General features: G+C 55.6%; 2 protein-coding genes across 2 annotated transcripts; both read left to right on the plus strand.

The window, feature by feature from the left end:
• The first annotated feature begins 70,926 nt into the window (after positions 1-70,926).
• Positions 70,927-107,801, plus strand: FAM20C (FAM20C golgi associated secretory pathway kinase). The gene is made up of 10 exons (XM_059154600.1): positions 70,927-71,534; positions 73,347-73,525; positions 81,630-81,708; positions 93,330-93,422; positions 94,129-94,244; positions 100,407-100,587; positions 101,396-101,505; positions 101,654-101,735; positions 106,164-106,223; positions 106,815-107,801. The coding sequence occupies exons 1-10, from the start codon at positions 70,927-70,929 to the stop codon at positions 107,062-107,064; spliced, it is 1,758 nt and encodes a 585-aa protein (XP_059010583.1). The 3' UTR covers positions 107,065-107,801.
• Positions 107,802-116,593: 8,792 nt separating this feature from the next.
• Positions 116,594-118,656, plus strand: FOXL3 (forkhead box L3). The gene is made up of 3 exons (XM_059155014.1): positions 116,594-116,918; positions 117,296-117,464; positions 117,739-118,656. The coding sequence occupies exons 1-3, from the start codon at positions 116,812-116,814 to the stop codon at positions 118,129-118,131; spliced, it is 669 nt and encodes a 222-aa protein (XP_059010997.1). The 5' UTR covers positions 116,594-116,811; the 3' UTR covers positions 118,132-118,656.
• Positions 118,657-141,360: the final 22,704 nt, after the last annotated feature.

The following is a 141,360-nucleotide window of genomic DNA, read 5'->3' on the forward strand; positions in this document are numbered from 1 at the left end:
GACTGATGTCTCCCCAGACGGACACACGCCACAGCTGCACATCTACTGCTCCTGGTGTGAGTGTCTCATCTCCAATTTCCCCTGCACTTTCATTACGGGGATTTTTCATTGACAGGCTTTTAACGTATTCGGAAGTATTAGCTTCTTCTTTTATGGTTAGAGCTCTTCATAGTATATTTAAGGAATGCCTGCTCCAAGGTCCCAAATAATTCACAGACCTTGCAGGCAAAGTTTTGAAGAACACCCTAAATTTAAGTCCTGGGTCCATGTGGAGCTGACTCGGCCTATGTCGGGAAGTACAGGACCTATTGCTTTTCTCACACCTAGAGATTCTTGTCTTTCTCCAGGAAGGAAAACCCCAGCAGAGAACAGGGCAGTCAGATCCAAAATCATCCCTGGAGAAGGACAGAAGGGGTCCCGGCCCAGCATCCACCTGGGGCAGGGCCTAATGTCTTGGGGGATGTGAAATTCCCCAGAATGAATCCAGAGTAGGATTAGATCGATTCTAACCCACTGTAATCAAAAGACTAACATGAGAAGCCCTTTTCTCCGGGGGCAAATATGCATTTTTCACAATCAGCTCCATGCCATGCTCCGGACTTTGGTGGTTTGTCTTTTTCCTTCCACTGACAAGGTCAGGGTAGGAGGCTGTGGACTCCAAGCTGAACAGAGGTGTGTTTCTGTAAATGTGTGCCTATGTGTCTGTGTGCCTAACATGTGTGCATGTGTACATCTGTATGTCTCTGTGTGTGTCCATGTGTGTGCATGTCTCTGTGTGTGCCTGTGTGCATCTGTGTATTTCTCTGTGTGTGTATGTGTGCATATCTGTGTCTCTGTATGTGTGTGTGTGGCATGTGTGCATCTGCATGTCTCTGTGTGTGTGTCTGTGTATTCATGTCTCTGTCCTGTGTGTGCCTCTGTGTGTCCCCTCCAGGACGGCATCACAGCCCAGTCCGGCCACTCAGGGCCTCCTCCTCCACTGTCGCTCCAGCAGGAAGGTCCAGAGCCCTATCGCTTTTTTCCTTCCTCCCCTGGGGCCCGCCTTCTATGGCTCAGAAGAGGCTGACGTCTAGCTCTGACATTTCCAGCCACTCATCCTCCTCTCTCAGGGGGACACACAGCACCTGCTACCCAGGGCAGCGTAGGGAGCAGGTCCCAGGGAGAGGGTGTCCAGGCATGCATCCTCGGGCCCTGGAAGAGACCCCAAAGTAGAGGAGGAGGGCAGAAGAGGCGCCTGAGCTAACCGTGGGCCCCCAGCAGCATCCTGGTCCCTCGTTCTGCTGAAACCCCCTCCCCCAGAAAGCCTTTCTCCAAACACATGGACTGTTTACTGCAAACAGCTTTCGCTGTCAGCCTTAGCCCTGGAATTCAACCTGCCCTCTGAAGCAACCACACACAGAGGGTAGCTCTGTTAGCCAGCAGGACACTAAAAAGGCATATTAAGTCATGCGTTTCAGCTCACTTGCCTGCCGGGGCTTGTGGCTGGAGGAAAGGAGCGAGAACATGCAGCTTTCTGTGGTCTGTCTGCATACCCCAGAGTCCCACTGATGAAACTCTGCAGAACTGTGACCATGAAGGGCACCCTGAGCAAGTCATTACAGGTAAAGCTCCTGAATGCCCAGCTTTGGCCAATATGGACAGAAGGTACTAGGCTGGAGGGGTTCGTCTGTACAAAAGGGGAATTAATGTCATTTAGGGGGTTCTCACTGATAGACCCCAGGGCAGGGGATGCCTCTGGCCACCCAGTAGGACCATCCCACACGTGGCCTCAAAAGAATGTGCTCAATGCCCCAAAACTGTTCACTTTAAAAGGGCTAAGAGAAAATTTTGTTATATGGGTTTTTTTTTTTTAAGATTTTATCTGACAGATAGAGAGATCACAAGTAGGCAGAGAGGCAGACAGAGAGAGAGGGGGAAGCAGGCCCTCCACTCAGCAGAAAGCCTGATGCAGGGCTCGATCCCAGGACCCTGGGATCCTGACCTGAGCTGAAGGCAGAAACTTTAACCCACTTAGCCACCCAGGCACTCCTGTTACCTGGTTTTTTTAACCATAATTTTTTTTTAAGTGTAATTAGTAAAAAATAATAAATAAATAAAGGCTGCTGCTGAAGGACAAGTTTTGGAAATCAATCTTCATACTATGTAACTCTTTTAATAGCATCAAATAGGCTTCCTCTTTAAAGACACCACATCTAGGATGCTGGTCGCCAGTGGGGAGGAGTGGAGGTGAAGGGGAGGTCAGTGGGGAAGACTCCAGGGGCAGACGCATGTCAGCTGTACCTGCAGGGACCAGAACCTACAGCCAGCCCCAGCTCCCCATCCTGTCCTGGGGTGCACCCCTCAGGCCAGTGGTGTGCAGCATGCCTAGGAGAGAGGGCAGGACCCTACCCATGTTCCTCTGCTAGCCTGAGCTGGAGACCCCACAAGGGATGTGGGCACAGACAGCTTGTCTCCTTAACGCTCTACCCCTCGATTTCCCCACAGCGCTCTAGAGGCCATTTTCAAGTGAACCTGGAAAGTGTGGGCAGCACACACAGGAGGGGAGGCTTGGATACATTCTGAGATAAGATCAGGAAAAAATCCCCTTGCATGGAGCTCCAGCTTGATCCCAGACTGGATGGACAGGCTCACTGTCAGGGTCTCCCATCCCTTCTCCTCAGATTGGGGAGCTCAGCCCAGTTTCCCCTCTGGCTTCCCATTCACGGGGCAGGAAGCCCCAGTGGGGAAGGTACAATGAAATGAACAAGGGCTGCTGAAGTCGCCCTGGTCAACATGACTCACAGAGCTCCTGTGGTCACAGGCCCAGGCTGCTGCTTCCCAGGCTCCCAGAGGACCCAGCTGGCAGGAGAGCCTCAAGGGCACAGACACTGCTGGGGGGCCATGCCCTTCCTGAGTCTCCAAGAGGGGATGTGGCCTCCGCTGGTGAGGCTGGGCAGGCCACGTGCCACTTGTCCCCATGGGCTGCAGACACTTGCCCTGGGTACCCCTCACAGGCGATCAGTAACTGCACCAGGACCCTTTCCAGTGAAAGAGGGTGCCCTACCGTTCAGCAGCCCTTGGGCTCTTCTATGGAGGTCCTGGAAAGGCGGGTCTAAGGGAGCCACTGTGCCAGGCTCAGCAAACGGGCAGACCCAGACATGTGTGGGACCAGAGCCTGCCTGGTGTACCCACCATCCTCTGCCTCTGGGGAAGCTGGTCCCCACCGCGGACACAGAAAAACAGAGTCAGGAGGCTCAGACAGTACACCTTCATCGGCTCCAGGGGCTCCTGCTTCTGTTCATCAGGCCAAACAGCCCCAGATGATGCTGTCATCCCTCCTCTTCCCCAGACCCAAAAAAGCTGATGGGCTACCTTCCCAGCCCTGTCCTCTGGGACCTGGGTGCGGGCCACCTCGGCTTGAGGCTGCTGCCTGCTGTCCTGACTCATTGGTTCTCCAAGCCCCGCACCGTGGAGGGGACCACAGGGGTGCCAGACCCTGGTACCCATCCCAGGGTGGGTAGGCGCGGCAATCAGCAATGGCTCAAGGCTGCTCAGAAAGAGAACTAGGTTCCGGGGTGCCAGGAGAAGAGATGGAGGTCAGGGGGCACCCAGAGGTCTGGGTGGAGCGAGAGGCTTGGGCAGGGTCCGGTACAGTGGGAGGGAGGATAGGGCTGCTCCCAGGTGGAGAGGACCAGTGACACATGCAATCGTGACCTTAGCCCAGTGATGCGAGCTCAGCTGAGCCTTGGTTGTTCTGTCTGTGAAACAGGCAGCGATCTCGGCCTCAAGATGAGGGCCAGGTGACCCTCGGCACACACTCGGAGCTATTAACGCATCGTGGGCTCCAGCCTCCCGGGCAGTAGAATGGACGGGTCATGATGGGCCTCCTTTCTTATTAGGGTTCCAAAACTCTCCAAGTAATAGATGGCTCATCAGCCCCATATGTCTACGTACTAAGTTATCCCCGAACTCGAGAGGAATGCATCTGGGTCCACTCAGGCTGTGGGAGGAGAACATCATAGCCTGGGGGGTTTACAAACAACAGACACTTACTTACCATAGCCTGGAGGCTGAATATCCAAGGTCAAGGAGCTGGCAGGCTTGGCTCTGCTGAGGTTCGTGGACCGTGGCTCCTCGTGTGTCCCAGGGTGCTGGGAGGAGTGTGGGTGCTTTCTGGGGCCTCATTTAAATATATGTATATTTTTAAATTTATTTTTATTTATTTGACAGACAGAGATCACAAGTAGGCAGAGAGAGAGGAGGGGAAGCAGGCTCCCTGAGGAGCAGAGTGCCTGATGCGGGGCTCGATCCCAGGACTCTGGGATCATGACCCGAGCTGAAGGCAGAGGCTTTAACCCACTGAGCCACCTAGGCGCCCCTGGGGCCTCGTTTATACAAGTGCCAATCACCCCATGACCTAATCACCCCAGGGCTCGCCTCCTAACTGCAACTCACTAAGGATTGAGTCTAAAGATTTGAATGCAGGGAGGCACAAACACTGGGTCTGTGGCAGACCTCTTTTCACTCATCAATCCACTAGCTGAGCCGTCTGTTTACTAAGTGGGCTACCGTGGGCCAGGCCAGGCTCAGTAAGCGCCCCCTGCCTTCTCTCCTGGTCCTGACACGAAGCCAGGATAAACGTTGTGTCTGAGGCTCCAGCGTGGGGACACTCTGCACGTTGGTCGCCTCCCTTTCTAGGAAGACTGTTTCTCACAGGGGCATGGGGCTTAGGGACCCCTGCCTGCCTGGCCCCTTACTGCTCCCTGAAGCTGAGTCAACATGCCAACTGACTGCCGTCTTCTCCTAGTGCAGGGATGTCCACGATACCATCTAGGCACCCCCCAGAGTACGTCTAGAAATGTGGGGCTGAGCACTGGTTCTAGACTCGGCTGCCTTAGAATCTAGCTCTGAACCATCCAGGTGTCTTGGAGCAGTTTTCCCAGGTCCTCCGTAGGTCTGTTTCCTCAGGTATAGAGTGCAAACACTAGAGGCAGATCATTCTAAGATTCCCATCAGGGGATGTCTGGCATCAGATGGGGGAAGGAAGGCAATTAGCTTGAGAACCAATTCAGCATTTTTCCATTAAGGAGCTCAGACACAGATGCTAAGTCTGATGAAAAGGGCACAATAACTGTGGACTTCAATGCCACACTTCCAATGAAGGACAGAGCAACAAGGCTGAGCATCAACAAGGAAATGCAGGATTTGAACAACACCGTAAGCCACCTTGACCTGTGTGCCTCTGCAGAGCCCCTGGCCAATGGCAGAACACATAGTCTCTACGGGCACCCAGAACATTCTGTAAGACTGTACGTTGGGCAGCAAAACAAGTCTCTTTACATTTATTCTTTTTTAAGATTTTATTTATTTATTTGAGAGAGAGAATGTGTGGGAGGGCAGAGGTAGAAGCAGACTCCCCGCGGAGCAGGGAGCCCGATACAGGGCTCAAGCCCAGAACTTCAGGATCATGACTTGAGCCGAAGGCAGTCGCTCAGTCAACTGAGCCACCCCAGTGCCCCAGGTCTCTGCACATTTAAAGGGGTAGCAATCATACAAAGTCGATTGGACACCCACGAGAGAATTCAATTAGACATCAATAACTGAAGAAAATGTTTTGGAACACTGAAAAAAGTAAAATTAAATAAAAAAATCTAAACATGTAGAGATCTAACAACATATTCCTATTTAACCAAATGGATCAAAGAATAAATCTTGAAGGAAATTAGACAATACTTTGAGGTGATGGACTTTACAAGAAAACAGCTAACCAAGTCCCCTGAGCACATGGATGCAAAAACCCAACACACAAGAGTAGCAGACCAGATCTGGCAACAGACAAGAAGAGTTGTGTACAAGAACCCAGCAAGATTCATCCTAGAGAGGCACCTGGGTGGCTCAGTGGGTTAAAGCCTCTGCCTTCAGCTCAGGTCGCGATTCCAGGGTCCTGGGATCAAGCCCCACATCAGGCTCTCGGCTCAGCAGGGAGCCTGCTTCCTCCTCCCTCTCTGCCTGCCTCTCTGCCTACTTGTGATTTCCGTCTATCAAATAAATAAATAAAATCTTAAAAAAAAAAAAAGATTTATCCTAGAAACGCATGGTTGACCTTACGTCCAAAATTCAGTCAATGCAGCACACCATCTTGGTAGACAAGGACAGAAACACCCAGAGAAGAAAATGTAGAGGAAATCCTCACAGTCTTGAGTTAGGCAATTAGGTTTTTTTTTTTTTATAAGGCAATGAGTTCTTAGATATGACACCAAAAGCACAAGGATCAAAGGAAGAAGAGAAAAATCACACTGTATCAGACTGCAACCAGGACCACCAATAAAGCAAAAAGACAACCCACAGAAAGGGAGAAAATATTAGCAAATCAAATACCTGGCAGGGGACTTGTATCCAGAATGAATAAGACTTGATAGCAAAAAGCAAATAACCCAATTTAAAATAGGAAAAAGGTTTTGAATCAGCATTTCTTAAAAGAAGATGTACACACGGGCACTAAGCAGGTCATGCTGAACCCTGTTAGTTACTGGGGAAAGACAAATCAGCACCAGGCTGAGCCCTGAAGTGAGACGGCTGCTCTCAGAACAGGACACGGGTGACGTCGGCGAGGATGGACGTGACGGAGCCCTCCCGGTGGCTGGAGCCATGGGGGCCTCGAGCAGCTGCTGTGGACCACAGCTGGCTGGCCCCCCAAAGCTACCAGGGAGCCAGCACACAACGCTGCTCTCCCATTCTTCGGCGGGTGCCCAAGACCAGTTAGAGCACATGTTGTTACTGGAACAGACATTACAGACACACAGACATTCCCAGTGTGGGTGCTCTCCATGAAGCTGAGAAATAAAAGCGACTCTGTGACTTGGGGGACGGATGAGCAAACTGTGGTGTGGCCACAGAAGGAATATCAAAAGGAACTAAGGACTTTAAGAAAGAAAGAAGGAAAGGAAAGAGGCGTGAAGTGCTGGCATCTTCACTACAGGGACAGACCTTCTAACACTAGGCTCAGAGGAAGAGGCCAGTCCCATAGACATGTGTTCCATGTCTGCATTCAAACGAAATACCTAGAACAGACAGATCTATGGCTGGCGGTTGCTTAGGGTTTGGGGATGAGCTTATAGGGGGCAAGGAGTAGCTAAAAGGTTTTGAGTCTCCTTTCAAGGTGAATAAAATGTTCTAAAAATGTGTGTGGTGATTGTCACTCATTATCTGTGAGTGCACTAAAAACCACTGAATTGTGCACTTTAAATGGGAAGTGGATGAATTGTCTGGGATGTGAATTATATCCCAAAAAGCCGTTTTAAAAAATAAGGGTGTTGCATAATGACTGCCTTCCGAAGAGTACAGTAGAAAAGGGGGGAATGAATAACTTTACAGAAGAGAAGTCAGAGAGACACAACCTCAGTCAAGTGGCCAAGTTCACATCCAGAATGATGAGTCTTGTTGCTAGTATGGACCCCTACAGGGCGCAGTGAGAATGCTGCTTCTCCTCTGTGGTCTGCCTCCCCAAAACCCACCCCCATCATAATCCTAATAAATTCTGACCGCGGTACAATCAGAATGCCTGACCATCCTCTTTAAAACCGGGAGGATCGGGCGCCTGGGTGGCTCAGTGGGTTAAGCCGCTGCCTTTGGCTCAGGTCATGATCTCAGGATCCTGGGATCGAGTCGCGCATCGGGCTCTCTGCTCAGCAGGGAGCCTGCTTCCCTCTATCTCTCTCTCTCTGCCTGCCTCTCCGTCTACTTGTGATCTCTCTCTGTCAAATTTAAAAAAAACAACAACAAAGAAAAACCGGGAGGATCACCAGAAAGTGGTTAGAGTCTGAGAATCTGTGATAGCCAAGAGACCACTAAGGAGATGTGATGACTAACTGGAAGGTAGTATTTTTTGAGTGAGATCCTAGGACGGAAAAAGGACATTAAGGCAAAAGAAAAAAATCTGAATAAAGCATGGACTTTAATAATAATGCATCAATATTGGGTAATTAATTGTGACCAATGGGCCACAGGAAAGGAAGATATTAATAGTAGAGGAGCTCAGATGTGAAGTACATGGAAATTATTGTCACCATTTCCTCTAAATCTAAAAATATTCAAAATTTAAAATTTTCTTTAAAAAATTTTTTAAATAAAGGCAGGCCTTCCTGATATCAATAAGCACCATGAAATGCATTCATTAACAATCAGGAAAAAGCACCCTCAATGCACCTGCACACATGTACATGCACGTGCACGCACGCGCGCGCACGCACACACACACACACACACACACACACACACATACTTAACACCAGCACAGGGAAAGAGCCCAGAAGCTGATTCTGGAATCACAACGAACAGGATCCAAAAAGCAATTACACCACCAAGTGTTATGCTAATACAATTACTGGAATTGCCAGTCAAAAGCGGTTAATGTAATAATTAAGATAGATTGACCTGAAGGTTGATTTAAAATTAACCTGACACGTGCATACTCTCTCCTATGATCTAGCTTCTCATTAACTTCAAATTTCTTTGGGAGAAATTATACATTTTGCACCGTGACTGGGTAGAACAAGCCTCACTCACTCTCCCACTGATGAACGTGGTGTGGCTGAAGGAAAGTGATGCCCCCCACCTTCCCTGGTGTGGGACTGTTGTCTGCCAAGGTCACCAACTACCCTCCCTCCCATATGCCCTCAGCAAACGCTGGCAGCCCATTAAAATTGTACCGGTGAAGGACCCAAGCCTCTGGCTGTGTCTCAGAGGCTCTTTCTAAAGGGACGTTGGGCAGGGGGTGACCTGAGGCACTGGGGTCTTGCCGGTGCACTGCGGGCAGGGAAGGAAAACACACACCTGCCCTACATAGGCGTCTCTCACGTGGCATGGACCATCTGGCTTGTGTCACTACAGGTGAGGAAACCCAGCCACGTAGAAAGGAGCTTGTTGGAAGCTGGTCCCTGAGCCTATGGCCGGGGCAGGAGCAGAAGCTCCAAAAGCCCTGCTTTCCCCAGCTCAGCACCTTCCCTTTCTCTCACGATTTCCTACCGGAATTCGTGGGGAGGTGTGTTGGTCTACGCAGTAATGCTGGAGTCCTCCCAGCTCCTGAGGCCTCGCCCAGGGTTGGGCCCCGTGTAAGCGAGCAGCTTTCCTGTGTCCCTGCCTCCCCAGGGCCTCTGCCTGCCGCTGGCGGAGCTCAGAGTCCCTACAGAGGCTGCTACCCCTCCCTCCAAGGGTCATGTCTTGGCAGGAAAACCTCAGCCAGGGTCTGGACACAGGCACTGTGTCCTCCTTCAAGATAAGCCCTGGAATTACCCTTGACAACGTCTTTTAAAATGGGTCCCCCACTTGGCATTTCTATGAAACAAAGAATTTTCCCCCTTAAAATTATTCAGATTTAGTAATAGCATTAGGAGAGTGGGAAAACATAGGATGCTAGAAAATGGTCTATTACTGAGATGATTTTAATATTCAAATGAGGAAAACCACTCGCTGTCATGTTTTCATCCTAGGCCTTGGTTTTGTATCCATCCTGACAATTTCTGCCTTTTCACTGAAAACCCTGGGGATTGGTGAAGTGTCTGCCTTCAACTCAGATCATGACCTTGGGGTCCTGCGACAGAGACCTACATCGGGCTCCCTGATGAACGGGCAGTCTGCTTCTCCCTTTCCTTCTGCCTCTGCCTCTCCCCTGCCCCAGCTTGTGCTCTCTCTCACTCACTCACTCTCTCAAATAAATAAATTAAATCTTCTAAAAAAAGAAAGAAAAGAAAACCTTTGTCCATAAAAATAAGTATTAATCAGGATGTCAGGAGAGGAGTCACCAGCACAAATTGTTTAGCAATTTTTTTAAAAGACTTTTATTTATTTGTTTGACAGACAGATTTCACAAGTAGGCAGAGAGGCAGGCAGAGAGAGAGAGGAAGGGAAGCAGGCTCCCCACTGTGGAGAGAGCCCAGTGTGGGGCTTGATCCCAGGACCCAGTGTGGGGCTCGATCCCCGGGATCATGACCTGAGCTGAAGGCAGAGGCTTTAACCCACTGAGCCACCCAGATGCCCCTGTTTAGCAACTTTGAACAAAAATAATAAAATTGGAGGCTTCACACTACCTGATTTAAAATGTACTACAAAGCTATAGTAATCAGACAATCATATTAAAAAATGGGCGGAAGATATGAACAGACACTTCTCCAATCAAGACATACAAATGGCTATCCGGCACATGAAGAAATGTTCATCATCACTAGCCATCAGGGAGATTCAAATTAAAACCACTAATTTAGACCATTAAATTTAAAACCATTAATTTAGAATGGCCAAAATTAGCAAGACAGGAAACAACATGTGTTGGAGGAGATGTGGAGAAAGGGGAACCCTCTTACACTGTTGGTGGGAATGCACATTGGTGCAGCCTCTTGGGAGAACAGTGTGGAGATTCCTCAAGAAATTAAAAATAGAACTTCCCCATGACCCTGCAATTGCACTACGGGGTATTTACCCCAAAGATACAGATGTAGTGAAAAGAAGGGCCATCTTATAGCAGCAATGGCCACGGTCGCCAAACTGTGAAAAGAAGCAAGATGCCCTTCAACGGGCGAATGGATAAGGAAGATGTGGTCCATATACACTATGGAGTATTATGCCTCCATCAGAAAGGACGAATACCCAACTTTTGTAGCAACATGGATGGGACTGGAAGAGATTATGCTGAGTGAAATAAATCAAGCAGAGAGAGTCAATTATCATATGGTTTCACTTATTTGTGGAGCTTAAGAAATAACACAGAGGACATGGGGAGTTAGAGAGGAGAAGGGAGTTGGGGGAAATTGGAAAGGGAGGTGAACCATGAAGAGACTATGGACTCTGAAAAACAATCTGAGGGGTTTGAAGGGGCGGGGCGTGGGAGGTTGGGGGAACCAGGTGGTGGGTATTAGAGAGGGCATGGATTGCATGGAGCACTGGTGTGGTGCAAAAACAATGAATACTGTTATGCTGAAAATAAATATTTTTTAAAAAAAGTATCATTTAAAATAGCAACAAAAAACGAGACAGAGCTAACAAAATATATGCAAAATAGGTATACTTAAAAAAATACAAAACTTTAAAGAGATAAATAAAAAATGGCACTATATAACAACAAAAAAAAAAGCTATAGTAATCAAAACAGCATGGCACAGGCATAAGAACAGACACACAGACCAATGGAGGAGAGGAGACAGGGCAGAACTAACTCCGTGCATAGGGTAAACTGAAGTTTGATAAAGACGCAAGAACACACAATGGGGAAAGAACAGTGTCTTCAACAGAAAGTGCTGGGAAGACTGGTTTTCCACACGCAAAAGAATGAAACTGGACCCTTAACTCACTCCCCATGTAAAAACCAACTCAGAATGGATTACAAACTTTAAGACCTGAAGCCATAAAATTATTAGAAGACAATAGAGAGGAAAAGCTCCTTGAGATTGGTCTGTATAACACTTCTTTTAGATAGGACTCCAAAAGCACAGGCAACAAAAGCAAAATAGACAAAGGGAACTCATTCAAAGTAAAAGCCTTTTGGGTCGCTTGGGTGGTTGTGGGTTAAGCCTCTGCCTTCGGGTCAGGTCATGAGCCTGGGGTCCTGGGATCAAGTCCCCACATCGGGCTCTCTGCTCAGCGGGGAGCCTGCTTCCCTTCCCCCTCTCTGCCTACTTCTCTGCCTACTTGTGATCTCTGTCAAATAAATAAATAAATCTTAAAAAAAAACTGAAAGTCTTTTGCACAACACAGGAAAACATCAAGGGCAGAGACAGCTGAGAGTCTGGGAGAAAATATTTACAAACTGTATAACTGATAAGAAGTTAATATTGAAAATATAAGGAATTTGCACAACACCGTAGCAAAAAAACAACTCAATTAAAAATAAGCAAAGGATTCAAATAGACATTTCTCAGAAGACATACAAATGGTCAACAGACTAGGACACCTGGGTGGCTCAGTGGATTAAGGCCTCTGCCTTCGGCTCCAGTCATGATCCCAGGGTCCTGGGATCGAGCCCTGTGTCGGGCTCTCTGCTCAGCAGGGAGCCTGCTTCCTCCTCTCTCTGCCTGCCTCTCCGCCTACTTGTGATCTCTGTCAAATAAATAAAATCTTAAAAAAAAAAAAAAGGTCAACAGACACATGAAAAGATGCTTGATATCACTGATAATCAGCGAAATGCAAAACAAAACCACAATAATACATCATCTCCTATACGTTAGATGGTTCTTATCAAAACAACTAAAGCCTGCATGTGTTGGTGAGGATGTGGAGAAAGGGGAACCCTCGTGCTCTGCTGGTGGGAATGCAAATTGAGGCAGCCACTGGGGAAAGGCCACTGAATATTGGGTTCCTCAAGAAATTGACAAAAGAACGAACGAAGCACCTCTCAGAGGTGATCAGGTCATGCGGATGCCATCCTCATGAATGGTATCCGTGTCTTTATAGGAGAGGCTCCTGAGAGAGCCCTGGTCCCCTCTGCCATGGGATGATGCGGAGAAGGTCTTGGCCATGAACCAGGAAGGGGCCTCCACCAGAATATGACCATGCTGGCGCCTTGACCTTGGACGTCCAGCCTCCAGAATGTGGGAAATAAATTTCTGCTCTTTATAAGCCACCCAGTCCTGTTGTTAAACCAGCCCAAATTTCTTCCAGTTTTTGAGTTTTCAGCAGACAGATCCTGTATATGTAAGATCTTTTCCAAAGTATGTTGATTTTTGCTACTCTTCTGTGGCAGTTTTGAAGTTTCCATTTCCAATCATTTATTGTTAGTGTATAGAAATACAAATGATTTCTGTATGTTGGCTTTATATCCTATGACAATGTAATACTCATTTATGAATTCTACTGGCCTTCTGGGTTTTATTTTTTCAATATTTTCTATCTAGACATCATGTCATCTATGAAAAAGGATAGTTTTATTTCTTGCTTTCCAATCTGTATGACTTTTCTTGCTGTTTCACACTAGCTGAGAATTTCAGCATGATGTTGAACAAGAAACACGAGAAAGGACATCTTTGTCTTGGTCCTGATTTATAAAGGAAGCATTCGGCCTTTCACTATTGATGTTAACTGTGTTTTTTTGGTAGATGCCTATATCATTTTAAAGAAGTTCTACTTTGCTGGGCTTTTTTAAAAAATTGTGAGTGGCTATAGAATTTCTTCAGATGTGTTTTCTGCTTGTCATACCATTTTCTTATCCATCTTGAACTTCTCCCATCCCACTTAAAACGAACATCTTACTACTTCAAGTACAGTGTGGAAATACTGCAGCCATCCTGGGCCACCCCTCTCACCCTTCGTGCTGCCGTCAGCGTTATGCATGTCCTACATCCACACACCTTAGAAAGTTCAGGAAAAAATACTACAGTTTTATTTAAAGACTTCTTTTTTTTTTTTTTTTTTTGGAGCAGTTTTGGGTTCACAGCAAATTCCAGAATGAGGTACTGTGGTTTCTCACATGCCCCCTGCCCTCCGACGTGGTCAGCCTCCTCCCTGATCAGCACCCCTGGCATGGAGGGACACTTGTTATCACTGAGGAAGCTCCGCTGTCACATCACCAAGCGAAGCCCATAGTTCGCATTACTGTGCGTTCTGTGGATTTGGACACATGGACGACACGTGTCGTGACTGCAGAGCCACACAGTAAGGTTTCGGTGACCTAGACATCCTCCACTGCACCTGTTCATCCCTCCACCGCCCCAGTGATACTACAGTTTTGACTTTAAGTTGTGTGTACTGCACAAAAGTCAGGGGGGGCAGGAACACTAACACAAGGAGCCTTTTACATTGACCTGTTTACCGTTCTGAGGCTACTTACTCCATTCTGAGGATCTAGGTCTCCTTGCTCTGCTGTAATGTCCTCCATCCCAAAGAGCTTCCTTTAGCATCTTTGATGGTAGAGTTTTTTGGAGATAATTTCTCTAAGCTTTCTAAAATCCAGAAAATCTATATTTCAGCAGTCACTCTTATAGGATATGTTTGCTGCATATAGGGAGATATACAGAAATATAAGGGATGCAGAGAAACATAGGGGCCCTACGGGATATGGGTGTCATGGAGGACAGAAGGGGACATGGGGGAAGTAGGGGATAGAGGGGAAGTAGGAGGACATAGGGGACCTAAGAGATAAAAGAGATATAGGGGGACACAGGGAATATAAAGGGACACAGAGAGATATAGGGTTCTGTAATGAAAGACCTTTTTGTTTGTTTTCTACACTTTAACTCTGGTTGTCTCATTCTCTTCCAATCCCCACAGAGTCTGATAAGAAGTTGGCTGTTGATCAAACCATTACTCCCGCTGTGTACAGAGTCACCTTTCCTCTAGTTGCTTTTGAGATTTGCTTTTTGGCATTGGCAACCATCTGTCTGATTCTGATGCATCTATATAGGGTTGTCTTTTTTCTGCTTGGTACTAGTTATCTTTTACTGGCAAATGCCTGCCTTCCATCATCTGGAAAACTACTCATTCATGATTCTATGACCAGGAACAAATGGTGCAAAGAAGGTGACACATCAACTTTCTCAGACCTACAGACGCTACAGTAATTCATCAAGTCCAGCACAGCAGCATCAAGGGACGCTGAGGAAGTCCTTCAGGCAGAAAGAAGATGACACCACAGGGGGACCTGGTATGAAGACGAGTGTGGACAGGGCAACACCACCAGGAACCCTGGCCGGGGGATGGGGCCACTGCTGTGAGGCCACTGAACTGGCATGAAGGACTGTGACGTTATGTGAAGATGGACGAGGTCAAAACCATGCACTACAAACCCCAAAGCATGTGAGCACGCATACGTACACACACACGTGCACACAGATGTGCACATATGCACACATACACATAGTTATACGGAAAGAGCAAAAATGTGATTCAATGGGATCATAAATACTCAAATTCTCCAAAAGAAGGCAGATTAAGAGGAAAAGGGAAACAGAAATAAAATAGTAAAAAAAAAACCACAAATAGTAAGGTCGCAGATTTTAAGACTGACTCTTACCAACAGCAGCATCAGATGAGAACGCTCTGCGAACACCAATCCGGAGACCTAAGTTGTCAGGTGGGGTAAGACAGCAGGACTCAACCCTGTGCTGCCTGCCCCACACCCACGTGAGATATAAAAACACAAACAAAAGCAAAAATATTGAAAAAAATCTCGCTCACGCAAGCCAGAAGAGTTGGAGTCACTGTACCGTTAGAGGACAAAGGGGACTGCAGAGAACGAGCCCAGCCAGGGATGAAGGGGGTCCCTGCACAGCCCCCAACGGGCCAGGGATGCAGAGGGCAGAATACTGAACATCTCCGCACCAAGTCACCAAGCTTCACACAGGGTGCAAGCCCCATTTGGGGTCTCGACGCCTGGGGCCTCCCGGGTTCTCTCCCCACTCACGTTCCTCTCTTCGAGGAGTGCGTCCCATGGATTCATTCTTCTGCGTGTTGGATAGTGATTCTGAGTTATGTCCACATTATGAATGTGGTCTGGAGAAGATTCTAATTCTGGGTTTGTTTTTTTTTTTTTAATTTAAAGTCAATTAATTAGCATATAACGTATTACTGGTTTTAGGATTCTGGTGTTTTTTGCCAGTGGTGGGTCTCATTGGGTTCAGCTGGTGGTGATGTCAGCTGAGCTAACTCGACTCCCCAGGGCTGCAGCTCTAGCCTTGGCTCGGTTCTCATCCTTGGCCGGTTGCTTCTGGAATGCTCTGCGCAGGTGGCCCAGTCAGTCAGAAAGCTGGGCAGGCAGGCATGCCAGCCCCATTCCCTTTCTGGAATCCCCAAACTCCCCCAGTCGTATGTCCTCGTTCTCCAGGAGGTGAGGCCCCGTTTGCCCCGCACGGCTCAGCTCGAGGCCACTCAGAGAGTTCTCACACTAGTCCCCCGATCTGCTGCAGCAGCTCATCACGCCCCAGGGCCATTGGAAGGCTCCTGTTTGCACTCCGTGCAGATCTCCTGGTCGTCCTCTGTGAAGAACAGACTCTGGCGTGACCTTACAGAATCACTGCAGGAAGCAGAAGCAGCAATTAGCTATCCTCCTTCAGACCCCCTCCGGCAGGAACCTTGCATCTGGTGAGTCACACTTGGGGAAACTGTACATGTCATTGGTTTCAAAGGTCACAACGGGCTCACTGCCTGGGTGAGACACGGAGACCCTGCAGCCCCATGAAGGGCAGAGATTGCTGGACACGGTCACTGGACGAGGGGCAGGCACCACAGAGAGATGACAGGGCAGAGAGACAACGGGGCAGAGAGCCCCCGGCAGGCCCCTTCTGTTTCAAAGTCTGGGTCTCGACTCAACAGCCAACTCTGGCAAAGGGCACGTGCCTCCCACATCCACCTCAAGAGTCTCCTCCGGGAAACCCCTGATGTCCTCCCCGCTCCAGCTCCCGCCACTCCCCAACCTGGCCCCCTGCTCAGCTCCCTGAGGCCTCGATTCCCCTCCACACCCACCCCACAATCAGTGCCCCTCACAGGGCCCTCCCTGCTCCCTCTAGCCCCCATCCTGCCTCATCCCTCGACTCCCCAAAGAAGCCTGTCCTGATCCCCCCGCTTGAGTGAGGGGCCCTCTGCTCTCCTTATACGGCTCTTATCTTCATCAGCAATGGAAGTTACAGACCAAGGTGGGCGCTAGTGAGGCAGGCTTCCGGGTTCCAGCCAGCACCTTGACAGGCAAGGCCACAGAGAGGCTCCAGGGCTCTGGAATGAGAGAGATCCCCTGGCTCTGCTCTCCTGACATGGTGCTACATCAATCCTTGCTGAGCCTGGGGCACCCAGGGTCTGCCCATGTGCCCAGGCACCAAGTGCAGATTGGGGTTAATGAGCTGGAGGCTCGGGGTCCCCTGGGGCCTCCCAGCCTTGCAGAGGTGAAAGCAGGAGTGGCCCCTTGGAGCCTTTCCCAGCCTTGCCTTGAGGAGGGCCCAGTGCCTGGGGCAGGGAACCTCCAGGGGGACGATGGCCTGAGCTCTGGGTGCTCTTGGCCATCAGGATTCACCCTGAAATTAATAGAACAGGGTCACTGGGAGGCTTGGGTGCAGGGCCTGCTCTGTCCTCCCTGACTTCAGAAGTCAGCTTCCCTGTCCCTAGTGGAGGCTCAGTACTGGGCCTCACAGACCCCACTGGGTTGCCCAGGGGTCTCCCTGCCCAGCCTGGGTGACAGAGCGGGAAGAGGTAGGCCCTGGGCTGGGAGCCAAGTGCCCCAGGCTCTGCTGGCCCTGCCACAGCCCTGGGACATCAGGGCCTTGGGACATGAGCTTCGTGGGAGTGCTTGCCACCCCAGGGCAGATGGGACCCTCAGGCTGAGGCGGCTCGACACCCTGGCCAGCTGGCCACATGGCTCGAGTGAGGAGCAGCCAGACTGGGGGGACACAGACGCTGCTGGGATGCTGTAAGCTGAGCCTCAGCTCCCAGCACTACACCCCTGTCCTCTCAGGAGCAGCCACAGGGCCAAGAGCCCTTTCTCATTCCTGATCCTTGACTTTGCACTTGTTCAAAGCTGAGGGCCCACGGTTCACAGCCATGGGAAACACTGGGCTGTGTGAGGCCCAGTGGGTCCACCCGCCTTCCTGAATGGATGTGGCATGTACATGTGCACAAGGCAGCTTTGTTTCACCAGCCCACACCCACTGGTGTGAGTCTCAGAGACCAAGCAGCACCCGGGCACTGTCCCCACCCTACTCCCCAGCTCCCCATGTCCCCTGCCCTCCTCCTTCCCCCAGCCCTCCCCCTCCTCCTGCCCTCAGTATCCCCCTCTTCCTGCACCCCAGCCCCCTACCCCCTGCTCCTCTAAAGCCGGGGTCACCAGAGCAGCTCATGTGTCACCACAGTTTCTGGGCTGTGGTCTTGACTCATCCTATCTCTGCTTCTTGACTCATTGCCCCATGACGGGCTGGAAAAACAACAGTTTCAGCCCTGGATTAGCCCCTGGTCCCTGGGCTTCTTCCTGATGCCATCTCCAGGCATCTAAACAGCCGAGTCTCTGTGCACCATCTTTTCTTTAAACATTTTTTGAGCAGAGCTGATTTTAAAAACAAAGTCATGCCTATTTTGGCCAAATGCAGTAACCTCTCCCAGATTAAGAATTAAATCCGTTTGGGACGCCTGGGTGGCTCAGTTGGTTGAGCAGCTGCCTTCGGCTCGGGTCATGATCCCAGGGTCCTGGGATCGAGTCCCGCATCGGGCTCCTTGCTCGGCGGGGAGCCTGCTTCTCCCTCTGCCTCTGCCTGCCTCTCTATCTGCTTGTGCTCGCTCGCTCGCTCTCCCTCTGTCTCTGGCAAATAAATAAATAAAATCTTAAAAAAAAAAAAAAGAATTAAATCCATTTATTAAAAATAATTCTGTTGTGGGATTCCTGGGTGGCTCAGTCGGCAAAGCGTCTCCCTGTGGCTAAGGTCATGATCCCAAGGTCCCGGGATTGAATTCTGCATCAGGCTCCCTGCTCAGTGGGGACCCTGCTTCTCCCTCTCCCTCTGCCTGCCGCTCCCCCTGCTTGTACACTCTCCCTCTCTCTCTGACAAATAAACAAACAAATAAGATAATAATTCTGTTGCAATGAGAGCAGGGCTGAAGCTGATAGGAGCCGTAGTTAGTGTGAGCCCCCCAGGGCCGCGGAGCTACAGAGAGCAGCTGCTGCCCCTCTATGCCAGGCCTGGATTGTGGGAAGAGAAAAAAAAGGACAAAAATTGACAAGGAGAATGGGTTGGCCAAGGAGGTCCACATAGTTGGCCGTGGGGCAGAGGGTGGAGGAGGAGAGACAAAGGCCTCGGTGTGGGGACCTTGAGGAGTGACGGGCAACAGATCCCCGTGGAGACTGGCCTGTGCCGGGGCTGTGCTCGATACGGGGCACCAGCAGCGGCCTGTCCCGCCGTGACGCAACTGGCAGGAAAATGGAGTGGGAAACGCCCCTCAGCTGGTGTGGTCCAGAGACCCCTACTGAAGGCTGGACCTGCAGGCTGTGCCCACGCCACCCTCTCAGGTGCCCATGGCCACAGGGCATCACCACAGCCCTATCGCCGTAAGCGGTACAGCAGAGGTGTGATAAAAGCCATCTGTCATTCATAAAAGGCGACGTCACCTGTTTGCAAAGCCATAAGCCATCCTGGGGCTCAGCCAAGAAATGGCCTATAAAATCCTGAGTAATGACCTCAAAGCATACTTTCCAATATAAAGAATATTCCAGGCAGCTGTTTCTAGGATTTATCTGTGGGCAGTAATTTTATTCCCAGAACGATTACCGGGCAGTGTCTAATGCCCCTCTTCGACGGCACACCCCCTCCTCCCTCCATTAGCAGCAGGAAAAGCATCTAGAACATGTTCCACAGCCCTGGGAGCACAGGACCCTGTCCCCTGGGGGACAAGTGGCCATGCATGCCCACGAGCCGTGCCCTCTGCTGTCGGATGCATTGGCACACGGGGGCCTGGGGGAATGCCAGCTGGCTTCAGGGTCTCCTAGTCACCAGGGGGAGGAGCTCAGCCTGGTCCTGAATCTGTTTCTACAGTAACACAAGAACAGCCGGTTCTGTCTGGGCTGGAGAAGGGCAGGCATCCTCCCCGGCAAGGAGCTCTCTGACCACATGGCCCTGGGAAGAGCCTGAGGTGTGCGGACAGGGAGCCTTGGGAGAACGGGCCTGAGGGAATCTGCTCAAGCCTCCCTGGGTCTTACACCTGAAGGTCAAGGGATGCCAAAGGCCACAAGGCTGGTGACAGATCTTGAACTCCAGCCCAGAAGGACTCCTTCCTGAAGCAGCTGAATTCCCAGAGAAGCCGAGGCTTGCCTGAGTACCCTGGAGAACCAGGGAGAGTGGGACCATGTCTGCCTTGGGCACCGCTTTGTAGCCTGAAGGTGCCTCGGAGGGACCCAGAAATAGCTTTCTCTGCCTTACATGAGGGTCCCTTCTGTTTGAGGGGGCGGATCTGCTGCCGGGCCAGCAGAAGTCTCTGTGTGCCTCCCTGTCCTGAGCCATAGCTAGCTCAGGGATGAAGGGCAAGGACTGCTCTGAGCCACTGCGTCCTGCATGCCCAGACCCCACCGTCTGCTCAGGGCATGTCCCTGGGAAGGAGAGAGCAGTGGTGTCTGTGTGGGCGGGGAGCCCTGCAGTCTCATCCCCAAGGACAGAGAAGCTGCCAGCAGTCAGCAGAGGCCAAGACAGCTGCCAGGGTGAGGGCACACACACGGTGGCCAAAATGGGGGCCCCACACAGAACCAGTCAGCCAGATCTGTAACAGCAAAATCCATGCGGGCTCCTGTCAGCCAGCATCAGTGGATTTACTACTACTGGGAGCTGAGCTTTACCGTGGGCCCAGCTGAGGAACGCCCACAGCGGCTGTCCAGTGGAGTAACTGCCTTCACTTGCCTGAAGTCTCAGTCCTCGAGGGCCTCTTTGATTCACACTGGCCCATATTAACTATTTTAATGGGGGCCAGATCCTTGGGGCCCCATGCTAGGTCAAGTGCCTGCACCCACCTTAGGAGGGTTCAAGGCCACATGCACCATGACCTTGGGAACTCTGGTCAGATAACACTCCAGTGGTTACAATGAGGGCTGCTGGATGTGTACTTACATCCACGTGGCCCCAGTCCCACGCTGCTGCCTGCGAGCAGCCATTCTGCACCAGGAGCTGGACAAGGAGAACCCCACCGCTAAGCCAGGGCTCCAGCAAGGGCGGGTGGGGGCGTGTGGCACCAGGAACCACGCTGGAGGTGGCTCCCACTGGACCCAGCCAGCTGCACCGTGATTGTCATTATGGGGCGAGCAAAGGTGTACAGGTGTCTCTCTGGGCTGAAATGGCCCATAATGAAGTGTGGTGATGCTTGCGTGTGTGTATGAGCGCAGGAAAACCAAAGCAGCGACTTGTGTGCTACATGAACTACACCTCAATAACACCGTTAGAGGGGCGCCTGGGTGGCTCAGTGGGTTAAGCCTCTTCCTTCAGCTCAGGTCATGATCCCAGGGTCCTGGGATTGAGCCCTGCATCGGGCTCTCTGCTCCGCAGGGAGCCTGCTTTCCCCTCTCTCTCTGCCTGCCTCTCTGCCTACTTGTGATCTGTCAAATAAATAAATAAAATCTTTAAAAAACAAACAAACAAATAAACAAAACGCCATTAGAATGAAGGACGAGCCGGGAAAGGGAATGAACCCATGATGGCATTGGTGTGGGATGCCGGGGACTGCGGCTGGCTCCAGGGCCACCTCTGTGAGGCTGAGCAGCTTACCTCCTCACCCTGGAAGAGCAGGCTGTCCTTACCCACAGGCCCTGGGTCTGCCTGGCACGGGGATGTCTGCAAGGTGAGTGAGAGGACAGAATTTGAGTCTGTAAAGCCCAGCCAGACACAGGTTGTCTGAATGCTTCTCTAATATTAAGAAATTTTCTGCACCAGAGGTCAGCGGCTCCTTCTCAGCTACAAGGAAGGGCCCGACTGGAAACGGGAACCAGAGGCACCAGATGCCCCTGGTGCTCCTGGGTGAGGGTTATGGCTTCACCCCAGAGTGGCCATCCCACGCCACCCCACCCCATGCCCAGCAGTGGAGGGCTCACTTGGAGGCCCTCTGCCCTACTCCCTCCAAGTGGAAAATGAGATCAATCTGACAGATGGGCTGACTCTAGACAAGCCAAAGGAAGTGGGAGTCTGTGTGCTCCATGAGTCATGGGGACTAATACAGGCTGCTGAGGGCCACGGGGCCCTGAGGTCAAGGTCATGGTGAAGATGCCTGTGGACAGGGATCTTGCTGGCCAGATGCAAATGGACACAGGGTAGAAATGCTACTGTGTCCATGCACGTGAGCCTGAGATGGTCCCAGCCATCTGAGGGAGCCCTGGCAAGAGCTCTGGTTCTGAGACACCCTCTTGTCATGCACAAAATGAGGAAAACCAAAGGAGTGGCTAATAATGCAGGGAAGAGACTTCTGCAGGGCCAGCGGTGGAGGGAACATTCCTGTGTAATCAGGCTGCAGGGGAATCCGATCCTCTCTGTTGTCCAGGCTTGATGCTTGGCATTTGTGCAGAGCTGCCCTTGGATTAACACCTGCAGGCCAGAGCCCAGAGGCTCCTTATACCTGCCAAACCACCTCACCGCACAGGGCAGCCCTCTACCCAGGTGGGGTGCAGTTTAGGGTGGCCCTGCTCTCCCTAGTTTCCTGGAACGGTATTCACTGGTAGCTCCGATGTCAGAGGTACTGGGGTAAATAGGGTGTCCTCACTGTGTCAGAATCACAGCAGAATCTATGTGGCCTTCTACACTTGGCAGTTGTGAAAACGGAACCCCAGAGCAAGAAAGGGGCTGTCACACAGGCCTCACACCAGCAGGGACTTAAGCTCCCTCAGTGTATTTTCATTTTTTTCCTCTAAATACACATTTTTATCAAAGTGTCGCTCACACAGATAAAAGCTTCATAACTAAAAACACTTGTGTACTTCACACTCAGATAAAGAAATAAAAAGATCCCACAAACTTACAAGCTGAGGCACGGACGAGGGAGTGCTGGGTTCTGAACTCCTGCAGCCTGACCCCAGGCCCGTGGGTGCTGCGCTGCTGTAGCCCTGACCCTTGAGGCTGTGGTAGCCCAGGCACCCATGGGGCTGCTTCTCTGGCACCTGAAGCCTCCCTCCAGTCCCCACACACACTGAACCGAGACCCCCGCACCACGATGGCCAGAGAATGGGGCCGATATCCTTGCAAACCAGGTCTCCATTACAATCCTTGTCAGGAGATCCGGCCGTTGGGGTGTAAGGGAGCCTGACAACTACCTTCCCGTTATAGAATCTTCATGTCTCCAATGCCCGGCGAATGATAGGCTGGTGCAGACAGGGCCCAAAACATGCTGGGCTGGTGACACAGACGCTAATCAGGGTGGACACACCTGTCCACAGCAGGGACCTGTCCGAGGCACCTGTCAACGTGGCCCTGTGTGGGCTGCTGGCTGAGCCTAATGCTAAAGGTGGGCAGCTGCGCCTGGAACTCCCCCTACCCCGCCCCCAGAGCCTGGGCCTGCACTGAGGCTGCTCCCTTCCACAGAGGGAGTCAGGGGAGGAGGGCCATCCTTCCAGAGCGTGGCTACACAAGGAAGGAGCAGCGTGGAGGTTAGGGAGCCCGTGGTCCAACCTGGGGAACCCTCCGAGTGCCTCAGCTGCCGCCCAAAGGCCACAGGGTGACCCTAGAGCTATGCCGTTGGAAGGCTCCCTGCCCTTCATGCTGGGCCCTCAGAGTCTGCCCAGCGCAGGCTGGCTTATGAAGGTCCAAAAGTCACAAGGCTCTGCATTTGAGCTGATTCTGGGGCTGGGCTCCCAAGGGAAGGCCCAGCCATAAGGCAGAAAGTTCTGTTTCCTAAATGAGCCATAAGCCCCCTCCCCCTTCTCCGTCCCCCTCCTTTTGTGTGCCTGATGTCATCCAAAGTCTGCCTGCTTTCTTGAACCTCCCAGGTTTTTCTGCACATCTGTCTGAACTGGAATATTCTCCTATACCCTTCTACAAACTTGTAGATGCATCACATCATGGACACATTCCACTGTCATCAGATGTCCTTCACAGACGTGTGTCTTGATGACAAGGTGCAGCTCCTTGCTGGCAGGCCCTCACCGGGTCTCCAGTGTTTCACTCTAATGAGTTAAATCTCGCTGCCCACTGCTCGGGCAGGGACTCTAGTTACCATCCTAGGACAGCCTCTGGAAGTAGAGCGGCCAGGCCAAAGAGCATGTGTGTGCATGTGTGCATGTGCACACACGTGTGTGCCTATGTGTGTGACAAAGCTCGAACCTAAGCAGAAGCTCAAGCGCAGTGCAAGGATTTTTTCTGACTGCTCTAAAAATAAATTGCTGACTGGGAGGCTCCATCACTCCCAAGTTTCCCACAAGCCAGGGCACTGTGCTGCGTCAGGATGGCCCAGCCATCCACATCAAACCACATCAAAGCCGGGTGCACTGCATTAACCTACCTCTCAGCTCCTCCCAGGTCTTGCCGCTGGCCCAATGTCACTGTTAGAGCAGAAGGGTCCAGTCTGGACCGCATTGCAGCATCTTCACCCCTTCCCCTGAGTCAGGAGGAGCGCTCAGTCCCATCTTGACTCTCGTGATCTCGGTGCGCTGCTCCGTGCAGCGTCTGTCCATCTGGGTCTGTCTGAGGTCTCCTCGGGGTTAGATGCATCTCAGACAGGAAGGCTATGCAAGGGACTGTCCACACACACACATCAGGTGGCCATCTGTCCCTTTGCCGACAATGTTCCTTTTCATCACTTGATTACACCGGTGTGCACCAGGCTTCTGCACTGATTTTCTACTGAAATCTTCCATTTCTCATGGAACTCTGAACTTATTTGTGGATTTCTTTACAACAGTTTGATGTGTGGCTTTTATTACATTCAACCTGTCCCATATTTTACTTGTTCTGACGCTGCACTTGTCCTGCAACTGGCAGATGGGACCCTTGCACAGGCTTCTTTGGTATCTGGGATGTTCTCATCACTCTGAGAGCAATTTCTCACTGACTCGCACAGTCTGAGAGTCCCTGCTCATCTTTCTCAGGTCCAGCACCAAAAGGAGCTGTCAGACCAAAAAGTCCTTGTTTCTTTCGGTAAAGATGGTATTCAAGCCAGTCCCTCGAGGTGCCCCCACACTGCCTCGATCACAGCAGCTGTGAGCGATCACCCACCATGCTGGCCACACTCCCACTGGATGCCCCTCGCCCTGCCCTGGCCCCTGAGCTCAGCCCCCAGAGACAGTGGCCTTGAATCCTTTAGGAAGGGACTGAACGAGAAAGGGAAGCAGAATAAGAGGGGTCAACTCAACATATTTCCTTAACTAAGGATGAAGAAAATTTTTATCTTTCCACACCACCATCACCAGAAGAACTTGGAAATGCCTCCTTTACCAACACTGCCTATAATCCTCTTAAAATCAATAACAATTTCTGATCTAAACCTGCTTTATCAATTTGATCAATAATGATGCATTTTTCCATGTTTACTATTATTGTTTGCCTTACATCTTTTGTCCATTTCTCATTTGATATGATAATCATTTTTTAGAAATTCTTATATATGATGGGAGTAGGTCTAAAAATTTTTATAACTACCCTCCTGTTTTTCATCTTTGTTGTCTTAAATTATAATTTCAATGCCGATTCCACTTTTTGTGTGCTTTCTTACCTATTTTTCTGAAGAATGTAATTTTTACCTTAGAGGTGATAAACATTCTTCTGTTTAGTCTTCTTTTGTGGCTTTATTTGGAAATCAAATCTGTCTAGAATTGATTATATTCTAAGGGGATATAAGAACATCTAATTTTAATGTATGTAGCTTATTTCTTGGCCTCATATCACTGACTGAATAACCCTTCATTGACTACTGATAATATCATAAGCATTTAGTAGATTACACGAATTCGGATTCTTCTCAGACTGATCTGTGCTTTTCCAGTGACACAGACCATGCCTCTTGCACCCATTCTGAGTGATCGTCACTTTATACTCTGTTTTAAGACCTGATAAATAATCTCTGTCCTAGCTGTTCTTCCCTTGGGACACTTGTGGTTCTGTTTTCTCTTATTCCTCCACATAAGTTCTGAGTCACATTAGCAGGTTTAGAAAATTTAGGTATCATTTTGTTTTGACTTATATGGAATCTTTGAAACCCAGAATGAATCCACCTGCTAGTCTGTCTCTGCCTTCAGGAGATGGTGTTTCTCCTTCACTCAGAATGTTTTAGTAACCTCAGTGAGACTGTGAGCATTTTCCACATTATGCCTCTGCCTTTCCAAATAATTCCTAAGTTGTTATTACTGGGATCCGGTCTCAGTTTGGCCCTACCACATTTTCCAAATTACTACGGACTTTCTATAGGACACGTGTTCATTTGACACATTTTGTTGCCACCGTTCTCACCTACATAGTTCCCCCTTACTTCCTGCCTCTGCCCACCTCTGGCTCTACGCCCCAGACACTTCTGCTCAGGTCTGCTGGTGCCAGCCACGTGGCAGGAGAGGTCCTGATGGGAAGGGCCCCCCCCCCATGGTGGCCACAGAGGAGAGCTCCCTGGAAGACATCCAGGCAACCCTGTCCTCTGCAGTCCCTGGAATGGGCAGGGATCCTCTTCCGCCACCCACACACCCACACCCACCCACAGTCCTACTGTTCTTTGCTCACTAGAAATACCCTGTGGTCTATGACTCTCAGCCATGTGCCAGCTTCCTGTACTACGGGCAATTTGTGTCTCTTTTTACTTCATTTGTTTTTTTTTTTTTTTTTAAGGAATCTCCTTTTTTAAGATTTTATTTATTTACTTGTCAGAGACAGAGAGATCACAAATAGGCAGAGAAGCAGACAGACAGAGAGACAGAGGGAGAAGCAGGCTCCCTGATGAGCAGAGAGCCCAATGCGGGGTTCGATCCCAGGACCCTGAGATCATGACCTGAGCCAAAGGCAGAGCCTTAGCCCACTGAGCCACCCAGGCACCCCACTTCATTTGTTCTTTATATATTTCTGAACCTTCCAGTGTCTCAGTGAGAAGGAAAGGCAGGGAACAGCACCGAGCACCACCAGCCGCCCATGACCATCCTAGCTTGCTGTCTCTGGGGGAGCCCTAGAAACAACTGAGTTCCCCACCACACTCCCTACAGGAGCAAAGAAGCATAAACAAAGGCCTAGCAAAATGCCTCCCCCTGTTCCACGAAGATCATGCCTGGCAGCAGCCAGAGTGATGCTGAACAACTACCATCTCTCACTCACCCCTCAGCACCACCGAGGCCTGGGCTCCCACAGTCAACCTCTAGCCATGGGATTATGCGCCCCTTCTTACACAGGGACAGCCCATGCTCCTTCAGGAGCTGTTCTTCCTCTGATCTGCAACTGGGAGGCTTCCTGAAAATCTGTCTCTTGGTCAAGAGATCTGGTCTCCAGCAATTGTTCCCTGGAACTCTGGATTAGAGAGTGGAGGAACCCCTGCGAAACCTGCATTGTGTCTTTCTCCAAGGACACCTCCAAAGACATTTTAAAAATACATGTAGAAAAAATTCAGGCTTTCAGAAATAGTAAACATTACAAAATAAACTGCATATTTTTTTTCTGTATAAAACAGAAAACATGTGGTTATTTTTAGGTCCTGGAGCTCCACTGGGAGTGAGGAGCCAGTGCCTAAACAGAGAGATCCTTTTTTTATCAGCTGCTCCAGCCCTGCAAAGAGGAGAGCCTTTGGAAAGGACGCACGTGAGCAAGGCATCATCCTCACTGACCCCACTTCCGGTCGGAGCGAGACCGCACAGCAACAATGAATGGACACGTGGTCCAGGAAACCCTCTCCTTCAGCCGGATGAACCCAGCCAAGGTCTTATAGCTCCTAGACTCGGTTTCCTCATGTATAAAATGAGGATAGTGAAACTAAAACCTTAGGTTTATAATGAGGGTTTAATAAGAAAATGTACCCAAACTGTCTGACACACTCAATAAATGGTCATTTTTACTGTGATTGTTACCATCAGTGTTTATCTGTGGATTCTGGTGTCTATGCGAGAAATCAATTCTGCAGGGATCAGAAGTCTGGAAACTCACTCTCCCCTGGGGGAACTGTCCCCACACCTCCTTCCTCTTGCCCACAGGAGGTCTGAGAAGTCTGGCTTTGAGAATTTCACCAAGTAAGTATCAAGGAGTTTGAAATAGCTCCAAATGACCAAAGCTGGAATGATCTGAGGAAAAACGAATGGTTTTGCATTTGTTCTGAATTAATTAATAAGGACAGTGTTAGATAATCACCTATAGACCAAAAAACATCTAGGAGTCCATGCTGATATAAATACCCAAACAGATACATAAATGTGAAAGAAGGAACAGTGTTTTCCTACAGAAAAGCTCTCATTAGTAAACGTAGATGGGACGAAGGAAGTAAAATGTCACCACTAGACAAACACCACCATAATAACTGTTTCTGGCTACAAGGCAAAAATCTGAGGAGAAATGGGGCATTGGCACAGCCTGGCAGCATCTCCCCCAAGATATGGACCAACACCCTGTGCCGGGGCTGCTAAGAAGCCATTGCTCTACTCATGTTTATAGATCAGAACTTCTCAAAAGCACTCTCCCTGTAGCCTGGGAGAGTGGTTGTTTCTTCACCTGGTTTTTCCTTTGTAAGAGTCTGGCTTTCTGCTAACTTCGGGATGGTTCTGATGTACAACACACCAAATCCTTGAAACAAAGGATTTCAAGAACTGAAGCCCTGCAGTGAGGCTGAACAGAAACACATAAAGGGCAGTGCTGGCAAGCACAGATTTCAGCACCTTCCCCACCACTGACCCCAGGCCCCAGGAAGGGCTTAGGGCGACGGCCCCTTTCTCATGACGAGTGAGGTCGTGATGGGCTGGGGAACAGACAGGCTAAGTCCGCACAGTAAAGACTGAGCCCAGTGCCCACATCCACCCAGCTTCCCCAGAGGTGCAGGGAGAAGAGGGACACAAGAGACTACCTCCACGGGATCCACTCATGCAGAGAGGGGGACAAAAGAGAGAAGCAACTGAAGCAATTCCCTGAATATAAACCCCTACGGTATTTTCTGGAAAGGCCATAACAAGAATTAGAGATGCTTTTCTCTTGTTTTTGGACAAGGGTTGATGTTTCTCTGCAAGACAATCCACACAGCTGAGCACCTTCTGAGGCCAATGGTGCAGATAGGATTCACATCTGCATCCCTCAGTCTCCCCTGTCAACAGGGGATATTATGATGTTTTAATCTCTGCCCCTCTGATAAGAGAAAAAGCAATCTTGTTTCAATTTGCATTTATTTGATGGCTTGTGCAGGGGAACCTTCTCTCAGGCTAAGTGGTCATTTACGTTCCCTCATGTGTGAGGCACTGTCCACGTCTTTCTATGTCACTGTCTGTCGGAATTTTCTCTCTCAAAGCTCTTTACTCATTAAGGGTCCTAATTTTTTTTTTTTAAAGATTTTACTTATTTGAGAGAGAGCAAGAGAGAGAGAGAGAGAGCACGAGTCGGGGAGGAGCAGGCTCCCCACTGAGCAGGAAGCCCAATGTCGAGCTCGACCTTAAGATGCTGAGATCATGACCTGAGCCAAAGGCAGATGCTTAAAGGACTAAGCCACCCAGGTGCCCTGAGGGTCCTAAATTTTTTATGTAGTTATTGAATATATGGTCTCATCACATTGCTGCTCTGTTCTTTGCCTATTGCTTGTGCAGCATTTTAACTGGGTATATGAATCCTTCCTGTTTTCTCCTTGGGGTCCTATTTGGAGGTAGAAGGCCACATTCAGGGACAAATAAACACAGGTGTTCTGAGAACTCGGCCTATGGACTAAAGAACACAGTGAGCAAAAGCACACATGCCAGAAGGGAAGATTCACAGGCTCCCTGGGGCAGGGCTGTGGGAGAAATGAGAATGCTGTAGTCACTGATCACTCACAGTCTTCTAGTTCCCATTTTCTGCTGAAGCTGTTCTGGGACTGAGGACGTAGGGAGGAAAAGCACTCAGCCCTCTTGAAGTCTCCAGCCTGGCCTGAGAATTAGCAGGGAGCAGGACGGAGGGGAGGGGCCTGCACTAGTTTACTTAGTATAAGTTTTCCATAACGTGGGAGCCCTCATAAGAATGAAGACCCAGAGAAATGGCAAAACCATGTTTCTTTTTTTTTTTTTTAAGATTTTATTTATTTATCAGAGAGAGAGAGGGAGAGAGAGCGAGCACAGGCAGACAGAATGGCAGGCAGAGGCAGAGGGAGAAGCAGGCTCCCTGCTGAGCAAGGAGCCCGATGTGGGACTCGATCCCAGGACGCTGGGATCATGACCTGAGCCGAAGGCAGCTGCTTAACCAACTGAGCCACCCAGGCGTCCCCAAAACCATGTTTCATGTCAGTGTGCACAAAGAGGAAACTGTGGGAAAGTATCCAAAACACCTGAATGGGAGTTACTGTAAGGTTTCAGAACTCTCTTAGCCTGGACTCCCATCCCCAAGGGGATGCTAAGGCAAGGCAAGGCCACTGCTTTTCTCCTGGGGCAGGGGTGGTACCCTTCCCCAGGACTGTCTCTTGCTCTCAGAAAGGAAAGAGAGGGAAGACTGTTCTTCTTGTGCCTGCTGTTTTCCAAGTGTCTTTCACTCAAATAACCTTATGCCAAATTGGACAGGAGGGGCAAATAGGGTGAACGGAGAAGATGGGGTGGGTAGGACAGGAAAGATGGGATGGGTGGGGCGCGTGGGGAGGACAGAGAATCCATCCGATGGGTGGAGGGGTATTCCTGCAGCAGCAGTCACTTCATCTTTGCCACCATGTTCTACTTGTCTATTAACAGTCCCTGGGGGAAAATCTGAGCTTGTGTGGGATCTAACAGAGTAAAGACACTTCCCCAGCATCTCTGCCCAGGGAACCAGAGGCCAACACCAAAGCAAACCTGGCCCAGGGCTCAGGGGTGATGGCAGGTGGTCCCTGAGCTTCTGCTTCTGGTTTAGGTGCTCACCCCACTAGGACCTGAGGTTAGGGGATTCCACCGAGAGTTTCCACTTACTCCAGGAGGTAAGTATTGTGGCCCTCTGAATGTCATGTTCTCTTTGGATCTAATTACAGTAGATGCCATCCATGTTCTTCCTGCATTTCCAGCTGTCCGTCTACCGTTTTTACATACCTAAGCTCCAGGTCTTTCACTCCCAACATCCAGCTTCTAAATATTTAATAGAGGGCTGCCCTATGGTCACAAGAACCCCCTTCCCCTGAGCTCCTGGAGGGATGGAACTGTCTGGGAATTACAACCCTTAACTGGCCATTGACAGGAAGGTTATGAACCTGAACACCCTTGCCACTAGATAGGGACACCTGTGAGCTGTGACCTGCAGTCACCAGAGTTCCTTCATGAGATGGAGCCCAAGTCACTCCCTGCTCCTCAATACCATGTCTCCCAGGGAACATGCCCTTTACATCCCTTTCAAAAATTCCTCATATCAGGGTCTGCTCCTGAACCCGACTGACACCCATCCACATTCACTTGCCAGTATACAAATTCTCTTCCTAAAAAGCTGCCAGAGTGAGCAGATAGTGATGGAAAATTCGAGAAAGCCTAGGTGAACAAAGCTGTCATGCCATGAATCTATAAGATGATGATGCCCAAAAATTTCTCTGGACCAAGGAAAGGGATCCATGTAGAAAACAGGAAAAGGAGATTGCAAAATAAAATGTATGGTGTGATTCCATTTTCCAAGGGAAGAAAGAATTTGTATAGGACTGTATGGTAAAGAACTTAACCTTGTCCAAAGACAGGCTTGGCCTTGCCCTCAGATCCTGAGGGGGGATGGCTAAGCCCCACAATGCCTTTGTTTGCCTGTGGCCCCTGGGCCCCACAAGGAAGTCTGTGACTTAGGATGGGGGTTTTGAGGCACCCTCCAGAGGGGCTGGAGACAGGTCAGGCACAAGAGCAGGAGATGACGGAGACCCAGGAAAGACTATGGAAGGCAGGAGGGAGCGCTGCCCACAGACGGCTGGGAGCTCCGAGTCTGGACTCTGGGTCTTCTCGTTGGGTTATTTTAACCTGTATCCTTCTGCTGTAATGAACCACAGCCAGGAGTATGTGAGCTCTCAGTGAGCTCTGAGTAGCCTGCTGGGGGCCCCCACCTGCAGTTGTACACACAGGCTGTTCCCTCCAACCAGGCAATAATGTCAACTCCACGTCCATGACTGCATTCGTGAGACTGGAAAACTATCTGGAAACATGCTGACAACAGACACTGTGGGGAGCAGCACCACGTCCATGTCTGTTCTCGTCCATCTGCATGTGTTTGTATGTAAGCACCTGCAACAGTCCCACCTCTGCTCTACCACCCACGGGGTTACGGGCTCAGCGAAAAGCAGCAGACCACTTTCCACTGTGACCTCGGCTAGCACACCTCAGTTTGCTCCTAAACCTGTTTATGCCACCTGTTCACATTCTCCCTATCGCATAGCTTGTTTGATTATATAAACCAACTACCTGTTAATGTAAAATGAAAGAAAACTGTTTCTATGATGATTAAGATAAATGATTTAGAGAATCAAGATATAGGTGAGTTGAAGTTGTTTTATTTTTTTTTTTAAAGATTTTATTTGTTTGACAGAGATCACAAGTAGGCAAAGAGGCAGGCAGAGAGAGAGGGGGGGGGGAAGCAGGCTCCCCACTGAGTAAAGAGCCCAATGCGGGGCTCAATCCCAGGACCCTGGGATCATCACCCGAGCCTAAGGCAGAGGCTTTAACCCACTGAGCCACCAAGTACCTATGAAGTTGTTTTAAAAATTGATTTTGAATTAGGTATAGGCAAGACAACTCTTAAACAGAAAATAATTTTTGAATATTTGGAAGAATTCTGGTCTTCAATTTCTTTACAAATGCACTCGGTTTCTCAGTCCACTTGAGGAAAAATACTGAAACTGTACATCTTAGGAAGACAAATTAAGAATGTGGTTTATACTAAAACCGGAGACTAAAAACCCAGTCCTGAGACCGGTACTTACTCAAAGCCCTCAACCCTGTACAGAAACATCCAGAGTGGCAACTGGAGCTAGAACTGGCCACCTGGGGATGGCGGCCAGTGGTGCCGTGGCCTCTGGGCAGGGTACTGACCAGCAAGGCAAGAGGGGACTTTCTGGAGCAATGGAACTGTTACGTACCTTTACCGACGTTCTACATTTGTCAAAACTTACCAACATGAGGTGTCAAAACCTGAAGGTTTCACTGTGTGAAAAGTGTATCTCAATAAACTTAGTTAAAAATTAATGCACAGTTACAGATTTTAAGTAAAAAATATATGTAAAGTATGTTTGCTCCTTATTTATTACCTATTTTCACCAGCTTTTAAAATTAACTGTCAGATCCTTCTAGTTTTGGAAAAATATTCCTTCTGTTACTGTCACAATGAAAAAATAAATGCATTTCCAAGATTTATTTATTTTAGAAACACTGAGAGAGAGAGAGAGAGAGAGAAATGGCGCATGCACAAGCACGGGGGAAAAGGCAGAGGGAGAGAATCTCAAGCCGACTTCATGCTGAGCATGAAGCCCACCAGACCCCACGACCCTGAGATCGTGACCTGAACCAAAATCAAGAGTTGGACACTGAACCAACTCTTCCAGGTGTACCAGGAATAAATGTATTTTAAATAAAATAAAATTTAATAATTTTCATCAGTATCAGGGATTGGGAGCAGGATCCTACATGAAAGGAAAATACCAGCCACCTTAGAGTAAGAACTTTTCCAATTAGAAAGTTGACTAAAGTTGAGGGCACACAAAGGTCCTGGAGAGCTGCCTAAATACAGAAAAGGTCCCATCTTTTAGAATTCTAACATGGTAGGGGCGCCTGTGTGACTCAGCCAGTGACACATCTGCCTTTGGCTTGGGCCATGATGTCAAGGTCCTGAGATCAAGGCCCGCTTCAGGCTCCCTGCTCGGCGGGAAGCCTGCTTCTCCCTCTGCCCCTCCCCCTGCTTGTGTTCCCTCTCACTGTCTTTGTCAAATAAATAAATAATTTTTTTTTAAGAAATTTGAATCCTAACAAGGTAGAGAAAGACAGCAGAAGCCCACACTCACCTTCCTTTCATGATGGGTGACCAGTGCCCAGGACCCAGAGGGGAAGCCTGCCTGCTGTCTCCAGCTTTCTCTCAGGACACCCAGGGCCATGATGTGACTCCTGGAAGGCCACCCAGGTGGGCCTCCTTGCTGGGCAGGGGGTCACCTCTGTTAGCAGTGGTGGTGATGTGAATACAAATGTGAAGATGTTATTAAATGTTGTTAATCTGAAGAGACATTTTCACCCTTACATCTGCTCCAATCAGACATGTGGCCTCTGACTGTGGATGATCTGCAGTGATGATCACAGAAGGAAATGGGGGCTGTGAGGCCCCCTCTCTCCCCTCTGCATCTGCCTCAAACTTCCCTTCTCATCCTTCCCTCAGAACCAAGCCCCCAGGCCCTGGGTGGGGTGGGGGCAGTGCTGCAGAAACCCAAGTACCAGGCTGACGAGGACTGCAGCTTTCTCTTAGTGAGTACTGCAGGGAAGGACCCAGGGCAGGCTTACTGTGGCCAGAGGCACTGCTTTGCTTTCACGGGGTTTCCTTGGGACATGTTCAAGTTCTCATGCACGGTGTTGACTTCTGGAGGGAGTCCCGCATACATAAGACAGTCAGTGCCTTCTCTGAAAGCCCAGGCACGACACAGAGGGTGAAGCCCACTTGCAAGTGAGAGTATGAGGCCAGGGGCAGATGGTTGCAGCCCTGGAGACCGGGGTGGCCCTCCTGGGTCTGGGATCCTGGCACATCTCTGGCAGGGACACTGTACTGCCCTTGGGCCCCTCAGAGGCCCAGACTGACCCACACTTACAGGGAGCAGAGGATGGAACCCAGGCTAGTGTTCTGGGCAGCTGAAAGCAATGCTCTCCCAGGGGTCACTTCCCATCCTTCATCTCCCAAGAGAGGAGTTTTCTAGCCACTGTGAGACTCTGCCCACCCTGAAGTTTAGACTCTACTGGGGACTCTGAGATCTGATGGCACAGATTCACTCTTTTCAGGAATGGAGACAAGAAGACCCCTCAAGTAGGCTCCCCAGGGAAGAGAGACTGAGTTCCAGGCCTTGGCTTGAGAGCCCAGCCCCGCATGAAGGGCTGATTCTGGCCTCACCCCAGGACCCAGAAGGTGCCTGAAAGGAATGCAGTGAAGCTTTCACCACATCCCAGTGAAGACAGACACTTCATTGATTGATGGGATAAAGGAACAAATTGTGAAGACGTGCTGGGTGCAGGTCCATTTCTTTTGGGGTGGGGGGTCACCTGTGCTAGTGTAACCCTCCCAACAATGTTAGGGCTCAGCATACACTCCACATAGAACCAGCATAGTTGGGCCTTCTCTTGGCCATCTGCTGATACCAGGTTTGGCTCTGTGGCCTGCAGTCCTCTCCCTCTGCAGCTGCTCTGCGTTAATCCATGCACTTCCAGGATCCCAGGGTCAGGGACCAGGGAAAGCAAGGAGGTCAATGTGTTGAGATTTCCGGAAACAGCAAGGCCAGGGGAGCCACAAGAGGAACCCCCTTTGGAGATTCTGGTCAAGAGGGCACCAGCAAGTTCCCAGAGCTGCTTGTGCAGGTGAGGTGGGATGAAACATAGGTGCCCAGACTACCTACTGATCATTTTTTCAAGATAACCCTTATGGGAGGTGACTGAGCACAAACCCCCACATACCACCATATAGGGACCCCGTGCCCATGGGCCATCCTGGGAGAGCAGCTACAGGGTGCTCTCCCCCTCCCTCCCAAGCAGCTGGAGCCTCTGGTCAACAGAGACCACTCTGACTCATTAGAGCATGTGCAGGAATGCTGTCCTTCAAAGGGAGCAGGTCACACACAGTGGAGACAGAGCAACGATAGCTACTTTACCTGACCAGGTCCCTTTTTAGTGTTGGCATCGCCAGGATTACAGCCTTTCCAGAGGGGCCTCTGTCTAGTTTTCAAATTGCTGGTCATCATTTCGTATTAAAGCTAATCTTCCAGGGCGCCTGGGTGGCTCAGTGGATTAAGCCTCTACCTTCGGCTCAGGTCATGATCTCAGGGTCCTGGGATGCAGCCTTGCATCGGGCTCTCTGCTCGGTGGGGAGCCTGCTTCCCCTCTATCTCTCTGCCTGCTTGTGATCTCTGCCTTAAAAAAAAAAAAAAAAAAAAGTTAAACTTTTGACGATTTGGAGAGAAGACTTGGAATACGTATGCAAGATTTAGACAGGACTTTGGGTGTGTGCCCTGTGAGTCTGCAAGGCTGAGGTGCAGGGACTTGTGGCCTGACTCTGACCACGTCCAGACAAGCCTGACTGCTGTGGCCAGCACTCTGCTTGGTATCGAAGAAGTCAGCCCCTCCAGAGGGAGGAGGAACGTGTATAGGGCTGTGGTTTCATCTTAGCATTCCTGAGTCTAGACATGGGATAAGACCTTGGGATGATTCTCAGGGTGTGGAAAGAAAGCCGAGGGCATGCAATATGAGCACAGCCTGTCCAAGAATGTGGGCGGCAGGGACTGGGAATGTCTGTGCAACAACGCACCTGTGCCTCTGTGGACCCCCTCAGCCATCATCACATCACCCCTGAGGAGGCCAGGTGGCCACATCCGTGCACATTTCTGAATCCTCACTTAGTGGAGGCCTTTTAGACTAAAAGAAATGGCAGAGACTCTTTTTCAGCTTGGTTGCCTCGTGTCACTGAAGGCAACCCTGTGTGCAGGGGAGCATCTCCACTACGCAGGACCACTGGCCAACATCCTATGCATGGTCCAGTTTATTTTCTCAGACACTGCAGGGTCCCCATCCTCTGCAAAAGAAACTCCCAAATCAGAGAGCAGGAAGACAGAAGGGAAAGGAGTTTTGTGATCTACCTACAGAGGTAGGCAGATGGCTAGAACAGAGAATGGCAAGCACCAACGTGCAGTGTTACATGATTTACACAACCCTGAGTGTCAAAAGGCTCCATGGTGATTCTTTCTTCACCAAGATGCCCTGACCTACGCTACAAGAGATCACCTGATTTCTTTCCAAAATATCCTAAGTGAACACTAGAGCATTCCTCCACATATTTTAATGTCAAAGCATCCCCACCACACTCCATTTCTGTTGATTTGTAGTGAGCTCTGCTGAGAAAATGTTCTCCCTGGGGTGCCTGAGTGGCTCATTTGGTCAAGCATTTGACCCCTGATTTCGGCTCAGGATTATGAGATAGAGCACCACTTTGGGCTCTGTACTGGGCATGAAGCCTGCTTAAGATTCTCCCCTCCCCGCCCTTCCTTCCCCCACCTCCATCTCTAAAAGAAAAAACGAAGAAAGAAAATTCTCCTTAAGCTCATAGAAGGACCTGGGGCTCCCTGGGACACTGTACTTGCACCTGTAGCCACCTCTCTACTGCCCAAGCAAACCTGCAGGTTCGGGGCAATGAGTGAAGCTGGTATTTCCCTTTATCAAGAATGCAGGGCTGAGAGAGCCTGGGGCACTCAGCTGCTTAAGCGTCTGCCTTTGGCTAAGATCATGATCCCAGGGTCCGAGTCCCAGTTCAGGCTCCTTGTCAAGGGGGAGTCTGCTTCTCCCTCTCCCTCTCCTTCTGCCTGTGCCCCTCCTCCTGCTTATGCTTGTTCTCTCTTGCATGTGCATCCAAAAAGAAATAAAATCTTTAAAAAATAATTAAAAAGTGGGGCGCCTGGGTGGCTCAGTGGGTTAAAGCCTCTGCCTTCGGCTCAGGTCATGATCCTGGGATCAAGCCCTGCATTGGGCTCACAGCTCAGCAGGAAGCCTGCTTCCCTTCCTCTCTCTGCCTACTTGTGATCTCTGTCTGTCAAATAAATAAAATCTAAAAAAGAACATAGAAAGCTTTAAAAAAATAAAAAATAAAAAGCAATTAAAAAGTGGTAATAAGGGCGCCTGGGTGGCTCAGTGGGTTAAGCCTCTGCCTTCAGCTCAGGTCATGATCTCAGGGTCCTGGGATCGAGTCCCGCATCGGGCTCTCTGCTCAGCAGGGAGCCTGCTTCCTCCTCTCTCTCTCTCTGCCTGCCTCTCTGCCTGCTTGTGATCTCTCTGTCAAATAAATAAATAAAATCTTTAAAAAAAAAAAAAAAAAAAAAAAAAAAGTGGTAATAAATATAATCTAAGAAAAAAAAAAACCCACCAGGGCTGTGAGTGGGGTCAAAGGGAGACTGGCACCTCCCTCGGCGGCAGAAGAGCAGACTCCTGTGCTCTTACACCCTACCCAACCAACAAGCATCACTTGGGTAGGACTAGTCCCTGGCCAGCCTGATCTAGTTCAAAATGATCCCATCAAACAACCACAAAAAAGGAAAAAGAGACCCAGGATGAACTAAAGCAAAAATGGGAAAAACTGAAGTCATTAACAACTATCCACTACACCAAACTGGTTTGCACCTTTTAAGCTTCCCGTTCACAGCCATCATGCCACACCAGCCATTTGTCACAAGCTCCATTCCTCAGGTCTCTCTCTGTGCTAACTGAAACCACTCCCAGCCTTTGTGTACCCATTTATTGGTCTGCCTCCACCCCTAAGGACTAACCCTGTCTTGCCCAGCGGGGCACACCTGCCTGGAATGAACACGCATTTTCTGGCCATCTCCTCGGTGGAGGCATTCTTCCATCTGCAAAAAGGGTCTGTAGGAGCTGGAGGTGGTCCTGTGGTCTCCCCAGCCCCAGGCACCACTCCCAGCATGAGTAAACCCCCCCATCACTGTCACGCTGGGGTGAGGTCACTTCTGGGAGTTGCCCCTCATCTGCTCCCCAAGACCAGTGCCCCTTCCTCATTTCTCACCCATGAATGAACCTCACACACATGTTAAGATGTGGAGTCCACCAAATATCTCCTAAGAGGTAATGACTCTCTGCAATTCTCATTATCAAGTAACCAGTCCACACAGTCTGAGCACGCTTGGTGCACAAGATCATCAGGGTGACTCCAACAAGCTGAAATAAAGTCAAAACACAGTGGACACACTAGCAAGTGTGGCTAACTATAGGTATGTGCTAGGATTTCCAAAGCCTTTTAGAATTTCTAGAACAAATACTTGAAATATCCTATTGTCAACCTGTTCAGTTTTCCTGAATCTTCCTCACCAGAGTTCTCTGGTCAGATTTATGTAACTGGTATCATATGTGATGTCCTCCTTTAAGACTGCATTCTGCAGGGGCGCCTGGGTGGCTCAGTGGGTTGAAGCTTCTGCCTTTGGCTCGGGTCATGATCCGGGGGTCCTGGGATCGAGCCCCGAGTTCGGCTCTCTGCTCAGTGGTGAGCCTGCTTCCCCCACTCTCTCTCTGCCTACTTGTGATCTCTGTCAAATAAATAAAATCTATTTAAAAAAAAAAAAAAGATTGCATTCTGCATATCATAGCTCTTTTCCTTCTACTGCTGAATAACCACCTGCTATATGGATAGAACACAATTCAGCCATTCTCTACATGGGCACAAGGGCTGTTTCCAAGTTTGGTTATTATAAACAAAGTTTTGTGGTTTTTTTAAGATTTTATTTATTCATTTGACAGAGATCACAAGTAGGCAGAGGGGGGGGGGGAAGCAGACTCCCCACCCAGCAGAGAGCCTGATGCGGGGCTTGATTCCAGGACCCTGAGATCATGACCTGAGGCAAAGGCAGAGGCTTAACCCACTGAGCCACCCAGGCATCCCATGAACAAAGTTGTTGTAAACATTTTTGTACAAGTCCTTTTCAGACATGGCTAAATACCTAAGAGTAGAATTACCGACTCACAAGGTAGATCGGTACTTAGTTCTGTAAGAAATTGCCAGAACTTTTCCCAGAGTGCCTCTACCATTTTACACTCCACATCCCTATCTGTGCTGCATGGTCTAGTGGCATCTTATTATAGTGAGCCCCTTTACACTGTAGTGAAGTCCAATTTATCAATAACAGAAACAGGTTGGAAGCTTAAGATACTACACAAAAGGGGCGCCTGGGTGGCTCAGTGGGTTAAAGTCTCTGCTTTCAGTTCAGGTCATGATCCCAGGGTCCTGGGATCGAGCCCCATATCGGGCTCTCTGCTCAGCAGGGAGCCTGCTTCCCCCTCTCTCTCTGCCTGCCTCTCTGCCTACTTGTGATCTCTGTCTGTCAAATAAATAAATAAAATCTTTTTAAAAAAAGATACTACACAAAGACTCGCCATATGACACAGTGGCTTCCCCTGCAAATAATTTACCCGAGAGAAAAGAACACATACATCCAAACAAAGGCCTGAACGGAAGTGTCCACAGCCCAAATGTGAAACACCCATATGCTCATCAGCAGGAAGGCTACAACACTTGCCTGACAGCACTTAGCAATATAATGGGACCAGTTAATAGCAGAGACGTGCTGAGCGAATAAACCAAAAACCAGTACCTGCTGTAGGATTCCATGTATTTGAAATTACAGTAAGTGAGGCCAAACACTTGGTCCTGGGACCTGTTCTGCAATCGTAAGTTGTACTATAGTTGTCTTATTAACCTAGCCCCATGTTCTGTTGTTTTGTGTTTCCTTAAGCCCTGTGCATGACTTATCATTATCTTTGTCCCTGTCACTCTAACCCTTGTTTGCAACTGATTATACAAATCTGATAAAAAAAAAAACAGATGAGGGGCGCCTGGGTGGCTCAGTGGATTAAGCCGCTGCCTTCGGCTCAGGTCATGATCTCAGTGTCCTGGGATCGAGCCCCGCATCGGGCCCTCTGCTCAGCAGGGAGCCTGCTTCCCCCTCTGTCTCTGCCTGCCTCTCTGCCTACTTGTGATCTCTCTCTCTGTCAAATAAAATAAATAAAATCTTAAAAAAAAAAAAAAAAAAAAAAACAGATGATAACATTTTTCTTAAAACTATCTGATGTATACCAGTCCTAGATGGTGCCTCACTGTCTGAAAGAATGTTTACCATCAGTGGTTTCAAAACTGCCCCCTCAGGGTGCCTGGAGGGCTCAGTTAGTTAAGCGTCTGCCTTGGGCTCAGGTCATGATCCCAGGATACTGGGATCGAGTCCCACGTCAGGTTCCCTGCTCAGCAGGGAGTCTGCTTCTCCCTCTCACTGTGCCTGCTGCTCTGCCTGCTTGTACTCTCTCACTCTGTCAAATAAATAAATAAAATCTTAAAAAAAAAAAAAAAGACTGTCCCCTCAAATTTCAAGAAACCCATAAAATTCCCTTCACATACTCACATTCCTAACCAGTCATATGTAAACTACCCCTAGATTCAACAAGGCAAAGCAGATTTGGGAATGACCCCTTCCCTTATGATAATAAAGCTTGTTGTGCTTCAAAGCCAGAGTTTCAGTCATTGGCTCCCTGTGCAGCAGGTGCATGAACCACAGGACAACTCTCCACAGGGAGAACAAGAGAATCGGAGGCACCTGGGACTGAGGCAGGAGGGACTGGTTGGGAAGGAGCTCATGGGAACATCTCTGGTGAGGGAGAAGTTCCAGATCTCAACTGTAGTCGTGGTTCCATGGGTGCTCCCATGTGCCGGAGTTTGTCAAAATGTACATGTAAAGTGGCTGCGTAAGTTATACCCCAACAGAGCTGATCTTAAAAAAGACGTAAATACCGTTTCTTTGTCAAGTAACTCCCCTCCTCTGCAGCAGCACCACCAACCGAGTCACACCTTTGCCGTGTGTGCTATGGTCTTGGAGGCTGTCTGGACCACACGAACAGCTGCTTCCCTCTCTGCAGTTGCCTGCTTTGCTGCTATGTCCTGTACTGAGCAGAACAAAAACTCAGAAAACTACACTTGTTCCCTCATCCACTCAGCTCGTCAGGCAACAAGTGTTTACTGTGTCTGTGAGCTCCGGGCATTGGGTGAACAGAGGCTGGAGTATAGATGAGACACAGCGTACGTGTACACACACACACACACACACACACACACACACACAGTGGCCTCAGTAACTGAGGCACAGTGTGCCCACAGAGGAGAGATCCATGCCCTCTCCAGGACCAGGAAAGGGTACAGAAAGATGCCATATGAAGTGCAGCTCCCAGTGCCGAGGGAGAACCGAGAGACCACAAAAGGTCACCAGGGAGATGGGAGCCGGGCAATGGGGGGGGAGCAATGCAATGAGGGGAGAGCAAAGCAATGATGGGGGAGCCCGGTGATGGCGGCGGGGGTGGGGGTTGCGATGTGGGGGAGCCGGGTGATGAGGGAGAGCATGGTGATGGGGGGAGCACGACAAGGAGGGAGAGCACAGCAACAGGGTGAAGCCAGGAGATGAGGGGGAGCAAAGCGATGGGGGGGAGCCCAGCAATGAGGGAGAGCACAGTGATAGGGAGGAGCAAGTCGATGGTGGGGGAGCGTGCCCCGCAATGAAGGAGAGCACTGCCATAGGCGGGAGCACGGCGATGAGAGGGCACACGGCAATGGGGGGACGAACGGCCATGGGGGGAGCACAGCGATAGGGGGAGCACGGCCATAGGGGGGAGCAAGGCGATGGGGGCGCGCACGGCGATGCGGGAGAGCCAGGCGACAGGGGACAGCACGGCCATGGGGGAGAGCACGGCGATGGCAAAAGTGAGGAGCCCAGCAGACCTGGGCAGACCTGCATCACTGGGACACCCGTCCCTGCAGGCGAGCTGGGGCTGGAGGTCCTGGCCCGGGCAGCACACGGCCCTCGTTCACGGGTGCACGGACTCTGTCGGAAGCTGTGGCCTCTGACACCTCGCCCCTCTTACAGGGGATACAAAAGAACAGTGTCGTTACTTTGACACCCGTCATATACTGAGCATGACCGTCTGCCGCGACCCGCCAACTCCAATTAACCCTTCGGAGGCGGTAATGGAGACGAAAAGGTAACAAACCCCGCACTCACCTGCGACCTCGACCCCGGGCTCACCGGTGACAACAGCTCCCTGGGGGAGGCGGTGAGCAGCAGGCCGAGGGCCGCATGCGGGTTGCACAGGCCCAACGTTCAGAAGGCAAAGGGTGAAGAAAGGATCCTTTAGAATGCTCGTCTACACTCGCGACTAGAAACCACCACAAAACAGACTGAGGACATACTTCTCTCAACCAAGCGGCTGGTAAGAACTGGTCATAAAATCGAATTCCAAGACCCCCACATGGGACAGGCCCCCAGAGGACCGTGGTGAGGGGGTGTGAGGGGAACGTGACAGGAACGTGATGGCGACATGAGGGGAACATGGGGGCAACGTGATGAGGAACATGATGGTGATGAGGGAGCAGGAGGCTGGCTGAGGACAAAGCAAAAGCTGGCGCCTTGCACCCCCTCTTCACCCTTTCCCCTCCATAGGTGTAGCATCCCTCAGGCAGCCCTGACTGCCATGAACAATAAGCAAATAGTTAACTTGCAGAGCTCACAATCCTGCTAGACAGGAGTCTCCCTTGGCTTACAAATGTTCTAAATCTCACTAACAAAGACGATTGATAGCAGGATTGTGACACCCCACCAAAAAGTCTCCCAAAGATCTTAATGTTAATGGCTGGTCTAAAGACAACATTGATCCAGCAGCAAGGGCAAGGCCTCCAGCAGGCCTGGAACATCCTGGCACCTTGTAGGCCCTCTTTAGCATATGAAAACTCCACTGAACCTCCCTTCCCCTCACCTTCCCCCAACAGCAGGGCATATAACATGCCGACCCTCAAAACCCAGGGCAGCCGCATCTCCGCCTGCCCACGGGCCCTGTCCCCGTGCTCTAATAAATCACCTTTTGCACCAACCACGTCTTAAGAATTCTTTCTTTAGTTGTCAGCTCCGAACCTCCTCACCCCACCGAACCCGACTTAGGTTCTGGGACTTCATCAATGGGAATATGAGAAGGACATGATGGCCACATGAGGGGAACATGGGGGAACATGAAGGCCACCTGAGGGGGATGTGAGGGGGAGATAATGGCGACCTGAAGGGAACATGAGGAGGAACGTGAGGGGAACATGAGGAGGAAGGTGAGGGGAACGTGAGGGGGAGGTGATGGCGACGTGAGGGGAACGTGAGAGGGGAACGTAGGGGGAACGTGAGGGGGACGTGGAGGATACGAGAGAGGAACGTGAGGACAATATGAGCTGAACGTGAGGAGAATGTGAGGGGAATGCGGAAAAGAATCTGAGGGGAACGTAAGCAGAATGAGGGGAACGCGGGGGAGAACCTGAGGGGGGAAGGCCGCCCACCCCATTTCTGAACACGCAGACGGCCGCCTCCACCGCGGCCCCCGCCCGTTCCCCGCGCCCGGGGAAAGCTGAGGCCGCTCTCGGGCGGGGACAGCAGGGGAGGGGAAAGCGCCGGTGGCCACCGCCCGACAGCCAGACGCGCGCCACGTTCGCGGGAAGCGGGAGTCTCCTTCTCGCGAGGTGACAGGGCACGGACGCGTGGGTTTCCCGTCGCCTCCCGATGGCGTCATAGGCCTACGCGGACCCTGAGGCTCAAAGGCGGGGCTGGTCCTGGACGCAGGCTCCTGGCTGGGGCAGCCTCGCTGCACGCACCAATAAATACCTGCGGAAGCGGAACGGGCGGCGGAGACTGGCAATGCACGCCAGGGGACCGAGGGCCGGCCTCGGTGGCTGGTCCACAGTCCGCGCATGCGCCGGGCCTGCCGCCACACTGCGCCTGCGCAGCGCCGTCCTCCTCGCCTCTCTCCACTGGCACGCTGAGTCGCTCGCGGAGCCCCCGCGTGCACCGGGCAACTCAAGTGGAGGGCTCTTGGCCCGCCCAGTTAGGAGGCACACGCTGTACCTGGGTTTCCGCCTACAAAGGGCCCACCCCTCAGCCTTCCCGACCACCATCTTGTTCCGCTGCCGCCGGTGTCTCCGTGCTGGCGCGCGGGCGCGCAGGCTTCGCTCTCCGCCCCCTAACGTCTCTGAGTAGCCCGGCTGTGCGGCTTCGCGGGTGCGCCGGCCTCCCCCCACCCTACGACAGCCGCGGGTGCTGTGCGGCTCCGGCACCACACTCTGCCCTTGCCCACAGCTTCTCCGTCCCAGCCGTCTGTCCGTCCGCCTGCCTTAGGCTCTGCGCATGCACGGACCCGCACCTGAGCGGGGCCATTTCTGCGGCAGCGTGTTGGGTCGCGGCAGCACTGCGCTCCGCTCTGCGGGTGCGCGGCACGTCCAGGTCTGGTGTTTGGGTTTGTGCATCTAAGTGAGGCCGCCACGCGCACGGTGCTTGCAGTTCTGTATTTTTAGCGTAAGGCTTCTCCAACAAGGACGTCACAAGAACTGTGTTTTCCTAAATAAACACACGATTTAAAAAAAAAAAAAAAGATTTATTTATTGGAGAGACAGAGAGCATGATGGGGGGGGGGGGGGAAGCAGAGGGAGAGTCCTCAAGCAAACTCTCCGCTGAGCGCGGAGCCCAATTTGATTTTACAATCCCTGAGACCATGATCTGAGCTGAAACTTAAGTCAGATGCCTGACTGCACCACCCAGGTGCCCACGCCTAATGCTCTTTTGAACTTGCTTAGGACGGGGCACTCTTTAATGTCCTCGGTACCACTGATCAATCATTTTTAGCTCATTTGGGTTCTAAACACCCGAGGCCGAGGAAGGTCCTTGCTGCCTTTTGGGGTCTTGGTATTGTTTGATGGGAAGGTCGTTTATCTGAGGGGGTCTCTCTCGCCAAGAGCTCCTCTTGAACTTTGTGTGGGTATGGGGTCAGGAGGAGTGGGCGGAGACCCATGGGGGCCAGTTCACTGACAGACTCCGCACCAGAAAGGACTGTGGGAAAGTTTCACTTTTATATGGGGCAACTGGCCCTGGGATGTGACTTGGGGTGTCCCAGGCAAGGGGTGCCTGCTTGGCTTCACCACCTTTGCTCCAGCCCCAGCTCTGAGACCTTGCCCTCCAAAGGACAGCCTTTCTCTGATGGCCCTCCTGGGTGCATGGTGATTCACAGTCCAGGAAGTGGGTGGTAGAGGTGTGGTGAGAAATGCCAGAACTAACTGCCCAGTGTGCCATACAGAAGGGCCAGTGTCAGGGGGGCGAAGGGAAGATTGCCATGTTAACCTGGACAATAATGGGGAGAGGAGGTGCCGGCCATGGTCAAACAGACTCTGTACAGTCCAGGGTGAGCAGTCAGAGTGATGCCTCCTTTTCCCTCTGTGTGGGAGATAGGCGGGATGGGGCTGCAGGGACCGTCCTGTTCAGAGTTTGCCCACCTTGAGGGTGTCCCAGAGCTACCTCACACCCCACGCCTCCTGAGGTGCCCGCCCACCTCACCGCTAGTGTTTCTTGAGATTTAGGGGCTGTGACTATGGGATGCTTGGGTATTGGAATGGGGGGTGCGGGTGGGAGGTATGTCTTATCCTAATCACTATATATGGCAGGAGTGGTGTACTTGTACAAGACAATGAAAACAAAGATCAGAGAATCACGGCCAGGCCTGCAACCCAGTGTTTGGAATGAGAACAAGCAGTTTAGACCCAGGCTTAAATGTAGGCTGGGAGGGAGGACCTCCATGAGGAAGGCAGGAAACCTGCCACCTCCAGGATGGGGAGGGGTGAGGACAAGTTGGACCTGGCAGATGAAGGGGGCCAGGCAGCCAAAGCCAAGTCCGCACAGGCAGATTTGAGTGTGTCCTGCATTACAGATGAGAGTAGTATTAGACTAACATAGATATATATCAGTCCCAGAACGTCGCCTGGAATTTCTGTTATAATTTGGTTTTAGATTACATTCTTGCTTGCTCTGTCTCTTTCTCTGAAGAGTGCAATACAACATGGCAATTCTGGCTATCTCAGTTCTGGTTCATCAAGATTTTAGTGCACTGAGATTTTATTGGCTAATTAGAATTAATTGTAATTCTGGGATACTTAATAATGCCGTTATGCAATTCTCACTGCTGCCCATGGAGAATGAGATCAAGCACATGTGGGGCAGACAGGATCTGTTCCTCATTGGCCATTCTAATGGGGTCACATGTAGCCCTGGGCAGGAAGCCCCAGTCACTGAACTGCCACCACAGCCCTTCCAGAAGCCCCATACTCCATTCTGGGGAGTTGAAAGCACTTCAGAGATCAAGGGAATAATGACACAGTTGAGACAGCTCACAGAATCTTCTAGCACAATCTTTTTAAGATCCATCAGCAACAATACCCAGCCCAGAGAGCTTTGTCCTGAGTTCCCTCATCATCGATATACCTTTTATCCTGGCTTACCTGAATGATTTGTGCAGAAAATGGTTTTGCCTAGCTGGGAAGACCTACCTATATGCACATTTCTTTTTAAGACCCACCTCTCTATTGTCACAGATTTTCTTTTTCTACCTATTTTTGAATAATTCCAGGGAATAACACAGAAGAGGGATTGGAAATAACAGTCACCTGGATGTAGGTCCCAGTTTGTCCTCCAGTACACCCTCCTACAATGAGGGGAGAGCGGAAATTGCTATATTTTTAGATGAGATTTCTTTGGGAACTAGTTTCTATTTTATCAGGAATCCTCTGGCTATTTGGTTTTTGCTTTGTTTTGTTTTTGGTTGGCAGGGGTGGGGGTGACTCCAGGTAATTTTTTAAGCCGATATCCATAACACTGCCTAAGAGTTTGGGGATAATGGGTTGTAATGGAGAAAAGCTGTTCTCCAGTGAACATTAGAAGCAGGTCTTGGCAAATAAAGGCACAGAGAAGATGCCAACAAACAAGAGGGGTGGCCCCCATGTCCGAGAGAGAACATCTGAAAACAAGACAAGAGTAAACCCATATCTGCAGCAGGACAGCGCAGGTGCCTCCCAGGAGGAGAACTGCGCTGTGCTCACTGATCCCCACACATCTAGGAGCAGTCAGTCTGTCCTGTCCGTCGCTGACAATGTGAAGAGCTTGGCACCCTGCCAGGCCCTCTGCCTCTCCAGCTCCTCCCAGATGGCTGTTTTCATACTACAAAGCTGATAAGGTGTCTCTTTGGTTCCATAACCATAATTAAGTCTCTCTTGGTCTCTGGTGTCTGTGTGGGAGTGTGTTTTGGGGTCAGAAGAGTGGTCCCGCCACCCTTCTGCAGGCCCAGAAGCACGACCCTGAGCCAGTGGGAGGAAACAAAGCCAGCACTAGGGCCAAATACTTCTTTCCATGTGAGCCATTTTTTTTCTTTAAAATCATGCCACATTTAAAACTCTTTACACTAATAACTTTCTCTCTCAAAATTAAAACTGCTGTTCTTTTTGGTACAAGAGGTGAAATCAGGTCGACATATCATAGTCTCCTTCTCAGCAGTCTCTAGGAGGCTAGTGCTTTCCAGTGACCCCCATCCCTTCCCTCATCATCCAGAATTCCCAGGACCCTGGCCTGTGGCTGCCATCCCTGAGCTGTCCCTTCCCTCCCACAGCCCCGCTGTCCTGGTCTGGGACCTGCTCTGCCCCACACCTGCATCCACAAGGGAGCTGAGAGGTGCCAACCAGGCTTACCGCTTGAACCTCAGCGGTCTGGTCTTTCTGGAGACATCTGGGGAAATATGGGTTCGTGGGCACTGTGTAGGGGGCAGAAGGCCAGTCCTGGGGACACGCCACCAGTCCCTGCCCAGAACACAGTGTGGGTGGCGAGCGTTACTCCTGTAAATACTAAGACCAGGCTGGGCTATTCCCACCCCCAGAGTAGACACAGAGGACTTTGAGGGTTTCATGGGGGTAGGAGCATTTGCCCAGACTGCTTCTGAATGGAGCTTCCCCCTTCCCCCAGAATACACAGCAATTGTGCTAGTGACTTGGGTGCAACTCACAATGCCCAGGGTAATCCCAAAGATGTAAACGGAGGTTGGTCAGGGGAAGCCTGTGCAGCTGGTGACAGCCCCCACAGGCCACTGGCCACAGCCGGCCTCCTCTTGGGACCAGCACCGGAGACCGCACAGCCGTGCACAGTGGGCCCTCCTGATCACTGGTGGCTTTTACTTGGAGGAAGAAGGCAGCCTATATGGCCCCCGTTCAAGTCCTATCATCAGCTACAGAAACTTTCCCCACCCACCCTCCACCATCCACATGGGCAGCCTTGCTTTCAGGCTGTAATTAAGGAAAAAATAAACATTACTGGAGACATTACAGGATGTGACACTTCCTGCTCTGTTTCTGAAGCTATAAACGTGATGGATGACCCATCGTGAGATTATTATGAAAGATGAACCCGCTTATGAATTTCAACAGAACCTAAAATATCATCAATGAGCACAGTCGGTTTAATGGTTCATAAACCAGCTGCTTAATTGTTGTGACACAGAAGGTCGAGAAAGATTGCCTGGCATTTTTCCAAAAGATGTTAGCCAAGAACATGGATTTCCTCAGTAGCCTTCCGGTTCGTTTTCCTTCGTGTCCTGCGGCCGGTGCTCTGGAGAGTTCCGGGCCTGCTTTCTATGCTAGAAATGTTTTTCTTGGGCAGCAGCATGGCTGTGCCCAAGATGTTAAACTATAGGGGAGACAGCTCTGTAATGATCGCGGATTTGTTATTCCCTATGATTTGGTTCAGCTGTGTAAATAGAAAGCCAAAACAACACTGGCTAAAATAAGCCCAAAATGCATTCTCTTTCCGGGGAAGGAAGCATGGCCATTGGCATTCCCCGCTGGCATGGAATTTGCAGTGGGGCTTCTAGCAAGCAGGAATCCCTCCATCCTGCTGTGTGCGCCTTCCGTTCTCCCTCCAAAAGTGGCTGCCGCAGCTCCAGCCTTCACATCTGGTCAGGTAGCCTCTCGGGCGGCAGCCGTTCACTGCAGAGGAGAACCGTGGCAGGCCAGGCTGGGGGAGCATATGGGAGCAGCCCATGGGCATAATGATAACCCACAGCACGCGTGGCACAGGCCAGGAGTATGTGGCTGTGAGCGCGGTGAGGGGCATGTGAGTGCAGCCGTGGGGAGCTAGGGCCTGGGGAAGGGAAGCAGCAAGGCCACGCTGGAGCCAACCGCACCAGGCACGTGGGGAAGCGGGGAGCTGGTGAGGGGTGTTTCAGGGAATAATGGGACCCATGGCAGTGAGTGCTGCTGGTCAAACAAAACCAGAGGGCGGCAGAGAGGGGCCTCATGACCTGGAGGCCACGTTTGTGGACAGAGTGCATCACGGCCACGAGGAAGGTGTGGTACTGGGCAAACCTGATGTGGTCTGTGGGAGGCATCGTGGTTGACCTGAGGAGGCTTTTACCCCTTCTGAGCCCAGCCACAGGCCTTCCTGGGGCTCGGGGGTCTGAGTGGGAGGTGCTGGAGCAAAGACACTCACCCTCTCTTTTTACTGTGTCCTGTTAGTCACCATGCAAAAATCATTAGTGTTTGGTGTGGTGTTCCATGAATCATTGTTTGCATGTAACACCCAGTGCTCCATGCAATCCGTGCCCTCCTTAAAACCCACCACCGGGCTAACCCATGCCCCCACCCCCTTCCTCTCTAAAAACCCTCAGTTTGATTCCCAGAGTCCGTGGTCTCTCATGGTTCCTCTCCCCTTTTGATCCCCCTGCTTCATTTTTCCTTCCTTCTAATGTTCTCCATGCTATTTCTTATGTTCCACAAATAAGTAAAACCCTATGATAATTGACTTTCTCTACTTGACTTATTTCCCTCAGCATAGTTTCCTCCAGTCCCATCCATGTCGATGCAAATGATGGATATTCATCCTTTCTGATGGCTGAGGAATATTCCATTGTGTATATGGATCACATCTTCCTTATCCATGGGTCTGTGGAAGGACATCTCTGCTCCTTCTACAGTTGGGCTTTGGTGGACATGGCTGCTATGAACATTTGGGTGGCCCTTCTTCTCACTGCATCTGTATCTTTGGGATAAATACCCAGGAGTGCACTTGCTGTCACCCCCCCCCTTCTGTTCTCTTGGCTCCTCAGGTGGGTGTCCGGTCCCTGCTGGGTTTGGGGGTGGGCAGCAGGGTATGGAGGCAGAGACCTCCCACCAAGGGGTTGCATTGCTCCTTTTCCTGACACCTGCTGGAGAGGTTGCACGGCAGACACTGGAGAAGGAGTCACTGAGCTATCTTTTATTCTGCAAAATAAAAACAAAAAGCCCAGGTCCCTGTTTACTGGAAGGTAAAGAAATCATAGTTATCAAAGCAAGCAAAGTAGTCATTTAGCATGATACGAGGTGTATACTTAAAGTGTCTGAATGTTTCCTGATGGAAGCGTTTTCAAGGGCATTTCAGCCGCTGCTTCTGTCGGCCAGCCGCACAAGGAGTGGACCCCCCTTGGAGGAGGGTTGGCAGGACGGTCCACAGGGACACGGGAGCAGGAGAGCTTCTCCACCAGGCACCACCCCTCCCGGAGCGAGGACCCAGGGCCTCCACTGGCAGCAGTGCCTGCTCGGGACATCCGCGTGGGCCAGCTTGGGCCCCCAGCACCAGGTTTCATCAGCAGACATCTTGACTCTCTGGGAGGCAAACTCCCAGGGCTCCGGCCCAACATTCTCACTGCACTGCCGCCCAGATGGGCATCTTTTCACAGCTCTCAACCTAACTGAACCTCACTGGGTTCGGACTACAGGTTTTCTTAGAGGGAACAGTGCTCCATCTGCCTTCCACCGTGAGAGGGAATGGTGGTCTCCTAGCTGGGAGGCTGACTTGTGGAGGACCCTAGGCTCTGGGACCTGAGCACACATAGACAGCAGCTGCCTGGGGCTTCATCTTATGGCGGGAGAGCCTCCCTGTGCCCCAGATAGGGCTCCCCCTCTAAGGGACTAGGGACATTGCTTTTGGCCATTGGCCACATGACCCTTAGGACGCCCTGCCCCGATTTCCCCTTCCCCCTGGCCCACTCCCCTACAGGACACAGGTTGCAGGGACATGGGGCGTGTGCTGTCTGTCAGCAGCACCCCCACGGGCAGCCCTTCCCTCCCAACTGCACTGTAAACACCAGTAGGGCTCGACCACTTTCCTGGTCCTGGTGGTCAGAACCATGCGGTCCAGTTCCACGGGGTCTCTGTGACTGGCCACGCTTACACCAGGACCATGGGAAAGAGGGACACATCCTTGCCTGGAGCACAGAGCCAGGGTGGACAGAAGGAACCAGTCATCGAGTGCCTCCCCGTGGCCCTGGGTGTCACCCGGCCACCTGATCCTGCCGTCCGTGGCAGCACCCTTCCATGTGATGACATGCAAGCCCTGAGTTGCCGGCAAGACAAGCAGACATGTGGAGACCTGTCCTGGGTGGGGGTGCCAGCCTGAGGCTCACAGGGTGAGTGGCTGAGGAGGCAGGGGTTGGGGGACATGTGGTCTCTAATTTCACACGTGCCAGAGAAGGTCCTCTCCATAGGCTGTGGCTGCAGTGAGGTCACAGAGGAAATGACCCCCTCGAGCAGCTTCTGTGGAAGAGCACGGAGCCCTTCCTCACAGGTCTGCGGGTCAGCAGGGCTGTGGGGTTGGGGGCCTGTGCTTGGGTCTGGGTCCGTGGTGGCAGCAGGAGCTCAAGAAGAGAGATCCAGGGCGCCTGGGTGGCTCAGTTGGTTAAGCAACTGCCTTCGGCTCAGGTCACGGTCCCGGAGTCCTGGGATCAAGTCCCGCATCAGGCTCCCAGCTCCATGGGGAGTCTGCTTCTCCCTCTGACCTTCTCGCCTCTCATGCTCTCTCTCACTATCTCTCTCTTGAATAAATAAATAAAATCTTTAAAAAAAAAAAAAAAAAAAGAAGAGAGATCCAACCCCTCACACATTTGGCAGGGCTGGCTGACATCACACCCACCAAAATCTCACTGGAAGACAGGGTCCTTCTGTGGAAGCCCAGGGCAGGAGGGCCACCTGGTCCAGGCAGCTGGGAGCCTCGCCTCAGTGCTGGCTACAGTTGTGTGCATGAGCCCCAGTTCGTGCCCTGCATGAGACCCTGCATTCCCAGCGGTTTCCAGACCCCTGCCTCCAAGGTCGAGTTCTAACTGCCTGAAGCAACACACAGGCCCTCGGCACTGCCCCTACAAGCCCCAGGATCCCACACCATGTGTTCTACCAACCCAGCACGCAGCCCCAGCTCGGCCCTCCTATCCGTCCATGCCTTCCATCTCCTCCTGGAACCGTTCTCCTAAGCCTTCAGGCCCGGGGACCTCAGCAGCCTGTGTTTGGGGGAGGGTCTCATCCTGAGATCCAGCTTTCTGGGCAGAAACACTGGGACGGTGGTCCCGTTGGGGAGGGGGCTGAGTGCCAGGCCCTGGGCAGGGGTGGGAGGAGTTCTAGCAGGAAGGGCATGGGGTAGGTGGTATGAGGACTCCTGTCCTAAGGCTCCACACCTGCCTGACTCTCTGTAGGAAGGAGGGTGGGGAAAGTGGGCTCCAGTGGTCAAGGGGATCTTCCCACTGGACATCTGCCTGGGAGTCAGAGGCTCTTGTTCTCCTGGGCAGGAACCAGATCCCAGATGAGGGGGACGAGGCTCAGGGGCTTGGGTCCCATCACAGCCACACACTGACCTCTGCTAGCCCTGAGGACAGAGAGTTCCCCCTCCCAGGGACCAGGTCAAGTTAGAGAAACAATATCTACATCCTACATCCATGAGGCTAAAGAGGGAAAACAGAATCAGCATTTATAAGCACTTACTGTGTGCTTGATTGTACCCTGGGTAACAACACAGTGCAGGCTCTGACGCATGCCAGCCCGATGCCCCTGGAAAAGCCTCCTTAGTCTCCCCAGACCTCTGTCTGTTTGTTCTTAAAATGGGCAGAATAACCCTCCGGGCTGGGTGATTGGGAGCATGACATGGGACCATCCCTTTCTGGATCCAGGTCAGCAGCCCGACCCACAGAAGCAACATTGTGTAACTCCCTCTGCATCTCCAAGAGTCCTCAAGAGTCTCTCTGGGTTTATGCCTCCAGCCCAAACAGCTAGTTAAGCAACCATATACTGAGATAGCCCCCCTCCCCGATCGGTACAGAGGTCAAGGTAAGAGGCAGCTCCCAAGACCGCTCTTCTGGGGTCATTGGCCTTTGGTGTCCATGAGCTGGGCCCCATCGTCCTGCCTTGTAGAGATGAGGCTCTGCTCCCCCCAGTGTCCAAGGCAAGTCTCCAGGGCTGGTTGCTGCCAGCGTTGTGGGCGGGAGCTCCCTGTGCTGTGTCGTGGCCTGGCCAGGCCGCACATTGTCCATAATCACACCTGTCTTGTCTCAGGAGGTGCTCGAGACCCCACCAGCCAGGGCCCATGGGGAGGGAAAGCCCATGCTGTCAGATAGGTGTGCCCCATGTGCACGGACAGCCAGCCCCTGGCAAGTCGGGGTCTCTAACAGGGTCCCTCCGATCCTATAGAGCTATAGGGGCACACCTGTGCCACCAGAGGGGGTGAGGAAGACCTGGGGGGGTGGATTCCGAGCACCCACTCTTGGCAATTCCCTAGTAACTCCACTGTGATATTTTCTCTGCTTTTATTGAAAAACCCATGAAAAGCAGAATATAAAACCATTGCCTCTAAAGCACTTGGATGTTAACAATCCAGAGGATTGTTTCAGAGGGAAAACAGGCTTGAGTTGCTCCCTGCCTTGGGGGGAGACCCAGCCTGGGAAGTCTTTAAATGGAGCCTTGGGGAATGCAAGAACCCTTAAGTCAGCCCAGTCCCGTCCTGACGCCCAGCCCCGGGGGAGCATAGGTGTGCCCTTCCCCCGGGGCATCCAGGCCACATTGGGGGAGGACTGTGCATTAGGCAGGCCTCAGAGGCCTCCTGCCAGGGGCTGCAATTTCCTAGTCCTGTGGGCTCCAGCCTTGCTTTTAATAGCACCCACAGCATTACCAGGAGGAGGAAATGGGCCCTCTTACTCGGTGCAGAGAAGAATTCCATTAATGTTCTAAGAATTCCATTAACGTTCGCTCTGACCTTTGCTAATTCCAGCATCATTAGCCGTGCATACGTTTCAAAATCTCCTTAATGCCAAAAACCAGTAATGGGTGTCTGCTATGCTTGCTTAATGAGCCATAAAATGAACCAGTGGATGTGTTTCTTGCCATCAAGCCCCTGGTTAAGTAATGGCCAGGCCAGTGCACCGAAGCTATGCGTCTTGTCACCAGACAACAGCTCCAGGCATTGGCTTTTCTAATCACAATTGATTAAAAGGCAAAAATATTTATAGGCGCACAGCTTATTTTCCATTATCTTAAAAAAAAATTTTCTCAGTAATTAGTTTCTCCATCATCATTTTGGGAGAATGTTAACATCATTGATCTTTGTTTCTTTCATGATGATAAATCCCGCAGAGACTAGGCCTTCCTCCCCAGGCCTGGCTCCCACCTCCTTCCCTGAGGTCCTAACTCCCACTGGCTGCTTCTCTGCTCAGACCTGGTCTGCACGCCGGGCAGGCTCCAGTCTCTGTGTTCACAAAATCTGTATCTTCTTGTTAGGGAGAAACGTGAGAAAAACACATATCCCGAAGTTGGTAACTTTACCTTTTTTTTTTTTTTTTAACATTTGCTACATCAAGTAGCATGTTTAGTTCAGGCAGACATTTTAAGTGGTTTCTGTCTTAGTGCATATATAATACTGTTTTAACCTCTAATCCACACTGTTTTCTCAAGATCTAAATCATTTTGAAAACTATTATTGTAACCAGTTACATCATATTCCAATAAGCTTGGGAGTCAAAATTCACCTTCTATCTCTCGAATGTGGAAATACGCTTTTCCCTCTGATATATATCCTTCAACAGGTCATGGCACAAATATCTCTAAGAATGGAAGTTTGCCTTTTCATTGCTGTTGTTATGTGTTTGTTTGCCTGTTTCTTCAGTTCAGTGATTTCTTTGTGGGGTCTTTGTGGGGTGACGAATAGCTTTTGGGTTTAGCTTTTCAAAAGGCGGTGGAGGTCTGCAGGGTGGGATCCCTCTGGACCGAGTGGAGTGACAGGCCCTAGAAGAGGCTCTGGGGTTTGAGAGGTCCCCTCCCCTCTGTTTCCACTCTGTGTTTCATGAACTCCTCCCAGGCACTGCCCCATGTGGCCCCCGCCCCTTTGCATGGCCAGGACCCGGAGACTTGCTTCCAGTGATGGCTACCTCTTCCTCAGAGACTGAGTCATAAAGGCTGTCCCTCCCGTGACTTTCTATCTCCCCACTTCACCCTCAGCATGCTCTCTCTGGAAGCCCATTGTGTTGGAAGCTGCTGATAGACCCACATGGCAGGGAACCTAGGGCAGCCTCTCCAAGGCCCTGAGTCCCCAATGAAGACACTGAAATTTCAGCATGAGATGTAATCTCCCCCAGAGTCCAAGCTGCGGCCAGGTCGGGTCAGGGGCTGGTATGTCTCCCCAGACCGCAGGTCCGCAGGGCGAGTTCTGACGGGGCACCTCCCTCCCACTCCGACACCCCCTGTCGGGAGCCACCTCCTGATGGTACCTGGATCCCAGGCAGAGGCAGCATCGGAGTCCCTTTCTCTGGGCTCCTCGGCCCTGGCTTCATTCCGGAAGGAGAGCCTGAGCACTCCCCACCTCCTCTGTCGGGCTCGTATGAGGGGACCAGTGAGCTCAGAGAGCCAGCATGCAGCAGGGCCTCCACACTGCCAGCCCCCAGCCTCCCCAGCCCATGTGTTCCTCCCCTGGGGCCTGACGACCTTGCACGCCCCTCTCCCACATCAAACTGTAGACAGCTGTCCACTCTCCCAGCACCCAGCTGGCACTCTGAGATGCCTGGTCAGCTAATAAGGGGGTGCGTGGACCAGAGGGTCTGTCGAGGCCTTCCTGGAAGGACAAGGTCCCCGGCAGCCCCGAGGACTGTTCCCAAGGGTCAGGGCTGGGAGGCCGCAGTGTAGCCAAAGGTGCAGGGAGCCGGCAGGTCTGGGGACCGCCAGAGGTTTGGCCTGCTGTCCTCTCGCGACATCTCCTCTCTTCTCCTCCCGAGGGCCTGAAGCCAGATGATGCGCTGAAGATGGAGAGGGACAGAGAAATGGGGTGCGAGCACTGGGGTTGTGAAGGGAGGCTCACTGGGCCTAGCCGACTCAGACCCGCTGTCCTAATGCTCCAACAGTGAGGCTGGGTTGCTGGCCTGGGGCTTCTCCAGGAAAGGCCCCCATGCCCACCCTTCTGGGTGGGGCTGGGGCCTTGCCCGTCTTGCAGAGGAGCTCCATTCCAGGCCTGTGCACAGGCACACACACAGCAGTGCCCTCGAATATACGTGCATTCGTGCATAGACACGTGTGTACATGCACATACGTGTGTGCAAAAAAGAGTGCATGCTTCGGCCTTGGCATCAGAGGGGCTTGCCCTAATTTCCTGCGACAGGATGGTGACAGGTGTGCAGCCTCTGAGGTCCCTGGACTGCTTGGGAGATGGCCCTCTGTGCAGGTGGGGGCCTGCAGGGGACAGCCCCTTTGCACTGCCCCCTGCCCATCAGGCCCCCAGAACCTGGGCTCACTCCCTGGCTGACTGGGCACCTGCCTGCTGGCTGGCCTCAGTTTACCTGCTTGTGCCATGAGCAGATGGACCCGTGCATCACTGGGGTCGTTTCAGCTCTGGTGGTGAAGGATGCTACCCACGCTACCCAAATCCTGGCCGGTTTTTCCTGCATCCCTGTGGTTTTCTGACAAAGAGGGGCATGCTAGCACTTGAAATGTTCTCACCTCTTGCTATTTTTGCAAGAGGCCTGAACGCAACTGTTAAAAATAGAAATAATGAGGGAAGGCAGAAGCTTCTGACCTTGAGTCACGAGGCCAGGACAGGTTCCCAGGATCCTTTCCGGCTCGTGATGATAGATGATGGTCGCGCTGCATGTGTCCTTAGCTAATTTATCCTTGGCCTAGAGAGAGAGAAAGTTTTCTGCCTGCTTTTTTTTCGGGGAGAGAACTGGAAAAGTGCTCTAGGCCCAGTAGCTTTGCTCGATCTGTTTTAGGTGCTCTCTGGCTGACAGGGCTGGAGGGAGCCTGTCTCAGGTGCTCTGAGCCGCCAGGCTACCTGTACTGGCCAGAAGCCAGCCAGGCCCCACCAGAAATCTGGCTGTGTGCCAGGAGTGACCACCCATATTCCTGCTCCCTTGAGCCACCCTGTCTCCCTGCAACGGGACCCTGAAGGCTAAGGATCCTCCTGCACCCTCGGGAGGCTGGGTGTAGGTGAAACAAGAGCCGTCCGCCCCAGTGTCTTACGCAAAGCTGTGTAGGGCGGGGCCTAGGAGGTGGCGGGACCCCAGCATCTGGCAGTGACAGGCCTGGCACCTCTTAAAGATACAGGAGAGGTTTGCATCTGGAAGGGTCCTTGGGATCTCGTACCCAGGAGGATTCAGGACACCAGCTTCTTTCCTCTCTCCCCGCACACACATGGCCACCCCTCGTGCCATTCTGCCACCTCTCCCAGACAAGAGGATCCCCCAACCCCCAGGAACCCTAGAGAGGGGCAGAGTTTCAGGGAAGCTGGGACCTACCCCCCACAGCACCTGGAAGTGAGCTGAGATGCTGTCACCATCCAGATCTTCAGTCTGCACGGATTTAGAGCTGCTTTTTTAAAAATCCGGGACACTGCTCAAAGCTCACAGTGGTACCTCTGCCTTCAGGTGCCGAGACTGGGAGAGATTCAGTGAGAAACAAACCAAAGGAGTTTCTTGCATGTTGTGGTGTGGAGAAGGGCGTGCAGATGTGGCCAGGGGGCATGGGTCCACGCAGGAGGGCAGGTGGGGAACCCTGGCCAGAGTGAAGGCATGGGTGTATTTTGGAGATGGGGTGGGCACATTTCAATTTTTGCCTTTTATGAATTACTCCAAGGCAGGTTCTGGACCCGTCCCAGGAGCAATGGGATGATGGCTGGTAGCACATGTCTTCTGTGACGAAGAAGACTCTTTGGCATGAGTGTTCCCACCATTCTGCTGCCCTACGTTTATGAGATTCAAGATTAACTGTGTGGTTGCTGCTGCAGGGAGCAGGGTGTGTGTGTGTGTGTGTGTGTGTGTGCATGTGTGTGTGTGTGTGCACGGACACACACACACACATGCAGAGCCACATGTCCATGCGTGTCCATGGACGGGGGTGCCTACCCAGATACTCAGCTGTCCTTCCTGCCCTGAGCACCCCCGCTGGGCTCCCCAGAGCCCATGGTTGGCTAGGGAGTCTTGGTGAGGCCCAGTCCTTGGCTGGCACTTCCTGCTGCCAGGAGAGAATGGCTCTCTTTGTCCTTTCTCAACAAGAACTAAATCTCTGATCTGGGATTCTCGGGGTTTCCTCTGCTCAGCCAGGAAGATGACTATAAGGCACGACCCCACGAGGCTTTAACACGGTGTCCCGGTGGTGTACACCAGTGAGAGGGGTCTGGGAGTCTTGCTTTAAAGCCTGGCATTAGCTCCCCATGATGGCCCGGAAGATAGATGCCAGCCAGGTGGCCTCTGGGAAGCAGGGCTCGCCTGCAGTCGGCTCTCCTGTCACCACCCCAGGTCTAATGATTCCAGAATCAGAATCAGTGCATACAGGGCCATTCTGTTACCACACCAGTCTCCACAAGACAGAAAAGGAAGGAAGACATCTGCAGATGCCCAAAATAGAGAATCGGTTGAGTCACCCTAGGCCAGAAGCACGTGGTTTTGGTGAAGGAAGAGGCCTGAGGTCCCGAAGCCGCCAGGCATCTGCAACCCGGCCTCAGCCATGTGTTATGGCCATAGCAGCCTGGGCTTTGGGCCCTGAGTCCTCGAGACTAGCTGGACTCACTCATGCCCTCGAGAGGACACAGAAATGGCCAGGGGTGTGCAGACAACACAAATGCCTTTACTTCTTTTCCCAGGAGAGGCTGGGTATGGGCCATGGGGCAGCCGGTGGGAGTCAGGCCACGGCAGGTAGGTCAGCACCCGGGGCTGGTGGAAGGCTCTCATTCCTCAGGGAAGCCCCTCTGGGTTTCTCCTCCAAGAGAAACTTGCTGGCCCTCCACCTTCACTCCAGCCTCTCCCTTCTTGTTTCTCTGATGCCATGTCAGCCCAGGGGGTGCCCCTTTGATCCCAGCACCAGATCTGGGCAGGGGGTCAACCCCCTTCTATTTTAGTGATGGATTCAGACTCTTGGATGAGCTGAAACCCTAGTCCGCTCCACCCACCCATTCATATATGGAAACTTGATGCCCAGGGGGATGGTGCCAGGAGATGAGAGCCCCAAAGGATGGCATTAGTGCCCTCATAAGAAGAGACCCCAGAGAGCTCCTTTGTCCTTTCAGCCACACGAGGAGACTGTGTGAAGATGGCCATCTAGTGTCCAGGAAGCAAATCCTCGCCAGACATCACACGTGGGGGTCAGTGCCTTGACTCTGGATGCCCGGCCTCCAGCCACCCGAGCAGACACCTAAGACACCCTGCCTGCAGCCAGCCTGGCCCGTGACCACCGTGCTGGGTCTGGGGGCCAACCAGGGCCACAGGAAGCTGCAGACCGTGACGGCAGCAATAACCGTGGAGCCGGGGCTCGCCACCTGGTTTTCCAACAGAGACCAGGAGAAAAGGCGGAGGTCAGGGCCAGAGTGCGGAAGGAGGGACGGCCAGTCCGCCTCTTTCACATTCAGGGATTTCAGTCCCTAAGTGCTTAAAATAACACCAACCGTATCCCAAAGAGTCACTCTGTCCCTGATTCAGCAAGCACGACTGGGTTCCGTGGTGCAGGCTTGGCCCTGTGCCTGTGTGTGGGGCTGCTCCTCCCTCTCTGGGGTCTCCCTGGTGGGAAGGGGGGGAACACTGGAGCCCAAAGGCCAGGGTGCAGCAGTCACCTCCCAGGAAGTCAGGAAGTCCTGCCCCAGGTCACACCCAAGCCTCTTGTTCTGTAGTCTTGGCCCCTTGCTTTTCTCAAGCCCAGATCACTGGGCAGGCCACACCTCCTCCCAGTCCTAGGGCTCCCCCAAGCCCACCCACAGATCGAGGTGTCAGCACCCCGCTGAGGAGTCACTGTGGGCCCCCAGGCTGCTGATGGCCTTCGGCTCCTGCACTTTCCCCATGCGTGGTTCAAATCTCCGAGGCCTCCTAGAACACCACAATCCTTGCAGCTGTGTTCTCCAGGGACGGGCCAGCCGCATGTGCTGGGCGGAGGAGACAGACCAGGGAGGGGGTTGCATTTTCTGGGAGGCATCAAAGGCAGTCTGAAGAGTCCTGGGGTCCCCTGAAGGCTGGGGCTGGGCGTTTTCTAAAGGGTACCCGTTGTCCCCCAAGACTGTCCGAGGCTCCTCCTCATCTCCCCGGAGAACATGAAGATTGTCCTACAGGCACTAGCATGGACCGTGGTCAGATCCCATCTGGGGGACAGCAGCCTGGAGCAGGCTCTGCTCAGAGGGACAGAAGAGATGTCCCCTGGCCACGGGGTGGGGAGGGCGGTCTGGGAGGTTCAGGGCAGAGCACCTGCCGGGGTGCCTGGGGTGCAAACCCTGAGACCCAGGTGATGAAAGTGCTCCCAGGGAAAGTGAGTGACCTCTGGGGTCCCTTCGAGAAGCTTCTGAACACCCCCACATCTGTCCCTGTCCCTATTTCTACTGTGGTCCCCCTGCCTCCCTGCTTCTAGATGGGCTCCATCCTGCAGCTTGTCCTGCCTTGCTCGCCCAGGCTGATGTTCCCAAGGCTGTTTCTCTGCCCCTCAACCCCAGCAGCACAGTGTGGACCCTGACCTGCTCTCAGGCGGCCAAGCTCTCCCACAAGCCTTTGGATGAGGAGCCCAAACTGAATTTGGGATATTCAAACCATTCCTCTTTAGTCCAGTGCAGTGATTTCCCCGGATTGAGAAATCTTTCCAACCCTGCTGTCGTGCCAGGAGGTGCAGGAGCAGATCTGAGCCCCAGTTCCCAGATCCCGTGGAGACAGGCACCCATCCAGCAGGGGCCCAAGGGAGAGATGGAGGAGAATGGGGCTTTTGGCCTTGACCACTAGACACAGGCCTGAACTGCAGGAGCTCAACAAACACTGACTTCTGTCTTTTGGTAAAGAGAACAGGTTGGGCAGGGAGGTCCACGCAGATGGCCATGGGGCAGAGGGTGGAGGAGGACAAAGGCCTCGGTGCGGGGACCTTGGGGGGTGGGGGGCAACAGATCCCCATGGAGACTGGCCTGTGCCGGGGCTGTGCTCGATACGGGGCACCAGCAGCGGCTTATCCCGCCATGACGCGACTGGCAGGAAAACAGAGTGGGAAACGCCCCTCAACCAATGTGGTCCAGAGACCCCCTACTCAAGACCAGACCTGCGGGCTGTGTCCACGCCACCCGCTCCGGTGCTCACAGCCACAGGGCATCACCACAGCCCTATCGCCGTAAGCGGTACTGCAGAGGTGTGATAAAAGCCATCTGTCATTCATAAAAGGCCACGTCGTCTGTTTGCAAAGCCATAAGCCATCCTGGGGCTCAGCCAAGAAATGGCCTATAAAATCCTGAGTAATGACCTCAAAGCATACTTTCCAATATAAAGAATATTCTAGGCAGCTGTTTCTAGGATTTATCTGTGGGCGGTAATTTTATTCCCAGAACGATTACTGATGCCCCTCTTTGGCGGCACACCCCCTCCCCCCTCCATTAGCAGCAAGAAAGCGTCTAGAACATGTTCCACAGCCCTGGGAGCACAGGACCCAGTCCCCTGGGGGACAAGTGGCTGTGCGTGCCCACGAGCCGTGCCCTGTGCTGTCGGATACGTTGGCACACGGGGCCCTAGGGGAACGTTGGCCAGCTTTGGGGTCTCCCAGGCACTGGGGGAAGATCTCAGTCTGGTACTGAATCTGCTTCTACGGTAACGCAAGAACAGCCGGTTCTGTCTGGGCTGGAGGAGGGCAGGCATCCTCCCTGGCAAGGAGCCCTCTGACCACACAGCCCCGGGCAGAGCCTGAGGTGTGCGGAGGACAGGGAGCCTCAGGAGGACAGGCCTCTGCAAGAACCTGCTCGGGCTCCCCTGGAGCTTGTGCCCGACAAACAGAGGAGACTTGGAATTTTCATGATTTGGCTGAGGAGGTGGTCAGCACTGGCCGTTGGGGTCAATGACCTTCGCACAGCTGATCCCCCCGGGGAACCTGACATCCCCATACAGGGCAGGGTATCGGCAAGGAACATGTGCCCCAGACCCAGAAATTCTAGGGCTCTGTATAAGAAGTCTTACTGTAATTTAATCTCTCACTTGCCTCCAAATATCAGAACTAACTTGTCTAATATCTGCATTTTCATCTCTAATCGGCAAAGCCGTAGATTACATTACGCATAAAATAGCGTTTGATGAATGCCTTTTAATTTCACAGAATGCCTCTTTCTAAAATTATTCCCCTCGACCCAGGAAAGGACAGAATGACGTCACTGGCAACTTGGAGGTGAGAATGTTTCGCAAGTTTTATCAATTTTGGCTTTTTCTCTTCAGGTTAGCAAACACAGATGGACATCGGACTGATGTCCTCAGTTGTTGAGAGGAAGGAGACAATCTAAGTGATGCCACGTTCCATTGCTCTGCCCCCATCCTCCCCCCAGACTCTCCCCCTTAGTGGGGCCGTGGCTCCAGTTGAGTTGGTGGTCCCAAAGCAGCGCCCCAGATGCCTTGCCGTCGGGATCTGGAGGCATCTGCCCCCAGATTCTCACGACTCTGTGTCCACCATCTCTGATCTCCAGGAGGCCCAAGCCTCTGCAGAACCAAGAACATGGCACAGGCTTCCTTGTGGCTGGCTCCCACCAGGCTACGCTCGGCTGAAAGCCTTCATTTACAGAGGAGACCCAGAAACAGTTCCTTGAGTTTACTGAGCACAGTACTGAGCACAGTACTGAGTACTGAGCACTGCGCACAGGGCTGAGCCCCACCACTTGGAGCTCTGGCTCCCCACTCGGACACGGAGACTCTACACTCTAGGGTCCTTCCCACAGCCCTGGGAGGAGGAAGGGGACACCCATCCTCTCTTGCTCAGGTCAGAAGCCAGGCTCAGAAATGCAAGCAAGGTTGCATGCCTCATGGGTGGGACGTGGCCGCAGCCGGATATAAACCTGGCTAGTCTGACCCAGAGCCCTGCCCCTAAAGACCCACCGAGGCAAAGAAGAGTGGCTTCCCGGGTATGGACTGACCCACAGGGCAAAGTGTAAACATCCCTTTCACAGCAGGATAAACCAAGGCATGTATCCACATGCTCACCATTACTTTGCAGTGAGCGATGGACCCTGCTGTACCCAGGTCTTCAGGGCTCCCTGCTCAGCTGTGTCCATAGTCCCCCCCAAGCACCCTGTCCTGCGGGTCAGTCCCCAGCTCCAGTGCACAGGCCACTGTGGGAGAAAGCTGTGGGTCTTCTCCCTTATAAGAAGTAGTAACAGCCCCCATGCTTTGTAAGGGCGATTCGCATTGTGGCCGCTGTGAGAGGCTATTGGGGGGCTCCATGGCCAGCTCCTCTATCCTTCCATCTGTGGTCCCCTCTGGACTGGTGATGTGGCCCCCGTGGAGGTCTGCCCCCTCGTTTTTTAAGGCCAGGGTCTGCAGGGGAAAGATCCCTCTCCTACCCCTGAGGCCAGGTTGGCTATGTCTGTGGGCTCTTTCAAGCAGGTCCCCAGGAAGGACCTGCCTCCCTGACACCAGGAGGGGCCTGTGTGCCCCTGGCCCCTTCCCATTATGCCCAGGGTTTGCCTGGTCCTGCCGAGTGCTCAGGAAGCAGAGACTCTGGCCATTTTTTGGAAATGTTTCAAACTATTGGAATTTGCTATTTTCAAAGTTCAGTTATTGCTCTAAATGGCTTCTTGGTAGGAGTTCCAGGTGACGGGATAATGCGAGGCTTTCCAGCAGGGCCCTGTCTGGCTCACTCCTTCTGTCCCCTGAATCCCTAGCAGAGGGCCTGGCACACAGTAGGTGTTCAGCAAACAGCAGCAGGTCCTCAGCAAACAGCAGCTGAATTGAACAGGTCTGGGTGACCTTTACCCCCCTGCCCCCGTCCCTACCACACCGAGCGCCCTGGATGTGGGGGTGGGGGGAGGGGACAAGAAGAAAGGGACATGAAGCAATTGGAACCCAACCTCCTGCAGAGGCTGGTGCCAGTCATGGCAGGAAATGACGCTCAACGAGATGATCCCGAGAAGGTGACGCTCAAACCCAAGCCTCAGGAGAAGGAAAGAAGGCCGCATGTGGTGACCTCTAGGAGCGGGGTCACTTTGGCCCCACTGACCCACCAGGGTCTTCCCAACAGACCCAGCCCAGGTCCCCAAACTAGTCCTCCTTCCTTCCCATCTTCAGCAGCTGACGATGTGAATTCTGGGATTCTCCACAGGATCACACATTCCCCACTAGTGTCCTACTGGTCACTAAGCATGGCTCCCACGACCAAAGGGTGACACACCATGAGAATCTACTGGGACTCGAAGTTGTTCTCTTCCAAGGAGCTGGGCAAAAGAAAAGCCCTGGGCTGCCGCCTGCATGTGACCTTGGGTCCTCGCTGGGAGGCTCAGTCTCCAACTGGTCCCCTGATGCTGCTTTTGCCCTGTGATTAGGAATTACAGCTGCTTTTTGCTTCATTGACCCCAAGTGAGTTTTCTGAGGGCAGTTCTGTTAGCAGGGTGAAGGGCGGCAAGCGAGGGTGTGAAGAGCTAAAAGAAATGAGAGAACAAGCCCACAGACATCTAGGCAGAGTCCTTCAACAGCATATGCAAAGGTCCTGGGGTAGGCACCTGCTTGCCTAGGAAAGAGAGGAGAAGGAAGTACAAGATGAGTCAGAGAGTGGGGTAGAAGCAGATCCTGGATGGCCTTGCAGGCCATGGGCATTGCTTTCGATGGAGAGTAACCGAAGGGCTTTGGGTGGAAAACTGAGCTACTCTCTGTCTTAGTAGGATCACTCCGATGTCCTGTGCAGCATGCAGTGGGAGTGGGAGGGCAGGACAAGGACAGAAGCCAGGAAACCAGGGAAGAGGTTATCCCAACAGTCCAGGCGATTGACACCGGCTTCAATCATCAGCAGCGGTGGTAAGGACGAGTTTTGGAAAACCGCATTAGCAGGATTTATGTCCAGGATGATTCCAAGATTTCTCGGCCCAGGCAAAGATTTGACCAGGAGGGGTCCTGGGGTGGTGGGGGACAGCAGGCAGATTCTGGTCTTGGGCATGCTGGGTTTGAGATTTTCATAAGTCATCTGAGCGGAGAAAGCCAGCTGGGCGTTTGTCCTGTGGATGTGGAGTGGGAGTGCACCAGTGACTTTCAGTGGGACTGGAGGAGACACCGGGGACACGTGGAGACAGGGGTTCTGGGTCTGAGCTCTCATCTCCAGGCACAGGAGCCGGGTTATCAGACTGCACAGCGAGGGCGGCCGAGAAGGAGCAGTGGGGGTCGAAGGGAACTGGGATCTGCTCAGTGGTTGGGATGTTAGGGCTGGAGCCGGGAAGTGGGGGGGCCCGGAAGCCCCAAGCCATGAGGACGTGGGCGCATGTGTGTTTCAGAAGCGCTTCCTCCCTGAGTGGAGTGTTTGTAACAAGCCTCTGGTGAGTGGTTGGAGCAGCAGGGTCCGTGGGCACCCCCGTCAGAGAGAGGCAATTTCCTACCCCTCGTGGTTTGCTGGGTATGTTAACACCGACAAGGGCTGAATTTTACAAAGTGGATTTTCAGCACCTGTCGAACAATCAGAGGATTCTCTCCTTTCTCTATGAAGCAAACGGAGTGGCGTGCTCGCTGCTTAAACGTGGGATGGTCTTCTCTGGGGTCATCAGTGTCTGAAGTGGCTGATGACTTTCTACCCTTTTCCTCCACTCAGGAGCAAGTTCCGTAACATGCCAAGTATCTGTTCTTCAAATGTCTGACGAAGGTCCGGCAAACGCTTCTGTGTTTAGGGATAAATACTTGACCGTTTTTCAACTTCTATGGTGATGTGTCTAGCCCTGTTTTCTAGACCTCCATTTGAACTTTTCTTTAAAAACACCTCTTGTGTTTGCATCATCAAGCTGGCATCGAGGCACTCTCTCCTCAGGGACCTCCGCCCAGCCCTGTACCTCTCTCCAGGGCTCTCATCTCTGTCTCCTCCTGTCCCTCACTCTGGCCTCACCACTCACTGGCTCTCCCGCTGGCCTTTTCCATCTTCTTAGCCACCTCCAGCCCTCTTCCCTTTCTAATGCACTTGCTTTTGGATTGCTCTGCGTTAATTCATCCCTTCTTTATCTGGGGTTTTAAAAATTGCTCTTCTAGTTTCTTGGACTGAAAACTCAGTTCATGTACATGTGGTCATTCCTGTGTTCTAGTGAGTGTGGGCATCACCCCAACCTCCCTCTGAGCACCCCTTGGTTTTAATGGGTGCTGTTCTCACTTGTTTTCATTTTCATTTTTTTTTTAGATATTATTTATTTATTTGACAGAGAGAGATCACAAGTAGGCAGAGAGGCAGGCAAAGAGAGAGAAGGAGCAGGCTCCCTGCTGAGTAGAGAGCCCGAGGCGGGACTCAATCCCAGGACGCTGAGATCATAACCTGAGCCGAAGGCAGAGGCTTAACCCACTGAGCCACCCAGGCACCCACTTGCTTTTATTTTTAAAGAGTGTAATTTCCCTTCTGGTTTCTTTCATGACCCCCCAAATTATACATACGAGTTTTTATTTGTAGTCTTAATCTCCGGGTAGAAAAATTTTTAAAGCTTAGCTCTTGTTTCTGTGAAGCTGCGTTGTGTTCAACGAAGGGACCACAGGTCGTGTGTATCTGCGTTTCTCTGTCAGTGTGTCCATGCACACACACCGTGAACAGACGGTAGACATTTGCCTTTGCAGTTTCTTAACATTTTCCTTATGGTCAACAGATGGTCAGTTTTCATGGCTATTCCATGTATGCTAGAATATAAATCACGTATTTGAACAATCCAAAATCTCCAAAGTAAAGTCAAGCTTTTTTATGGTTTTATTTTTTCATTTTTGGCTTCTTGACCTGTTGCTTTAAATTAGAACAAAGAAGCTCTCTTTTCCAAGGACCCCTCAGGCGATGGCCTGGTGGCTGCGGAATGAATGAGCCAGAGGCCCCGCCTTGTCCCCCTGCTCCAAGCCACCCCAGGAGTGGCTCAAAGCCAGCACAGAGGACGCTGGTGTCAGCTCACCGTCTCCTACGGGGGCATTTCTCCCGGTGGTGGGCCTTCCCTGTGTAAGTTCTGCTGCCCAGGCCCATGAGCCTGTCCCCCTGCCCACCAAGTCCAGTTCCACGTTGCCTGGTGCCAGTGGACAAGGGTTAGAACCACACACCCCATGATGCCTGGACACGGGTCCCAGGTGAAGACCATGACCTTCTCCCTGCTGCCTGCCTGCCCCCAGCTCCCAGAATAGCCTGTGGCCAGGACTGGCCTGTGGTCCACAGCCCCAGAAGCCTCCCTGCTGGGTCCTGGATGAGTAATCCTTAGGAAAACATCAAGGGACTGAGACATGTCGGTGCCAGGACCTTGTGGGTGGGTCCCTCTGGGCCTCCCTCCTGGGCCCTTCTGGAATGTTCTCCAGCCATTTGGGCAGGAAAACCAGTCATCCTCCGCTGCTGAGCCTACAGCTTCCAGGACAGTCTTTCCCCAGCAGCTCTGCTTTGTCACCTGTTACACCAACCTCAAAGTGTCCTTGTGGTGGGGGTCCCACATCACAGATGACCACTGTTCTGGTTCCCCCGTCCCTCACTCCACAGCCAGCACTGTGTATCTCCTACACTGGCACTCTTCCCTGGCCTCACCTCTGCTCTCCTAAAGGGGCCCTGTATTCAGGGCACCTCCTCGGCCAGCCCAGCTGGGGGCTTCGAACACCCAGGGGAGGTTCAGGGTGGGAGGCTCGCCTCCTTTGTGCTTTAACCAAGACCAAGGAGTGACTGGCAGACTTCTGGGTTATCCTAAGCACTTTAGAGCAAGCGGCATCTCCCCGTGCTGCCTGTCCCCAGGGACCAGCCACAAAGAACCTGAAGGCCTTACATCCACATCCAGGCCCCAGGCTGCTTGCCCCCGCCCCTGGAAAACCCCTCCCTCCACAGTCCTCTGGGACACCATCCCCCTCCCTAGCAGATTGCCTCAGATGGCACCCTGGGGACCACACTCCCGCTGGGGCATCATCAGAGAACCCAGGGGCCCTGAGCACCTGCTCTGCTCCAGGGCAGAGCTGTGAGCAAGGCATGTTGGGAGGCTCCTACATAGTGAGGCCCATGCATTTTAGGGGAGACCAGCCATAGACAAGAACAGAAGATGTTACTTTCAGGTAGTGGTAGATGTTGCTAGGAAAACAGAGTAGTGGGTCATTGAAACCATCTGGTCAGCAAGACAATGCCTCTTCAAGGTGATAGTTAAGGTGAACCAAGAACTAGGCAAGGGAGCCATCCAGTGGTGAACAGAAGTCCAACTAACACCTCAGCTCTCTTAAGAATCCATGGGGGGGTGGGGGTGGGCATGAGACCCCGGGAGGCCCCCTACATGCTGTCCATGATTCATGGGGTCAGGCCTCCCCACGGCCACCCTGAGGCCACGTCCAGGGGAGGGCTGAGGGGGCCAGAGGCTGCAGAACCCCAAGGCCAAGGGACACACTGTGGGGCTCATGGCTCTGCTCTCCCAGTGTAAGGGGGAGGGGCTCTTTCACCAACCTCCGTCTCATCTTGGACATCACCTCCTTGGCCTGTCCAGGTAACCTTGCCCAAACTTACCTCTTCCGCACACAAATGGTGCAGTGTGGGAGGGAGGAGGAGCTCTTGCCAGGTCAGATCCGCCTTCCCTTCCGGCCCCCTCCCACCTCCAGCTCTACCTTCAGCTCCGGATGGGGCCCAGTGACCTTTCTACTTCATTCGAATGGCTTCAGAGATCTTCACTTCACTGGCCAGCTGGGCTGGGACACCTCTCCGTCACCAGCATCTGGTGGGTGCCTACTGCATGCAGGGTAGGGACCGGGCCAGACACGGAGAGTCCATGAGTCCCAGGGGAGAAGCACCCTGAATGCAGGTAAGAGGAAACTGGCGTCCAGAGAGGGCAGCACAGCAAGTGGACAGGAAAGAGGGGCTCACTCCCATGCCTCCCCCCACAACTCAGTCCTGCCAGAGAGGCTGAACATTGGCCGGGCCTCCAGGGCATGGGGCAGACAGATAGCCTGTTTGCTGGGCCGTGGATCTGTTTGGACTGCCTTTGCTGGCCAGGGTCACCTACCCTCCTCACCAGAACTTTAGACTGACATTCACATTAATATTCTCTACTGGGGGCTGGGGGCCCAGAAGAGGCCACGTAGAAGTGCCACGCCCCTAGGCCTGGGTGGCTGATTTTGGCACCTAGCCAAGCAAATGAGACACACACACACACACACACACACACACACACACAGGCCAGCGAGGTGCGGCCTCCGCAAACACCAGGTACCTCTCGGTGCCAAGCGAATCCTAGCGCGGGGGCGCCCGCGCCACCAGAGTCAAGGCGCAGGCGTGTCCCCTTGGTGGGGTGGGGCCCCAGCCTGGAGCAGGAGCCGCTCGGCATCCCCTCCGGATTTGCTGTTTGGGCGAAATACCGAGTTCCTCTCGTCTCTCCGGCGGCGCGGTGGCGGCCGGTCGTCCCCTCCTCCCCTACGCCCGGTGCGGGGCGCGCAGGGGGCCTCCCGGGGTGGGGGGCACAAGGTCGCCTCCCGGCAGGGAGCTCATCCGGCAGCGCAGACGCCCAGCTGCTCCGGGGAGGGACTTGGCCTGGGCTCCGGCCCTCGGCTCATCTGGGGAGGAGTCCGGAGGCTGCAGCTGGCGGCGGCCGGCCCCAGGCGGGCGGAGGTCCCGCGCCCCGGGGCCTGGCCGGAGAGGCCCCCTCGACAGCGTCCGCGCGCGCTCCCCGTCCTGCGGGAGCCGGCTCGCCGCACCCGAGCCCTCCGGCCTTTGTCTCTTGGGTCTCTCCGTCTTCTCTCGGCCACCAAGGGAAGAAGGCGCCCTCTCTTTAGCCGGCCGGGAGCTGCAGAGGCAACGCGGGGCGCGGCCGAGGGGAGGAGAAAGGAGAGGGAGCGGAGTCGGCTCAGGCCTGGCCTTGACTCGCGGGGCTGCGTCTCCGCCAATCTGCGGGCGCTGACGCGGGGGGCGGCTCCGCGGCTCTCGGATATCTGCTGGCCGGGGCGCGGGGCGCCGAGAGGCTCGGCCGCGCGGGCACTGCGCTCCGGGGACGGCAGCTGCACCTGCCCGGGGACCTCCCCGGCCGTTCCGAGCGCCCCCCAGACCCGTGCCTACCACCTCCTTGTCCCCGCGGCTCTGCGCCCTGCTCCCCCTCCAGGTCCCAGCCTCCGGAGCGCTGCGTGAGAGAAACGAGCCTTGCCCGAAGGAGCCGCCCCTTCTCCGCCTGGCCGGCCCGGCGCTTGGCGTGGCCCACGGAGCCTCGGAGGGGACTGCACCGCGCCATCTCCACCGCCACCCACAGGCCGCCGCGCCCTGGCCTAGATGGGCCGCCGCGTCAGGCCCCAGCGCGCCGGATGAGCGCAGAGACCCCAAGCCGGCCGCTGAGTGCGCGGGGCCTCACCCGGCTGCGCACCCAGCTCCGTGGACCAGGGCCTCTGGGCCCGGCCGCTGAGGGCGCGGCCACTCCGAAGAGACGAGAGGGTACGGCCAGAGATGGCCGGGCGAGCGGGCTCTTTGGCGGTGGGGGCCCTACACGTGGTGTGGGCGGGGGGACAACCCTGGAGCTGGTAGCTGTCCGACGCCAGATGGACCTTGACCTGTGCCTCGGCACTGCGTTCGTGCCAAGCCGAGGCTAGCTGGGGCACCGGTGGAGCGCGCTCTGGGAGGGCGCCCGGAGTCCCAGGCCGCGCTCTCCGGCGCGGCCATGAAGATGATCCTGGTGCGCAGATTCCGCGTGCTCATCCTGATGGTGTTCCTGGTGGCCTGCGCGCTGCACATCGTGCTGGACTTGCTGCCCAAACTGGAGCGGCGCGCCGTGCGGCCCTCGGGGGAGCCCGGCTGCTCGTGCGCGCAACCCGCGGTCGAGGCGGCGGCGCCTGCCTGGGCCAAGGCGCGGGGCCGCCCGGGGGAGCCCCCTGCCGCCTCCTCCGCAGCCGGCGACGCGGGCTGGCCCAACAAACACACGCTGCGGATCCTGCAGGACTTCAGCTCCGACCCTTCCTCCAATCTCACATCCCACTCGCTGGAGAAACTGCCCGCGGCAGCCGAACCCGCCGAAAGCGCCTTGCAGGGGCAGAATTCCGGCGGTCCCCGGCCCCGCGATCCCGCGCACCGGCCGCTGCTCCGAGACCCCGGACTCCGTCGGTCGGCGCCGCCCCCTGGCCCCAGCGGGGACAGCTCTCTCCTGGCCCGGCTGTTTGAACACCCACTCTACCAGGTGCCGGTTCCACCGCTAACGGAGGACGACGTCCTCTTCAATGTGAACAGCGACATCAGGTTCAACCCCAAGGCTGCCGCGGAGAATCCTGACTGGTGAGTGAGGCGGAGGGCAGCTCAGGGTGGGTGCTGGCAGGCCCCACACCGTCAAGCAGCTGTTAATCTGTGCTCGCCTTCCCAGGAAATGGCCTTGCACATCCCAGGCCTCGTTTAAAGAGGCCCAGGGGCTCGGGAACCGGCAGGAACCCCCCTGGCAGAGTGCTCAACCCTCACCCCAGCACCCCTGTCCAGCAAGGGAGGTTTGTGGAGCAGGAGAGCATGCTGCCTCTTGCTCAGGGCAGTGCCTTTGTCTCCAGAACGACTGCCTCCTTGAGAAGGGCTGCTGGGTGGTTTGGGAGCTGCTCCCTGCGGAGTCCAGGGAGGGTCGGTGCTGACTCTGCGGGAGGGCAGGGTGGCCTGCGGGGTCCCTGCGGGGTCCTGGCTCCCGAAACTAAGTCAGGCAGTGCATGCACAAGCTGGCAAGGGAGTGAATGGGAGGGCCTGTCCCTAACCTTACCCTGGGGAGCTGCTGGCGCCAAGCTTTCAGATGCTCGGGGACATTACTCTGGTGGACATGTCAGGAGAGTCTGCAGAAGCCTAATGAGTCTTGTAAGCTGGTGGCTGAGAACAAAATTAGCAGAGGGGCGTGCTGGCCCCAGTGAGGCATAACAAAAGGGTTCTCCCAACCGGGGTGCCCAAAGCAGCTGCCCTTGGAACCCTGCCAGCTGTGGTGGGTGACATCTTCATAAAAGGGGAGAAGCATCCTCAGGAGCATCTCTTTAAACTGTCCTGGCTTAAACCCTTCCCCCTGGCCCTCCTCAGCCACACAGACCAGCATGAGCCCATGCTGCAGCCCGGAGTGAAATATTAACTAGCAGCAAGGCCAGAACAAATACCTGCTGCAGGTAGATATCACCCCGGCCATGCAGGGGGAAGGCCGTCGCATAAAAATCCTTTCTACCCTGAAATTTGACCAGGCCCAGGCTTTTCCATCTAAATACACCAAAGTGTTTGGTGGCCTCTGAGCTTTGTGTGCTGGCCAGGTTCAAGGAAATGCTCAGAAACTTGAGAATCAGAGCAGTGGCCCAGGCTCAGGGCTCCTCACAGGAGAGACAGAGCCCAGGACTGGGGGTCCAGGATGTGGCCCCTGTGGGAGAGGACTTGGGGCCAGAAGGATCTCGTCTGCAGGTGGGTTGGAGCTAAGACAAGTTCCACTTTCCGTTTGGCTCAGCAGCAAATAGGCTCTGTCTTCCCGCAGATGGGCCCGTTGCCTCCAGAGATGTCAGGGCCATGTGGGCGGCAGGTCCTGACTTCGGGTCTCAGCTGGAGCGAGTGCCTACCTCTTTCCTCGCTTCCCACCCAAGACTGCTCTCGTTAAAATCAAATTTAGCTTCTTGCATCATTTCTCCCTTTGGTTGTTGGAAGCAAAACAGAGCGCCCGGGGAAGGTTTCTGACAGGCGGGGTGTGTCTCCGGCGTGCACACGGTTCGTGGTCAAAGATGGCTCGCTCATCTGTCCCCAGGAAGAGCTGACAGCCTCTCAGACCCCAAGCTGACATCACACTTGTTGGGCTGTTTCGTGACCCCAGGGCAGACGCGGTAGGGCCTGGCACGGACGCTCTGGGCTCGGTCTTGATTTTAGTTATAGCTGTCTGGACGTCTCCTGACGGTAAGTGAGAATTACAGTTTAGGTATGTTATTAGTTAGTAGAACAACAGCTGCAGAAAAAGTAGGGACGTTCGCAAGGTCCTGTTTGGGCAGAGGCATCTGTGAACACATCAACGTTTGTCTGGATCCACAGTTAGAACCTTGGCTTTGGAACGACTCCGTTCTTTCCCTGCTGATTCTGGGTCCTCTGCATGTCCTGTAGGCCACGTGAAGGCACTGAAAATGAAGACTTCTTGCCCACGGGGGAGGCAGCTGTGGACTCCTACCCCAACTGGCTCAAGTTCCACATCGGCATTAACCGGTATGAACTCTACTCCAGGCATAACCCAGCCATCGAAGCCCTCCTGCGCGACCTCGGTGCTCAGAAGATAACCAGTGTGGGTAGGTGCCCTCCCCCGAGCTTCCCGAGGGCGTCAGGGTGCTGGGGGCTGGCTGTCTTTTGTAGGGCAGCTGGGGAGCCATTGCACCTTGATGGAACGTTATCTCTGGAGTGACCAAAACAGGCAGTCTTCTAGAGGGACACGCCTGCAGGGCCTCGAAGGGAGGGGAGGGACACCCTCGATGCTGTCCGTGTGGTTCAGGGGCTACCGCTGCCCTCGCTAGGCCAGTGAGGGAGGGACAGATGCCGCACAGCCCTTCCTGCTACGTTCTGCTTATCCACCCGAGGAGAGGCACTTTCCGGAGGACAGGTCTCCCCGCTCCAGGGGTGAAAAGGGGGCTTGTGTCCCTGGAGGCCAGGGCCACTCCCTCAGCACAGCAGGGAGACAGGGCAGAGCTCCACGAGCCACTCCTTCAACTTCCTGAGCACTGGCAGGGATCAGGGCTCAGCTCTGTCTCAGGCAGAGGCCTGTTCGCTTAGTAATTCAGAGGCCACATTGCTGAGCACTTTGAGATCTGCTGAACTGGACAGAAAAAAGGCATCCAATTACTGATTTCAGGGAAATGTGTCCCCAGTGGTTTCAGAGCGTGGAGGTTCGGTGCCATTGTTCCTGGGCCTGTAGGCGATTGCCTGTGAAGGTCCGCATTAGTTACCGGTGGCTTGAGGAGGCAGTGAGGGACGGGCTGTGGAAAGAACAGTCCTGGGGGCTTTGCAGGGAGCTGGCCTAGGGACACACAGCCAGGAGTGGGGTGGACGGAGGCCAGCCGGGGTAACGTGAGGGTAGATCCTGTCCCCTCCCAATGTGTAGAGCGGGCAGTCAGACTCCATCTCCTTGGTATTCCTCTAAACAACACTGATGCCGCACGGGTCCCCGTGTCCTGGGGCTTCGTCCACTCGCTGAGACAGGGGAGTGCAGCTGGCAAGTGGGTTTTCCAGACGTCTCTCAGCACTATTTTTGGCTCTTTCTGCCCAGTACTGAGCTGTCTCTGGGGCACCTGCCTGGCTATGTGGCTTCTGTCTAGCGCGTGATCGCCCCCCTTCGTGAAGGGGAGTGCGCAGGAATAAGCCGGGGTATCCTTTCTTAGCTGATGCACAGGAGGGGTCTGAGCATCTCCCCAGAGCCCAGGCATCCCCGGCCCTCCCCGTGTGAAGACCAGACTCCCTCCTGCCCTCCCTGCAGACACCACAGCCTTCTGGGGGTGCTGGGAAGCAGTCCGTGTGCACAACAGAGATTGTCCCATGGACAGGCACAGCCGGGGTGCCCCCCTTCACTCCTGAGAGTAGACAGGGCCATTAGAGAAGTATCCAGGGACTTGACTGACTCGTTCACCCGTTCAGCAGCTTTCCTCGGACACCCCTGGCCTTGGAGACCCCTTTCTGGGTGGTGGGTACGAGCATGAATGAGCCTCAGTAAGACGTCTCTGCTGACCTGAGAGGCCCGGGCGGGGGGACAGGAAACAGAGACGTGGTAAGGAAGACTAAATGCCTTGAACACGATTCACGTGGCTCTGGGAGAGGTATGGAGCCCCTTGTCTAAGAAAAGACGTCTGACCGTGTAGGCGTTAGTCATGCAAGGCAGCAGGGCGGGGCTGGGCTTTCTGGGAAAACAAGAGCAATGTTTGAAACTTTAGAAATGGTTTTCAGGGAAGTACAATGTTATAAGATCCCGCTCCACAGCTGTCCGTGGCCTCGGTTTCCCTATCTGTCAAGTGGGCTTGTGGCTACTCGGGTACCTTGCATTTGTTCTGATAAGACGGTGCCCGTGACCAAGCTTATAAGTAGTAACTAGATCTTTGCACCCTGTGCATGCCGGGTCCCCACTCAAGGGCAGGGTCTGGGGTGGACACGGGGCTGCGGGGATTCCCAAACGCGGCCAAGTTCACCGTAGCGCTCAGGGAACAAACAACCTGCAGCTGTTTGGAAGGTGAAAACAGAGCCCAAAGAGCATCCCTGCCAGTAGGTGTCGGTGTGCGGGGAGGGTGGAGGGTTTCGGGGGCAGGCCAGGGCCTCCTTGACCGCAGCAGCCTGTGCGGACGAGCCTGGGGAGGCCTTTACCTCGCTCTCCCTGCTGTTTCGGTGAGCTCGCCAATGAGTTTGCGCTTGTGAAAAGGCCTGGTCCACAGGGAGCAGCAGGGGAGGGGCCGGCCCTGGGCTGGGCTGCGGGCATCTCTTCGCAATGCACGCTTTCCAGGCTGTGTCTGCCTTCGCGTCCAGTCGGATGTTTGACCCAAGCCCCTGCTGGAGACAGCAGCCTCTAGTGGGCCCTTGGCTTAGCAGAGCTGGCCGGGCCAGTTTGGAAAGGGAGGTCCTGCTCCCAGCTCAGGTCTCTGTCCCCTTACCGTCTAGCTTCAGTGGTCCCTAGGAGGGGCGAGCCCAGAAACACCGTTGGGACCGGGAACGGCGCCTGCAAGTTTTCCAGAGCTTCCTGCCGGAAGAGTCCCGCTCACTCTCCCCATTCAGAGCCACTGGATCCGCGTGGCGAAGCCCGTGTGGCCTCCGGTACAGCAGCCGCTGCTGGCAGGTTTATTTATAGCCGGGCTCCTGGCTGCTCTGTAATGGCCGTTCACTGCCTTTAAACAGGCTCGGGACGTTATCTACCTCTGTTCAGCCTGAGATCAGGCACGCGGCGCCTTCGGCTCCGGCCGGGCATCATTAAGTAGCTCTCGTGCACAATTACGGGTGCAAAGGATAAATGACACAATTAACTGCTTTGTAGCAGGGATTGCTGGAAAGGGAAAAGAAGTCACACCGACTCGGAGAGGACTCAGACGGCCTCTGGCTAAGAGATGCCACCGTTGTTCCCCCCGGGTTGGGACACAGCTGTGGCAGGGCCTGAACAAAGGAGCTGTGGTCCCCAGGACCCGAGTCCTGGGCGCTCACCCATCTAGCTAGCATCCAGGACTGACGGTCACGAGCTCCCGGGGACAGAGACTGCGGCTGGGGCAGCCCAGGGCGGGCAGCTGCCTGAGGGCCTGGGTGCCGCCCTAACTGGTTAGAGGCCGGCTCCTCAGGAGGGCAGTTCCAGCCCCAGAGAGCTCACAGTCCCCCTCCCACCCTGGGTGGTGGCAGTGGGTCCCAGTCTCCAGGTCCTGGCACTCCCGCATGGAGGGGCGGGGGCGACAACTGAAAATGCTCAGTTTGCCGGAGGCACTAGGTCCTCTGGGAGGAAGGACACAGACCACCCCAGACCGACGGGAGGGAAGACTGCAGGCAAGGCAGGCAAGGCAGGCGGAAGGTGACAAATAGCTGGGCGCCTCCTCAGTTTTCCCTGCAACCGTCTAGTCCAAGATCAAGAACAAAAGCCCAGTCAAGGGCCCTGGGCACCTGCTTTCTCCATCTCCAGCAGACAACAGCTGGGCTCTGCTGGGTGTGTTCCCATGGTGTTCCTTCTAGCTCCAGGGAGGGTGCCGGATGCCTGCTGGGGCAGTGCCCTCTTTCCTCCCTTAAGTCAGTTTAATTATCATGATAAAAGTGAGCGGCCACACAGCAGTCTTGAGAGGGGCGGGGGGGGGCAGTGCAGTTACTGCTCCAGCATCCTGGGCGTGCATGTGAGGGACTGACGTCTGGTGGAGGCCTGACAAGGTCTCACAGCAGGCCAAGCAGGAGGATCCCAGCCCTCAGAGTCTCCTCCAGTCCCTGGCTCGTAGCAACCCCCTCAAGGCCAGCCCCGGGGTGTCTCCCGATGATGGACAGATAGACACACACTGTGCTGCTCTCTGAGGGCCCATGTCTCTCAAGGCCCAGGGGCAGGAGAAGGGGCTCTGCATGGTACCCAGGGCTCTAGAACACTGTGATCGGGGGGAGGCGTCTGGGGTGGGCAAGGAAGACCACGGCTGACCTAAGGGCTCCTGGCATCACATCCCCCAGATCTGAGCCATCCTGGGCCTTGAGACAAGGCAGGGCTGGGAAAAAATTCAGACCACTTGCCTGGCCATGATCCCTGAGGACAGGCATGGCTCACACTTCTCAGAGGAGGTGACAGAAGCCCCCACGGGTGGCCTGGCAGTGCCTTACACGTGGGCGTGTTTGCATGGGCCACCAGTCTCTTAAGCAGATTTCTTTCCTTTAAAAGAGGTGGCTCACCAAAACATGGGTTGGGGGTTCCTGTTAGAAATGGGGAGCCTGGCGATGCTGATCCTGGCTTCCACGGGAAACCAGTTGCTGAGTGATTCAAGTGACTTGTCTCTTCCAGCACCGAGGTGTGCAACGCGGGATGATCTAAGGACAGAGCCCAGCGTCCCGTGTCTCCCAGCGCTCACGCCTCCATGGTGTGGTGCCATCAAGTTCCCCGGCCGGGATAGCACCCCTTTTCCTTTTGGGTCTGTCTCTCTTCTCCTGGGGCTGCTCTTGGTGCTTGGTTTACTCGACCCTTCCTAGGAGGACCCTAAGAAATGCAGTTCCCATTCTGGGTCTTCTGAGGGGAGCTGTGTTCTGGGGAAAGACAGCAAACTCCCCGGTGTCCAGATGTCTTAGTGCTCATGGCATACAAATATGCAAACATTAGCATATTAGTTCTGTTAGTGTGTGTGAGCGTGTATAACTACTGGTGCATGTCATTAATGATCGGTAGTCCGTGCTAATTGATACCATATATGAACGCGTAGCTGGCAGATATGGCTCTGGAGGGACAGCAGGAAAGACAGAGCTGACATCCGTGGTCTGGATGGTGGGATGTGCCTGCAGGAGGCAAGCAGGGGAGGGGAGAGCGTATATGACAGGTGCCCTCCATGGGGCTTGAGGGAACCAGACCCCCAGTTAGGTGCCCCTCGTGGGTGCTGGTGATTTGAGGACAGTGAGGCCCAGATTTGGGTGGGGCCGTGGAGATGGAGAGAAGTTGGCTGATGGGGCTTGTTTGGGGTGAGTGTCTTCTGGGGACGTGGCCACTGGAGGCCTTAGCGCGTGCATGAGCCCACAGTGGGCTCACTGCTCAGTCAGGTGCCCCCCAGGGCGGAGGTTAGCCATGTTTCAACAGGCCTCTGTCCCCTGAGAAACATGGAGACCCAACCTGGTGAGGGAACATCCACCAGCTCTCACACGGGACCCCTGCCGCACACCTGGCTTCTCCCAGAAGTTGGCCTCCGCTTCCACGGCCTCTCTCCGACATGGGTGCAGGCCAGATTTCTCAAGTCTGACTTCAGGAAGAAACCCCAAACTCACACCCTCCTTCTCAAGGGCTGGTTAGGGTCCAGGCTCTGCCACCGGGGCCCATGGCCCTGACCCTCTCCCCAGGCCCATTGGTGACAGCAGAGCCAGGACATTCACCCCAAGCACAGACCTGTGGGGGCATCTGCCTCCCACCCATCCCAGAGGAACACTTGGCCTTTGCCATGACTGCTGGCCATTTGCATGTGGGCTTTGTCCGTACCTGATTTCCAGGTGTCTCCAAGTTGTCAACCCCAGCTTGGCAGAGTGAATAGTGGCCCCGAGTGGGAAGGCACATGTCCCCAGACAAGAGAAAGGTGGTGTCCAGGGCCACTAGCAAAAGCCTGGCCTTTGCAGATGCTAAGGCCCATTAATTTCTAGTTACTTGCTTGGTCCGTGGAGAGGAACTGGTAATGCAGCAGAAAAGACAGGTCAGCAGGGCACTCAGATCTGCTTCCAGAACAAGAATGACTCAACCGACCAGATTTGCATAATAATTTATTATTCAAGAAAACCAGGATTGCAGGCCCTGGAGAGAGCTGATGTGCTGTCCCCGACAGCACATGTGTGACCCCAGTTATTACATGGAAATGGGGACATCGAATGGGGCTTAATCAGGCCACTAATTTTCTTAATGATCACTTCTGTTTTCATCTTATTAAAAAACGTAATAAATGTTCATTGTTGAAATTTAGAAAGCACAGATAAAGGAAAAAAGGAAATTAGAACCCTCTGTGGTTCTGCCCGTGGGGGGTGAGCACTGGGCTGGGGCTGGGGCTTCTTAATTGGGCATCCAGATTTTCTCACGTGCTTGCATACACACCTTCCAGAAAAGGCAGCTCACACAGCACACACGCTTCCTAAGCTGCTCTGCTTAATGATAAGATAAGGAGCAGTTTGCCACATCTTTCGAGAGTCTCTGGTACCGTTATGAGGACTACTTAGCATTCCCTCCGTGGGATTCCCCGTGCATTGTACTTCTCCGTGGGATCCCCCCCTCCCAAGGGCTGTGCCTTTTTACCTTATTTCCAGTGTTCTGGGGGGTGGGGGTTGTTTTCTGAGGCTGCAAGAGCCTCCCACAGGCCCAAGTCACATACTGGTCTAGGGCACCGGTGCCCTCAGCTCCACCTGCTGGACCCCGAGACCAGGGCGCGTCCGAGGCAGCCAGGCTGTCCCTGCCACAGACATTGCAGAGGAAGGAATAAGCAAGTGGCTGGGTCGGGAGCCCAGGAGTGGGGCTGGGCCTTGGCCCTCCCAGAGGCCACAAGAGCCACCCAAGATGCTCAGGGAGCTCAGGACGCCTGGTCCTCCTTTGCAGTCCCATGACAGTCTTGAACAGGCCATGGGCCCTGCCCCATGCCCCATTCTAGATGCTTCACGAGCATTACCTGCTTGCTGGCGGTAGCAGCCGCTCGAGGCAAATGTGATGGTCCCCCTACCCCAACTCCGCTTGCTCTAGCTGCGTATGGTCGACCTGTGGAACTGACAGATTAAGTCATGCATTATCCTTACATGTCTTGACATTCACCACGGCGCCATGAAGGGGGCCGAGCAGGCACCGAGCAGGCACCCACCCCCATGTGGCTCCCGCAGCATGGCGCCCCTCATTCATCGCTACTCACCTGGCCTCAATCTTCACTTCCATGCACGTTCCTCCCCATCCGTCACTGCTCTGGCTGGAGTCCACCTAGGTTCCTCTCTTCCCTCCACACCCCACACCTACCCCCACATGGTTCCTTGGACCCCCTGGTATTTCTTTAGTTTTTCCATTTCCCCCATCTCTGGCATCCAAGCCACCGGTGTCCACTCTGGCTGCCTTAGCCTCCTTCCCCCGGCTTCCACCTTCCATCCTCGCAGCCAGCCCCCTCTGTGGTAGGGGACGGCATGGGCCTGGTTCCTGGCCGTTCTGCTGCCCAGCGCCGACCACTCCCTCCCTGTGGAAAGGACCCACTTCCTTCCTACCCACTGGGCCGGGTGGACCTCAGGACCTTCCTTCAGGCTGTGAATGTGCCTGGCTCCCTCCTTCTTCAAATCTTGTGTGTTCGGGCCAGCCTCTGTCCTCGCTGAGAGCGGCGTAAGTGTCACCTCCCCAGAGAGGCCTTTCCGAGGGCCCCTCAAGCCTGCTGCCCTCTTACACAGAAGCCTGAGGTCATCTCCATGTTTACACTTTACAGTCTGTCCTGCCACACGGGCGCAGACTCTGGTGGGGATACCTTGCCTGTCCCTTGTTCCTCTGGCAACAGTGGCACAGCTGGTGCCTGGCATGGAGCCCTCACCATGTGGAGGTGCGGCAGGCGAGCCAGCTCGGCTCCTGAGGGGGCCACAGTCCAGGCCCAACCTCTCACCCCACGGTTCATGGAAACCCTTGAGTGTGCTCCTTCCTTCAGCTCCATCAGCATAAAGGAGAGCCACAGTCTGGGGGGAAGAGCAGACATTTTCAGGAATTCTTTAGCCTCTGAGCTGGCGTGGCAGGTGAGAAGCCACCATGATGCTTTTGGAGTCCTCCATCCCCCATTGCATCCATGTGGAGCCCCCTGTGATGAGTGGGGCCTTCGGTCTCCTCAGACTAACCCCACTCAGGCTTCCTGTAGAACCCCAGAAACTCAGACTGGGCAAGCAGTGGTGTGGGGTGGGGCAGGTGGGTGAGTAGGTCATGCAGGTGTCTGGGCAGGGGAGGTGTTGCCGGTGGGCGCATGTACGTGGCCAGCCTTCCCAGAAGCTGCCCTCTGGCCGTGGCTCAGACCGTCTGAGAGATTCTGCCCCAGCATCTGATGTCAGGTGGGAGTGTGTATCCGCATTATTGCAGGAAACCCCAAACTTTCCAGGCAGTATGGGGGCCCTCAGCCACACCCAGAGGTCCAGGTGGAGCTGTGGGACCAGGGTGGGAGCTGGTCTCACTTGCCCACAGAGGGGGGAGTCTGCACGCAGCAAGTGACCCCGTGTCTCTTTCCCTCTCCCTTGCAGCCATGAAGTCGGGGGGCACGCAGCTCAAACTCATCATGACATTCCAGAATTATGGGCAGGCGCTGTTCAAACCCATGAAGTAAGTGCTGGGGACCAGTTGGGACGGGGGTGCCTGGTGCCAAGACGGGTCTGTGCTGGAGGGAGCAGCACCAGGTTTCTGGCGGAAAATGCAGCGTTTCCTCCCAGAGGTGTTGTGGGCTGAACTGTGGGGGACTGCTCTGGGCTTTCTCCCCATCGAGGCAAGTGAGCAACCCAGGGGTCCGGCCCCCCAGCCCCTCCTCTCCCTGGTGTCCCCAGTCCTCCCTCTCCCAACCCTCATCAGATCATTCCTACCCCGGTGAGCTTTAGTGTTGTAAACAAGGAACCGAAATACAGACACCAAAGAATGCTCCTAAAGAAGGTGACTTTGGCCTCTCCTGCATGGCTCAGGGATCAGGCGACTTTTTCTATAAAAGGCCCGCCGATAGGTATTTTAAGTCTTGTAGGCCATATGGTCTGTGTCTCAGCTCCTTGGGTCTGCTCTCCGAGCCCAGAAGCAGCCAAACAATGGCTGTCAGTAAAGCTTTATTTATAAAACTCGCAGGAGCTGGATTGACCACCGCCCCCCCACCGACTGTAGTTTCCTGTTGCATAAAGTAGAGACCATGCTACCAAAATAATTAAGGCCTTCAGTGGCACATGAAAATCTGTTCCTGGTGGAGGAGTATTTGAAAGCCAGGCTACCTCAAGAAAATTCACGAGGAACATCCATGTTCTTCTTGTTCTTCTTCTTTTTTTTTTTTTTTAAAGATTTTATTTATTTATTTGACAGAGAGGTTACAAGTAGACAGAGAGAGAGAGAGAGAAGCAGGCTCCCTACTGAGCAGAGAGCTTGATGTGGGGCTCGATCCCAGGACCCTGAGATGATGACCTGAGCCGAAGGCAGAGGCTTAACCCACTGAGTCACCCAGGCGCCCAGCATCCACGTTCTTGATGACCATCCTGATGATGCTAGGGCTCGGGTATCCCATTGGGGCCCAGGTTGCTCCACCATCTCCTGGGAGGGCCAACAAAGCCATTTGTGTGCTGGCTAGAGGGAGTTCATTGCATTTAAAGTGTGGGTTGCACCCTCAAGTGCCCACAAGGACCATGCAAGTTGTGTGAGCCTGCTGGCGGGGGGGGAGGGGGCCAGCAATCTGCCAGGCACGGACTCCACCGGAAGGGGCAGCTGCCTGTGTTCACCAGATCTTGACCATCTGTCCTAATATGCAATTTTCAGGATAAGCTCTCTTTTTATAATAATGGCTCTCTTTTTCTGCTTAACTTTCAAATTTCAAAAATGGTGGTAACTAATTGAGAAGCATCCCAAATGCCTTGGAGGCCACACAGAATAGAACTGCTAGTTGGTAACTTGTGACCGAAGGTATGATCTTGGGTCCAGGGTGTTTCTGGGACTCTTGCTCTCTTTCCTTGGGACCAACGTCCTGCCAGGGTCTTCCCTGAGGATCCTGTCTGGGATTGGGGCTGCCTGGAGTCTGGAGCAGGTGGGGTGAGAACATTATTCACACAGGCAAGAGGAAGGACAGCAGGACAGGTTGGAAGCCCAGGACTGTGGGAATCTGAGGCAGATGCCCAACGCCAGGGTGTGGTGAAGCCACCCCTGCTACTATCAGGGGTCCGTGAGCACAGGCACCTCCTTCCCCTTGTCCATGCAGAAAGGGAGGTTCCCATCTCCTCCAGGAGAATTAGTAGAGAAAAAGGAGCTGCGATGGGCTTGGTGGTCGCAGGAAGACAGCTGGATGTAGGAGTGTGGTCAACCAGCTCTCCTCAGGAGAGATGATTGGGGCGGGGTCCACACAACTGGAGGGTATGCAACCTAGGGCTGGGTGTGGGTTCCTTGTGGAATATTCTGGAAGGAAACAAGGCCTGGGACGGGCATGGGCTCTTCATAGAACTTTCCAGCTTCCTTGGGCTTCTTCGTGGTTTTGGCCCCACTGTTGAGGGGAGACCGTTGGGAGGCTGCGGCCTCTCACAGGGAGGCTGAGGCAGGAGGGCTGCTTCCGGGTTGCTCGATGCTCACATCCCCCCCGTGGGATGACCTGTGTGGGCTACCATTACCAGCAGTACTGGTAACGCTGCTGAGAGAGCAGCAGGGGCAGTGTTCACGGGCAGCGGCAGCAGTTTCCAACAGGCCCCGCAGAGGCCAGTGCACCCCGTGTCTTCACGACTGGCCTTGGTTCTTGTTGTAAGCGTCACACCTCCAGATTCTTGTGGAACAGGTGTGCTTTCCAGGGCTGAGGGCATGTGAGTGTGTTACACAGGGTCTCCCAGCCCCATGACGACTCTACCAGGGCCTCCCCACTCTTCTAGGCCTTTCTGTGGCCCTCACTCTCAAAGTTTCTCTGGTGTGCATGTGCCACGGGTGTGGTGAGCACTGATGGGGGGAGTGGCCATGCCTCCTTTGCTGCCACAGAGCCCCACAGAGGCTGCTGCAGCTCCAGCAACATGGGTCAGATCCAGAGAGTCTGGGTGGATGAACGTATGCCAGAGGATCTGAATACGATGAGCGTGTTTTACTAAAGAGACAGACCCCCCCACACCCACACGGGGCCAGAATTAGCAGGAAATACTCAGTGGGCCTTACGGCTGAAAGGTCATGCTAAAGTAGCTGCCAGGGACAGGCCTCTCTCTCTCCCCTTCTAGAACATCTGCCAGCCGAAAACCTGATATTAAACAGCTTAATATATCTCCTTGATGGCAAGGTAGTTGTTTTCTGCTGTGTGAGTGATGGGAAAATTACCCAGGATGGAAAGGCTAATTTTTGCTTCTGTGCCTTCATTTGGTGAGTCAGGGATCTGCTGTGTTCAGGAGGAAAAGGGAAAGCGTTCACCTTGTCTGGTGCTTTGCCTTCCCGAGGTTATCTCTGGAAATGGGAACCAGGGCCCCCAGGATATCGGACCCTGGTCCCAGGAACCTGGGTTAGCCTGAATGCAGCCTTGTGTGTCCTTGTAAGAGGGGAGCAGGGATTTGTCCCAACACCCGCAGCCGGCCAGCTCCTGCCTCAGCCTGTGAGTGGGGCCAAGTCTGTCCTTTAGAGTAGATAGTCAATGGTCAGAGCATTCCAGGGATAACAGTTAGATGCAAAGGGCCTGGGGCACCAAAACAGGTTCCCTCAAGTTCTGCCGACTCTCATCACAGTGGACAGATGGTAGAAGTGGGACTTGGGTGGCAGCAGGTGGGGGGGAAATCGTGATCCTAGGTGCGTTGGGGTGCCATGGGGTGCCCTCAGGGCGAGCAGGAGAGACGTGAGCCACGTTGTTCCTGGTGATCAGGGAGGAGACACTGGTGGGTCGTGCTTGTGGACGTGCCCTGGATGGGATCCCCTTAGGCAGGAGGTCCGGGGGGTTGGGGATCACCCAAGCAGCCACACTAGGTCCTCATCTGGGGAGGGTGTTGGTGGGGAGCCCTGGTGAGCAGGGGGCCTGGCACAAGGGAGCCGTGGCTGCCTGCCGTGTGTGCCAGCATGGACACACGTGTTTCCCGCTGAGAGTGCTTGCCCGGACACCTGCAGATGGGCTTCCTGGGAGCTCCTCCCAAGCGTTCCCTTCTCTCTGCTTCTGTCCTGCAGGGTTTGGCGGGCAGTGCTGTTCCCTGATACACATAAAGTTTAGGTGTGGCCCTCCTCTGTCTGGGCCTCAGTTTCCCATCTGCAGGGAACTCAGGGGGCCCCTAGCTCTGCCTAAGATGCCTGAAACAGCTGTGTGACAGCTGTCTGTGCCCCGAGCATTCCCCCAGGGGCCCCTTCCCCAGAGTCCGACCTGGCAGTTGGCTGTCGCTTCTGTTCTGGCTCTGCGTTTGCCTGGTCTCAGTCCCCGTGCTTGCCGTGTGGCACCCACTGACTGGGCCAGCGTTCAGCACCCCCCCACCCCTCCCAGGACTGCACGCCTCCTTCCCTCTCCGTCAGCCCAGAGGTGTGGTAGTGGCAGCGGCAGCAGCAAGGGGGAAGGACCACGGGTCCTTGCTGCTCCCCAAGGCATCTCCCCTGAGCTGCCTCCCCTGCCACGCTGCTCCAAGGGGGCTGGGGGCGCACCTGCTTCCGGCCAGCCTGGAGAGGGCACGCAGGGCTTGCCGACCCCTCTCCACCAGCTGTTCTCAGGCGTCAGTGGAGAGAATGGGGCCCAGCCCACACTCCATGCAGCCTCCCACATCAGAGCCTTTCTGGGGCGCCATGGGGCTGATTCAGGCCCGTGGACCCGAGTGCACAGCCTGAACCAGGCCTCCCGCTTGCAGGCTGAGACCTCTCTGACTGGCTGGGATCTGGGGGGGACGGGGACACTTCGCAGGCTGTCATGAAGGTGGAGGGAGTGACTCCGCACACACAGCTTAGATCATAGTAGGAGCTGGATACGGTTGGCTTTGCCTCCCCCGCAGGCTTCGGTAAAAAGCTGCCAATTTCCTCTATTTTTAACCAAGCCCAAGCTTTCTGTTTTCCCACAACTTAAAGAACACTGAGATGTTAATAGTGACGGGGGAACTGGGCGGGGGTGGGGAGCCTGCTTGTAAAGGAGGAAGGGAGGGGTTCTGCTGTGTTGAGGACGAACTTGAGCGTAGAAGTCACAGCTGTTGGGAGCCAGGACCTTTCTGGGGCCCGGGGGACTGTTCCTGCAGCCAGACCTCCAAGCCTGCACACAGCCTCCCCAAGTCCCCAAGAAGCTGGGCACCTGACTGGCTCCGAGTCCCTGGGGCCGTCCCAGTACCCAGAGCTGGAGCCGTGTCTGACCTTGGGAGGGGGAATCCCTTAAGAAAGAACCCAGCACTGGCCATTTCTACCTGTGTGATTCTGCACCTGCCTTTTCCCCTTGGCTGACCTCAGACTTCCTTGTCATTAAAATGGGGACAGGGATGGGAGCCTGGGGTGGGGGGGGGTGGGGGGGGGACTCGCCTGCTACTTACTGGATTCCACCTCTCTTTGGCTTCTGGGAAAAGAGAGGCACCTTCTCCCCAAATGTTCTGCGTCAGTTCCTCAAAGTCTCAGAAATATCGCGGGGATGGCATGACCAAATCTGAGGAAACGGACCGGATTTCATAACTGTTCCAAGATTGCTAAATCCCATGTCCTTCCTGCTGCTTCAGGGCTGCCAACGGCTCCGTATCAGTTCCCTGTGCTTCTGCGGCAGGTTACTGCAAATGCAGGGGTGTGAAGCCACCTGAACTGTCCTCCCACAGGCTCGGAGGTCAGAAATCTCAACGGGATCTGCCAGCTGTGTTCCTTCTGGAGGCTCCGGGAGATCATGTGTTTCATTGCAAAGGAAGGCCTTAGGCAGCCTCTTGAAGCTGGAGGAGGGGAGGAAACAGCGTGTCTCCCAGAGCCTCTCTTCGAAGCCACCGCTGTGGCCTCTTCAGCCATGAGACCTCCCTCTGCTTCCTTCTTATAAGAACCCTCCAGATGACATTACCCACCCTCCACCCCAAACAGTACAGGATCGTCTCCTCATCTCTAGATCCCAGACATAATTCCATCTGCAAAATTCCTTCTGCCCTTTAAGGAAATTCAGACCAGAGATTTCCTGGGAGAGTCCAACATAGCAGTCATTCTCACTTAAGTATAAAAATGCATGATCAGCTTTATGGTGCTTCCTTCCCAGCAAAGGGACGGAGTTTGGGTGTGGTCAGCTCTGGAGACGGGGAGAGAAGGAATGTGGAAGTCTGGGAGGCCCCCAAAACTGGCCCTGAGCAGCTCCTTGACAGGTTTAGCAGGCCTGGCATAGGATGCTCTGAGTACCCCTGGGGGCTGCCTCCACTGCCTGCTTTCTCGTGGCCTGTGCGACCCAGTACGCTTGTCTGCCTGGGTGGAGGTGTGAGGTTTTAGGAACTTCCTAGAGAGCAGGACTGAGACCTTCCCGGGATCCAGGCCTCCGGAATTCACCAGGCTCTGCCCGTCTTTCCACCCTGACCCTCCATCACTGCTGCCAAGGCTTTTCCCTGAAACCGTGCGCTTGGCTGTGGTTTGTGCCTGATTCCTTAGCCACTGTTTTCCGAGGAAAGTGAGTGTACACTTTTCCATTTCCCCGCTGCTCAGGCCTGTCCAGGGCTGGGGCGGGGCAGGGTGGGGGGCTCACTCTGACCTCAGCAGCTGTCGGGGTGGTGGGTGGCTCCCAGGTTCTGACTGCTCTGTGTATGGGGGCAGTGACCCCCAGGAGGGTGACCAGACTGGGAGGCTTCTCCTGCCCCTGGGCCCGTTGGAGAGGCTGCCGCCCGCCCCCCAGCCCTCTCAGTCCGCAGGAAAGGACGGCGACTTGCTGGCTCTGTGCTCCCAGGTACCCAGTGTTCTAGGAAACGCTCGTCCTCAGCCCGGTCTCCCCACCCCTCGCCAGGGCAGGCACATGCTCTGGGTGCCTAGCCAACCCCGGGGTGTCTGATAGCATCTTCTTTCCACATTTCCATGCCCCACACTCCAGGAAGAAGCCCGGTGCCCCAGGCAGGCCACGCCCTTCATCTGCCCTGCACCGAGGCTGGCTTCCTCCACGACACCTGGAGGAAGGAGAGGCTGCCGGGTAACTGGGTTCAGCTGAGTGCAGTCTCCCGCCCGTGCAGCGAGCTCAGTACTTTTCCAAAGGGTTTTCCCTAAAAGGCCAGTCGGCCGCAGCCCCTTCAGCTCTCCAGCACCGCCCGGGATGTGGCAGGAAGCGGGCGGACCTCGCCACCGAGGGCACCATGTCCCATCTCCTCCTGGTCCCCACTCCACACAGATGCCCCCATGCTGTCCCCTGCTCCGTGGCCCGGGCCAGAGAAGAGTCCCCGTGCCCCCTGCCCCATGCCCCCAGCTCTCAGATCCCCCGAGTTCTCCTCTCTGGCTGGTCGGGGCTCCCTGCAGGAGTCCTGCTGATGGCCCATGTCTCAGCACCCGAACATGCAGGTGGCAACCAGCTGGGTGGATCCTGCGCGCCTCCTTCTGTCGCCGGGGGTGCAGAGCTGGCAGATTTCCACTCCCCTTGTTGATCTGGGCATGGACACTCAGCAGGAAGACCAGCAGGGAGCCAGCCTCGTCCTCCCTGAGCACCCCACCTGCCCGTCCTGGGTCTCTTCTGGCCATTGTTCCTACTTCAAGCTCCCCCGTGTGTGGGAGTCCTGACCACTCTGAGGACAGGAGCGGGGTCCGCTGGCCACGCCCAGAGCATAGAACCCCCTCCCAGGCTGGGGAAGCTGAGGGTCGGGGCTGAGCACAGTCCCTCAGCACCCCCGGTGGCCTTGGGGAGCCGGGTCTGCATGGGGCTGACCTAGCCCTTTGCTCCGGCCCACAGGCACCGTGTTTGCAACAAGCAAGCGGGAGGCCCACACTGGAGCCCACCCTCCCCTTCAGGTGTCTCCTGAGTTCCCTGCTCCATCCTTACCAGCACTGATTAAGCGGGGCCCCTGCCCAAGTTGCTCACAGCCTGAAGGAGCCTTAAAGCCACTCACAGGCGTGTCACACATCTGGAGACACGCCCAAAGAACACAGAGGCCCCGGGAGCACCTCGGAGCCTCTAGGAGGGGAGACGAGCCCTGAGCGCACAGACAAAGAGCACTTCATCTCCACTTCTCCACCCTTCCGGGTCGTTCTGGGGAGGGGCATTGGGAAGCTAAGACGGCCAAGCCGAGGCCTGTGTGTGGCCTCGGGGCGGAAGACAGAGCTGCTCCTGGTGTGAACAGCTGGAACGCAGAGGTCGCTGGAAAGCCCTGAGGTGGGAGACGTGAGGGCACCAGAAACTGTTCTGGAACCTGGTCACAGAGCCTCTGGGCTTGGCTCTTCCCGGAGCGGCAGGGCCCAGAGCCACCTGCTTTCCAGGTGTGTGACCTGATCGGAGTGGGGGGCTGGCGTGAGGGAAAAAGGAAGCAAAAGCCAGAGTTGGCAAATAGAAGTGCTTCCTCTTTAGCCTCACAGCTAACGCCACTGCACGTGGGGCTGGTGGTGGTGATGAAGGTAGAAACTGAAGACGTGGGGGTGGGAGAGCTCGGGGCCGCAGACCGATTTGTGTCCATTCCCTGTTCTTCCTCTACCTGTTCCTTTGTTTATCGTCCGCCTGTTCTGAAGCAGGCACGCGGCTCAGCCCTCCTGCCCCAGGCCCTGCAGACCGTAATCTAAGGTAGCAGTGCCCTGTTCTTCCGCAGAAGGCCCCAGCCGGGGAAGCCTTGCCGGGCTGCCCGGGAAAGCCCGTGGGGGCTGAGGCCGATCTTGGGGAGCATGGGGGAAGCAAGCCCAGGCGCAGAGCCCCGCACAGGCAAAGGTGCAGAGATGGAGAAGTCCTGAGTGCTGGGTCTGGGAGAGGTTTGTTGATGCTGGAGGCGGCAGGGGTGAGGAGAGAGGAGGGCAGAGCTGAGGAGGGGGCCAGGAGGTGTCTGGTGGCAATAGTCGGCGTAGGGAGTAGGCACCAAGGAGATGGGGAGATGAGACGTGTGTTGGGGTGAGCCTGGCCAGCACCCTGGGGCTGCCTGCTTCCCCCACCCCAGCCCTCTCGGGGCTGCTTCCTCTGCTTCCCTCCTGCACCGGCCCTCGGCAGGCTGATCTGGCTAGGAGGCCGTGGGACTGAGCATTCAGGAGCCGAGGTCCGGCCACGGAGTGTGCAGTGGGGCTGCCCCCAAAGGCCTGCCTGCCTCTAGGCCAGGAGCGGGGCAGGGGGCGGGGGGATGGGCCAGTCCCGTTCCTCCAGCTTGAGCCTGGTCTCTTCCCCCACAAGGAAATGAAAAGATTGCTTCCCGCCCCCAGAGGCTTCTTCATGGGAGGCTGGCTGTGCCAGAGAAAAGGCAGTGGACAGGGTCCTAGTTCTCTCTGAGACCCTTCTGACAGCCTGCGCCGGTGAGGGGGCCCGCACGTGTGTGCACATGTGCACATGTGGTCTGCAGCAGGCCCCACCCACAGTGACCCTCAGCGTCATCACTAAGCTTGCCGCTCCCTGGGTCTCGGTGGCCCACCTACGAGGACAAGGCTTTGGGGGCCCTACCGGTGTGTGCCCGACTGGGCCTGAGGACCCTAGTTACTAGTGTGTGTGTCCCCACACTGACGGCTGGCAGTGGACCTCTGCCTACAGAGCCCCAAGAAGCAGCTGTTCCCACTCCCCCATTCGGGTATAGAGCTGGGCCTGGGGACACACCTCTTCTGTGGGGCAGCTGGGGGAGAGGGGATGTGGATGCGCGGTGCCCTGTGGGGCCACACAGGCACAGGTAGGGAGAGGCCTCTGAAAGGACAGAACTATTCCAGAGGGCCTTCCTGGAGGCGGTGGCCACAGGTGGCCTTCTGACTGAGAAGGTGGAGGGAGGGATGTCCAACCTGCAGAGCAGGCAGAGCCACATCAGGCCAGGGACCCCCGGGGTCAAGTGCATGCGCATGGCCCTGGAGAGGTGAAGCAGAGAGACAGGCCAGCAGAGAAGGATCTGGGCCCAGTGTCCTACTCAGGTGATGACAGACACACACAGAGGGACAGAGGCACTAGAGAGGCCTCATCCACTCGAGCTGCCTGCCCGGGACAGCGGCCAGAGCCAGGCTGGCCTCTTTGTGTTCAGTCAGAACGGAGCACACACTTGGGCACCTTTCGAGTCCCTTGTGGCCACATGTGGACTGGTGAGATGGAGAACATGCCCATCCCCACGGAACGTGCTTGGACAGTGCTGGGCAGGGGCCAGGGACAGAGGCCGCATCAAGAAGCAGGCTCAGCCCCGCAGGACAGTACCCGCAAGGTGGGGAGGTCCACGAGGATAGCTGAGCCCACAAGGTGGGGAGGTCTGTGCTGCCCAGCAAGGCCAGCCGCAGGGCCTGAGTGGGCATCATTCAAGTCCCCATCTTGTGGGCTGCGTCCCATGTGAGGCCCTTGGCCCTTGGTTGTCCCCATCCTGTGTTTGCAGAGCAGGGAGGATCCCTGGCATTTGGTAAATCCTTACCAGCTCGAGGCTGAGCTGTATCCATGGCCCAGCCTAGAAAGTGCCTCCTGTGGACACTGCCCCCACAAGTGCAGGCGGGGGCACAGAACACACCTGGATTTTGTGCCAGGAGCGTGTTTGCCCTGACACGATTTTGCACATCCCCGGATTGCTGAGGTCCAGCACTTGTTGTCGTCATGGGTCCCTGCTGCTCGGGTGTCTGCTAAGTACCTGTGTTTACAGAATGATAGTCCCCCTTCCAGAGAGCCATGTCCGGTGGCCAGGGCAGAGGGCTACGTGTTAATGCTGGGGGAGGGGCTGTCTGCAGCTCACTGTGGGGCACAGATGTCAGACTCAAGGGGTTCCTAGAGTTCATTTGTCTCCTGAGGGGGAGACCTGGAGGCAGGGAGGTCGTGGGTCGTGCCAGGGCTGCACACAGAGCCAGCCTGAGGATACTCGGCTGTGCTCACCGCCCCCACCCGCAACGTGCTACAGAGGCGTGGGGCAGTGGCTGGGACCGGGCTCTGGGTTTGTGGTGGGCCATCGTGGACTGGAGCACAGCGTTGCTCTAGACAGAGCCTTCCTGTCTGCTTGCCAGTCCAGGAGGGTCCAGGATGAGCCTGGACATCTTTGCTGTGGCATCAGGAAAAGTAGTATGAAAGCGTTTGCCTTTGAGCAGGAGCCGGAAATGGGGCCAACCAGCAGTTCTCGAAAGTTCAGTGTGATAATGTGGTTCGAACAAAATGGGTTACAGTAGTCAGTATATAGCTGCAGGCCTTGTCAAGGCCTTTACAGTGCTACTGGGCACTGTTGAGGCCCCAGAAGGTGCTCCAGTATGCATGTTACCCAAACTCCAACCTCTCTGAGGACTTCTTTTGTGCTACAAGTCCCTGGGCAGGTGAGACACACAGTTGGGAATGCTGACTTATCCACTGGGAGACACGAGGGGAAGACGGTTCCAGGAAGGTAGAACAGTCGAGCAAAGGCAGTGGGTGTGGGAGAGCAGGAGACAGCAGGTGGTGCTCCCTCAAGCTCAGGGGAAGGGGAAGGGGCAGAGGGAGCTGACTGCGGTCCTAACCAGCGGGGGCCCTGATGGAACTTTGGAAAATGGATCACCTCCTGTAGGGCTCAGAAGTGGCCCCAAGAGAGCCTCCCTCGCACCCTCGCAGGGGGTGCTGTCTGGGCAGGTGGACTGCTGGATGGCTGAGAGTGGGCTGAGGGAGCCTCTGTGCAGCCTGAACCTGGCCCCCAGCTCATGCCCCAGGAAAGTCCCCTCATTCTGTGTGAGGTGGTTCCTGGCTGCCCCAGCTCCCTGGGTTCGGGAGCCAGGGGCTGCCTTCAGCCTCTGCCTTCCTGGAGAGCCTGCATCTGGCTGGCAGTGGAGACCTGGTGGGTGAGGGGCTGCGCAGTGTTCAGTAGCCTGCTCCTTCCTAAGGGAAAGCCTGGCCGGAAGAGTTGGCCCATCCCCATCCCGGGGTCCAGATACTTCCTCGCTGGCTGATTTCAAGCTGGTGTGGGGGACACGCATCCCCTCCCTCTATGCTGTTGGCACCTGCAGAGGCGACAGGTGTCAGCGGCCCCAAGAGCACTCAGTAGGGTGTCGTAAAGTAAGCGGGAAGTGATGAGGTTTCAACGTTTATTGCTTTTTTAGGCTGACTTACGTAGTTGTGTGTTTATACAGATTGGTCTTCAAGGATGACTTGGATAGCGGGCTCACAGCACTCTTGGAAGCATGACAGCCTGTTTTCGCTGGCGGCACAAGCCACCAGAACCCGCCTGCTGGAGGGTTTTGACAGTGATCAACCTTTTGTTTCGTCCGGTTTTCTCTAGGCAAACGAGGGAGCAGGAGACGCCCCCTGACTTCTTTTATTTCTCGGACTATGAGAGGCACAACGCGGAGATCGCTGCCTTCCACCTGGACAGGTGAGCCCTCCCGCCTGCGCCCTGGGTCTGAGCACCGTACGTGGGGGGGGGTGTCCCCCCAACACCCGGCCGGGAGGGTCCTGTCATTACCCCGTTGTGCAGAGTAGAAACTGAGGCAGGCCGTGCTGGTAACCACTGCCCTGCAGCGCAGAGGTGGGTCTGTCCTGTGATGGCCTATCCCAGAGAGTCATGCTGCGTACCCCACACCAAGGACAGTGCCGGGCGGGAGAGGACCCAGAGCAGCCAGTGACCTGGGCGGGCATGGCCCACCAGGGAGGGGGGGAGGAGTACGAGTGCTGGGAGTTTTAAGGCAGGGTGTTTCAGGATGTCAGCCCTGGGGCCATGTGAGACCGAGGGACACGAGTCTAGCACCCGCATCCCCCACCCCCCATCACCCGTCTCCTAGAATAGCCCTACCAAGCCGCATGTGAATGCCCTTTCAGGGTCCACACCGCCTCTCACTGCTGGGGAGCTGGGCAGGGGGTGGTGAATGGCCGTGTCATGAGCCTCTCAGCAGCCCCCCTGCCTGCCCAGAGCTGTGCACCCTCTAGGGGCAGTCATGGGCCTGGCTCCAGGGTCAGTTCCCAGAGTCCAGGGGATGGGGGACCCCACCTTGGAACGCAGAGAAAGGGGTTTTCATTCCTCACCAGCCCAGAGCTGGCCGGGGCACAGAGGTGAGACCCTCTCCCCGTCCCTTTCCTGCCAGGATCCTGGACTTCCGCCGGGTCCCGCCCGTGGCCGGCAGGATGGTCAACATGACAAAGGAGATCCGGGATGTGACGAGGGACAAGAAGCTGTGGAGGACCTTCTTCATCTCCCCAGGTAAGCTGCCCCTCGCCAGGCTTCCCACACACGTCACCACGAGCCTGCTTCCCTTTCCAAGATGGAGGAGAGAAACTGGGAAGAACTCTTGTGTGACCGAGCCCTCATCCTGACCCTGAGCGTGGTGCGCCCCCTGGGGGCTGGGCCACGCCACAGGACCCCGGGCTGCGTCGCCACTCCATGTCAGCCATTTCTGCAGGTTCTAGTGCACGCTTTCTGGGGATGTTGCTCAGTGTTCAGAAGTTAAGATAAAACATGACCATGTCCCCACACTCACCCCCGGGTTACCTGTCACCAGTGTCCTTCCACATGAGATGGCTGCTCTCCGGCTCTGTCTTGGACTAGTTCAGAGGCTCACTGAGGGACTGGTGTAGGGCCGGCAGAAAGGGCCGGCCTGTAGCTGCCAAGAGCACGTCGTGCCTGTGGCCACTTGGGCTGGAGAGCGTCCCTGTAGCCAGAAACGAGCCCATTCCGTGTGGGTCGCCCCCACACCCCGCGGATGGGGCCCGCCCGGAGGTCCCACACACAGGGCGCCCTGGGCACTGTGTCATCCCATGGCAGGCAGGCTTTGGGCCGTGCTACCACAGCAAAGGGACATACACATTAGTGAGCGCCAGCTGCATACCAGGCTCTACCACGTACCTGCTAGAGGGTTCCCCATTCGATTCCTAGGCAGGAGTGCGGGGGCACACTGTCTCCTCATCCCCCCTTGTGCGTGATTCTGTGGAGGCATGGCTGACACGCCGTCACTAGTAGCCAAGGGCAGAGTTCTGTGAATTTCGATGAGCAGAGAAGCCCCGGTCCCGTCCTGCTCCATCTCTCCAACGATGCGGTCTGTTCCTGGTCTCTGAGGGCTACTGAGCCTTTCCTACCGTTGTGCACAAGTGGGGGTGGCACACGGGTGTAACTTTGTCTCCCGGTGCCCAACGGCACCATGTCAAGAGTCCCCCGGGTTGTTGCTTGGTGTCCCGCGTGCTCGTCGGAGTCCTGTTGTTGTGTACGGACGCACCGCGATGGCTTATCCCGTCGTCTGCTGATGGGCCCTGGATACACGGGACTCAGTGACTTGCCCAAATGAAGGGGAGGAGCTGGAGTCTGAGTATCAAGCAAGACAAACAAACCAAGAAACTTCTCTATCTTGCTTTCTTGGTGCAGAGGGAGCTCCCTTCGGGCACCTGCCTCTGGGTCCAGGGGTGCTCGCCCGGGCGCGTGGCCGCCTCGCTGGGGGCTCGCAGGGAAGGGGCTGTGCACCTGGCAGCGTCCAGAACCCCACGACTGATGTCCCACAGGGGCGGCTAAAGGCTCGTGGATTCCTTCTTAGACACAAACCATGGAGCTGGTTCTCAGTCTGAGCGGGTGACGGCACGGGCCTGTCCCACTCCGGCGGTGTGCCGTTCTGTGTGCTGCAGCTGTCATGTTCCAGGTGCCACACGACAATCGCAGGGATGTGTGGTTTTCTTTAAAGCAGCAGAGTGGCAGGAGCGAGCTTTGACCTCGTTCTAGAAAACAAAGTCTGTTCAGACTCACTGGTAGCCTTGGTGCTTTGCCTGCCCTTCTAGAACCCTCCATTGCCACACTGCCCACAGAGCTTTGCTCGAGAACCAGGTGCATGTTGGAGACATTAATCGGTGGCGGACATCCCCTCCACCTCCAGGGGCCCGAGTGGTTCTGTCTGGGGTCAGTCAGGAAAGGGAAACGTGCCAGCAGCTGACAGGGGAGCTTGGCGCCGGCTGGGAGCTAGATGGGCGCGTGCGAGGTAGAGATGGCTTGACCCTCAGGCCTCACGGGTGAAGGGTTCTGGTGCAGAGTCACCTGTTTGCTGGGTCCTTGGCCCGTCTTCCCCCGAGGTCTCAGGTGTTGGAGGAGCTGGCCTTGGGGTGTGGGGAAGGCAGATTTTCCCAGCCAACCACCTCGATTATCGTCACTGAGATGAAAAAGGGCTCACATTCCTTCCTCCTGCTCGCCCGCTTCTGCCCAAGTGCAGGGCTGAGCCAATGACCGCCCCCCTGCACCAGCCTCTGACTCGCTTGCTAGACCGGTGTCGACCCGGTCACCATATTCAGCATTCGACCCATGAGCATGTGCTGCTGGGGCCCTCGGTCAGGTGGGGACACTGAGGCACGAGGAGGGGAAGTCCCATACCAAGGTCATACCCCTGGGAAGCTCTTGGGGCCCTGCCCTGGCCGTTCCTTTAAAATCTTTTTTTTTTTTTTTTTTTTTTAAGATTTTCTTTATTTGACAGACAGAGATCACAAGTAGGCAGAGAGACAGGCAGAGAGGGAGAGGGAAGCAGGCTCCCCGCCGAGCAGAGAGCCTGACGCGGGGCTCCATTCCAGGACCCTGGGATCATGACCTGAGCCAAAGGCAGAGGCTTTAACCCACTGAGCCACCCAGGCGCCCCCTGGCCATTCCTTTAGAACAAGGCTTGGCTCTCTGGTGAGGACGCTATGCCCTCACAAAGCGCCTTTCTGTCCGAGCATTAACCTGTCTCACAGCAGCTTCTGCCCTTAGATGGCAGAGCCCAGGGCTCCAGCCCAGGGGATCAGATAAAGGTTACCCTCCTGAACAAGGAGCCGCCGCCTGGCCTGAGGCTTATGGTGCGTCAGTGGGACGTGGACGAACGTGTCGACACAGGCGAGCTCATAGACGGGTCCGTCCCACATTGTCCTGCTGCACTGGTTCTGGGATCACGAGGTCCCAGGGAGGCAGAGAGGCCGGTGATGCAGGCAAGGGCTCACTGTGCGCAGGCAGCACGGTGGGAGCCCCTGAGCTGCCTTCCTGTGTCCCCCAGTTGGCTGCTCACCAGCCACAGAGACCCTGCGTGGTCCAGAGAGGAGACCCCTTGTCTGGGAAGCTGGCCGTTTGCACCGCTGGGAAGGGGCCTGAGCGTGGTGGCCGCCATTCTGACCGCCGTGTCCCTACACACTTCAGGCTCTTGAGAGCTCCCCCACCCACCGCAATCACAGAGTCACTGACCATGAGGACGTGAACCTCACCACTGTGTGCCCACAAGTGCCATAGCGTCCTGGACCAGTACGGGACACTTGGCCAGGCGTCTGGCAACAAATCAGCAAACTAGGCAGCGGGAGATGCACGCTAACCCTACATGACCCATGTTCCCTGCGATCTGAGCCCCGTACCATAACGTTCACCCTCTTTTTGCAGCAACTAAACGACCAAGGCATTTCATTCTTGTGTTTTAAGTAGCGTGTCCATACCGCGTGGTTAAATGGAGTGACATTTGTTCTGCTTTATTTATTTTTTTAGAAGATTTTTATTTATTTATTTGACAGGCAGAGATCACAAGTAGGCAGAGAGGCAGGCGGAGAGAGAGGGAGGAAGCAGGCTCCCCGCTGAGCAGAGAGCCCGATGCGGGGCTCGATCCCAGGACCCTGAAATCATGACCTGAGCCAAAGGCAGAGGCTTTAACCCACTGAGCCACCCAGGCGCCCCTCCTTTATTTTTTTTATGAAGTTCATCATTTTGGAGGGTGCGGTTCTGCAGCTTCTAGTGCATTCGCGACGTGCCACGTCAGCACCTGTTCCAGAACGTTCTGTTCACCCCTGTTTGCCATCACCCCCCGGGGCCCCCCACCCCTGAACCCCCAGGGTTTCTGTGTGCCGTTGCCTATCTGGACGTTTCACACACACAATGCGACAGCGTGTGGCGTCTGTCACCGAGTGTCACGTTCACATGGATTGTCCCCGGGGAGGCTTCCTCCTGGGTAAACAGTGCACCCTGTTCTATGGAGGGACAGCCCCGGGGGGACAGCGGGGGGCCCCGCAGCTCTGTTCCCACGGGCCCTTGGTGCCGGGTGCCGCATGCACGCGTGCTCGCTTCCCTTGAGGGCAGCATTGCTCTGTCATGGGTCCTTCCACACTAGCTTTCAGACAGGCCACCAGCCTGGCTTCCACAGCAGCCACACCGTGTCCAGCCCAGTGGTACTGAAGCAGCTCCCGTGTCCCCATGCCCTCAGCAATACCCTTTAGTGTCTGTTCTCCCGACTGAAACTGGCTGGGGGTGTAGGAAACGGGGTCTCACCGTGGTCCCCGCGGCACTCCCCTAATGACCAAGGTGGGGTCATGTCTGTGTTGGCTGTTTCTGTAGTTTCTTTAGGGGAAAATCTGCAGAACTCCTTGGCCCATTTACGAGTGGGGCTATTTATCTTAGTGGGTCGTAGGAGTTCTTTTTTTTTTTTTTAAAGATTTTATTTATTTATTTGAGAGAGAGACAGTGAGAGAGAGCATGAGCGAGGAGAAGGTCAGAGGGAGAAGCAGACTCCCCGTGGAGCTGGGAGCCTGATGCGGGACTCGATCCCGGGACTCCGGGATCATGACCTGAGCCGAAAGCAGTTGTCCAACCAACTGAGCCACCCAGGCGTCCCGGTCGTAGGAGTTCTTAATGTGGGCTGCGTGCTAGACCCTTGTCAGAGCGGAGACTGGCAAGTGTTCTCTCCCGCCAGGAGCGTTATACTTTTTTCATGGGGAGAATGCCTCTTTTAAGCCACTGAGCATGGACTCTAGAATTTCAGTAGGTGTCAGTCCGAGATCCTAGTGCCAGCTCCCCCAGTTGTGTGGCCTCGGGCAGGTCAGCGCCCCTCTCTGGGCCTTAGCGTTCATACCACAGGCAGCACTGATTTGTGAGATCCGGTGGGAGAAAGTCAGGGAGCCTGGCTGGTCAGGTGGACGGTGTGGACTGGGCCTGGCCCATTGGGTGGATGGTGTGGACAGGGGCTTATCGGACAGACAGTGCAGACAGGGGCCAGCCCATTGGGTGGACAGTGTGGACAGGGGCCCGTCAGACAGTGTGGTCGGGGCCCGGCTTATCAGATGGATGGTGTGGACAGGGGCCCATCAGGTAGATCGTGTGAATGGAGGCCCAGCCTGTTGGATGGATGGTGTAGACAGGAGCCCACCCCATTAGGCAGATGGTGTGGATGGGGGCCCAGGCCATTGGGCAGCCGGTGTGGATGAGGGTCCAACCCAGCGTGGATGGTGTGGATAGAGGCCCGTGGACAGACAGTGTAGACCGGGGACCATCAGATGGATGGTGTGGATGAGGGTTCAACCCAGTGTGGATGGTGTGGATAGAGGCCCGTGGACAGACAGTGTAGACCGGGAACCATCAGATGGACGGTGTGGATGGGGGCCCATTGCACAGATCGTGTGAATGGGGGCCTGTGGGGCAAACACTGTGGATGGGGGCCCAGCCTGTCCAGGCAGACAGTGGACAGGCCAAGTCTGTCAGGCAGACAGTGTGGACAGGGGCCCATTGGGCGGATGGTGTGGACGGGGGCCCGTGGGACCGATGGTGTTGAGGGGGGTCTAGCCCGGATGGGTGGTGTGGAGGGAGGCCTGTGGGGCAGATGGTTGAATGTGGCCCATGGGGTGGATGGTGTGGACGGGAGCCCATGGGACGGACAGTGTGGATGTGACCCATGGGACAGACGGTGTGGACTGGAGCCTGTGGGACAGACGGTATGGAGGGAGGAGGTCTAGCCTAGGATGGATAGTATGGATGGGATGGGAGTTCGGCCCCAAATGGACTGTGTAGACAGGGGCCCGTGGACAAATGGTATGGAGGGGGACCATGGGACGGACAGTGTGGACAGGTGTATGGCCCAGGATGGATGGTGCGGACGGGGGCCTGTAGGACCAACGGCGTGGACAGGGGCCCAGCCCAGGATGGATGGGGGGGCCCGTGGGACGGATGGTGTGGACATGGCCCGTAGGATGGACAGTGTGGACGGGGGCCTGTGGGACCGATGCCTGTGGGACAGATGGTGTGGACGGGGGCCCATGGGACAGATGGCATGGATGTGGCCAGTGGGGCAAACAGGGGCCTATGGGACAGATGGTGTGGATGGCGGTCTAGCCCAGGATGGACGCTGTAGATGGGGACCTGTGGGACAGACAGTGTGGACTGGGGCCCAGCCTGTCAGATGGATGGTGTGGATGGGGACATCGGGCAGACGGTGTAGACAGGGGCCTGGCCTGTTGGACGGACGTTGTGGATGGACACTGTGGATGGGGGCCTGTGGGGCAGATGGTGTAGACAGGGGGTTGTAGGACAGACAGCGTAGACGTGCCTCATGGGACAGACTGTAGACAGGGCTGGCATTAGGGCATTGCCCCCCTCACCTGTGTGCCTGTGTGTCCCCAGCCAACAACATCTGCTTCTACGGGGAGTGCTCCTACTACTGCTCCACGGAACACGCCCTGTGCGGGAAGCCGGACCAGATTGAGGGCTCACTGGCAGCCTTCCTGCCTGACCTGTCCCTGGCCAAGAGGAAGACGTGGCGGAACCCCTGGAGGCGCTCGTACCACAAGCGGAAGAAAGCAGAGTAAGTGTCAGGCAGGCCCTGCCATGCGGGGCCGCATCCTTCTGCTGGCATCACGGGGGTCTCAGAGGCTTCTGCCCACTGTGCTCAGACGGGCCTCGGGCCTGTGCCAGCCTCAGGCTGGAGGGAGTATCAGGAAAGGGGGGCACATGCAACTCTGCCTGCCCCCAGTGGGCGACACCACCCCTCATGCATAGAAGGCAGGAAGGGCGGCCTCATTCTGGGAACCAGATGCATCCCCCACGTGGTGCCGCCGGCCCAGTGCAGGCTGGAAACACAGCCTCTCAGGACTGGAACTCTGCATTCGCTCCGTGCCTTTCTTGTCCCTGAAGACATGGCTGTGAAGGGGTCTCTGGGGTGCGGTGTCCAGGTCCTAACCCTCCAGAACCCTTGCATCTGGAGTGAACAGCAGCCTCCAGACATGGCTTGATCACCTCCCAACCCCCTGCTCCTGTTAATGCAGCCTCAACTGGCAGCTCTGCTCTGTGGTGATCTTAATGAAGCCTCATGGTGGTGATCTTAATGCAGCCTCAGCTGGTGATCAGCCTCTGTGGTGATCTTAATGCAGCCTCAGCTGGCAGCTCTGCTCCTGTTAATGCAGCCTCAGCTGGCAGCTCTGCTCTGTGGTGACAGAGCAGAGCAGAGCAGAGCTGCCAGCTGAGGCTGCATTAACAGGAGCAGGGGGTTGGGAGGTGATCACCTCTCTCCACCCCAAGTCCTCACTGCAATAATCCCGCTGTGCTGAGCTGGTCTGGGCCTCTCTGTCCACCCAGAGGAGGAAACTGACCTGCTCACATGGGCTCCCCCACAGGTGGGAAGTAGACCCCGACTACTGTGAGGAGGTGAAGCAGACGCCCCCCTATGACAGCAGCCACCGTGTTCTGGACATCATGGACATGACCATTTTTGACTTCCTCATGGGTAAGTCAGCAGCCCGGGCTTCCACCGGGAGCGCCCACCCTGTGTGTGACCCAGCAGGGGTCAAGCCCCTGCTTTGCTCTGTCCCTTGGGCTCCAGGCTCAGAGGTAGAGAGTCGGCTCCTGAGATTTCAGCTTGCTTCTCTCCACAGGAAACATGGACCGCCATCACTATGAGACTTTTGAGAAGTTTGGGAACGAGACGTTTATTATCCACTTGGACAATGGAAGAGGGTGAGCCGCGTTCTTACTCCTCCAGACCCAGGAGGACCAGGCTCTGAGTGGGGGATGGTGGCCGTCCCCCACAGATGCTGTGTGTGTGATGCAGGGTGCTGGCCCTGGGTCTCCAGCTCCTGACGGCAGGAAGCATTGGTAGTGTTACTCCTCCTGGTCCCCAGGGTCACCCCTGTGTGCTGAGTCCTGCGATGTTCTCATGTTGCCCAGGAGAAACTGAGGCCCAGAGAGGCTGCTTGCCCAGAAAGGCCGTGAGGAGCACTTTGCCCATCACATAGTCACATGGGATTGGCTAACTGGGACATGTGACCCTCCCTACCCCACAAAGAGGGCCTGTGGCCAGTGCATGCTGGGCCCTGGGCTGTCCTGGGCCACCGAGGAGAGCCGTCTGCTGGGTGGATGTGGGTACAGGGACCTGCCTTTCCCAAAGGATTACTAGTGCTAGTGCTAGGACAAGTTGGCACCTGGCACCTGGACAGTTGGGTGTGGGGGCTGCGGACACCCAACTGCCAAGGACAGTACCGTGGCCAGACCCTGGGGGCACCTTCTCTGCTTAGCCTGTCTTAGACCCCAGTACAGCAGCCAGAACACTAGGGTACTTTCAGGGGCATGCCTCATCCCAGGGCCTGTGTCTGGTGCTGGGCACAGCAAAGACAAGACCACACAGCCCAGGTGCTAGGGACACAGTGCCGGAGTGTTGGTGACAGCCGGGGGTGCTGGGGACCTAGTGTTGGTGTGCTAGGGAGAGCCAGCCGGAGGGCTGGAGACACTCAGCCGGGGATGCTGGGGCACAGTGCCGGGGTGATGGGGATAGTCAGCCAGGGGTACTGGGAACTCAGTGCTGGGATGCTGGGGACATTCAGCCAGGGGTACTGGGGCACAGTTCTGGAGTGCTGGGGACACTCAGCTGGGGATGCTGGAACACAGTGCTGGGATGATGAGGAGAGTCAGCCAGGGGCACTGTGGACATGGTGCTGGGATGTTGGGGACACTAAGCCAGAGGTGCTTGGGACAATCAGCCAGAGGTGTTGGGGATACAGTGCTGGGGTGCTGGGGACACTCAGCCAGGGATCCTGGGGCACAGTGCCGGGGTGATGGGCACAGTCAACCAGGGGTACTGGGGACACAGTGCTAGGGACAGTCAGTTGTGGGAGCTGGGAACACATTGCTGGTGATAGCTGGAGATGCTGGGGACAGTCAGCAGGGAGCACTAGGGATATAGTTCTTGGGTACTAGGGACACTCAGTAGGGGTGCTAGGGGCAGTCATCCAGGGGTGCTGGGGCCACTCAGCCAGGGGTCTGGGGACAGTCAATCCAAAGTGCTGGGGCACAGTGCCAGGGGCACTGGGGACACTCCACTGGGCATACTGGGGGCACTCACCCAGGGGTGCTGGGGACAGTCAGCTATGGGAGCTGGGAACACCGTACTGGTGCCAGTCAGCCAGGGGCTGCTGGGGCACAGTGCCAGGTTGCTGAGGACACTCAGCCGGTGGCGCTGGGGACAGTGTTGGGATGTTGGGGACACTCAGCCAGGTGTGCTAGGGAGAGTCAGTTGGGGGTGCTAGGGACACAGTGCCAGGATGCTGGGGCAAGTGCCAGAAGTACTGGGGATAGTCAGCCGGGGACCCTAGGACACAGTGCTGGGTGCTGAGGACAGTCAGCCAGTGGCACTGGGGACACAGTGCTGGGATGCTGGGGACTCAGCTGGGGTGCTGGAGACACAGGGCTGGGTGCTGGGGACAGACAGCCAGGGGCACTGAGGACATATTGCTAGGGTGTTGGGGACACTCAGCCAGGGGTGCTGGAGAGACCGTGTCAGGGTGATGGGGACAGTCATCTGTGGGTTCTGGGAACACAGTGCTGGGGACACTCAGCCAGACGTGCTGGGTTACAGTGCCAGTGGTACTGGGGATACTCAGCTGGGGGTGCTGGGCATAGTATTGGGGGTGTTGGGACACTTAGCCACAGTGCTGGCTAAGTTCCTGCGAGGAACACTCAGCCAGGTGCTAGGTTATAGTGCCAGGTTATAGTTGGGGTCACTCAGCTGGGGGCACTAGGGACACAGTGCTGGGTGTGTTGGGACCCTAACCCAGGGGTGCTCGGCACAGTCAGGTGTCCTAGGGACACCCAGCTGGGGTGCTGGGGTCATAGTGCTAGGGACACTCCACTGGGGGGTGTGGGGACACTCAGCTGGGGTGCTAGGTTACAGTGCCAGGGGTGCTGGGACACTTAGCCATGGCACCGGGGACACAATGCTGTGATGTTGGGGACACTCAGCCGGGGGTGTTGGTGACAGCTGGCTGTGCTGGGGACACAGTGCTGGGGTGCTAGGGACAGTGAGCTGAGGGTGATGGGCACAAGGCTGGGTGCTGGGGACACTCAGCCAGGGGATATGGGGCACAATGCCAGGATGGTGGGGAAAAAGTGCCAGCATGCTGGGGACACTCAGGAATGCTGGGGCACAGTGCTGAGGTGCTGGAGTCAGCCAGGGGTGCTGGGGACACAGTGCTAGGGACACTCCACAAGGGGGCGCTTGGGACAATCAGCCATGGGCATTGGGGACGCAACGCCAGGGTGCTGGGGAGTCAGCTGGGGGTGTGGGGGACACTCAGCCGGGGATGCTGGGGCACGGTGCCAGGGCTGCTGGGGAGAGTCAGCTGTGGGCGCTGGGAACACAGTGCTGGTGACGGTCAGCTGAGGGCACTGGGGACCTAGTACGTGGTACTGGGGACAGTCAGCTGGAGGCACTGGCGTCAAAGTGCTGGTGGGCTGGGAACAGTCAGCCCAGGATGCTGGGCATATAGTTCTGGGGTACTGGGGACACTCAGCCAGGGGTGCTAGGAACAGTCAGTTGTGGGTACTGGGGCCATCAGCCAGGGGCACTGAGGACACGGTGCTGGGGTGATACAGGCAGTCAGCCAGGGGTGCAGGGGACACAGGACACAGTGCTAGGGTGGTGGAGATAGCCGGGGCGCTGGGGATACAGTGCTGGGATCCTGGGAATACTCAGCTGGGGGCGCTGGGGAGTCAGCCAGGGGTGCTGGGGATCTAGTGTTGGGTTCTGGGGACAGTCAGCTGGGGACACTGGGGTCAAAGTGCTGGGGACAGTCAGCCAAGGGTGCTGGGCATATAGTTCTGGGGTACTGGGGACACTTAGCCGGGGTGCTAGAGACAGTCAGCTGGGGGTGCTGGGGCCATTCAGCCTGGGGCACTGGGGACAGTCGGGCAGGGGCACTGAGGACACGTGCTGGGGTGATGCAGTCAGCTGTGGGTGAGGACACTCAGCTGTGGGTGCTGGGGTCATGGGCGGGGTGGTAGAGACAGCTGGGGGTGCTGGGGATGCAGTGCTGGGATCCTGGGGACACTCAGCCAGGGTCACTGGGGAAAGTCAGCCAGGGATAGTAGGGACAGTCAGCCAGGGGTGCGGGACACAGTGCCGGAGTGGTGGAGACAGTTGGGGGCACTGGGGAGAGTCAGCCAGAGGTGCTGGGGTCGGCCAGCTGGGGGCGCTGGGGACACAGTGCTGGGATGTTGGGGGCACTAGGCCGGGGGTGCTGGGGACACAGTGCTGGGGATACTCCGCCGGATGGTGATGGGGGCACTCAGCCAGGAGTGCTGGGGCACAGTGTCGGGGGTGCTGGGGCACAGTGCCAGGGGTACTGGGACACTAAGTCAGGGTGCTGGGGATACAGTGCAGGGGGTGTTTGAGACAGCTGTGGGAGCTGGGAACACAGTGCTGGTGACAGCCAGCGGGTGCTGGGGACACTCAGCCAGGGGTGCTAGTTACAGTGCCGGGGTGGGGGACAGGCAACCAAGGGTGCTGGGACACTCAGCCAGGGTGATGGGGAAAGTCAGCTGGGGGCGCTAGGGACACAGTGCTGGGGTGCTGGTGATAGGCAACGGTGTTGGGGACACTCAGCAGGGATGCTAGGGGTAGTCAGCAGGGGGTGCTGGTGATAGGCAACTGTGATGGGGACACTCAGCCGATGTTGCTGGGGACACAGTGCTGAGGTGGTGGAGACAGCCAGAGGCGCTGGGGACACAGTGCTGGGATGCTGGGTACACTCAACTGAGAGCACTGGGGACACTCACCCAGTGTGCTGGGACACTCACCTGGGGGTGCTAGGGACACAGTGCTGAGGACAGTCCACTGGGGGTGCTGGGGACACTCAGCCAGGGGGCTGGGGCACAGTCCTGGGTAATGGGGACAGTTAGCTGGGGCGTTGTGGACACAAAGCCGGGACTTGGGGGACAGCAGTGTCTTGGGGACACACTGCCCCATCTCCATGGCTGTGGCTCTCCGGTAGGGCACACAGGGCGCTGCCCGCTACTACAGGGCTGGGGTCCCCCATGGAGTGCCCTGTTGCAGGCTCTGCACACAGGTGTCCTGTGTGTCGTGTCCCCAACAATTCTGTGCTTCCTCGGCAGGTTTGGGAAGTATTCCCATGATGAGCTGTCCATTCTGGTGCCTTTACAGCAGTGCTGCAGGTATGGCGCCCCACTCTGCGTCCCCCCGCCCCCCGGGGAGCCCTCAGTCCAGCCACAGATTGGGCAGAGGCCCCCAGCCCCACTCCCACAGCCTGGCAGCATGCAGCCCAGCACCCGGAGCCCGAGTTGTGGCATCCCCAGCCCCTCCCGGCGCATGTCTCAGGCCAGCCGTGATGGCCCCCATCACAGATAAAGACACTAGGGCTCAGACTGGCATCCTGCCCCTCCAGCACTCTGTGCCCCTCGCTGCCACCCTCTTTGGGGCTCCCCCCCATACCTCTTCCCTTTACGGGTGGGGAACCAAGCCATGGGGCAGAACCAGGAGCTCCCTGCCCGGGGAAGGTGTGTGGGGCTGAGCTGGGCTCAGTCTCCCGGATGCATGGGCCATCCTCCCCGCCCTGCGTCTGCCTGGAGTGTCGGGTCCTTGCGGGCACTGCCAGGCCTCCCGTGGCCACCTGCTCTGCCAGGCAGGACCCTTACTGCAGCGCCTCCAGGAGGCAGGGACCCGCCTGGGACTGCCCCTGGCTTGGTGCCGGTGTCCCCTGTGCCCAGGCCCCAGAGGCTGGGGCCTGACCTGTCTCTCCCCGGCAGGGTCCGGAAGTCCACCTACCTTCGGCTGCAGCTCCTGGCCAAGGAGGAGTACCGGCTGAGCCTGCTGATGGCAGAGTCCCTGCGCAAGGACCGCGTGGCCCCCGTCCTGTACCGGCCGCACCTGGAGGCGCTGGACCGGCGGCTGCGCATCGTGCTGCGGGCCATTGGGGACTGCGTGGAGAAGGACGGGCCGCACAGCGTGCTGGAAGACGACCTGGATGCCGAGCACAGAGTGCCCCCCGGCAGGTAGTGACCGAGAGCCGCCGGCCTGCCGTGGAGGAGGGACACGTGTGTCCACGCTGTGATTCGGAGACTGCGGGAACAGATGGACCGCTCCGTGGGTCAGGCACCGCAGGCCCCACGGGACTCACGGTGTCCGCTTTGAGACCGGAGAAGGCTGGGGAGGGGGCGCTCTGTGCTCATGGACAAGGCGGCCTGGCGGCGGGGGCCACCCACCCTTCTATATGGGAAGGAAGCCTTTACTGACTATTTTGTATTTATACTTGGTGTCTATGTATATAAATAGAGCGACACCTTGCAGACCCCAGACCACCCACCAAATGCACACGTGGGGGCCGCGCCCCCTGGGGCCGGCCTCTCCTGCCAGGTGTGCTCCCACTCTGGACCTAACTTGAAACAGACTCCCACCTGTCCTCCCTCCTGGGAGGCCCGCGGCCAGACGGCTCACGGTCTCGGCCCGGTGCACGGCGGGGCTCCCGACGGCGCCATAGGCTGGTCGGCGGGCAGACTCCCAGTTTCAGAGTGACGTCAGTGACCACGTCTTCCGTTTCTCAGAGCCACCCGGCAGCGCCTGGGACCTCCCTTGGCGGCCCAGGGTGCTGCTCGTCTCCTGACTTCGCTTTGATCATTGGTGCAAAGACATCACACGGGCTCCTTCAAGGGCCTCGGCAACAGGCTGAATTTTGCAACATTTTTGTGGAATAGTTTGCAATGTGGTAAAAGTGCAATAAAAATAGAGCAAATGTATGCTGGGGTCTGGGCCCCTCACGCCCTGAGCTCAGCAGCCACCCGGCCTCCCTCCACATAGGTCAGGCTTGGAAGAGGGCAGAGCCAGGCTCATCTTCCAAGGTCCAAGGGGCTGTGGCTGGGAGGCAGGAGGTGGGGGAAGCCCCCTGTCCCACTCCTGGTGTGGCTGACCAAGCTGGGCAGGGGGTCCCTGAAGACATGGGCCAGTCCCAGAGGGCAGCATCACATCTACACAGCCCAGGTGTGCCCAGTGGAGCCAGGAGAAGTCCGGCCCTGTAGGCCGCAGGGCCTGAATCTTGCTGGGAGGCCTGCCTGGGGGCTCCCTGAGATTGTTGCCTGCAGGGGCTCAGTGTGGGCACGGGGCACCGCGACAGGCCAGCCCCAGGGGTTCCCAGGGGAGGACACTGCTGAGCACTGACATAAACCCCAGAGAGTCCCAGGGAGCAGAGAGTCCTGCGTATCAGAGCCCTGGCCACCTCCAGGGCTTCCAGCCCCTCTGGTGCCCCAGGACCACTGGTTTCTGTGCACCTGGCTCCACGCAAAGCTGCCACCACAAATTATTCCTGGTCTCTAAGGCAAAACAGCAAGGTTCATCTTGTTTTCCTCATTTCACAGGTGGGGACACGGAGGCTCAGGGAGGGGCTGACATATAGCACAAAAGTCAGTTTAGGTTTCCAGAATGGCCAAGCCGTTGCCTGCCAGGCGGAGGGGGTACGGCCCACAGCAGAACCACAAAGGGACCTCAGACTACCAAGGAAGTAAATGGGGGGGATGATAAAGTGAACCCCAAAGGCAGCCCCCATCAGTAACCCACCTGGCACTCACTTCCCACCCAGCACTCCCCTGGTAACACCACTGGCTCAGGCGTCCCTGCCCCTTCCTGCCTGTGGCTGTACCTGCGTACCTACGGCCTCACCCCCCACCCCCCCAGCCTCCTGCTGGGCCCCTGTCCCTGCTGCACGGGGAACAGGTAAGTACCTGGAGGAGGACCTGACGAGGTCCACGATCAGAAGCAGCCAGTTCTGCTGCCAGGAGAGCGTACCCCCCAGCCTCCTCCCAGGCCGCCCCAAGAGAACAGAGGGACTCTGAAGCCTGGACTGCTGTCCTTACCCCCCAGGTCCCCAGTCCATGTGCCACGCGACCAATGGTGCTCACTGGGTGGCTGGGCTGCTGGAGGCAGGCCGGAGGGCCCGCTGTTGACCTTGACAGACCCTGGAGGTTTGCAGGGTGGTGAGGGGGACACACGGCCAACTCCCATGTGCGGCTCCAAATAACCGGGATGGCAAAGGGACAGAGGAGATGGAAATCCTGGGGCAGGGCCATGTGCAAAGACAGGTCTCCCGAGCTCCTGAGTGGAGGCCCGACCTCCAATGTGCCAGCATTCACAGACGGACCTTCAAGGAGGCAATTCAAGTTGAAGGTGGGGCAATCCCCCAGGACTGATGTCCTTGCAGGAGGAGGAAGCACCCCTGCAGATCGCCCCCGGCACACGCAGGGGCAGGCCACACGGGGCGGGCCACGTGGGGACAAGCAGGAGACCTCACCAGGAGCCAGCCCGGCCCCTGGTCTTCAGAGTCCACCCTGCGGACAGTGAGAGAACATGACGCCCGTGTGTCCGCGGCCCCGCGCAGGAGCTCTGAAGCAGCGCCCGCGGCACGGTGGGACATCCACATCTGGGCTTTTCCCTCGGGTCCCAGCACAGGACTCCCAGGTCTTTTGGAGCTGCCTGAGCAAAGGGAGGAGGAGGAAAGCAGGGGGAGGCCAGTGACAGGGCTGGCCAGGAAGAGCATTGTAAGCAAGCACGCAGTGGTCACCCAGATTCATGTCAGAACCTGTCTCTGGGACCTGGAGTCCAATCAAACCAAACCATTCCCCGGCGCACCCACGGCTGTGGGAGAGAACTCAGAACCAACACCCAGACCACCCTTCCCCCCGGGGACTCCAGTGAAAGCTCATGGGGTGCCAAGAGGCCAGAGCGGAGGGAGCAGGTCCCGAGCAAGCAGGAGAAAAAAGGGCTTCCCACTCAACTCCTCTTGGTGCAAGTCAGCTTTCCCGGGACCCTTACCCACCCGTCCAGCCGTCAGATCAGAGAGCATCTCACCAGAGGTGGCTAGGGGAAAGTGCGGGCAAGAACTCAAACAAAACCCCCCTCAGTCGGCCTGGGAACTCCTTCTGGAGACTCGAGGGGCAGGGAGGGGGGCAGGCAGCACCCTGCCCGAGGCCATGGGGGACAACATGCGTGCAGAGGGGCAATGCAGGTGGGTGGGCACCGCCTCATTTCCCAGCCCCTCCCCAGAAGTCTGAGATGCACGAAGGACAAAGGACACCCCCCATGGCTCAAAAGAAGGATGACAAAGGTGCCTCACAAACTGCAGGCCCTCCCGGGTGCACCCTCTGGCTCCCCGGGCCAGCTGGGAGGAACTTGAATGCACAGACAGACCACGGGGGCCAGAGCCTCAGAGGCCAGGCGCCCGGGCAGAGCCTTCGGCAGGCTCCCAGGCGGTCCAGCCGCAAAGCCTCACCCCAGCGGCTTCCACTGTCACCCAGATCACAGAGCCACCCCCACGCATCCATCCCAAATCCTGACCAGTTTCCGAAGAACATTCTGCTCCTCCCAGCACCCCACCCAGAGGGACCTTAACAGAAGAGGCGAGCAAAGGAGGTTGCAAGCAACCTCTGCCTGGGTGTGGTGTGTGGGGAGTGAAGGCAGACAAAAGAGCAGAATCCCAAAGCCCCCCCACGTGGGGAGGAGCTGCCCATATGCACGGAGGGAACTTTCTTACTCTTCACGGCATTTGGAAGGAACGGTTCAGAGCTGGCTGGGACCTGCCCACCTGGGAAGTGGGAACAGCGTCCATTCTATCTCACAGGGTAAGGACAGCTCCTGGCCTGCTGGTTTTAAAGGGTCAAATGGGGTGAAGCTGTGAAAGGGGTCAGCTGCCGGGTGGGGTCTGGTGGGGTCCACACTGGGGCCTCGGCCCAGATCAGGCTAGGCTGCTGTGCCCACCCGAGGCCCCTGGTGTGGCCATCCCTGTGGGTCGCAGGGCTTTATTTTTTTTTTTTTTTAAAGATTTTATTTATTTATTTGACAAAGAGAGATCACAAGTAGGCAGAGAGGCAGGCAGAGAGAGAGAGGAGGAAGCAGGCTCCCTGCTGAGCAGAGAGCCCAATGCGGGACTCGATCCCAGGACCCTGAGATCATGACCTGAGCCAAAGGCAGCGGCCCAACCCACTGAGCCACCCAGGCGCCCTGGGTCGCAGGGCTTTAAGAGGCAACTTCTCTTCACCAGGCTGACTGCTGTAGCCAGATATGTCCTGTGGCCACCATCAGCCAGGAAAGGCCCCCCACCCGACCCCACCCCACCCCGGGGTGGGGTGGGCACCAGAAACACTGCCCAAGACTGGTCCACTTGCACCACCTAGAGGAGAGCCCCAGAAAAGCAAGAGCCACACTGCAGGGCCCAAGGACCACCCCCAAATTCAACTCTCGGAAAGTCGGTCCAGACGGTAAATGTCTGCTCTTAGCCTAAGCCACTAGTTTGGAGTGGCTTGTTATGCAGCACACGGAACAAAATGCACCTGTCAAGACTTTTGTATGAACTTCAAGAACATCTCCATCCATTCACAGTTGCTCCAAGCTCACTTGCTAGGAGCAGAAGATCAGCCTGACTCCATTTCTATATCCTAGCTATTCCTGTTTCTACTGAGCTACTGCACAGGTCCTTGCAATGAGCAAAACACAGGTCGGTTTGCTCTCCTATGTTGTTTGTGAGACAGACTGCACACTCTGCTATATGCCTGCTGCCCGTGGCCTGCCTCCCCTCGAGAAGCAGGCCTTCCTCTTACTAGGACCTTGGCCCCGCTATAGAGGGTCCCAAGCCCTTGTGAGCCTCAGTCATTAGCTTGATCCACGGGATCTCCGTGGGTAGGAGTGAGTGTGAGGCAGGGACAGAGTGCAAGGGGGCAGTCTCCCCACCCCATCTGGGGGCAGGATTTACATAATTAGCTTCGTTCTTTCGTTGGTCATTCATCACACCGAAGTGTAGGGTTCTGGAAAGGCATGTTTAAATATTTGTGAATGCCCTGTTTTGCTTCTGATTTTAAAAGAGCCATGATTGCTGGCCAAGAAGAAATCCCAAGATACTAACTGCCTCCATTTACCTTGGCTGCCAAGAGCGCACACTCAGCCACAGCCATCAGAAGCTTATTCTAATGCCTATCGTGTTGGTTTGGAAAAGTGACATGGATGTGATTTTTAGATTTCTTCTTAATTCTCCCCATGCGTCACTCATGGAAAGTTTGGGAGCAAAAGAACCAAATTTCCCCTCGGAGCTCCAAGGGAGCTCCAGCCAAATCACTGTGGGAAAAGACTAGGACCTTTCCTCCGTGGGAGCTGCTGCACACTTGCCCAACTGGAGAACTTCTCATAAGGTCTCGAACACTGTGCGCTCCACCAACGCCAGCCCAGCACAAGCAAGCCTTGGAGGCCTCTGCTCTTTAAGGTTCTGGTTTGATTTTTAAGGAAACTGGGCATTAATAAATCTATATGCCCAGGGGCGCCTGGGTGGCTCAGTGGTTAAGCCGCTGCCTTCGGCTCAGGTCATGATCTCGGTGTCCTGGGATCGAGCCCCGCATCGGGCTCTCTGCTCAGCAGGGAGCCTGCTTCCTCCTCTCTCTCTCTCTGCCTCTCTGCCTACTTGTGATCTCTGTCTGTCAAATAAATAAATAAAATCTTAAAAAAAAAAATAAATAAATCTATATGCCCAAATTAGCAAATGATTATCCACATAAGGAGTTTCCTGAAAGTATTTACATTTAAAAGACGACTTGTAAATGAGTTCTGATTCGTTCAATATCCTGTAAGGTTAAAAATCAAGTTCTTGAAGAATGTTCTATGTTAGCTGTTTTGCGAACAGTTCCCACTTTCAGAAATCGAAACTGAATATTCAGCGTGTGGACGGAGTCTGCTTCTGAACGACTGAATTACCGGTGGTTTCTATTTTCATACCTTTCTCTGTTTTATACACTTTCTGGAACAGACACAGCCTTTAATTAAACAACACAGCAGGGTCCAAGCAAGCCGTGACTTGGCGTAACAGAGAGTGTCTGAAGGTCCCCGTGTTCCCTTCCTTTCCCCATCCGCTTTCCCGCTGCTCCAAACATAAAAACAGATTGTTTATCAAGACCAGAATTTTCTTCTTGCCATTTAGGAAAGCATCCCAACCGGTAGGAGGCGCCGCTGCCCTTTTGATATCTGTGAGTGGCACTGCATGGCCAGTTTGGGTGGGCAGGTGAGAACCACCGATGGGCTGGCGTGGAGACCCTTCCCGAGGGCTGGTGGCCCCGGGGATCTCCTCCATGTGCCTGTGCCACGTCTCCGCCCAGCCTCCCGGCCACACATTCGGACATCCGGAGTCTCCATCACCTTCCTGGAGGGTCTGAGTTCGAATCCTCTCCCTGCCACACACAGGGGCGTCACACAGGCGAGACCCCGTGGAATGGAATCAACCAGACGTGTCCAACTCGAGGGACCGTCCCGAGAGGTGAACCAGTCGGTGTATGTAAAAACATCTCAGAACCTTCCTGACTCTATTTGCTACTGACACCACTGTGTTCAGTAGAATTTCAAGGACATTTCTGCCTAAAAATCAGAGAAGCCTTCTCACTTGCCAGGCCCCATATTAATAAGTTCATTTTAAAGTAATTCAGATAAATGTTCCAGAAGTCTAAGGAACTAAAATTCATTAGGCTTGTTTTTGAACCGACCAACCGGTACTTCCTTCTGATCCGAGGGAGCCGGGTGGAGGTCCCATCCTTCCATGCTTTACTCGCCCGCCTAGCCCCTGCGACCTCACTGGGAGAGTCCAGGACGGGACCAACCGAAACCTCAGAGGGGGTGAGGGACCCGGCCTGCACTCCCCTGCCCAGGTGGCCTGACCAGACTGTCCCCTGCTGCCGCCGCCCCCCCCCCAATCCCTGCCAGGACGCCAAGGCCCCTGCCGACCGCCCCCGGGGGCTGTGCCCTCTCCTGCCCGCCCGTGTCTGGCTTCAGCATCTCCTCCTCCTTGGCCACATGCCACACCGGCCACAGGCAGCTCCTGTCAGCTCGGACAGGCTGCTTGTCCTCTTGGTGGGTTTCAAAGCAGCTGGCAGGTGCCTCGTGCTGGGTTCCGGGTCCAGAGGAAGCTCCCACGGATCAACCAGAACCAGACTAGGGACCCGGCACCCCGACAAGGTCTCAGATCCAGCGGCTCTGAAGGTGATCGGCTTGCACCCACAAACACAGACTCCAGCAGAACCAGCCATCCCATTGAATGTGTCTACTGGCTTTACACAGAAGCAAGATTCCACCAGGGGCGTCACAAAATGCATCACAGGATTTGGGACCAAATGCCCACCCCAGCAGAGGAGCCCAGCTGCAGCTGGGAGAAAAGGTCGCCTCCTTATCATGCTGTTACAACATTCAGGGTTTTCCATCGACCCCCATAAGTGACACCTGGGGGAGGACAGAGTTTTCGGTAAGGAGAGCTCTTCATTGGAAGTGGTCTTTGGCTCTGATCATCACCACCAGTGGGGCGCAGGGCCCGGGATTATTGTCATCTGCTTCTCCATGGGCTGGTATGTGGCCTTTCCAAGGGAAGGGACCATTTTCAGGGGCTGGGCCAGCTTACATGATGTGTAAGGTGCTGAATGGGCCAGGCGTGACCCAGGCCTGGAGGTGACAGCTCCCCTGGGAGGTGCATCTCTGGGCTACTCTAGCTCAGGGCTCCCTCCTCATGAGGTTCAGGGCTAAGGGGCCATAGGAGCCATTCGCCGAGGGGTGGAAGGTTGGAGTGAAGCCACCATGTGGTTTCCCGCTTGTCCATCATCTGTGTGACAGAAGCTTCAAGGTCCTTCTTGTAGCCTGGTGCACAGGGTCCCCTGATGCCGACTGACCTCGCTGGCCAGGACAGGGCTCCGGCCTATCCTACCTGCTCCCACTACATCTGTCTGACCATGCAGCTCCTGCGGAGGCCAAGCCTCAGAACCCAGACTCTCCGAGAAGGCAGCTGGAGCTGGACAGAAAGATGTGGAGGGAAAGAGGAGGACATGAACAGGATCTGGCAGAGAAAGTCCCCGTGGAGCCGAGGGGATGGGATTCCCTCTTCAGCACAGACGGCCTGTCTCCAATCTCGTTCCCGAAGCCTGGCATCTGGGGTCTCCAAGCTGCAGGGTCATCTAATTAACCTTTTCATTTTGAGATCATCGTAGATTCCATGCAGCTGTGAGAAATGAAACCGAGATCCTAGGGACGCTTTACCCAGTCCCCTCTTGGGGACATCTTGCAACACTCCAACGCACAATCCCACGACCAAGACCTGGACCCTGATGCAGCACACGCAGAGCGTGGCAAGGCCACAAGGGCCCCTCACGTTGCCCTGTTACCACTGCAACCATCCCTCCTGCCTGGACCGCCTCCTCACCCTGGAAACTGCTCCTCTGTTCTGCATTTTACCATTCTGTCTTTTCAAGAAGGTCCGTAAATGGTAGCATGTAGTAGGTAACCCTTTGAGGCTGGCTTTTGCCCTCAGTGGAAGTTCCGTCCAGGCTTCCAGGGTATCGGTGGGTGGTAGCTTTGCGTCACTGAGGTATCCCTCGACGTGGAGGGGACCGAAGCTGGCTCTGCCATTTCCCTGGGGAAGGGCATCTGGGCAAGATCCAGTTTGGGGATGAGAGCAGAAAGGCGTGCGTGCAGGTATCTGGTGACTTCACTTCTCCGCTTCTCTGGGATAAATGGCCCAGAGGGCAGTTGCTGGTCAACACTCTGGCCACCTGTTTAGTTTTTAAAGGAGCCGCGAGAATGTTTTCCATGGGGGCTGCACCGTGTTATGTTCCCACAGCCCAGCTCATCTGATTTTGGCATATGACAGAGGGGACAACATGGAGCTTCTGAATGTCTTTGAGCCCAGTGGGCTTCGGACTGTCAGCAGAAACTGGCCTCCCAGGTGGTGCTGGGGGAACCTGGAGGCACCAAGTCAGGCCTGTCCACCCTTCTCCGCCAGCGGCAATGGGCAGCATCAAGCTCTCGTGAGGCCAACTGGCTGGATGAACATAACTCATTTCTGACCTAAAGGTCGTGCTTTGAAAGCAGAATTTTCTGGCACTGGACCTGAGCGGGGTCAGAGGGAAAGGGTCCAGCATTTCCTCCAAGGCCCTGGGACCCAGCCACACTGTCTCTCACTGCACAGAGGGGTGCCTCCTCCAGATCCCAGGAGGGGCTCGGGAGCCTGCTCACTCAGCGAGCCCCTGAGTGCAAGGGGCACCAAGCTCTCTGTCCTGGGAGCACACTCAATGTTTCCAAACTCTCTGGCCTGGACCCTGCTGCTCCAGGGCAGGAGGTGGGGCTGAGCCTGGTGGTGGAGGAGGCCACAGTCCTGGCCAGGCCTGTGGCCTGGCAACCCTAGGGTCCACTCTGGAATCCAGGGCGCGGGAGAAGCTAGTGGCTCCCTGCGCGTCCAGGGCGCACGGACCCGCGAGCTCCGAGGAAACATCCGCCAGGCCAGGGAGCCCAGGAGGAGCCCCAGCTCTGGCTCGGGGGCTGGGGGTGGGAGGTATACCCAGCTGCTCTGCCTCGAAATCTGGGGCCCGCGCAGGGAGCGCGGCAACGCGCACCCTGGCGGGAGCGGGAGGCGGGAGTGGCGTCCCGCCTGTCGGACCACCCAGAGCGGCATTCCCTCCTCCCTGGGTCCGCGGCGGTCAGAGGGTCACCAAGAGCCCAGCTCGGCTCCCCTCAGCCGCTTTACTAGTGGCTGGGGCCTCCCCCGCGCTGGGATTGGATGCGAGAACGGGGTGGGCGCGGGCGGGGGGAACCCCAGAAGCCCAGGTTCCCAGTTCGGGGGTAGAGCAGCCCGCAGTGCAGACGCTGCCGGCCCACGCTAGGGAAACCTCACACCGACCTGGCGGGCTGGCGGGCGGCGCGGAGGCGGCGGCAACAACAGCGGCGGCCCCCGCAGGCGCCGGGCGCACCAAGATGTTTGACAGCTCGCAGTATCCCTACAATTGCTTCAATTACGACGCGGACGACTACCCAGCTGGCAGCTCCCACGAAGAGAAGCGACTCACGCGGCCCGCCTACAGGTGACCTCAGGGCGTGTGGTCAGAGCCTCTCCGCCAGCGACCCTCCTCCTCAAGGGCTGGCCTGGGATGGAGGGAGGGCTTGCTTCCCTGGGGGGCGGGGGCTGGGGCGGTGGGGGGATTCAGAGGAGGAGACGCGTTCCCTCAGCAAAGTCCCAAGAGTGAAGATGAGCTTCCTGGGTCCGAGCAGAAGCGGGAGCGGGGCCCTCCAGGGTTCATGCTCCCCAGCAGCCCCTTCCTGTCTGCACCTCCCACACACCACGGAGCCCTGGGGGCTGAGAAGCCCTGCACTCCTAGAGGGGCTCCTGGCTGGAGGGGATTCCAGACTCCGGGGTGTCCCCTCCTCCGCCCCGCATGGCCCTATGCGCCCCTATTTGCAGCTACATCGCGCTGATCGCCATGGCCATTCAGCAGAGCCCCTCGGGCAGGGTCACCCTGTCCGGTATCTACGACTTCATCATGCGCAAGTTCCCCTACTACCGAGCCAACCAGCGCGCCTGGCAGAACTCCATCCGCCACAACCTGTCCCTGAACAGCTGTTTTGTCAAGGTGAGCCCTGGCCCCAGCCCGCCGCCCTGCTCCCTGGAAAGGCCCCTGAGTGTCCCGGGCTTAAGGGCTCCCTGATTCGGGGTGGGGGCAGGTTTTGCAGCAACAGCTGCTGGAAAGTTCGTTTTCGGCAAATCGGAGTGCCTCCGATTTGCTCCATGACCAACGCCATGCACCGCAAGGACAGGGACCTCTCCAGCACTTGCCCAGTGCCGGAGAAGGGTGGGCGGCGCGCACCGGGGGCCAGACCCTCGTGGAGCCCCTCCCTCTCCCGCAGGTGCCCCGAACGGAGGGCCACGAGAAGGGAAAGGGCAACTACTGGACGTTCGCGGGTGGCTGTGAGTCGCTGCTGGACCTCTTCGAGAACGGCAACTACCGGCGGAGGCGCCGTCGCCGTGGCCCCAAGCGCGAGGGGGCGGGGGAGGCGCGCACAGGGGCCCCGGAGGGGCCTCTGGGGCCGCCTGAGCCAACCCCCCACCGCCAGCCCCCTGCCCCCACCAGTCCCGCTGCCTTGCGGAAGGAGGAGCCCAGGGGCATCAAGTTCAGCATTGACTACATCCTGTCTTCACCCGACCCTTTTCCGGGGCTCAAATGTTCCTGCAGCCCCCAGGAGGGCAGAAACCCCCAGCCGGGAACCCAGCAAATGAACCTCCACCTTTGGACAGCATAAGGCAGGGCTGGCATCCAGGCAGCCTGGGGTCTTCCAGGGGATTTCAGCCCCCGCTCAAGCCAAGCAGCAAGGTTTTGCCACATCCTACTAACTTCCACAGACTCCTCCTGCTCCAGGCTGAAAACCACCCTGTGCTGCAGAGATGGGAGGTCAGTCTTCTGGCTTCATTGCTCCAAGTCCCCTTTGCAAGAAGACCCATGGGGTCCTACCTGACTAAAGCGTTTGCTCTAGATTCACTGAATAACCCTCCTCTGAGGACTAGGAACATGGGTTCAGGGCCACGTCCGCTTAGATCCGGGGCACATTTCACCCCTCCATCATCTGAGAGTTTGCTGCATAGACAGCCACGCCCGGGAAGGAGCCAGGGTGTCAGTGTTCAGTTGGTGAAGCGGGTGGGCATCCTCCCTCGAGCTAAAAGGGCTAAAAGAGAAGTCAGGTATCAGCTGAGCCCACGGACGTCGCCCCAAAGTTTTTGACTATGGCCCTGTTACAGATGATGGGCTCAAACATGTAAGTGCATCTTGTGCTGTGGCAGAATATTCCATTTGATTTGATTTGATTGCTTGAGAAATCCTGTGTACTTATTTATAGAGGAAAGAAGGCAGGAAGAAGGGAGGAGCGAGAGGGAGGAGGAAAAAGTCCAAATTTGGGACAACATGGAGCAAAGCACACTTTTCTTGGTCCCTCTGAGCCAGGCACACATTGGGGCACGCGGAGCCCAGCTGGCTTCCCGGGGAAGCAGACATTCTGTAGCAGCGGCTGATAGATCCCCGCTACCCGGAGAGGTGTGCAATTAGGGAGTGTGTAATCACCAGCGTTGGAGGTGGGTGCACTCCATTTGAAATGTAAATGATTTAATTACTGCGCAGAGACGGGCATTTTAAAAAACACCATTATGCACAGTGAAACTATTTGACCAACCTTATCATTTTTCACCAGCCCATTTTTGCGGCGTTAATTGCTTTCCATGACTTAATTTGAACATTAGTATGGATTACACCTAATCTGATCCACTAGGTGACAATGATTGGCTAATTTTATAAACAACAAAAACACACCCGAGGAGGCTGACTGTCTCGACTGGGTATTACACGGTCGTGCTTTCTCGGACTCTGACAAACCCAGGCCGGTAAAGGAAGGCGGGCAGGAGGTAGAGACAGAGCCTTCCAAGAGACTTGCTCAGACTGGCTCACTTCTGATTCAGACAACCTGACCTTTCCTGAAACTGCCACCCTGGAGAGGCTCCTTGGGTTGATGTAATCGTTTTGAGAAGAGGGGAGAAGGCTGTTACTTAGCGATGTGCTGAAACACCTGATCCCCGAGTCCAGAGAGGAATCCTGGTGGTAGTGTGCCCACCGCCTGCCCACCAGTGCTCTCTTGGTCTGTCCAGGCCCTGCCAATGGGGCAACCTGTCGGCCTCATGGGGGGAGGCAAGCCCTGCCTCTCACAGCCCTCTGGAAAGCAGGACTAAGTCTGCAACAAAGATGACATCTCTCCTTCGCAAATGCCGGCCTCCAGAACCCTTTACTGGGAAAGCGCCCGACCCCAGTGAGCCCTCACCGACCGCCATCGAGCAGAGCAAAGTTGCCTGTGCCCAGGCTGAGCCGTTCCTCACCCAGACTCTGCGGGAGGGTGCCCTCCTCACAGCAGCTGACCGGGCCTGGGCGCCCCGCCCCAGCCAGGGACCCGTGATGACCATGTTTGGGTAGGTGGGAGACAGGGTCTGTCTCCTTGGCTGCAACACCAGCCCTGGTGAACGGCTACATTACTTCTCATCCCCATTTTACAGATGTGGACCTGCACGCAGGTGGACCCAGGCCCACGGCCCAGGCATGTGGCTTTGGGGCTGGGCTGCTAACATGGCCGCCAAGCCGTGGCTCATGCAGACTCCAAGTGTCCGTGTGCATGTATGTGCGTGTGTGTGTCGTAGCTGTGATGTCTGTGTGCATCCGTGTTATTTACATCCCTTTGCCAGTTGTGTTGAAAGCATTGTTTTACACGATAGGAGGTAAGACATAGGTGGTACAGTGCAGGTTGTACTGCTATATGTAAGTAGATGGCACACAGAGTCGCTGGAGATCTATTTTTCCACTACCCATCATGCAAATACAATTTGCATTTTATCTTTTGGGTTCTGGCCGTGTTCCTGCGTTGTGTTCCGGTGAGCCAAGCCTGATGGAACAGAAAGTTCCATGTCGTAAAGAGGGCGGTTTTGGAAGCCCCGGCCTTGGAGGGCAAGAGGGGGCCTGGTGACCAGCACGTCCTCCCTGGGTACAGAGTCTGAGCCAGGTGACCACAGCTGCTGGGGAGCGAAGGGGTGCCAGGCAGGCGAGCTCTGGGTACTCGGAGGTCTAACATTTGCTTTGCAAAGGATATCAATCATGTTTGTAAAAGCAAAGGGACATTTTCAATTTGCCAGCGTGTGATAGCCCACGACTCAGGCAGGTCTTCTAGTCTTTTGAGTGAGTGGCATTTCATACCAAACAACATTGCAGGGGTGAGGGCCGGCTCTGACCTATTCAAATACCAGCAGCATGCAGACTCGCCCGGCGCACGTCTAATTAAATACTTTATGCCTCTCTTGCAAATCCACTGATTGATCACCGATATGTACATTACCCGCGCGTTACCCCCGAGCAGATGTCTGCCACATGGTTACGGATCACCGCGTTTCCATTAACAAAGCTGGGAGGCGCTGTGCGGGACTTAGGGGAGGCTCGTGCAAGCCGCCATCGTGCAGAGCGAAGTTGCCAGGGCCCAGGCTGAGCCGTTCCTCACCCAGACTCTGCGGGAGGGTGCCCTCCTCACAGCAGCCGGCCGGACCTGGGCGCTCAGCCCCAGCCAGAGACCCGTGATGACCACGTTTGGGTAGGTGGAAGACAGCCCTGGGATGGGAGCACGAGCAGGCCTATGGGTGCAAAGCAGCTCTGGACGGTGCATATCCGACCTCGGGGTCTGGCATCGCCGTGTATCCCCACAGAGGCCTCCCTCAGCCACCCTATCAAGCTACCCTTTGGCCCCTGGTGTGCCCCTGGGGAAGCAGAGAAAAAGCCTCCCTTCTCTTCGAATGCCTCCCTCCTTGACTGAGTGGTTCTAGGACTCTGTGTTCATTCATTCCACAAACATCTATGAGCCCTGTGCTAGGTGCTGTGGGGCAATCATGGACCAGCCTGTGTCCCCCCAGCGTGTCTGGAGTGCTCACACCTCAGGAGGCCGGGAAGGAAGCCTGTGCCCAGCAAGCCAAGAGAGCAGGTGGCTCGGAGGACAACCACCAGCTCAGACAGGGTGGCTGGACAGGGCCCTCCGGGGGCCACCTTCAAGTTGAGGCCCTAAGGACTGGCAGGTGCCCACGTGCCCAGAGGAAAGAGCATTCTGGGTGGGAGGTGGTAAGCTGAGCCCCTGAGCGGGGAAGGAGTTGGGGTGGTGTCTTGCAGAAGGCCACTGAGGCTGGAGGAAGGCACTGGGAGGGGGAAACACTCTCCCAGTTCCCAAGTCCATGACAAACACCATGTCTTGAGCCTTTGAGGTCTGAAGTGCATCTCCTGCATTTGCCTCAGTCTGTCACTGTCCTTTCTGACACATGGAACTCCTACAGGACAATCACCTCCCGGGTTCTGGGCACTTCACCTTGGTTAATGTGGCCTCCATGCTGGACGCTGCGTGTCTCTTACTCTTGTCCTCAAGCCCCTCTTCCTTAACCATCCCATCCTGTGCTCAGGAAACCAAGACACAGGTCCTGGCTGGGTGGGACCTGGCTGGGCGGGTGATGCCAGAGAGGACAGTGCGCACAGCTGAGAGGGGTCTTCTAGAGCTCCTCTTGGCACCAGACCTCCTTGGCATCTTCTACGCCTCAGTCAGCTGCCCCAGATTGACCTCAGAGGTCGTTAGGCCCATGGTCCCAGCCTCCCAGGCAGGGCAGGGAGCAGCCCCAGGCTGGAGCCTTGCAGGTGCGTGTCCTTGGACAGGCCATCTGCCCACCTGAGCCCCAGGTTCTTCATCTGTAGGATGGGCCCCACACAGAACCCCTGGGGACTTAGCTGAGGCAGACTGCGTCTCCCCTCTCATGTCTGCCACCTGCCCCCAATTCTCTGCTCAGCCCATGCCCAGCAAGGGAGGCAGAGAAGGGCCTGACTTGCTGGGCTATGACGGGCCTCACAGAAACCAGCTCCCCCAAGCTGGGCAAGTCCTCAGAGCACCTTCCTTTCCTGAAGCAGCCCCCAGGGCCCCTGCTCCTTCTCTGGGGTCTCGCATCTGCCCTGGGCACTGCCAGCTTCCTGTCTCCCCACCAGGCGGGCTGGGATGGGGCCATCTGCAGCCTCCGGGGTGGGAGGGATGCTGTGGGGGGCTCTCCTCCTCCATGTACAGCTTCCTCAGCATATCTATTCTGGTTCTGAGGATCCTCAGGTCACAGGGGTCCAACCGCACCAGTCAACAGTCTGTCTAGAGGGTCCCAGGGTCATTGGCCTGGCAGCAGCGTGACACTGGGGGTCCCTCTGGGAAGTGCAAGAGGGCAGGGCCGGGGCTTCCCACACTCCCTGGGCACCTGCCTCCACCTGCCTCTTCCCGGGGCACTTCAGCTCCATGCCCTGGACAAGAGGCTACTATAGTGACAGCCAAGGACACGGACACACACCCCAGCACCTGCTGCACACCATGTCGGCTGAGGGCTGGTATGGGGGTCACACACAGATCCATTCCACAGGGGAGGAGACTGAGGCTCTGAGAGGCTGCCCAGAGCTCATGGGAGCAGAGGCAGGTGCTTGGCCCATCCTGTCCCCCCAGGTGCCAGGACGTCAGGCTGAAGATGGAAGGACACCTTCTCGGCTGGTGGTCGAAGGGAACTGGGCCACCGAGGGGTCCGGGCTCTCTGTCGCCTGGAACCTGACTTTGCATTCAGCCAAATTAGCGACCCATAAACATTTGCAATAATGAATGTTTCGTCCCGTTAAAAATCCCCAGCCCATCTAGTGCAGGCAAGCCGGGCGCCTGCCATCCCAGAGAAACGGGCTCCTGGAAGGAAAGGTGCTGCCCGTCAGGCCTCACCGCAGTCGACTGCAAACTCCCAGCCCCTGCGCTCCTGCAGGGCCGCGTCTCCCCAGCTTTAGGCCACATCCGACCCCATCCACGTCGACGCAAGCTCGCTCAACTGTGACAGCGGAATTAGATTTATAATGAAGCACGGTCACGCAGTCACACTGGTTCCGAAGGAAAGGAGATTGAGGGGGAACGTCGGGACCAATGAAACTTCACTGGGCACTGAGTCACCGCAGGAAAGTCACTCATCCTGTACAGAGGATGAGCTGTCACCTCATCACTGCTCCTCCCAGCGGCCGCTGTGAGGTCTCTCATGCCCCGCCCACACCTGCTGGTCCCTGGGTCCCTGGGTCCCTGTGAGCCCAGGACGCACCTGAATCACCCACCATCACCCCTCAGTCACTCGACTTCTGGCTTTGACAGACACCATGGTGTCTGCACCAAGTGTGGAGCCAGAGGAAGAGAGTTAAACCAGCTCTCTCTGGATCTAGTTGTAGATAGCGTGTCACACGCATTCCTGACTTGAGCTGTGTCACCGCCCCCATCCCACTGGGGCTGCCCTGTGTGTTGGAGCCCCGTGCTGCGCTCAGCGAACATGGATGACCTTAGAGCTGGGGCCCCTGGTGGCTCCTGGTCTAGACCCCCTTCTTAAGGACCATGGATGCCATTGGCCACCAGGGACAGGAACCCTGCAGGACAGAGAGCAGGGAGTTCTGTTCCCCAGTGAGGAGGCAGGTGGCGGGGCTGTGCCTGTGCTGAACCCAGTGGACCACAGAGCCTGGGCAGTGGTGCCCCCTGCTGCCTCCCCTGGTGACACAGGTGCAGGCTGAGGGCTCCTGTGCAGCAGGGGTGCTGGAAGTCCAGGAGAAGCCACTTTGTCTCTGTAGGGCAAGCAGGTGCAATGAGACAAAAACCAGAGCCACCGAGACCTGGGGAGGTCTGCTCAAGGAAAATTCTGGTACTGGGTGAGGGCGGGGACCCATGCGCAGCCTGGCCGCCTGTGCATCTCCACACCTGAGGGAGATTCACCCATCAGATGTGCCCGTGCCAGGTCCTGCAGAAGGAGGGGAGCTTTCCTCGGTGGCCTCTGACAGTCACCATCTTAGCATCCTCAGAGGGGTGGGCAGAGGACACTCTGGCCTGATAAAGGGGGACCCTGAGCTCAGAGAGAGGTCACATCTTGGAGCAGCCATGGCCACGTGTAAATCTGGGGCCTCAGATTCCCACCCCAGACATTCACAGATGGAAAGAGCAGAGAGGGCCATCGTGCTTGCATGTACTCACACAGGCACACTCTCACAGACACACGCACATTCACAGGTGCTGGCACACGTGCATGCTCTTGGACATGCAGGCACACTCTCACAGACACACACACATTCACAGGTGCCGGCACACATCCACAGGAACAATCACGGACACTGGCACAGGTGCACACTCATGGGCACACAGGCACACTCTCACGGACACATGCATGCTCACGGGCACACAGGCACACTCTCACAGACACACGCACACTCACAGGCACTGACACACGTGCACACTCTTGGACACATAAGCACACCCTCACAGACACATGCACACTCTCATGGACACATGCACACTCATGGGCAAACAGGCACACTCTCACGGACACATGCACGCTCACGGGCACACAGGCACACTCTCACAGACACATGTACACTCACAGGCACACAGGCACACTCTCACGGACACACACACACACACACACACTCCCGGGTGCTGCACACGTGCATACTCATGGGCACACAGGCACACTCTCACAGACACACACACACTCACTGGCACTGACACACGTGCACACTCTTGGACACACAAGCACACGCTCATAGACACATGCACACTCACGGGCACTGGCACACTCAAAGATACACATACACTCACAGGCACTGGCACACATGCACACTCACGGACACATGCACACTCATGGGCACACAGACACACACTCTTGGACACATGCACACTCACAGATACTGGCACACATGCACACTCTCATGGACACATGCACACTCATGGTCAAACAGGCACACTCTCATGGACATACACACTCCCGGGTGCTGCACACGTGCATACTCATGGGCATACAGGCACACTCTCACAGACACACGCACACTCATTGGCACTGACACACGTGAACACTCTTGGGCACACAGGCACACTCTCTCAGACACACACATTCACAGGCACTGGCACACCTGCACACTCACGGACACATACATTCACAGGCACTGGAACACATGCACACTCATGGGCAAACAGGCACACTCTCATGGACACATGCCCACAGCATGTGAAATGCACACTCTCACATCATTCACATCAGCAAGGAAACGGGAGTCTCACTGGGCGCTGCTGGCTGGACCTACTGGCCGCTCCCACAATGCCTTTTCCATCTTCATGACCTCATAAAAACCTATCTGGCTTTCAAATCATGGTGCAAAATCCCCACCTCTGTCCAGGCTCCCGGGGCCCACGGGCAGACATGGCTATCTGGTCCAGGCTCAGTTGGTGGCCATGGAATAATCAGCATCTAATGGGGGCACAGAGGTGGGAGCTGGGCCTTGGACAGACGTGCTGGGACCACATGGCTCAGAGAGGGTCGTGTGGGCTCCCAAGGTCCCTGGCATCGCCCACCCCAGAGAGGCAAGGACATGATGGAGCAGAGGAGGCGGGAGCTCCCAGCCCACACTGCCCCTGGCCCCGCCCCCTGTGCTCCTCTGACTTCTGGCAATCCCACACCCTGCAGGCACCCCGGTAGGTGCATCTCAGATATGTCCTTGTCTCCAAGGGAAGTGGGGCCCACAGAGCAAGACGTTCCAGTCATGGAGACAAGCAAGCCCCATGTGTCTGCAGTTTCTGAAAAGCTGGCAACAATTTTTGCCCACTGTTTTCTGTTTAGAATCACTGACTTGGCCGGATGTTGTCCAAAAACCTGGCCAGAGTGTCTCACATCAGCCCAGAGAAGCAGAGAGGCAGACCTCCAGCTCCCCAGGCACAAAGGGCAGTCATTGCGCCCCTGTAGGTGGTAGTTTGGGCTGGGCTGGGGGTCTGAGCCAGGCCCAGCTGAAGGAGCACAGTGCCCTAAACATGGGATGTGGACACGTCCGGCACTGACTGGTCTCCCAAGGATGCCTGCCTTCCACCTTCTGCCGCCCCCATCAGGGTCAGCACACAGGGATCCCACAGTCCAGTCCTAGAGCCAAGGGACCCTCCCAGGCACTATCCACAGCACTCGAAGCAAAAAAAAAAAAAAATGATGGAGTGAGGGATGGATCCCCATTCCACAGATGAGAGATGGAAGCCAAGAGAAAAGATGGGCCTCCATGGCTCTGTGTCCCCATCAACAGCCCTCAGTGGGTCTCACATCACAGTCAATGAGACAAGGGTTGGCTGGACGTGTCTGTGGGTTTAGGAGATGCTTCTGGACTACCCTGGGTTGGAGCCTTCACATCCTGTTGGTTCTTTCTGGGTCTTGCCTCTGGAGCTTTTCCCCAATACCTGGGCTTCAGTAAGAGGAGCAGACCGAGGGGCACGGGACCTTCCCCCACTGAAGCCAGCATAAGAACAACCAGAGGAGCCCCCACCCGCAATGGAATAGTGTCTTTCTGCCCAGGAAATCACATGGGATCAGTGGCTGCAGCTGTCCCCACCCAATTGTTCCCTTGAGGACAGACCCTCCCACCCAGGGCCACCTGGCATAACCCTCATCCCTGAAAGGATTCAAACCTCCCCAGTCAGATTACTCCTTGCCCTTGGCCACAGACACTGGGTCAGGGAGGGTCATGTGACCCCCAAACAACTGAATAAACCCCAGCCCCAGGGCCTCCACTGGAACAGGGGGAAAAGAGCACTCTCTGGCTGGTGGAATGGAAATTTGGGACTGTAGGTAGCCATCTTGCTACTGCCTAAGAAAAGCCTGTTGGAGAATAAGTAGCACAGCCAGACATAGACCCAAAAGGTGGGGAGAGACAGATTCTTGAAAGTACAATAACACCTAGATCCAGCCATGCCTGAAGCCATTACTTTCCAGTTACCTATGCCAGTACTACTCCACTGAGCTCAAGGCAGTATGACTTACAGTTCTAAGACTCCCAACTAAAAGAATCTTGTTTATACAAAAGTGTTTCGGCATTTGTTCCACAATGGAGGATAAATGCTTTCATCCAAGAAATATATCCCTAATGGTGGACTCATGACCAGTAAAACAGACATAACAGCTTAAGGGCCCCCTGCTCAAGCTCAACAGGTTTGGACCTGGTCTGAACCCCCTAGGAAAAAAATGCAGGGTCTTCTACAAGTCCTGAGATGACACAGCTGAGGACGACACTGGAATCTGCATTCTTTTTTTTTTTTTAAGACTTTATTTATTTATTTGACAGAAAGAGAGACAACGAGAGAGAGAACAGAAGCAGAGGGAGTGGGAGAGGGAGAAGAAGGCTTCCCACTGAGCAGGGAGCCTGATGCGGGGCTCGATCCCAGGACCCTGGGATCATGACCTGAGCCGAAGGCAGAAGCTTAAGGGCTGAGCCCCCACTCCAGGTGCCCCTGGAATCCATATTCTCATACACCTTCTGATGCATCAGAGTTTGGGAACTATAGTGTGGGTCTCTCTGCTGCTGGGGCAGTTGTGAGAGGGCACACAGGCAGGTAGTCAAGGCCCCCATGTGGCCCGCCCCAGGCTGGGGGCTTGGTCTGCAGACTCCCAACTCCAGGGAGAGGCCCAAACAACGCTCCCACACCTTCTGTCCCAGAGAGGGCAGGACAGAACCCTGCTGCTGAGGTCAGGACCATATGGATCCCGGCAGCCAGCTGGGAGGGGCAGGGCCAGAACGGGGGGGGGGGGGGGGCAGTGGCTCAGAACCAGCCCAGCAGGGGCCTGCTGGGACAGGCACAGCCGGGGGGGGGGGGGGGGGGGTCGGGGGGAGGAGGCGGGGGCAGGGAACTGGGCACTGCGTCCTGTGTGTCCCCACACATTGGCAGCTCTCCACCCTCCACCCAGCTCAGCCTCCTGCCCCTCCAGCCCCATGTCTGAGCTGAGACAGTCCTGACTCTCTGGTGCTCTTGAACTCGCACTCCCTGCCCACCCTCCCCGCCCCCGGGTGCCCTCTGAGGCACTTGCTGCACCGAGTCTGGCTCAGGCCACCTATGCAAGTCCAGCTGCAGACCCCCCCCGCCCCGGCTGGCAGTGGCACCTGTTTGGGCCCAGACCTTGTGGGAACCTCTCTTCCCCGGGCAGGTGGCGGCTGAGGTCTCGCCAAGGGTTCCCGCCGTGAGCCCGCTCAGGGAGCCCCCAAGCCCTGAGAAGCTCCCGGAGGAGCCGCCGCCACGCAGCTGGGGAAAGTAATCAGTGCAACCATGGCTGGATGGAAAGGTTAGTACATAAATCAAGGGAAATGTCAAGTGCCGTTTTACACTGATTGAGATGTAATTTGGGGCGGGGCAATGCCGGTCGCTTGCACTCAGGGAACCGGGAAGGAATCATGTCCATAATCACACGGAGACTGATGGCCCCTCACCCTGAAGGAGGCTCTGCAGCCTCCCCAGACAGAGCAGGTGTGGCCTGCACTGGTCCTCTGTCCGTGGTATTGACCAGAACCCAGGACTTGTCACACACATGGAATCATCCATGAGGGGCCAGGGACATGAGGCTCAGCCCTGGGCCTCTGACGGCCAGACTCAGGCCAGGGACATGAGGCTCAGCCCCAGGCCCCTGACAACCAGAACTGGGCCAGGGACACGAGGCTCAGCCCTGGGCCTCCAATGGGAAGACCAGGCCCCGGATGGTCAGACCTGGGCCCCCGAAGGCCAGAAGTGGGTCAGGGACGTGAGGCTCAGCTCTGGGCCTCTTATGGACAGATCAGAGCCACAGACGGCCAGAAGAGGGCCCTCGACGGCCAGAACTGGGCCAGGTTCAGCCCCAGACCTCGGAAGGCCAGACCCAGGCTCAGTCACACACGAGGGCCAGTCACACACATGGGCCAGGCCATGAGAATTTCCAAATGCCCCAAGATAGCACACATCCTGGAATCATCCATAAGAGCCAAGGACATGAGGCTCAGCCCTGGGCCTCCAACAGCCAGACCCAGGCCCCTGACAGTCAGAATCAGGTCCAGGGCCACAAGGCTCAGCCCTGGGCCTCTGACGGCTAGAATTAGGCCCCTGATGGCCAGAACCAGGCCAGGGACAGGAAGCTCAGCCCCCGACTTCCAATGTCCAGACCCGGGCCCCTGATGGCTAAAACTGGGCCTCTGACAATCAGAACCAGGGTCTCGATAGCCAGAACCAGGCCAGGGACATGAGGTTCAGCCCCGGACCCCTGATGGCCAGAACCAGGCCAGGGACACAAGGCTCAGCCCCCAGCCTCCAACAGCCAGAACCCGGGCCAGGGCCCGAATGCCTGTGAAGGGTGGTGTCACGCAAGGTGGGCACGAAAGCAAACAACTTCTCCAGAGGTTAAGAGGGACAGTTGAGAGTGACAGACCCTCACTCGGCCTGTGAGACGCACGCAACACCACCCCGGAAGGGAACAGTAGACAGACGCACAGCGGCGGGGTGGAGACTGGAGGCTGTCCCTTTCCGAAGCTGAGGAGGTCTGCAGACAGGAACCCAAGCTCCAAGAGGACCCAAACGCCACCGTCTGGCCACACCAAGAGGAAAACAGTACATTCGAATGACAGACGCACCCGGACGGTGTCCTGCAGGCATCACACAGAGGGCGTTAGCGACACGCTGGGGCCCCTCACTCAGACCAGCAGGGAGGCTCTCCACCTGGACTGTGAGCAGGACGAGGGTGCCAGCTACCATCCAGGGGGACAAAGCCAGGAGAGCAACTAATAGCCACACGAACAGGAACGGAAGGTACAGACAGAAATTCACCTCTGTTCCTAATTTGCCCAGAGTTTATATTGGAAGCAGATACTAGTTTCTGTCAGATTCTTCTCTGGCACTAACTGAGAAATTATGTGGCTGTTCTTTGCTGCTTTGTTCATATGGTCAACTACACTGATCGATTCGCAAACATTACATCACACTACCTACAAGGGAATATTATTTGGCCATAAAAAGTGACACCGTGCAGGCACCTGCTAAGACATGGACGAGGCTGGAAAGTGCTAAGTGAAAGGAGCCTGTGACCACAGCCCACGTGCTGGAGGTCTGCTTCCATGAAGGACCTCGGCAAATGTGTACAGACAAGAAGCAATCCACAGCTGCCAAGGGAAAGGGAGGGAGAGGAGATTGGGGAGCGGCTGCTAACGGGAAAGGGATGTCTTTTTGAAGTGATGAAAAAGTTCTGGGTTTAGATATGCTGCTCAACCATGTGAATATACTAAAAACCACTGAGTTGTATAAGTTAAAATAGTGACTTTTATGCTATGTGAATTATATTTCAGTTTTAAAATTGCACACACACACACACACACACACACCCAGCCTTGTGAAGAGCCTTGGTGAGAGCCCAGCTCAGCCCTTCACCGCAATAGAAACTGGGAGCACGTCCCTCTCAGGCTTTTGCTTCCTTGTGCTTGAAATGGGGGCAATAACCCTGACTCACGAGGTACTTGTGCCAATCAAGTCAGATAAGGCGCGGAACGCCCTGGGCTATTGTGCTAAATAATGAGATAATGCATGCAATGTCACCATTTACAAAACGTCACCTGGCCCGATTCCCACCACACCTGTGGGTAATTTGGGCCTGACACCTGGGTTCAGCCCTCCCCCACAGCAACTCCTCCAGGCTTTACCTTCAGCCTTCTCCCCGAGCCCTGAAGGCAGCAAGTGCCCCCACCTGCTCCCTGCCCGTGCTGGCCGGAGTGGGACTTCCGGAATCACACCATGCCCACCCCTTTCCCTGCCACAGTCTGGGTCCCTGCCAGGCTTCTCACGCACCTAGAATAAGTCCACCTCTGTGCCATGGCCCGAGGCCTGGGAGTCTCTTCCTCTTCACCCCACTTTCTCCTCCATGCTCCCTGGGCTCCCACAGCCACTCCAGTGATGGCCTCCCAGTGGCTCCCGCCCCAGGGCCTTTGGACCCCGTCTCCTGGCCTGGAGTGATCTCCACTCTTTGTCCTCCCTCAGGTGTCCATGAAAACGCCACCCCATCCAAGCCAGCGGCCCCCCAGTCCCTGACCTCTCCCTTGGCTTTGTTAGTAACCACACTTCCCGTTGCTACATAAGGATTAACTCCTCACTACTGTGGTGTGTTAACTGTTACAATTGTTGGCATTTGTTTCCTTCTTTATTCGCCTTTCACACTGGGGTATAGGCTCCATCTACAGACCAGACCTTTGGGGCTCTCCCTAGGCTCTCTGACAGTGACCCGCGGGCCCCAGGACCTGAACAAGAGAAGCCTCTGGAGCCTCAGTTTTCCCAGCAGGACAGTGAGGAGAGCAGCTCGTGAACGCACAGCCATTCCTAGTCCCCCAGGTGCAGAGCCCCTGGTTCCACGTCACAGGTGGCAGTGCACTTGTCAGGGACCCCTTTAGGCACAAAAGCTGAGTCCAGAGGCTGGAGCAGCTTCCCCTTCACCCCCACCCTCTCCCCATCACGCGTCAGGGTGCCTGGAAGCTCCTCCGCGGGGTTGGCCTCCCAGGAACACTCACCGCTCCTGCAAGTCCCACAGGTGAGGGCCAGAGGGTGCACGCTCGCGCGGTGACACCGGGTGGCAGCAGAACGCCAGCGACGCGCCGGCCCGGCCCGGGGCGCCCGGAGCAGGGCGGCTGGAGCAAGCGCAGAGAGTGGCGGTCTGGCCCCATCCCCGCATCAGGCCCCGCCCCTGTCCCGCCCCCAGCCCGCGGCCCAGGCCCCGCCCCCGACCACCCCATCCTCCCCCCCACCCGACAGAAAGTACCCAGGTTTGGGGTGCAGTCTCCCAGGGTGACTTCCTGAAAAGGAATGTGTGCCCTGGGTGATGGAGCTGGGGAGTGGGGACAGCAGGCAGGTTCTGCCCGCAGAGCCGATTAAACCACCAGGCCTTTCCAAGCCCCTGACACCCATGTAATCTTTACCAGGACCTGGTGCACAGAGGAGACACTGACAGGGAGATCCCAGCCGTCTCCCATCCTGGCCATGCTGGTGCCCTGGTGTGAGCTGGCCCCTCACCAACACCCCCACGGAGACACTGCTGGTCCCTCCCACAGCCCGTTCAGCTCCAGCCTAAGCAGAGACACAAGAACCACCTGGGCCCAGATGGGCTCTGACCTCCAGCCCTGGTGGGTTTCTTGGCGCAGCAAAGCTCTTCCCCACTTCTTCCCACTGTCCCCCACTGTGCTCTGGTGGGGGTGGGCCTGGAGAACAGCTGTCCAGTGGGATTCACAATGAGACCAACCATGAGAAGACATGGGAATTAGACCCAGATCTCCAGGTCTGTTTGCCCTCATGTCCCTTTTCCCCTGTCCATTCCCAAATGCCCTTTTCAGGGCAAACTCAAAGCTAGTTTGCTCAAAACTCTGAGCAAACTCAAAGCCTAGTCTCTGGAGTTACTCCTAACCAGACTGGGAAAGCATCTTTTGTTCTTCTTAGCTGTGGCCAGAAGGGACCCCTGAGGTATCACCCTTGAGGGGGACCCTAGGAAGGTCTCTCAAAGTGATGCCATCAGTCACCCCTCTGAGGGCACCATGGGGTTTAGAAATCCACATGTTGATTCTAACCTGTTCCCGTAGTGTTTTTGTACTAAGATAAACACAGATGTCCTCTGGCATAGAATTCAGATTTTCCATTAAATCCTATTTTAAAAAAACAGGAATGTTGAAGAAGTTCTGAATCTGGATAGGGCTGATCCGGGGCAAGGGCACACTTTGCGTGCCCTCCAGTTTTAAAAGTGTGCCCACAGATATGTTAGAGAACATCCATGGAAAGCCACCATCAGCCCTAACACCCTAGTAAGAGTAAGAGTGAATTCGGTGGGAGCCTGGAGGGTCAGCAGCACCTATAGGAGCCGGACACCAACAGCTTGGGTTGGGGAGGGGGGGCGCTGTGTGCTGGGCTGTGACACAGCAGTCCTGGGTGCTGGGGAGGCCTCAGGGAGGGGTACTTTCAGGAGGGAGAAGCCAGGCAGGGCAGCCGTGCTTGCAAACCCATCCCCCAGCTGGCATCTCCGTGCTTGCAAACCCATCCCCCAGCTGGCATCTCCGTGCTTGCAAACCCATCCCCCAGCTGGCATCTCCGTCTTCCCTGGAGTCTTCCCAGGCTCTCCAGGCCCTCCCACCCCTGAGCCCCAGAGCACACCTCAGATGACCAGGGGCTGTTAAACGTTTTTAAAAGGTAAAATCAGGACTATCATACAAGCATAAAATGTTTCGAAGACTTTATTGAATTTATGAATTAATGAGGAAACCAGTAGCATGCTAGAACCAGCTGGCAGGAGAATTCAAAACACCAAATTAAACAGGGAATTGGGAAGACTGCAGGGAATTTATAAATGATGGATGGCAGGTCTCCCCGCTGGGCAGTGATCGATCAGATTCTCTAAACAAACCCAACTTCATTTCTAGGGCTGTGCACCAGTTTTCTGTAACAGAGTGCACCCAAGAGACAGGGAGGGCCCAGCAGGGTGTGCTAGACAGGGCCCCTGCAGAGCCCCCCCCCAAAATGCCCCTGCACAGCCAGTTACCGGCTTGCTCTCTTGTCGCAGACCTCACAAGTCTGAAAGCCCAGCTGTGGGCTCGCTGGAGCCAGGCTCCCCACCCACTGGACCCCCTCGCCTCCCTCTCCGAACCTGTCAGCCTGCCAGCCCTCTCTGGGTTTAGGTAGCTTGGGCGGGCCCTTCTGTTCTTGTAGAGCCCAGTGCTCCCCCATGGACATCCCTTCCCTCTGCCACAGCTGTGATCCTGTTTCCGGGGATGCTCTGGGCAGCGGGTGTGCTCGGCTCACAAGCCAGTGGGCGCTTTGAGCCAAGCTCCCGACGACTCCACAGAAACAAGGCTTGTTCAGAGCAAGGCATGCACATGTTCCTATGAGGGGATCTGAGGGGGCCTGGCAGTTGTCACACGGCTTTGGACAGGACAGAGCAGATTGGCACAGATGTCAGGGACGCGGGGGTCTCCACGGGCTTGGAAGCCTTTGGAATTTTCTCTGTCATTATTCCCTCCTTACCAGCCCTCCAGGACATACAGACTAACCCTCCAGCCCTCCAGACCAGAGACGCACGGAGAAAGGGGCTGGCCCCACCAGCTGGCCCTCGTGCTCCTGAGTCCGTGTCTCAGTCAGCAAGAGCCCACCAGCCCGGGAGCGCTGGGCATGCTGGCCTGGGTCCCGTGTTTTGCAAATACCCTGAAATGCACTTCACGATTCCAGAAGCTGCCATTACAAGGCACCCTAACTAACAGTCCGCTCAGCCTCCCCTATCACACAAGATTAATCAGTAACAAGCTGTAATGTTATGAGGTCATTTCCCCGCATGCAGTAACTCCAGGGTGACCCTATCTGATTGGCCAACGTGTAAAGCCTGGGGACCTGGCCCGCCTCTACCTGGGCACCGTGAGCCTTGCACGAGGTGTTTGCCTTTGGTGGATTTAGAGTGGGTGTTGTATCTCAGGGTAGGTGTATCCCACGGGGCCTACGCCACAGAGACGGTCATCTCGTTCAGGCTGGGACCACGGCCCCATGAAGGGGAGGACCTCACCCTCATAGCTGAGGTGGGGTCCTGACTGTGGGCTGCATCTGCCCGGGTACTGCTCTCTGTGAAGCCACCAGAGTGCGTCCTTGTGTGTCCCCCGGATCCCACCATTCACTGATTTCTGATATTTGCTCTCAGTGGGTCTCATCATGCTCGTCCTGGCCCAGCCCGTGAGGCCCGCCACCCAGCACGACTGGCAGCCGGGAACACAGTGGGGGCTGCCGGGGTCCAAGCCCGGCTCCGTGGCCTGGGTGGGGACGAAGGGGCTGCTTTGTAGTTATGTGGCCTTTTACAGGAACAGAAGGGCAGTTCTCCCTCTAAAGTGGTTTCTGCCTCTCCATTTCTTACTCCATCCTACACGCACACACTTCTCCGTGTATGTACACACGCATATATACATCTCTCTCCATATCTGTAGGTGTCTTTACGACCTCATCTGAGGTCATAAATGCCATTAAATGTTCTTAAATATCACTTGGAAAGCTGCCCGGAGTCCCATAGAGTGGATGGCATAACTCACTGGCTGGTCCCCGATCCTGAGACAGGTGGCAGGCCCGCTGCCGGTGCTCTCCTGAGAAGAACGCCCAGAGCAGGACGTGCCCTGAGGCTCTCCTGTGGGTCATCCAGTTGTCCTCGCGAAAGCCCATCTGGAGACGGGCGTGCAAACACACGGTCTCTCCCATGGAACGGGATTTCCTGACTGGCTTTCGTCACTCGAAGAAACCTCTGCCACCTGGTGGGCAAATAAAGGGCCACTTTGCAGGCACGGGTGAGAAGGGCTCTCTCCAGGTGCACGATGTGTGTTCCTTTGTCCTGTGGGGACGGCCGGGCTCCCACCACGCGGCAATGCTGCCCCATCTAGCCTGCGGCTCCCGGGGCGGCCTGACCTCTCAGGAGCCTGAGCGCCCAGCACAGTCCACCTGTGACCACGTGGTCCTGACTGCTTGCCTGGAGCCGCACACCCGTCACCAACTGGGGTGCGTTTTTGTGTCCTGTCTTTTTCAGTAGATTCCGAACAATTCCCAAGGACTCAGTCTTCAATCCCCATGTCTCCCAGTGAAGCCTCTTCACTCAGAAAATATTTTAAACACTAGCTAGGTGCTCAATAGCCGTTTGCCATTTGTCTACCTGGTTGGGTTGACTTTATTTAATGTTGCCAAGAGTGCCGGCCTCAGTGACCAGCAGAGAGATTAAGCAGCATATTTTAGCAACAAAAGAGCAAATTCCTAGGAATAAACATAACAAGAAACTGCAGGATATACATAAAGAAAACAGTAAGATGCTATCAGCAATGTAGAAAGATAGTCAACCAACTGGGGAAAAGACATTAGCAATGATAAAATAAACCATGAGCTACTCTCCAAAATATGTAAAGATCTCCTACAAAACAATAAGATAAAGGCTGGTCGTGGTGGAAAGGGAAAAAGATACAAAGAAACAAGTGGCTTTGTAATATCCAGAGAGATGCTCAGTCACACTCAGTGAGAGAAAATCCAGATCAGACTAAGGGGGATTCTGTTTTATTATCCAGATTGAGAAAGAGCAAAGTGCTAGCCAGCGTTCCCTATCAACAACCTCATACCAGCTGACAGAAAAGTTAGCACAGCCACACGTGGTGTCAGTGTCCCTGAGGGATCCTGCCACCCCCGGCTGTGTAACTCACTGACCCCGTGCAGTCAGCGCACATAGGCAGACGGTTTCCACGCATTTTTATAACCTAAAAGCCCATTAATAGCAAACTGTTAAATAAATCCTAACGGGCCCATAAAATAAACAGTTTTTAAACAGAATGAAGACCCAGATTTTGGCTTTGGTCGGCCAGGTGGGAGAAAGCCCCAGGCCAGTCCACATCAGAGCGGCTGCGTGGCCAGTGAGGCCCGGGACATCGCAGAGAAGGGACGCCCTGAACTCAGTGCTTCTCACTCAAAGCAGGGGCAGCTGTCTGGTGGTTGGGGGAGGGGCGCCGCAAAGATGCCTAGAGACCAGGGGAGGCCACCAAGACACCCAGCAGGTCAGCAGAGCTTTCCCTGCAGTGGGAGGTGGTCTGGGGCTTCCCACACAGACAGGCACTCGGGGGCAGGGTCCCAGGGCCAAGACTTGCTCCGAGCAGAACAGGTGCGGTCCTGGGGTGCTGGGTCTGTAAGCTGTGGAGTGGGGTTCCCTGGCCATGTGCCAGGGGTTCCCTGGCACATGGCCATGACTTCCTGTCCCCCCCCACGCTCTGCCTTGATGTGTCCGAGAGGCTCAACATGCGCCAGACAGCCCCACGGGCACTGCAGGCAGGACGCTCCGTACCTACCCCTTCCACACACACCTGCTCCCCGTCGGCCACAGTCCTCTGGGCCCCTCGGCATTGGCATCCCTCCACAAAGCAAAAATCAAGACCCCAACTCCCTCAGAATGTCTGCGCGGCTGCCCCTCCTTCTTTTTTATACATGTTATTTTAGAAGACTTGTAGTTGACGGGAAAGTCGTGAAGACAGTCCAGAGAGCCCCCATACCCCAGCTCCCCTTCTCTCCTGCTGCTGTCTTCCACGTGGGGGACACCGGCCACAGTTACTTACCAGTGCTGCCAAGGCCACTAGCTGGAGCCCACTTGCATTTCATTGGTTTTCCCAACCTGCTGGAGTTTTGAACCATGAGACCATATTACCTGTTAATTAAGTTATTCAATTTCTTTTTTAAGCGTGTCTTGGTCCCAGTCTGGCCCATGAGTGGAGCTGGACCCGAGACGCCCTTGTGGGAACCACCGAGACCAGGTCAGGCTGGACAGAGTCGGGGGCTGTCCAGTGTGGGGGACACACGGATCCTCCGGCTCAGGATGGCGGATGACTGACAGTGTTGCCTCCTGACCTCCGGGGCCGATCCTGCCACAGCTTGTAGGCTGCTTTCCAGGAGAAATGCTATCTCGAGTGTGAAATCAGCCATTCCCAGGGCATGAAGTCACCGCTGGGGCTGGGCAAGGAGGGGGCCCCGGGCTCACCCCGAGCCCTGACCTGGAATGATCATTTCCCAGGGCAAGTGCGGCCGCCCCGCAGGTGCCAGGCACCCCGGGCAAGAACGAAGCCAAGGGCTCTCCCTCACCCACGCGCCCTCACCAAGCCTTGAACCGCCACAGAAGACACAGTGCAGGCTACAGACCCGCACCCTCCTGGCTGGGCAGGAGGGTGCACCTTGACCTCTGCCTTGGCCTGCAGCCAAGCACCTGCAGGCCCACGTCTGCCAGCAGGCGCACCTTTGTCTGACTCTCTGGAAGGGGCTGGAGTGCCGGTGACAGCCCCCCAGCAGCCTGTCCCCATCTCTGGCCCCACCCTGAAAGCAGGGGTCCGGCCCCCACTTTTGGTTTGAGGGATGAAGCTGGTAGGAGAATTTCCTCCAAAGGAATCCTGAGGTCTTCCCAGCACCCCAGCTGGGGGCTCCGAGCTTCCCCCTTGGACACCCTCTCTGTGCTTGCCTCAGGACCCTCTGATCCCAAGTCCCTGGCCATCTAGCTGGTGGAGCTCAGGGAGAGAGGGACTCCCAGGAAGGAAGGGGTGGGTCCTAGGGGTCCCTCCCCCATGGCTGCCCACACCCCTGACGGTGGGGCCGTGCAGCAGGGGCCCTGGAGGGCCTGGTCCTCAGGGCCATGCGGCTGTCTGAGCCCAATGGCCCCCTCCCGCCTGCCACCGGCCCTCTGAAAGGCCTTTTCATCCCTGTGTGGACAACACCACTGGCCGCATCAAAGAACTTCTTTGGAAAGTCATATTTTTCCCCAAACCAGAAAAGTTCAGGCTCAGAGCACAAACATTCAGCTCATTATTTAGAAATAACAAGTCCTCTGGGTCCTGGTATCAGATCAAAGCTCAGAAATTAAATTCTCCAAAAGAGGGGGCAGCCTGGGATCAGCAGATTTGTGTTTGCTTATTATTATTATTTTTTTTTTTTCATTCAGCAGCCAAAAAAAGGGAATCGAAATCTGCCTAGCGGTTTGGAAGTCTGGCCGGGGTTTGCGAGCCCGGGAGACCGCTCTCCAGAGGCTCCTGGGCGTGGAAGCTGAAAATATTTGGTTGACATGACAATGGAGACAGCTTGGCCGTGTCCCAAGAGCAGGTCTGCGGGAGGGCGACGGTCCCACTTCCCCACCTTCATTCGCACACACATGCAGACACACGCGCACACACACACGCACGTGTCCCCAAGAGACATGCTTGTGTGTGCATACCATAGAGCGAACCCCAGCGAGAGGCATCGGAGACACAGCTCTGTCCCTGCCCTGGGGAGACCGGGCCTGACACCCTCCTCAGTCTCTCCAGGTGCCTGCCCCCCCCTTCACCAGGGCACTTCCTCTGCCTGATACACTGGTCCGGTCCTCTTCTCCACTTCCCCCTACATGTGATACCCTCGGGGCCCACCCACATAGCACAGGACGGTCTAAGATCAAAGCCCCATTGTCATATACTCCCCTGGGACAGCCCCAGTTTCCAATCACTAGGTTGAGGACGTCTTGGGTTTGGAGGAGAAGCGCGTTTGCCAGCCTACCACCTATGTAAGTAAGCCGAATTGTGTGCGTACATATAATCACATGACATGCTCATGTGCTCACACACAGAAACAGACACACTCCCGTCACCTTGTTCCCTGAAGGCAGAGCCTGAGACAAGGATTCTTGTGTGGTGGGTTGTTTGGGAGGAGTTCTCCGGCAGCAGGAGTGGGAAGGTATAGCTAAGAGCAGGAGCCACTATCAGAGGACACTTCCGCAGCCCCAGGCCCACCTGCTTCGGGACCCTCTGAGGGACCCCATGCCTGGAGTGTTGATCTATCTAACCCCCCGGTCCCTTTGCTTGTCAGCTGAGGGTCACTCCTAACATGTTACCGTGCTAGCACATCTGAGGTCCGCAGACAGAGCCTTGGTGCGAGTACACAGCGAGAAGCCTCTGGGGCCAGACTGAAATGTAGTGCTCTTTTCCTCAAAAAAAAAAAAAAAGACAAAAACAGTATCATAGATGAGTTCGTCTTCTAGGCAATGTCATTTCAGATAATGTGCATTAATGGCATGAGAATCAGTGCAAACTAAGTCCCTGGGTGCCCAAGCAGATGCCTAGGGGCTGGCCTGGATGGCTGGCACCCCTGAGCAGCCTGGAGCCAGCCGGAGCCCATCCTCCCTGGACCCCCTCTGAGCAGAGCCGGGGATCCAAGCATAGCGCCCTCCTGCAGGGGTGCCCAGCGTGCTAATCTGCATGGAGGTCATGGGACCAACCCCCTTCAAAAGTGCGGGTCCAGGTACCAACATCAGTAACGTCAGCCCTTGTACAGCGCCGCTCCAAGAAAACTTGGAGACCCTTTCACAGGTGAGCAAACTGAGCCCCAGCAGGAGGACCAAGTCTCCCTGAGCCACGTTGCTGGGGGTGGAGGATATGAGTGTGTCTCACTCGCTGCACACCTTCCCATCCCAGGTCTTGGGAGTGCCGGACTCAGGATGGACGCACCCAGGGTCCCGCTGCCAGGATGGCGAGGGAGACATTGCAGAGGACCTACAGGCTATCCGGAGCGGCATTCCCCTGGGGTCCTCTGGGCTCTCTTGGCTGGGGCTGGGTTCTGTGCTCCTTGTCGCCTGCATGTGGCCCAGGGCAGGCCCCCCCAGACACAGTTCCCCCTATGGCAGAAGAGGCAGGGAGGGCTGGATGACTGAGAGCCGCGTCTGGGACGGCGAGGGCAAAGTGCTCTGTAATGACGGTTATCACTGCTGCCACCAGAAGCTCTATGCCCCGGGCACCTGTCCTGTCATCTCGGAGACCTCATGCGCTGTGGCTGGCCTCTGCTGTCCTGGAGGTCTGTAGGAGAACCCCCTGCTCAAGGACGTTCCCAGACAGAAGCCCCTCAGCCGCTTGGCTTTTGCACCCTGCTTTCCTGAGGACAAAGGTTGTCGTGCGTTGTTACCTGTTGGTCCCCACAAACACTTAGGTGCTCAGAGAGTGTGGCTTGGCCACCCAGAGGGCCAACAGGGGCTTCCTCCTCCTGGCACCATACCCAGCCCTACGAGGGCCCCCCATGCCCGGGGTGCAAGCCAATGGCAGAGATTATGGTGTTGCCGATGCCCGCCCCGGGGAGCCAAGAGAACGGCAGCCACTCCCACCCCCGGAGCCCCACCAGGCACGTCCTTGGGCCCAGGGTCCTCGTGCAGCCCCCAGGCTCCAGAAACACTGGGGTCTGCGCTCACTCACTCTGGGACTTCTTGGACCATCACATGTTTTTTATCTAGAAACCCGTTGCTGCCCGACCGAAGCGGTGTCCGGCAGGGGCGGGCACCATAAACCATGGCCTACGTGCCCGAGGTCACTGTGCACTCTGTCCCCTGCCTGCCCCTCTTTGACCAGCGGGGACAGCAGGCCTGGCAGGGGTGCGAGCCGGTCCCTGGCCAGCTGAGCCCACGGGGAACCGGGCTGTGGCCTGAATGCTCTCCTTGTCTCCGGGACCTCGTCAATAACTGCCCAGTGTCCTATTGACTCAAGATAAGTTCCGGGAGGCCCAGAGCGGCTGTCTGGCCCCGTGTCCACCAGCCAAGGCCGGGCCGGGCCAGCTGGG

This window comes from Mustela lutreola, chromosome 17 (genome assembly GCF_030435805.1).
Source record: "Mustela lutreola isolate mMusLut2 chromosome 17, mMusLut2.pri, whole genome shotgun sequence".
Classification (NCBI taxonomy): Eukaryota; Metazoa; Chordata; class Mammalia; order Carnivora; family Mustelidae; genus Mustela; species Mustela lutreola.

Coding starts and splice junctions, on each gene's coding strand:
- FAM20C (XM_059154600.1), top strand. CDS start 70,927: ATGAAGATGATCCTGGTGCGCAGATTCCGCGTGCTCATCCTGATGGTG. Junction 93,423..94,128: donor GCTGCCTTCCACCTGGACAG/GTGAGCCCTCCC, acceptor CTTTCCTGCCAG/GATCCTGGACTTCCGCCGGG. Junction 101,506..101,653: donor CATTTTTGACTTCCTCATGG/GTAAGTCAGCAG, acceptor TTCTCTCCACAG/GAAACATGGACCGCCATCAC.
- FOXL3 (XM_059155014.1), top strand. CDS start 116,812: ATGTTTGACAGCTCGCAGTATCCCTACAATTGCTTCAATTACGACGCG. Junction 116,919..117,295: donor CTCACGCGGCCCGCCTACAG/GTGACCTCAGGG, acceptor CCCTATTTGCAG/CTACATCGCGCTGATCGCCA. Junction 117,465..117,738: donor TGAACAGCTGTTTTGTCAAG/GTGAGCCCTGGC, acceptor CCTCTCCCGCAG/GTGCCCCGAACGGAGGGCCA.